At 36.4% G+C, this 139,171-nt stretch overlaps 2 protein-coding genes across 5 annotated transcripts in view; both read left to right on the plus strand.

Moving 5' to 3' along the window:
* Positions 1-38,388: 38,388 nt before the first annotated feature.
* Positions 38,389-120,926, plus strand: HBS1L (HBS1 like translational GTPase). 3 transcript variants are annotated; one of them, XM_024759039.1, is made up of 18 exons: positions 38,389-38,546; positions 42,414-42,479; positions 50,690-50,818; positions 53,709-53,903; positions 90,604-90,712; positions 95,157-95,419; positions 95,891-96,056; positions 98,772-98,889; positions 101,477-101,623; positions 103,304-103,378; positions 104,099-104,216; positions 104,847-104,915; positions 107,699-107,803; positions 110,661-110,751; positions 111,179-111,287; positions 115,563-115,663; positions 118,158-118,302; positions 120,262-120,926. In XM_024759039.1, exons 1-18 carry the CDS (start codon positions 38,504-38,506, stop codon positions 120,271-120,273), a joined length of 2,061 nt encoding a protein of 686 aa, XP_024614807.1. In that variant the 5' UTR covers positions 38,389-38,503; the 3' UTR covers positions 120,274-120,926. The 3 variants fall into 3 exon arrangements, with proteins under 3 accessions (XP_024614807.1, XP_024614808.1, XP_024614809.1); XM_024759041.1 differs by lacking the exons at positions 38,389-38,546; positions 42,414-42,479; positions 50,690-50,818; positions 53,709-53,903 and adding an exon at positions 58,633-58,872; XM_024759040.1 differs by lacking the exons at positions 90,604-90,712; positions 95,157-95,419; positions 95,891-96,056; ... (9 more) ...; positions 118,158-118,302; positions 120,262-120,926 and adding an exon at positions 55,100-57,248 and having other exon boundaries at positions 38,402-38,546.
* Positions 120,927-127,780: 6,854 nt separating this feature from the next.
* ALDH8A1 (aldehyde dehydrogenase 8 family member A1) overlaps positions 127,781-139,171 on the plus strand; it is a 22,242-nt gene continuing 10,851 nt past the window's right edge. For both annotated transcript variants that reach the window (XM_024759057.1, XM_024759056.1), the window contains exons 1-4: positions 127,781-127,963; positions 131,104-131,251; positions 133,138-133,293; positions 134,894-135,043. In XM_024759057.1, the coding sequence (XP_024614825.1) occupies positions 127,814-127,963; positions 131,104-131,251; positions 133,138-133,293; positions 134,894-135,043 (604 nt within the window). In that variant the 5' untranslated portion in view covers positions 127,781-127,813. The remainder of the gene's footprint in view (positions 127,964-131,103; positions 131,252-133,137; positions 133,294-134,893; positions 135,044-139,171) is intronic.

Genomic DNA, 139,171 nt, shown 5'->3' on the forward strand with positions numbered 1-139,171 from the left:
GAGCAGTCTGCTGTAGAGAGACTGGATAGATGTAACACACACACACACATAGGGAAACAAGAGTGTAGCATGTGAACAAAGTGGCATTTCAAATCAATGGGGAAAGACAAAGTTATTCAATAAATGGTATTATAACAAATGGCTAATCATTTGAGTGAAAAAATATAAATATATAGTATACATATCTTTTTATGCAGGAGTCTCTAATGTATATGTGTATTCCTACCTCAAGTAATGTTCAAAAACAGATGCGAGAGATACTGTGTTCTTAAATGTTAAAACCAAAAAAAAAAAAAAGTTAAAACCCAAATCTTTAACTTCCAGAGAATAACTGTTGATATTTTTACAATCTCTAGGTAGAGTGAAACTTTCCAAGTTTGATGCCAAAGGTAGCAGATTAAATTACATAAAAGTGAAAACCTTGAGTTTTTTTGATAACAACATCAAAGATTAAAAATCAAAAGGAAAGAGACTGATGAAAGTATTGCTACATATGTAACAAAGGATTACTGCATAAAGAGTTCACAGAAATAAATAATAAAAATATCCAATATGAAAGTGACAAAGAACATGAATAAGCATTTCACAAAAGAAGAATATAAAAGAGAGATAAATATATTTTTTAAATTGGGTATTATTAGTAACCAAAGAAGTACAGGGGTTTAAAAACCTAGCAAGGTATCATTTAAAGAAAAACAACAACAGAGAGACAAAGATTGTTTTTAGTGATAATATTTGTTGTTGGCAAGTTTTATCCACTTCTGGAAGTACTTTGGTGAGAATTCAAAATATTTAAAATTTTGACCACGTGATTCCACTTCCAGAATTCTATCCTAATAATTGAACTATATCTGTGCATAGGAATCTTCATAGCAATAGTGCTTATAGTAGTGAATAAATTGTAAACTGTATGTTCAGTTAACTAAATTATTGTGTATCCATGCAATAGAATCCCACATAGCCTTTTAAGGTGATGCTGTACAGGTATATTTAATGACATGAAAATATATCTACTGTAGAAGTAAAATGCAAATTATAAACATTGCATACACTTCAGAACAGTTCCCTACCCCGCCATGCCACACACACACACACACAGGCCTGTGCTTTTCTCAGAGATGGCATTTCTGGACATTTTTATTTTACTCTTCTTTTTTCCTTTGTACTTTCTAAATTTTCTACCATAAACTCTTATAAAGAGAAAAATGTTAAATTTTTTGATAGTAAGGGTCAGAAGTTTTTGCCAGTAAGTGTCTTCTGAGGGAACCGCCCTGATAACATTTTGTGGTTTTGATATTGTAACATCTGCTTTCTAGAGTGAATTTAATCCTGATGTAGTGTCAGTAGAACTCCTTAATCAGAAAGACCAAATTGCTTTGTTCTCCTGCAATGTCGCAAAATTATTTTCCCAATCAGGCTTAAAAACAGAACTTAAAAATGGTGTGCACTGAAACCATGGTGGTGGTGTTAGGTGAATGTAAAAGTTATTTAATTTGCCTCTAATAACCATAGAGGAGAAGAATAACAAAAGTGTCGGGGCAGGCTGGAAGAGAAATCTGAAGACCCAGCTTCTAGCTCCATTTGGTCCATCAGCTAAAAGAGTGATTTGCAGCTAATGAGAAAAAGAATAATAATTACCGGCATTATTATTATTAACCTCTTGATTACTATATATTACTTTCTACAGCACTTTATTATATTATATCTAATTCTCACAAGCTCTTTCTCAGGATATTAAGTATCCCAATTTTACTGCTGAAGAAACTGAGGTTTAGAAAGCTTGCTGACTGTTAGCTACCTTCCTAGTTTCAGAAAAAGGTGTGACAATATTTCCAGTTTGTTTCGTTCACTAAAGCCCTGATTGCCCCAATAAACACCTATTAAAGGCAGTAGCTTTAATTTACTTTAGATGCGGTGGCTTACAAAGAAAGGCTCAATAAATTATCCTGACCGAAAAACTTTCACTACTGTCATAAATCTATTCAACAAATACTTAATAAATGCTTCTAAATACAATGTACTGCATTCATTATGGCAGGAGCACATGATTGTTGAAAGTGATCCTTGCTCTGTAGAAGTTTAAAATGCAGAGTGCTGGGTTTGGATCCCAGGTCCTTCACTTACTAGCTATGTGGACCTTTGACTTCTCTGTGTCCCAGTTCTTTATCCATAAAATGAGAACGATAATAATACCTACCTGAAACCTCTTTAGGAGGATTAAAAGAGTTATATATAATGTGTTTAGAATAGTGTTTGGTACTTATTAAGGTGCTAATATGTATTTATTGTGGTGAGTTATATAATATTGATAGTGTTCATTGATAGAACTACCGGTCTACTTCTTTGAATTTGTAATTCCTTCAAGCCACATCCACATTTCTCTTGAGCAATGGCCCTGTGTGTGTGTATATATCTACGCATTGAACTAATTTATGCCTTTTTGCTACCTGGTCCTCTGCTTGACTATAGTATCTGAAAAATAGGATCAGTAATATTACTAAATTCACCAGTCCATTGGCTAGGTTAAATAATACAAGATATTTGAAAAAAATTGTATTCAAAATGTGTATTTATTATTGGTATGTATCAGTCAGTTGTCTTCTTAGCAGCTTTTTTCAAATACAGAGGTTTAAGAGAAGATAAAATTTCACTAAAAATCATAATTAGGGTCAAATCTAGAATGAACTCTCACAACAAGGTAGTTCCTAAGTGTTTGAGGTATTGCTTCTTTTAAATATGTTCCAAACATGCCAGACATTGTGAATAGATGTTTTTTAAAATTTCACAGGATTCTGTGAGTAGGTATCGGGTATAAGTCTTGTTTTAATACTTTAATAGGCTTGAACACTAGTCTTTTAATGAGTTTGTGATATCATACAAAGTTCTGAGTATGCATCCTCGCCAAAGTTGGCAAATACCAAGAATATAATATTCACACATTGATAAACTCAGAAAAGACAGCCCTATTTCATAAATAATAAGAGAGTTATTTGAACGAACGTGAAGAAACAGGGGAGTAAGTGACTTGGTTAAGCACATGATGTAAATTAGTAGCAGTGCTGATTAGTTAAATATTGAAACTCTTGGCAAGGAACAGTTTTCTGTCCACTAAGTCAGATGAGACTGTTGAACTATATATACAGAAATGCACACTTTCTTTCTTAATCTGGTTTATTTTTCTATGACTTCATTGCAATTCAAAGAATAACAGCAAGGACTGACCACACTCAGTAGATGATCTGGTCTTTGGAAAATATGCTTTTGCTATTCTTTAGAGTATTTAAGGTAATTTCCTTATTCATGAATTATCAGGCATTAAGGAAAAAAACTCAATTACTAAATGGAGAGTTCAACTGTGACCAATCTACCTATCAGGTGAACTCACTCACTAACGAACAAATGGAGTAGTGAGAATATCTGAAGTGGTTAGTATCTCAGAAGATTCTCAACCTCGGGCCAGGCCATTTTCACTTAAAATATAACCATAATCATGCACATGTCAAAACTCATTTACTATGAAACTGATATTGGTTTTGAAATAGGTTTAAGTGTAGCCAGTGAAATATCCCATAGACTTCCCTACTGAGCTCTCTGTCTTCCTTTGCTTATCTTGAAATGCTCACTGTTTGAAATACATTGAAATAACATCTTATAATATAGCTTTAAAAATTCTACTTTATAGCTAACTTGCAATTTGAAAAATCTTTTTATTTTTTCAAAAAAATTCTCTAGAATAGAAACTTAAAATACATCCTGTATTACAAAAGTATAACCAAGTCTCATGTTAGACTTGAAAGGCTCAGAGTATTTAATCTTATTTACATTAAACAATGCAATAAAAATCCAACAAAGCCTCAAGTGTTCAAAACATTGTTTTTGGAAATAAGAAAAGCTTAATTTAAGCAGTAAAGATAATTATCATGCTTAAAAAAGAATAAGTAGCAGTGAATCACCAAGGACCATTTTACTATGAGTCATAATGATATGTGATCAGAGTTTTTAGTGGGTAGACTTTTTTTTTTTTAAAGAATACCCTTTGGTGGTTTTCTCCTGCCTCCGGATTTTTCATAATTTGACATTGCTTTCTGGGGTTGAGACTTTTCATCTCTAGAAGATTCACTACACTATAAATACGGTGCTTGTGGTTCACATGGTACAACAGAGTTGATCATACAGATGAGTTCCCTTCAGTGTCACCTGCTAAGGTTTTTTCTCCACCCCACTCTGTCTCATGTGCAGACAAGTAAAATGTTCAGTTGATAAACAGGATGGTTTAAGGTGAAAGGTGAGAAGAGAAAAAGGATAATGTGAAGTTTTTTGAGGGTAGATATATTACATCTTTGTATTCGCTCCTTGTGACTAGCATGGTTACTCCGCCCGTAATAGGACATCAGTAAATATTTGTTGACAAAGAGAATAAATGGATAAATGAGTAATCGTTGAGAATTGTTTGTAGCCTCTTTTAAAAATTTTTTTATTTTTATTTTTTAAATTTTATTGAAGTATAGTTGATTTACAATGTTGTGTTTAATTTCTGTTGTACAGCAAAGTGACTCAGTTATACACATATATTCTTTTTCATATTCTTTTCCATTATGGTTTATCACAGGATGTTAAATACAGTTCCCTGTGCTATACAGTAAGACCTTGCTGTTTATTCATCCTATATATAATATTTTGCATTTTGTAGCCTCTTTTATTGTATTTGGGAAAGCAATTTGAATAAAACAAAATTGTGAATAAGGACATTGGAATAATAATGTATGTTAATAGTGTTTTATAGTACATGTAAAACACTTTCACATAATTTATCTCATTTGAACCTCACAAAACTCATGTAAAGGAGGCAAGTGTGTTATTATAGGTGGAAAATATAAGGTTCAGGATCAAAAGATGACAGTGTTTTTCTTCAATATCTCACTAACAAAACACTGACCTCCGGGAGTGTCTATCTTCTGGATAGCATATCATTAGTTGTGGTCATTGTGGTGAGCAACAAACCATCCCAAAGATTAGAGTTACACCAGTTTAGGGATGAAATAATTAGTCTAATGAGTAGCTTTATGTATATGTGGACAGTGACAGGGAATGGAATGGAGAAGCTTATAAATTAATATTATGCAAACAATAAACATTTAATGAGGGCTTACTATGTGCCAGGCACTTTGATAGGTCCCTTCTCATACATTTTCTCCATTTTACAAATGAGGAAATTGAGGTTTTTAGAGATTGAGTGACTTTCGCGAGGCCACATGGCAAATACATGGCATGGGTAGAATTTTAACATCCAGAAAGAGTGATAAAGTTTTCTGTCTTAAAGAGCTTGAAATTTGGTTGGAGGGAAAACCATGAGTTACATGCATCAACTGAATAAGTAGAGATACAGCACAGAACAAACTCAGTTGTTCAGATAGTGTATATGGCATGAGCTAGAAGGAAGGATGAAGTTCTTAGGAGAGGTGGAAAACTTGAGTTGACCCTTGATAGGTGGGCAGGATTTAGTTACCTGTAATGGAAAGGTGTTTCAGACAAAGTGAAATGCATCAGTAAATTGTCAATACAGGGATGAACATAACAGAGTCAAGGGACAATAAAAAACCTGGGAGGAGTTTCATGACCATTAACAGCTATCATCTTACATGATTTAGGGCATGATGCTGGATATGTCAGAAAATTCAGAGGCATCTGACATGTGATATGAGGGATCAGAGAGGGCAGTCAAGGCCTGGGTTAGTTGAGAAAGGCATCATGGCAGAGCTGGATCTTCAGCTCAATTCTCGTAAAATCTTAGAATTTAGATATGCGTAGAGGAGGAAAGAGAGACCAGGAGAATGCTCTCAATAAAGACATGCTGGGTTTATGGTATGTTTTGGTGGAGAGCAACATTGCTATGGGCCTTGGTGTCCATGCTAAAGGGTTTATGCTTTTTCAGTCAAAATTTCAAACCATTGAAAGTTTACAATTGCCTGTCAAGAAAGACAGAGATAAGACTTTGTTTTTGTAAAACCTACTAAAGGAAAAAAGAAACAGCAGCTCAAGTTAGAACTATTAGGAGGCCATTAAAATAATTAAGCATTAACATGTGGAATGGGCAGTGGAAAAGGAAAAAATAGATGGAAAGACCTCAGGACCTATTGGACATGAATTGAGGAGAGGGCAAAGAGAAAAATGAAGGAGTCTGGTCTGGTGACAAGAAGACTGAGAGCATCTTGGTCATCTGCATGATATTTGGTAATATCCACCGTTCTTCACATTTATGATGTTATTTCACCCATCACCCTTATGATGAACCTATGGAGTGGATATCATTTTTCCTGTCTACAAAAGAGGAAACTGAGAGGTTAAACCAGTGTCCCTAGGCCCCAGGCAAGTAATGCCTCTGAGCACATGGAGCTGGCGGTGGGGAGTGGTGGGGATGTGAAGAACTCGAAAGCATGGTCCGTATCTTCCATATTGTAGAGATTCTATTTGTTTACATTTCAACATTTTTGAAATTGGGATGCATCTTACAATGATATAGTCTTTGTCAACGGGGTGGCAGTTGTAATGTCCTTGCCTGAGCATGTATGAACTTGTCATAGCTGTTTATGTTCTGGTCGATTCAATTTAATTACATGCATGTTGATACTACATGTATTGAGTTTAATTGTCATATAAGATGTCTTTTAATAGAGTATTATTTGGCATTGAAATTTGAAACTATTATTTGGCATTGAAATTAAAAGTGACTGTTTACAAAAAAAGGCATTTAAACAAGGCAGTGGGGCCTACCTTCGATATTTGTTGTATTAGTTTTCTACTACTTCCATAACAAGTTTACACAAATTTAGTGGCCTAAAACAACATGTGTTTATTATCTTATGGTTCTATAGATCATAACTCTGACACAGGTTTCACCAGGCTGAAATTAAGATGTTGGCTGGGCTGAATTCCTTTCTGGAGACTCTAGGGGAGAAGCTGTTTCCAGCTTCCTGGGGCCGCTCCCATTCCTTAGCTTCTGGGCCTCTTCCTCCATCTTCAATGCCAGCAACAGCGGGTTGATTCCTCAAATCACATCTCTCTAAACTTCTATATTCACATCTCCCTCTGAGCCTGACCTTAGCTGGGAAATGTTCTCTGCTTTTAAAGACTTATGTGAGTAGGTTGGGTCTACCTACATAGGCTGGGATAATCTCCTCATCTCAAGGTCCTTAACCTTAATCTTTACACTTTTACTTCTTAACCTTAATCTTTACACTTTTACTTCTTAATTTTTTTTTTTTTTTTTTTTTCGGTATACGGGATTCTCACTGTTGTGGCCTCTCCCGTTGCGGAGCACAGGCTCCAGATGCGTAGGCTCAGTGGCCATGGCTCACAGGCCCAGCCGCTCCGCGGCATGTGGGATCCTCCCGGACCGGGACATGAACCCGTGTCCCCTGCATCGGCAGGCAGACTCTCAACCACTACGCCACCAGGGAAACCCACTTCTTAATCTTTAGATCTGTAAAGTCCCCTTTGTTTCCGTGTAATCTAACATAGTCATAGCTTCCAGGAATTAGGACTTGGATGTCCATGAAAATTATTATTCTGCTTACCACACTGGGTAAAGCAAAAATTTGTCTTTTGAGAAATGACCACAGCTCTATATTTCTAGCAAAGCAACAACAAATACTTTATAGCACCCCCAAAAGGAAGTTATCACAAAGCAGGTGCAACTATATTATGTTTTATTATTGAGATGTATGCAGGAGATTTTATCACAAGCCAAGCAATGCAACTAGGTGAAGGGGAAATTGTCCAGTCTGCCAGAATGGATAGAAGATATTTCAGTGCCAAGAGGCTTTCCTGATAGAGATTTAGAACATCAGAAGGATAATGATTTTCTAGACTGTGCAAAACCTGAGCCACGTGGGACTTCCCTGGTGGTCCAGTGGTAAAGAATTCACCTTACAATGCAGGGGACGTGGGTTCGATCCCTGGTCAGGGAACTAAGATCCCACATGCCATGGGGCAATTAAGCCCAAGCACCACACTACTGAACTTGCGCGCCTCAGCTAGAGAGCCTGAGTGCCGCAAACTACAGAGGCCACGTGCTCTGGAACTCGCGTGCCACAGCTACAGAGCCCATGCGCCCTGGAGCCTGCGCTCCGCAACTAGAGAAAACCCACAGGCCACAATAAGAGAAAAGCCCACATACTGCAACGGAGAGCCCGTGTGCCACAACGAAAGATCTTGTATGCGTCAGCGAAGATCCGGGGTGCCACAACTAAGGCCTGATGCAGCCAAAAATAAATAAATAAATCTTTAAAAAAATATTCAGCATTAAAAAAAAAAATCTGAGCCACATAACTTCCCACTTTTTTAGCGTCTAAATTAGCTCAGCATTTTTTGCCCAGTTAAGTTCCAAATGTATATAAAACTGGCTTTGTTAAAACTATAAATTGTCCTCTCTTTGCCTCTTGACCTCTTTCTATATAAGAGTAAAAGAACAAGACTAGCTTTATAAGTCGGAGTACGTGTTACTCCTGGGCAAGAGTACGTTAGTGACAATTTCCAGTGTGGGTGGATTTGAGCTTCTGAAAGATGAATATTTTCCAGTTTGACTTTCTATCAACATCAAAGACTCTATTGTCATATCTGCCCCCATTTACGGCTTCAATCTTGGGCCTCTTATAAAATATGTTCTCAATCTTAAGATCTTTTACAGAGGTCTTGTTTCACATATTTGTTTATAGTTAATTAAATGGAGGCTTTCTGAGTACCAACCTGGGCCAAAACTGTGCTAGAGGCTTCAACATGTGTCAGCATATCACAGTTAATCCTCAGAGTGTGTCCAGGAGGCATATAGCCCATTACTGGGAGCTGGGCCTTGTTTGTTCCCTACAGTGTTCCCCATGTTACCACTCACCAACATATAGCCTGAACTTGGCTCCATATGTTACTGACTACAGTAATCATTCCTCCTCCAATATCAAAGATTTGCTAAGGTGGAGGCTATTGAAAGCTCCAGAGGCTCTGGTAGATTTTAGAAATATTACAATACATAGGCAAGACAACTGCTTTTAAGAAAATAATAGTTATTTCGATAATTGGTTTCTGCTACTTTTATTTAGCAAAAATCAGTGTTAATTTTCAGTCATATACGTGTGAGGGTTGTAGGTGGTTAAACCTAACAACCTTTTGGATCTAAAGCCCTAGCTCCTATAGATTTTCTCAACACATGTGATCACTCAATAAATGTTAGCTTAAATATGTGACTTAAAAGTAAAATATTAGGTACTACCAAAACCTAAAGAGAAGTAGCTGGCTAGATAGTGCATAAATAAATAAGAAATGTGAAACAGATAACCAGTTTATGTAAATTTTCAATTCCCCTTTCAATATTTCCATCTATTGCTCCCATCTATTGAGGCCCACAGAGCCTGTTTATAGAGTAAACATTACTTTCCTAGTATCAAATTAGCAACATTCTAAAATGAGAATCCGTGTTCCCAAGTCACTATTTCCCCAGAGTGCAAATGTGAATCTAAGTTCCATCACACAGCATCTTGACTATATTTTCAATCCTACACAGATTAAAAAATTAATATGCCATTCCTAATGGCGCTGGCTTTTCCTGGTGAATCATTTGCATGTGACTGTGTTTCATGAGCTCTCTAATTACATGCTACCAGAGGACAGAAGTTATTGTAGGTTGCTCTTTTGTCTATAGATACGATAAACCATAGCAACAATGCAATATTTAAGAATATCAAGAGTATCCCTGGGTGTGAGGCAGCAGTAGGTTGGTGCTGGTTCAGACTGGCTCGTGAGAACTGATTGTGTACATTTCTTCCCAACTTAGCTTCAATGACTTCCTGATGGTAACCTGAAATTGGATATGGTAGGAGTCTTTATACCATGCAAAATGGCAAACAATGCAAATCAGGTTCACTTGTTTGTTTGTTTATTTATTGGGAGCTGGCCTACCAGCTCACCACTGGTGTGGGTGATTTCTGTCTCCCAAAGAAAGAAATATGCACTTTCTCTCAATATTTACTCACTTTATCCCAGCTGACCCCACGCTAGGTCAGCTGAGCTATTACCTTAAGAGTATGTAAGACTGCAGGCAACAAAAGGATCCGCAATCGTTAACAAATTTATACTGAGTGCCTGTTACACACTGTGGATGTACATGGAGGTGACCAAAGTCAGGGACGGTCCCTTGCTCCCAAGGTGCTTACAACTGGTGGAGGAGACTGATGTTAATCCAAGAAGAATATAAGTGTAAAACTCAGCTATAGTAAGAGCTGTGAAGGAGAGATAAATAATATTTCCAGCGTGTATAAAAGGAGGATTTGAACTCTTCAGGGGAGGAAGGAAAGTCCGTACTAAATGATGATTCCTTGAGATTTAAAGAAACAGCCGGATTTAAACAGACAAAGATGGGGAGGTGCAGTACAAAGAAGGTGCTCAATAAAGATAAATGGTAGGTAAATTGCCTGCTTGTGTACTGGAATCTCTGTTCAACCTTGATAGCAATTTCTCGGGAAACCTGGGTTTCTTTCGATTTCAAAAGCGTATCACTCTGAGACAACAGCTGGAGGTGTCTTTCTGACCCCTCTTTGGTCTCTTAAAAACTGGCTTTCAGGGACCGTTGGCACCTGTTCACTGGAAGCACTCCAGCTCTGTGTGAGATCAGATGATAGGAAAGCCATGGCCTTTAGGTACACACCAACCACACAGGTAGCTGTGGTTTGCCTAGTTAAAAAAAAAAAAGTATTCTACTTTAGAAGCCCAGAAACTGCTAGCTTCTTGAGTTGTTGTGACGCCGTCTGTCTTCATGTCTGGCTGTTTGTTCCCATGTGCACTGTGGCTCATGTTCTGTCTTGTCCCTTTGCCATATGGTTTATAGAGGTAAAATTCCCTCAAGGAAACACACACACACACACACACACACACACGCTATCATTGTTAAAGTAGCGGAACTTAGGTTTGGAATGCAATTGTATGTAGAATGTCAGAATATTTTGCTGAAAAAAAGAAAGCATAATCATAATATATATTTTTTTGGTGGTGAAAGGGCTAGGAGGTGTGGAAGGTAGGCAGGACACAAGTATTATTTGGTGAGAGTCATTGGTAGATATGCCACCTGGGACCTGTGGTTGCCTCACGTGGGAAGGTACAAAGCTCACACAGTAGTCTAAGATTTATGGGCTGGGAAGGGGAAGAAGATAGGTGTGCTCAACCATCAGGCACTGCATTAATTTAACCATTGCTGTCCTGACACTTAGTCCTCAACACTCCCAGCTCTTTCTTCCTCATTGAGTCTCATAAAATGTTTATAAAGTTCTGTCTTAATTCCTATATCCATGACATCACCACGAAACACAGTTTTTCCATGGAATCATTATAAATACCCTGATCCAGCTCTTAACCATTGTCTATACCATGAGCAGAAAGAGGCCCTCCTAATACTAACAGCATCCATATATTGAGTGTATACTGAGTGCCAATTATTAGAGTTCGCCTATCATGCTGGAATCCTCACAGAAATGCCATGGAGGAGGGATCATCTCCATTCCATAGATAAGGAAACTGAAGCGTAATGATATTAAATAGCTTCACAAAATGCACTTACGCAGGGAGTGGGGCTATATGTGGCCCTAAAGCCTACACTCTTTCTACTATGTTAAAACAGTATTTTTGTTTCTCTCCTTTTTTTCCGCATACTCTAGTCATTAGGGGTAAGAATTTGGAATAAATTATTTAGTTGCTCTTTCTAAATCTCAGACTAATTTTTCCTAGTTTTAACAATGATGTAACCATACTATTCAAGTGATGGAGTCCAGAGTAAATTTCCTTATCTTCTTTCAAATGCTGCTGAAGTTAAGTAAAAATAGGTGTTTTTTTTTTAACACATCTTTTAAATATAAAAATCTTTAAGGGTTTCTGAGAGCCTGGGGTGTTCAAGGGAAGGTTTCTGTGCTGAGTTCCTGTTGATGGAATATTTTAAACAGAGCCACTGGTGTTGACTTACCGTGAATATCTTTGAGACTTTAAAGTCCAGAGTGTAGAACCACAACAATAGTAACAGACACAAGGTGTGTAATATAGAAACACAAAGTTCAGAAACTTTGCCAAAATCATAATGAATTTAGAACCCAGCCAATCCAGAGTAAATTATTACATAAACAAAAAGAGAAAATGCATTAAGAGAACTACCTCTGTGAAAGCAAAGTGAAAGCAGGTGACTTTGTCTCTCTACCATATAACTGCATATGCAAAACACATTAAAACGTCAGCCTGAATTAGGTTATCTTGAGCAGGCCATCCTTAGAGTCAATCCACAGAAGCATTTTTGTCTGTCTGTAGACGTGGATGTGCCAGGGATGTCAAATCAGCATGCTCCACCCCAGACACCCCTCTGCTGAGGAGCTCCCCTACAGGCCCCAAGGTAGTGTAAAGCAAATCTTCTGAAATTAAGCCCCAGCCCTAAGCCGAGAGCTTAACTGGAGGTAATTTTACAGCCTACCTTATCTATTTGTAGGGGAAGAGGAGTCCCAGCTTTGACTCAAAGACGTATACCAATGTCACTGTTTTAAAAAAATGGGTTGTGGGCTTCCCTGGTGGTGCAGTGGTTAAGAATCCACCTGCCAATGCAGGGGACACGGGTTCGAGCCCTGGTCCAGGTACATCCCACATGCCACGGAGCAACTAAGCCTGTGCACCACAACTACTGAAGCCTGCGCGCCTAGGCCCGTGCTCCGCAACTAGAGAGGCCACCACAATAAATAGCCCGCGCACCACAACGAAGAGTAGCGCCTCCTCGCCACAACTAGAGAAAGACCGCTCAGCAACAAAAACACAACACAGCCAAAAATAAATTTAATAAAATAAATAAATTTATTTTAAAAAATGGATTGTAATCATCATCCTCCACCTCTTATTTATCATGGATAATTTTTGCTTTGAAAACCCAACGTCTATCACATAGATTCTTTTTCTTTCTTAGGATTTTCTTGATGAAATATTTCCTACATATAATTTTTAGTAAAAGGCAGCTCTAAGTTACAGTGATTTTACTGCTACTTATTTTGATGATTGCAGCATCTCCACCAAGTTTACAAGATTTTTCATTAATTTTGATTTTTTTTTTTTTTTTTTTTTTTTTGGTCCATGCTTTAAATTTGCAGCATGAATTCAATTCTCAGCAGGTTGGTTAGAGTGAAGATTGAATTTCAGAAACTACTATCTATCTATCTATCCATCCATTTATTTATTCATTCATATATATTTTTTTTGTTTTTTATTTTTTTTTTGCTGTATGCGGGCCTCTCACCGCTGTGGCCTCTCACCGCTGTGGCCTCTCCCGCCGCGGAGCACAGGCTCTGGACGCGCAGGCCCAGCGGCCATGGCTCACGGGCCCAGCCGCTCCTCTGCACGCGGGATCCTCCCAGACCGGGGCACGAACCTGTGTCCCCTGCATCGGCAGGCGGACTCTCAACCACTGCGCCACCAGGGAAGCCCCATTCATTTATTTTTTCCACTCTTCATAAAATTATGGTTTTCTATATTTGACTAATACTATAAACACTACTTCTAATTAGGACGTTTTCATGGCTATTACATCACAGTTAAAATGTATTGATTTTCAGTAAATATTTATTTGGCATCTTCCCTCTGAATAGATGAAGGGTTGAGCAACTGTAAATAAAACCTGCAAAAGATTGAAGGAAATATTCATTCTAAGCCATTATACTTATTGAAATTAGCTGCCTATGCTAATCAAATAAATGAAAACACTCAATACAATTATTACTGTAGGGCTTCCCTGGTGGTGCAGTGGTTGAGTGTCCACCTGCCTGATGCAGGGGACACGGGTTCGTGCTCCGGTCTGGGAAGATCCCACATGTCGCGGAGCGGCTGGGCCCGTGAGCCATGGCCGCTGAGCCTGCGCGTCTGGAGCCTGTGCTCTGCAACGGCAGAGGCCACAACAGTGAGAGGCCTGCGTACCGCAAAAAAAAAAAAAAAAAGTAGGGAAGTAGGGTGATCTTACATACCGATTAACCAGAGACATTTCCTATTTATGCCTTTTGTCCTGACATAATTATTAACAATGTCCTGTGTTACTCTCAAAACTGCTTTGATTTCCATGATAAATTTTATGGTCATCTTGACAAATAAGAACTCAGTGGTTTAATTTTACCACATTAAGCCAAAGAGTTGAATGAAATTTGATAATAATCACCTGCCTTTATGTTAAACTGGTATAGTCTTGTGTTAAGGTTTTAATTCCCTTGTTGTGTATATATACGTACATATATATAAATATTTGTTATTTCTTTAGTGGTTTCCTTGGGATTATTGTTAACATGTAAGTTTTAAGACCATCTATTTGTATTGAGTGACAATTTCAATAGTATGCAAACATTTTGCTCCAATATTGCTCTGCTTCCTCCCTCTCCATTGTGTTGGTGTTGTCATAGTAATTACATCTTTATAGATTATAAGCCCATCGATACAGTCATATGATTGTTGTTTATACAGTTGTCCTTTAAATCAAATAGGAGAAGAAAAGAATTACCAAAACAATGCATGTATGTAGTCTTTTATATTGACCTGTATATTTTTCATTACTGGTGTTTTTACTGCTTCATGTGGATTCAAATTATTATCTAGTGTTCTTTCATTTCAGCTTGAAGGCCTACGTTTAATATTTTTTGTATTTTGTTTATTTTTTAATGTCTTAATTTCCTCTTCATTAAAAAAAATTGTTTATTTATTTATTTATTTTGGCTGCGCTGGGTCTTAGTTGCAGTACATGGGATCTTTGTTGAGGCATGCAGGATCTTTTAGTTGTGGCATGCGGGATCTTTTAGTGGTGGCATGCAGGCTCTTATTTGTGGCATGTGAACTTTTAGTTGCCACATGCATGCAGGATCTAGTTTCCTGACCAGGGATTGAACCAGGCCCCCTGTATTGGGACCATGGAGTCATACCCACTGGACCACCAGGGAAGTTCCCCCTCTTCATTTCTGGCTGGACATAAAATTCTTGTTTGACCGTCTTTTTCTTTCAGTGTTTGAATATGTTATCACACTGCCTTCTGGCCTTATTAGATTCTGATTAGAGGTCAGAATCTTATAGTTACTGAGGATCCTTTGTACATGTTGAGTCACATTTCTCTTGGTTTTCCAAGGTTCTTTATCTTCGCTTTTCTACAGTTTGGCAATGATTTGTCTAGGTCTTGATCTCTTTGAGTTTATCATATTTGGGATCTACTGAGTTTTTCGAATGTGCAGATTAATGTTTTTCATCAAATTTGGAAAGTTTTAAATAATTATTTGTTCAAATATTCCTCCTGCTTCTTTCTCTATCTCCTTTCCTTCTGGGACTTCCACTATATTTATCTTGGTACAACTGATGTTGTCACACAGGTCTCTAAGTTTCTGTTTATTTTTTTTCATTCTCTCAACTTCTCTGCTCTTTAGGCTGGATAATCTCAAACTATTTATCTTCAAGTTCATTGATTCTTTCTTCTGTCAGTTCTAATTTGATATTGAGCCCTTCTGGTGAAATTTTTATTTTGGTTATTGTAATTATCAACTCCAGAACTTTCATTTGGTTTATATATTATAATTTCTACTTCTTTGTTGATATTCTTTATTTGATGAAACATCATTCTCATACTTTTCTGTAATTCTTTAGTATGGGTTCCTTTAGTTCTTTAAACATATATGTAATAGCTGATCTAAGTCTTTGTCTAGGCAATCTGAAGTCTGTGTTTTTTCAGGACAGTTTTTATTTACTACCTTTTTCCTGTAATAGCCATAATTTCCTGTTTCTTTGTGTGTATTGTAATTTTTATGTTGAAAATTGGACATTTAAAATAATATAACAAGGCCACTCTGGAAATCTAGAAATCCAAGGATTTGTTGTTTTTGCTATTGCTGTCTGTTTATTTAGTGACTTTCCAAACTAATTCTATAAGGTTTCTATGTTTTGTTGGGTGTGGCCAATAAAGTCTCTGCTCAGGTAGCTTAGTGATCAGTTAGGAATTAGAAATTTCCTTAAATGCCTTTAACTAGTAAATCTTTTGACCTTTGCTGAGGGGCTGTGTGTGTGTGTGTGTGTGTGCACATATGTGTATGCCTATGGGTTGAGGTATACTTTCAACCTCAGGCGGAAAGTTTTTATTATGTAAAAAATGAATTACTTTTTATATTATACATCTTCTGTGTCTTAAGTTAAAAGCAATGTAAAAATTCCTAAAACATTTTTAAACAGCAAAAATCAGCACTGCTTCTTTCTAGTCTATACATTGCCTTTGTTTTCTAATTTAAAAAATGACTTTCTTACTGTACTCAGACATCCCTAGAACCATGTGGCAATGCTTACAAACACCTTCTTTCTATAGCAAAATACTTGCTGTTCACAGAAATAAATGTGTCAGGCTTACATTAGACTTAGAGTGTAAATAATTGGGCAAGCAGAAGTCTTGAACAGATTGTCTGTTTAAATACCATTGTTAGTATAAAAAGTGTTACAGTGAAACCACGATCCCAAGAATTCACTGTAATTCTGCAATATGCCCTCCAGCATATGGAATGGTGATGTTTCAGAATGTTTTAAAATGTTCTGCTGCATTTGATATCTTTTTGTGTATACCCCAAAGCATGATTAGACATTTAATGTTCTTTAAATTAATAAAAATTCTGAAGAAAACACTATGAAAAGCATCTGTAAAGGCTTGCTTCATCTAATTTAAGATTAAAGGGTTCTAAAGGAAATTCATGGTTGGAATTTGGAGGCACAGCTTCCATGTTCCTTTTCAAACATCTTAGCACACTACTTTTCATAGTAAAACATATGCTTAATGCACAGAAGCTGCTGACTTTTGGGGTTCTTTATATGAGAGACTAAGTGAGAGAAAGGCCCCCCAAAATAAAGCATATCCTAAATACAAGCATGATATTAAATTAGCCTAAATATTTGTGATTTGTGTTTCCCACGTTTCATATAATTAGTAATGTCTAAGTTAATTGGCACATTTTAACTGCATCAAAATTTCACACCAGGGATATGTATTATCAATGGGAACCTACAAAGGTTTCTGAATCTCATACAAGAGTTTGTGCTTTAAACTGAAAATATCAATAGCTATTTAATGAATGCCTCGCTGAGATATCAAAATGTTACTTCAAAAGCTGTTTGTACAGTAGAGAATAATGAGGGAAGAATCTAAGATTTGTGGAAGAACTTCTCTTCTGAGTTACATCTTTAACTTGTTCCCTATTAGACACATGCATTTTCTGATTTTCAGCATTGCAGTGGTCCACTGTGTGCTGAACACCACCATATGTAATTTAGCTCTTATCACGCCAGTGTGGCATTGTATTTTTGCCAGAAACTGGGGTGCAGAGCACTCATTCCCTGCAGTTTGTGATACACTTTGTCATGTGGAAATCTAAGAGGTATCCCTAGTGCCTTGTGTTTTTTTTTTTTTTTCTTTTTGCGGTACATGGGCCTCTCACTGTTGTGGCCTCTACCGTTGTGGAGCATAGGCTCCGGACGCGCAGCCTCAGCTGCCATGGCTCATGTGCGCAGCCGCTCCGCGGCATGTGGGATCCTCCCGGACCGGGGCATGAATCCGCGTCCCCTGAATCGGCGGGCGGACTCTCAACCACTGCGCCACCAGGGAAGCCCGTGCCTTGTGTTTTATGAAGACTTCATGGATATGATCTCTTACGCCTGTTTACATTTTCTCTCTCTCCTTATAGGATTCCAAATTTGTCAAAGAGATCAAGCTGGGACTTGAGTGCCATCCATACTCTTTATTCTCTAATCTCTCTCTATAGGTACTTGATCATTAAAATCTATTTCCTCCTCCTTGAGCCAAAACAAAGAAATAGACGAAGAAGCAAACTAACAAATATATCAACTGATATAAATTAACTTCTCTTAGGCAAATCTCAAAAGCTCAGTAAAGATACTTAGATATCCCTGAATCATGATAATGGACATAGTCTAGGCTCAAACTGAGTTTTTTTTCTTCTACATGTTGTACCAGCCAGGCAGCACCTCCAACTTCAGGGCTAAGTCCCAGTTCCATGAACCTCTTCCTCTGAGTTCCTGGGGTTTCAGTACCAACAAGCCATGGCTCCTCCTCGGAGGCTTTGCTGGGTCCTTCCTCTAGGCTTCCAGGTTCTTTTTTTTCTTTTAAATCTTTTGGCAGCACCACATGACATGTGGTATCTTAGTCCCCAGAGCAGGGATTGAACCTGCGCCCCCTGCGTTGGAAGCGTGGAGTCTTAACCACTGGACCACCAGGGATGTCCGAGGCTTCCAGGTTCTGATGACTCCTCCTTCTTTCTTTTAGCCTTTGGGTGGCAGCTGCTCCCTGGGATTGCTTATCTGTTTTACCTCAGTGTCCCCCTTTTGCTTTTTCAGTTTTCTAATACGTATTTGATCTTTCATTTCATTAACTTGGTGTTGTTTTTGTTTTCCTGACTGGGCCCTGGTTGTACCAGTGTGGGACATCACAAGGCTGACAGGAGATGAATCATTGCTTCTGCCAGGATGAGAGACCTTTGCTGAGACAACACCAATGAAATAGGAAGCCGACAGGAAGGGGCAAGCCCTTTCTTCAGCCCCTGCCTTCCTCTAACATCTTCTGCTGGTTGAGCCCAGCAGGGATTCAGATGGCAAAGGAGGAATGTGCTTTGCAGAGTCTCAGCCCCAGTAACACAAACCCAAGTATAAAGGGTGGGTTTGGGGCTGAAACCCTTTATAGTCGGCACACACAGTTTTGATCATTGCTGTTGAATATTAGTGACCTCAACTGGACTTCTGACAGCATTAGAAGTCAATGTATTATGTATGTTAGGCACCAGGAAAAGAGGCATTCCACAGCATTAAAAAAACACTAATTTTTTTTTCTGGTCTTGAATACGTATACAGAGATGTACATTTTTATTTCATTACTAAGAATTTTCATTTAGCAAAAAAAAAAAAAGTGAATATGTGTGCATACTTTCCAAGATAATTTGAGGGTTCTATAATTTAGAACTAGAAATTAGAAGGTAATAAAGATGGAGTTGTAGAGCTTAGTGTAACGTTCTGTTGAAAGACTTGAAAGTGCATATGGACTCTGAACAGCAGAAAGTTATAGTGCTGAAGTCGCAGTACTATCATGTTTTAATCTTTTTTTTAAAAAAATAGAAGGATTTTTATTTCTTTTTTATTTTTGGCTGTGTTGGGTCTTCGTTGCTGCGTGCATGCTTTCTCTAGTTGCGGCGAGCGGGGTCTACTCTTCGTTGTGGTGCGCAGGCTTCTCATTGTGGTGGCTTCTTTTGCTGAGGAGCATGGGCTCTAGGCATGCGGGCTTCAGTAGTTGTGACACTCGGGCTCAGTAGTTGTGGTACATGGGCTTAGTTGCTCCACGGCACGTGGGATCTTCATGGATCAGGGCTTGAACCCGTGTCCCCTGCATTGGCAGCTGGATTCTTAAACACTGAACCACAACAGAAGCCCTTATCATGTTTTAATCTTTGCTTTAAAAACTATTTTTTAATTTTACTCAACTTATTTGTTAAATTAATACTTTTTTTTCTTTATAAATGTTGAACTGCATCTTTTCATTCATTTGTTCATTTAAAAGTATTTATTGAGCACTTACCATGAGCCTGGAAATGTGCAGGGTATTAAGGATATAGTAGCAAAAAAAAAAAAAATCAGGATGTTTCCTGCTTTAAATGTCCAAAGATAGACATTAAGCAAGTGGTATAATAAAATTGTTGGGTTTTATTATAAGGAAAAAATTGTTAGTTTATAGCCCATGTACCTATGTCTATGGAGTTAGAGAAGGTCTTCCTTGTGTCCAAGGAGCAAGGTTTGAGTTGAAACCCTGAAAGAGGAATAGGAGTTGAACAAGGGATGTAAAGTGGGATGGAATGAAGGAGGAATGTGGAGCAAGTGAGGAGTCAAGAGAAAGGGGAATGGAGAAAGAGGATTCCAGGTCGAGAATAGTTCAGATTCAATGACAGTATTACTTTCTCTAGATTGGACTCTCCTACAGTTTTATATTATCTTTTCTTTTTCAGTTTGTATCTCTGGTTTCTAATGAAAGGCTTATCATATAGTAGGTGTTCACCAAATGAATGAAAAATGTCTGAGTGAATGTGTTTTCCCTTTTCCCAATATTGAAGCTCACTGATTTTTCTGGTGACCAAGATTCCAACGACTAGGCACTTAATAGTTTCAGGTTTAGGCATGCTGGTTTTAGGAAGCCCAGTTTAAAGTATAAAGTTCTCAACCCCTAAAAAGAAATAATACATTGATTCATATTCAGTCGATAGTAGAAAAATTTGAGACAATACTAACATTTGAGGGTTCATGAAAGCACTAGAGGTTCAGGACCTCAAAGAGGAAATCAGATGTTGTCATGCTTTGGCTTTACCTAAAACACTCAAATGTAAAATATCATCATTATTTGCTCAGTTCTCTAAAATGGAATTTAAAAAGCCTTGCATCTAGTTCACTTATAATTTTTATGTTTGCACTTTAAATGGACATAGGAATAGAAAGCTATTTATTTGTATGTGAATTTTTCTAATAAAATTCTTAAAGATGTGAGAGGTGAGGTGCTATTCTATAAAGATAAAAATAAAAATAACATGAGTTTTTCCACAGGTCTATATAATCAAATTTCTAATTAGACAAAAGAAATAGGGACTTCCCTGGTGGTCCATTGGTAAAGAATCCACCTTCCAGTGCAGGGGATGTGGGTATGATTCCTGGTCGGAGAACTAAGATCCCACATGCCGCAACTGAGCCCGTGTGCTACAATTACTGGGCTCGTGTGCTTCAACTAGAGAGCCTGTGTGCCACAAACTACAGAGCTCACGTGCTCTGGAGCCTGTGTGCCACAACTAGAGGAGAGAAAAACCTGCACGCCACAACTAGAGAGAAGCCTGTGCGCTGCAACAAAAGATTCCACATGCTGCGACAAAGATCCCATGTGCTGCAACTAAGACCCGACACAGGCAAAAAAAAAAAAAAAGAAAAAGAAAAAAACAGACAGTCAAAAAAGAAAATAAAAAGATAAAAGAAATAAGCACAAACACACAATAACCAACCAAACAAAAAATATTAAAAAGTGAAAAAAAACAAGTGCTTTATTTAAATCCCTAAGTTCTTAACTAGAGGAAGGAAGGAAGGAAAGAAGGAAGGGAGGGAGGGAGGAGGTGAGGAAGAGGGGCAAGGAAGGAAGGATAATTTTATTCCTGCTACCTCATGTCATAGTAAAATGGTAAAATGAAGTCAAGTAGTCAAGCAAGGAAGGAAGGATAATTTTTATTCCTACTACCTCATGTCATAGTAAAATGGTAAAGTGAAGTCAAGTCAAGTAGTCAACTTCTCACCTTCCTCCCTCCTTCCCCCCATGTAACCCTTTGGTATGTATTATGCAAAAATATATGGTCATGGGTTTAGCCCACTTCCTGGGCTTTTCCCACCTAAACAGCTATATTTTCAAAGTCACTGAGTGCTTGACCTATCTTTGGCACTGGATCTTAACAGTCATCAACTCCTCTAAAGCATCACATTGACTTTCTGATTCGTTCCCGTTCTATTCTGGTTAATCTGTCAACTTCTGGTTACATTTTTGGTTCAAGGTCCCGACCATCGTCCTGAAGTTAGAAGCCAAGTGAAAAAGTCAGATGAAGAGCAATTAATTATCAATTCATGAAGTAAGGATAGAGATCCTAATTTACTATAATTAAAAAAAAAAATTAGGGACTTCCCTAGCGGGCCAGTGGTTAAGATTCTGTGCTTCCAAAGCAGCGGGCACAGGTTCAATCCCTGGTAGGGGAACTAAGATTCCACATGCCCTGTGGCACAGCCAAAAAAAAAAAAAGTTTTAAAATCCCTGAGAATAGTACAGAAACCTGACCAATACGTCCAATAATAATACTCTTGTTTGACTATGTATGCATAGCTCTTGTTTCTGAGGTAGGGAGGGGCTGGCTGAAATAATTAGGAAAATGTGGCTTTTTAGGGCTGGACTTTGTGAACTTTTAAAAATGTTCCTATCTTGGATTTGTTTAATTAGATTTTAGAGGAACAGTTTTGAGACCGTGTACCGCACATTGGGACTTGAACCCACAGTCTTTTAATTAGAATCACTCACCTGGTGACTAGACTTACTGAGGCTCAGGTTCTTTGTGTCTCAGCGCAGAAGGAATTCATCGAGAGGCAAAGTGATAAGCAAGTGGATTTATTAATACAGGATGCTTGTGAGAGATGCAAGCGGGCAGGCGAGGAGGCTCTGCCCCGAGGATGAAGTGGGCTAAAATTTTATAATCAAAGGAAAGTGGGGGAGGGGAAAAGACCGCCTTCTCTGAGTAGACGTCAGGCTTACATCACTAGCTCCTCCTTCGTATTGGGCAGGAGAGTGTCTGACCCTATGATGTCAGACTGTCATAGCGCTTATTCAAATCAGTAGAAGAGTGGTAACATTTTTCTTTCACCTAATGACCTGGAGCATGTCTCATGCTTTTATTTATGTCTTCATAGTTAAGCAAGCCTGCTTCGTTCCACACGTTCCGATAGCTTTCTTGAGCGATCATCATCTTACAGTGGTCTCCCATAGTTTCCTAGGTTTCCCTATCTATAATCACCTACTGGGATTTCTACAACTACCTGCATAGCTATCCTATTTTATCCCTATCAGTTTCTCATTTGAAATTTGACATAGGTAAAGTGCCCTATTAAAGTATTAATGAATATGTAGAAAACCACCCTCATTTTCAGTTATTGGCTATTGGACTTGACCAACGGTTGCTACAAATAAAATTAATTATAGTGTATTTACAACTAACTAAATAAAGACTCTGGGACAAGAAAATAGGGGAAACTGGGAAATAGAGGGGAGATAGAGCACATTTTCTACAAGAGAGCTCTCCTGGACTTCCCTGGTGGTGCCGTGGTTAAGAATCCGCCTGCCAATGCAGAGGACACGCGTTCAAGCCCTGGTCCGGGAAGATCTTACATGCTGTGGAGCAGCTAAGCCCTGTGCCACAACTACTGAGCCTGCACTCTAAAGCCTGTGAGCTACAACTACTGAGCCTGTGTGCATGCCTAGAGCCCATGCTCTGCAACAAGAGAAACCACCACAATGAGAAGCCCGTGTACTGCAACGAAGAGCAGCCCCCGCTCGCCACAACTAGAGAAAGCCTGCGCGCAGCAATGAAGACCCAACACAGCCAAAGTAGTTAATTAATTAATTTTAAAAAAAGAGAGCTCTCCCTCCTTACTAGTATGCAAAATGGACTACAATGTTTGAAGCAAAGAAGAATTATAGTCCCAATTTCAAGCACACCATTTGAGAATGAGTCAGGGCAATATGTTTAATCTCAATTTTAAAATAAAGATAATGGCCAAAGTAAATAAAACCTTTCAAAAGATTTACTAATTTTTCAGGCAAAATGACAGTTTGTCTCTTTGTACTCATGTAATAAAGTCTGAAAAAACTTATTAGACAATTTTTTGCCTGGAACTTAAATAAATGTTTCTTCTTTTCATCTTGTGGCTAATGTTTTCCTATTATCAAGACTTTGCATGCTTCTAACACCCACCCAACCCCATCACATAATTTTTTTGGGGGGGCGAGTTCTGAGTGACAAGTACATGGATACAACTGAATCATCCTTCTGCAGGCATGTTTTTCTTATCAGATTGGTTTTCAAGTAAATTTATACATTTTAAAAGTGCATCCGTTGAACAAGATTAGTCTTTGCAAGATATGACATTTATCCTAGCAATGGGTGATAGAATTTTACACTTTAGAGATGTGAAGCAAACTAGATAGTAAGCTGACATATTGTTAAGTAGTTCCTTTATTTCTGGTTATCAGAGTAATCTTTCATTAACCAAAATGAAGCTGAAAGAGTGTTATCATGAAAGTTTATTGGATTAGGGCCAAGTTTCCACCCTCCTGTGATGCTAGGATTTTCCAATAACCAAGCCAAGTTAGGTCTTGCCTTAATGTAAAAGAGAATTCAGAAAGGCTGACAACTGAGAGGTGGAGTGAAGAAGCAGGCAGAAGTTGATATTTGCTTGGATTTCTGTGGTGAGCCTTCCAAAGAGAACCATGCAAAATATAAGAAAAGCTGGAAGTTGCTTCCTATCGTGTAATTTTAGGAAAGATGCCATCTTGCTATATAAAAATAATCATATTAAATTTATTCCTAACCATGATGTTCCGTAAACATATATTGCTAACATAATAAAGGTATATATTACTAAATAAAGATCCAAAACGTTATTGTTGGGAAAAATATTAACAACCTAAATTTAAAGCATCTTTTTTGAGGGATATAAAGAATCTGTGGACTTTTAGAAATCTGAGAATCACATTCTACCACATAGTATAATGGTGTGAACAACTCCAGACATGTTTTATTAGCTTTGAAGGAAGTGAAGCATGACTTCCCTCAAATAAGCAGCAGAGGGTTTAGGTAGAGAAAATGAAATTATTTGACTTGGAATTTGACCAGGATGTGGAGATATTAGCACACCTTCCTCTTGAAGTAGTGTGTAATCTTTAACAAATACAAGTGTGTAAATGACTTAGATTTTACTTATTTTCCAGAAAATAATTCCCTTTGCTTGACGGATAAATAAAACCATTATGTGTAAGTTCTGCAGGCCTTTTAGAAAGTTCTCTCCCTTACCTTCACACAAATTTCTCTCATCTCCTTTTCCATCCATTTCTCCCAACTTCTCACCTTCCTCCCTCCTTCCCCCCCATGTAACCCTTTGGTACATATTATGCAAAAATATATGGTCATGGGTTTAGCCCACTTCCTGGGCTTTTCCCACCTAAACAGCTATATTTTCAAAGTCACTGAGTGCCTGACCTATCTTTGGCCCTGGGTCTTAACAGTCATCAACTCCTCTAAAGCATCACATTGACTTTCTGATTCGTTCCCGTTCTATTCTGGTTAATCTGTCAACTTCTGGTTGCATTTTTGGTTCAAGGTCCCAACCATCGTCCTGAAGTTAGAATGCTTTATTATGTCTGTCTAAATTTCTTTACTGATCTTGTCTTTTCCTATTCCATTCTCTTTTTTTCTTTTAATTCCCCGTTTATACCTCTGTTACTTCCCCAATGCTTTTCTTTCAGTCTATTATTTGCTTAAAATAATTTCTTGACTTAGCTTACTATTTGATTAAAAATTGAATCATTGACCAGAGTTGCATGAGCTTTTGAAAGGACAACTGCTGCAATCTCTAACCAAATGAAGAAATAATCCTAGAATTTTCTCGGTAGGATGTTCTCCATAATGGGAAATTAACTATCTCTTAAGACATTCCATTCCATTGCTGAAAAACTTTGTTTAAATTGTCCTTGTAGTCAACTGAAATTTCGTCCTTGTAAAGCCCACCCTTCTAGGGCAACACAAAATCAATTGATTCCATTACCTATAGGGAAGTTCTTAACATACTTCATAATAGCTGTTGTAACTTCCTTTGGTCTTCTCTTCTCTAGACTAATTAGTTCCAAGCTATTCAATCATTTTTTTCTAGAGTGTGGTATTCATTTTCTTACATCAGCCCTGGGTCCAGGGCTGAGAAGAAGAAAGAGGGGCCAATATAAAGGCCAATCTGTTTGGCTCTTCCTGTTGGACTTGTTGGCCAAATTGTGATTTTTAAAAAAGAATCCTAATTTCCAATATCATTTTCCTCTTATACTTTTTATTGTTTTCTCTTTTTTTTCCTCATTGACTGTCAGTGGTTATGACTTACCTATACTTACCAGCACATTAAAACAAATGTATGTACATTAATATGTTCTGAGTGTGGGAAAGGCATTGTCTCACCTTTTGCCAGGTCTAAAACGCCTGACTGGACTTCCCTGGTGGCGCAGTGGTTGGGAATCCACCTGCCAATGCAGGGGACATGGGTTCAAGTCCTGGTCCAGGAGGATCCCACATGCCATGGAGCAACTAAGCCCGTGTGCCACAACTACTCTAGAGCCTGAGCTCTAGAGCCCGCGACCCACAACTACTGAGCCCATGTGCTACAACCATTGAAGCCCACACGCCTAGAGCCCGTGCTCCGCAACAAGAGAAGCCACCACAATGAGAAGCCTGTGCACAGCAACAAAGAGTAGCCTCCGCTCGCCGCAACTAGAGAAAGCCCACAGAGCAACGAAGACCCAACGCAGCCAAAAATAAATAAATTAATTAAAAATAAAATAAAATAAAATGCCTGCTAGGGAACAATTAATTCTTAAGCATTTTACTAAAGTTTTAAAAACATTCTTATAGAGAATGTTGTGTATTTATTGAAATTGATTAAGACTATTTTAGTGACATGGGTAGTGGTCACTTGCTTAATTTCTTGCTCTCTTTCACTACTCAAAAAATGACTTAAGGAATAAAAAGTCCTTGAGATAAGTTTGAATCAATTATCAGCACAATTAAAACATAATAACATTGTAATAATATTTTTTTAAAAAATCATAAATGACCCATATTAAATTACTTGGGAAGGGGACATTTTATCAAACGTTCCTTTGTTGAGTTGTGGTTTTTAAAAAAAGCATAAACCTTTGAATAAAATATTTGTTCCTTAATACTTTTCAGGAAATTAATGTGTTGGGTAACATGTTAAAGAGTAGAGACTACAGAATTTCATAACATAAATTTTTAAATTAGAAAATCAAGTCCTTGTTACACTAGCCTTCCTGAGTTATTTTAGTATAAAATATCAATGGAATGGAATAAAAAGATCTTTTGTGATTATTCATGGAATACCTAGGAGGCAGTTTTCAGAATTGTGGCTAGTAACCAAAAAAAAAAAACCAAACCTACCACAATACCAAAGCCTCACTTAAAACGGACTGTTTAAACTTTTATTCTTTGTCATACAAATGATCATAATCAATAGTGTTGAACATTAACTTTAACTATAGTTAATATTTTTATGAATTATCAGTCTGTAGGTATGTGAAGTCTTTATTAAAACACGGCAGTATTTATTGCTATCTCCCCTTGAAATATTTTTGGGTTGATAATTATTCTGGTTATCTGTTGCTACATATCAAATCACCCCAAAACTTATTGGTTTAAAACAAAGGCAACATTTATTTTTGCTCATAAATCTGCAATATGAGTAGGATTGGTGAGGACAGGTTTTCTCTATTCCACTCAGCATCAGCTGAGGCATCTGGAAGGCTGGGGCCTGGGATCATCTGAAGCCTCATCGTTGTAGATGCTGGCTGTCATCTGGGACCTCAGCTAAGGCTGATGCTGAAACACTGACACATGGTCTTCCCATGTGGCTATTTGGTGTCTTTACAATACTAAGTGGCTAAGTTCCAAGAATGAGCATCCCAAGAGGATTAGGTGGAAGCTGCATCATCTCTTATGGCAGCGTGGAAGACACATAACGTTGCTTCCACTGTAGGCACTGGTCTACCCAGTTTTAAGAGGGGATATATAGCCCCCTATCTCTCAATGGAAGAGTGCCAGCATTACAAGGTAAGGAAAATATGTTGGACGGAATATACTGGTGCAAACATTTTAGGAAAGTATAATCTACCACAATTGTGATGGAAAACCATTAGGAGTAATTGCTCAATGTTCTACTTGAAAAGGATTAATGTCTATTCAATTATTTATCTAAATGCAAACATGGCTATAAACCTTCTAGTCATATCAATGTGATTATGTACATTTCAACCATAGTCAAAGAAACTCTTGCTTATTTAAATCATACCCCTAGAATCACAAATCAGTATTCTAAGCAGAAATGAGAAAACTAAGCAGAAAATGACTAATCACATTGAAAATTTTCCTGGTTCAAGTAAAAATTAGGAGCCAAGCTCCTAAATTACCTTTGGTCATAAAAAGTTAATCAGTATCAAGTGGCCTCTTCTCAGTGTGATGTTTTCAAAACTGCCAACAGATTTTATGGGATAGTGTGCAAAATCAGTGGTCTGATGCATAGGCAACAGTGTTGTGTGACTGTCCCATACCCAATGTGCCAAGATGACCAACACCTCCAGACTTATACACATATTGAGATGAGAAAGAAAAACATCTTCCCTTCTGCTTTTCCCATTTTCCAACTTTCCTCTTAAGAAATTCTAAGAACTATCCCAAGTGCCTTAAATGGTTTTGATTTAAATTATTTTACTCTTGTCTTCTCAGAGTTTTTCCAGATTTAGGTTCCTAGACAACCCATTGGCACCATACCTCATCTCTGCCTTTTCAAAGAAAACAGAGCATGACAAGGCAAGGGAGGGAAATTCCTCAAACAATTCACTGTTCTAAATGACTTCTAATGGGACCCTATTTTACCTTTTCAAACCCTACCTTTTATGTATGTGTATGCTTTTTTCTCCTTTAAATTTAATTTGTAAATTTTCTTTGCTTTGAATTTTCCCTTGGGATTTAAAAGTGCTTTGCCCTTTGATGTGTTATTTATATTCTGCTGGTGCCTTGCAACATTTTGTACCATGGATACACCTCTTTCCCATGGCTAAGGTGCCGTATACGTCCCTAAACTAAACATAACACAGGCAGCATTCAAGAGGACACAAAGAGATGGACAAGCTGTAGATCCAAGAAGAAGTTATGTGTGCACTAACAACGTATTTCCAGCAAGCCTGAATCGAGACCAGAATGGACAAATAAGTGTTTCATCTTCTCACTGAAGTATTTCCACCCAACTGTCTTTCTTATCCACTGTTCTTCAAATTTCCAGTTAGATCTAATACATTTCCCTTGCTCATGCTTTTTCAGACAATGCAACAATCAGACCACATGATCCTTCTTTTCTTATTTGGTGTCTTCACCACTGCTCTACATTATTCCTTGTCTAAGAAACTATAGACTTTTAAGGTGCAACTTCTGATCGATGCTTGAAGGAGAGGAGTAAAATGGAGGAAGTTAGCCCATTAATTCAGCTTATTTATCCTTGACTTTGCTTATCAAAGTAGATTCAGGTTTGGTGGGGTTTGTAGTTTATTCAGTTTTGGAGTTCTTCTTTAGGAAGAGAAACGTGAAATAATTATAAAATTTTTTTGAAAAGTAGGTACATATTTAGATTGAAAAAAAGAATCTCAAAAGATTATAAATGTATTTAAAAAGCTGACAAATACCACCACCATCATAAAATCCTTAAAAATAACAATACATCTATGAATTGCCTATCACACTTCAATAATACTTTTTCCTATATCTTTATTTGCATATAATTTGATTACCTCTTCCCATGACAATAATTTTGTAATATTTCCTGTAGAGAGAATAGAAAGATAATTCAATCTTTCTAGTCGTATAAAATTTTCAACAAATATTTTTTAAAAATCTATTATGTGCTTGGCATCATGAAATATAAATATGAGTTTATAGTTTGGTGAGTTCAGATTTCTTGATGACTTACTTTAAATTATGATTTGTTGGCATTTTCAACATTCTTTCAACATGCATCTTCCAAATGCATTTATGTGTCATGGTAGAATTCTACAGGTATAATTCAAAGCATCATTCCGTCATAAAGGCAATAAAGTACACATATTAACCATCAAATATAAGTACAAAATAATTCCATAGAAAATATGTTTTAGTGCTAAGGGAATGATCACTGTGGAATAAACTTATATTAAAAAAAAGTTTTGAAGTTGTCTTGCTATAGCACAGAGCTGAGAAAACATTTGAGAATGATCAGCCCTGCCAAGGGGCAAGAAAGTACTAAACATTCTGATGGGCCAAGAGGCCTGAAGTAATGTTGTGAAGGCCTCATGGGGGCACTGCCACTGGAGGTAGTGGTAAAGTTCAAGGGTGTCAGTGGGATGGATGTCAGCACCAAGGCACGAAACCAGACCAATCCCATCTCAGTGGGGACTGCCATAACATTCAAAGGCAAGATGGGCTTCGTCCACTGCAACGGAAGTCAATGGGGCCTAAGGAGAATTGTTGGAATGCTTTCTATATAACAGGAGATGTTATATTTAAATCCTCACTGTCCTTTAAGGCTGTTCAGTTTTTATCCACCGTCTTACAGCATGGTAAATAAGGCATCAGAGGACGAGCAATTGACCCAAGATTGCATAGCTGGTAAATGGAAGAACAAGGCTTTTCACTCAGGTAGCTCTTAACCACTGTAGTAAGTTGCCACTGTGCTAGATATTTCTCCTTCTCAGCTGAGAATTTGCAGAAGCTTCTCACTGCACCCATGTTCCTCAATTTCAAGGATGAAAATTTGATCTTCAAATTGACTAAATATTTATCTGAAAGAGATTGAATTTCACTGAGACTCTTCAAAAAAAACCCAGCTTTATTGATATATAATTAACATATCATACATTTCACCCATTTAAAGGGTACAATTTTTAAAGCGTTTTTTATGTATATTTTCAGAGATGTGTAGCCATCACCACAATCAATTTTAGGACAAGTGCATTACTCCCAAAAGAAACACCCTGCCCATAAGCAGTCACTCCCCATTTGCCCCTAACTTCCCTAGCCCTATGTAGTCATTAACCTATTTTCTTTCTCTACGTATTTGCCTTTGCTGGACATTTCTTATAAATGCAATCATGCAATATATGTTTTCTTACTGACTTCTTTCACTTAATGTAATGTTTTCAAGATTCATCCATGTTGTAGCATATTATCAGTATTTCATTCCTTTTTATTGTCAGATAATATTCTACTGTGTGGAATTAACACTTAAAAAAATAACCCATTCGTCAGTTAATGGATATTTCAGTTGATCCTGCCTTTTGACTATCATGGATAATGTTGCAGTGAACATCTGTCTGCAACATTTTGTGTGAACATGTGTTTTGTTTCTTTTGGGTATATATAAAAGAGACTTGTAATCTAGAAATTTCTACTCACAGCCTATATTTCCGTATTGTTCACTCTCTCTTTCTCATTCCTTGCAAAAAGTTTCTTTTTCCAGAATCCTATTGATATTGATGTCTCCAAAGTTATGAAATTCTTCTACCTTACAAACATATTTATTTTATGTTATAAATTTACTCAACAATCATTCAACAAAATGTATTTTATTTATTCCAGTTTTGTACTAGTCACTATATTGAATGCTGGAGATACAAAATAAGCTAAAGGATGTCCTGCTTTTTTTTTGTTTGTTTGTTTTTGTTTTGTTCTGTTGCGGTACGCGGGCCTCTCACTGCTGTGGCCTCTCCCGTTGCAGAGCACAGGCTCCGGATGCGCAGGCTCAGCGGTCATGGCTCACGGGCCCAGCCGCTCCGCGGCATGTGGGATCTTCCCAGACCGGGGCACGAACCCGTGTCCCCTGCATTGGCAGGCAGACTCCCAACCACTGCACCACCAGGGAAGCCCAAGGATGTCCTGCTTTTAAGGAATTTATATCTAGCTGGGGAGATGGATAGATACTAACATAGACAATTAGAATATTATTAATATGTGTTATAACAGAGACTACCAGCAGGTACTTTGAGTGTCCAGAGTAGGGGTGCTTATTCTGTGAGAGTCAAGGAAGGTATCACAGAATGTGTGATGCTACTGGGGTTCTCCTGAGTAATATAAGAGGGCACGAAGATTGAAGGGTATTCTAGGCAGAAAGGGTAGCATCTGCAAATGTCCTGGGGCAGGAAGAGCATGAAACACTAAAAGCAAGAACTATGGTGTAGATTGACTCAGGTAGGGTGGAGGAGTGATGGCAGGTGATGTGTGAAACCAGGCAGCAGTGAAATTACAAAGGATGCCAATGCCTTTCTAAGGATTTAAACTTACTTTGTAAGTAATGTGGCTCCATTGAAAGATTTTAAACTGGAGGATTAGTTATTTTTAGAACACTTAGAACAACATGAACTTGAAAAACAGAATCTTATAAAGAATTCCTGAACCATATTTACTGTCATATTTTATGACAAAGTGCTTGACAGTTAGACAGCCCAGGATTGGTGGTTGAAAGAACTTACCTGTGTAGGAAGGTTTTGCCCTCGCATTATTGTTTTGCTGGTATTCCCCAATGAGTGTAGGTCACATCTAAATGTAGAACACTTTGACTTCTATTTTGTTCTTGTCGAGAATCATTCTGCCTTATGAAGTTCAGGACCCCACCATTGCCTTTTCAAAGTTTTGATATGTTCTGCATTAAGCTCTATAATACCACACAGAAATTTTAAAATCACCCACTGAATTTCTTTGAAGATCTCTTTCAGCTTCCCTGAACACCTTCTTGTTTGTTTAGTTATGCTGTCAATGCTTCTGTCAAACAAGGAATCCCTGAATGGCCTCAAGCCCTTTGGGGGGAAAACTTTATCTTGATGTAGCACCTATTCACTGGATCTTGCCAGTTTTCACTCATCTATGTGCATGTTTAAAAAAAAGAGAGCGGGTTTCCCTGGTGGCGCAGTGGTTGAGAGTCTGCCTGCCGATGTGGGGGACGCGGGTTCGTGCCCCGGTCTGGGAGGATCCCGCGTGCCGCGGAGCGGCTGGGCCCGTGGGCTGTGGCCGCTGAGCCTGTGCGTCCGGAGCCTGTGCTCCGCGGCGAGAGGGGCCGCAATGGTGAGGAGTCCGCGTACTGCAAAAAAAAAAAAAAAGAGAGAGAGAGAGAGAGAGGAAGAAAGTAAGAAAGAAAATAAATGAAAGAAAAAAGGAAAGAAAAGAAAAAAATGAATAATACACGAAGATAGGGGAAGTTCCATAGAGGAGGGTAAGAATATCATTAGGTCAGACAGAGGGTTACGTAACTAATTTAGAAGGTCAGTAGGAAAATTGTCACCTGTTTATAGTTTTACAGATATTTGGTAATAATAAAGATGAATAGATGTACATTATTAATGTGTAATCATAATCACAGAACTGCAAAGGACCCCAAAAGAATCCTCTACCTACATATGTTGTTTTATATTTTGGACTATAGGCCATACTTTCCTAGGCATTTAATTAGAAAACTCTAGACTTTTCCCATATGCTGTGTCTACTGTCACAATTACAATGATTCTCCCTCTCTTCCAACTCTTCCTTTCTTAATGAGTAAGAGCAATTCCTTTATTTCTTTTTAAGAAGTATGGAGTACAGAAGTCACCATAATGTATTTTCCAAAATTCCTATGAGTATTTAAGTAGGTGCCAAAGTAGTGTTGTTTCAGCAACAACAGAAAATTCTAAATTTCAGTCTAAATTGATTGGTTTAGAATAGAAAACAGAAAACAAACTGCACTCTGGGAAATATTGATATATTACCAAATGAATTCTAACCCAGATATATCAAAGTTCTTAGTTTTTATATATATCTTAAAAATTGGACACTAAGAGGGTATAAAGGAAACATTTAAAAACTGTATGGTATATATAGTCTCTTATTCTATATCAAAGATAGGCTTGAATATACCAAGGATTTTCCCCCCATTTTTCTTTTTATTTAGTTTTTTTTATAGAGGTATAACTTATGTACTGAAAGGTGCAGATATCTTAAATATACAGCACAATAAAATTTTACATATGTATAAAACCTCCCTTGCTGTTTTTCAGTGCTGTGTATTTTCCTACTAAATGGATATGCCACATTTCATCTAGTCTACTGTTGAAGACATTTGGTTTGTTTACATTTTGGGGCTATTATGAATAAAATTGTTATAAACATTCTTGTACACAAGCACTGATTTTTGTGGAGTCTGTACTTAGATGTGGCATTTCTGGGTCACAAGGCATACAAATGTTTAGTATTTGGCAATGCTGCCGAAAGTTTTCAAAGTGGTTATACCAATTTGCACATGCACTAGCTATGAGACTTCCAACTGCTCCACATCCTCGCCAACCCTTACTATTGTCAGTGCTTCTAATTTTAGTCATTCTGGTAGGGGTACACCCATTATGATTTTATTTGCATTTTTTGATGATGGATGACGTTGAGGATGCTCAATGCCCATTACAGATATTATTTTTTTGTGAAGTGCCTCTTTGGGACTCCTACTCATTTTTAAATTGTTGGGGTTTTGGGGGGGGTGCATAGGCTTCTTTGTATATTATAGATATGAGTTCTTTGTGAGATATATTTGCTGCAAGTATTTTCTCCTAGGCTGCAACTTGCCTTTTTACTTTGTGAATGTTGTCTTTTGATGAACAGAAGTTCTTAATTTTAATAAAGTTCACTTTATGAATCTTTTCTTTTATGGTTAGTGCTTTCTGTGCCCTGATTAAAAATCTTTGCCCCCCTTCATGCTCTAAAGATATTCTCTTATGTTTGTTTTATTTTTCTACAGTTGTGATGAAACAACTTATTGACAAGACTATCCTCTTCCTTTCTAAACTGCAGTGGTATCTCAGTTGTAAATTGGATGATCACATATGTGATGACTTCTTTCTTCACAGTGTTTCAATAGTATATTTGTCTATCCTTTTGTCAGTATCACACTGTTGTACTTACTATGGCATTAAAGCAAGTCTTAGTGATAGTGTAAGTCCTCCAACTTGATTCTTTTCTGAGATTGTCTTGGCTATTCTAGGATCTTTGCAGCTCCATTTTTATTACAGAATATGTCAATTTCCGTCAAAAAACTTGTAGGATTTGACTAGGATAATATCAAATATAGATTAACTTGGGAGGAATTGACCTGTCTTCCATTTAACATAATAATAGTGACTCTTCCAATCCATGGACATTGTATATTTTTCCATTTAATGTTATTTTATTTTTCTCAGCAATGTTTTCTAGTTTCAGTTTAGGGTTTAGCCATTTTTCCTATATTCATCCTAGGTATTTGATATTTTTTATGCTAATATAGCTAATTTATTTTTAATTTTTATTTTCCTCCTGTTTTTTCTTATATATATTTTGTGGGTATTGATGGTGCTAAGCAACTTATTAATTTTAATAGTTTAATTATATATTTATCTTGATATTAAAAATATATTATTCACAATAGAATAAAAATATTATGGAATAATTAGAATTAAATCTTCAAAAGTTGTGCAAACAAGTCACTGAAAACCAGAAAGCATTACTGAAAGAAATTAGACATATGATGTGCATGTGTTGAAAGACTGCATGTTTAAAATGTCAATTTTCCCCAAATTGATCTACAGATTCAACAAAATATTAGAGTCCCAGCCAGAATATCTGTAGTAATTGATAACCTCATTTTAAAATTCATATGGAAATGCCAGGGACCTAAAATAGCTAAGAGAATTTTGAAAAAGAAGATGAAATTTGGAGGATTAACATTACCTGATTTTAAGATTTTTGAAGCTACAATAATCATGACAGCATGGTATTGGTGTCAAGCTAGATCAAAAGATCAGTAGATCAATGGACCATAATGGAGAGTCCAGAAATAGACCACACATATATGAATAACAGATTTTTGATAAATATGCAGATGTAATTCAGTGGAGAAAGGATCTTCTTTTCAACAATGGTGCTGGAACCATTGAAAATACATATAAAAAAACAATCTTTGATCCAAACCTTACATTATATACAAAAATCAACTGAAAACAGATCATAAATCTAAATGTAGAACCTAACACTATAACACTTATTTAAAAATAGGAGAAATTTTTTGTAACCTTGGGTTAAGCAAAGGTTTCTTATGTATGAAATCAATAGCACAATCCATTATTAAAAAAAATTGATAAATTGAAGTTCCTCAAAACTAACTTCTCCTATTTGAAAGACACTATTAAGAGAATGAAAAGGCCAGTTACAAATTGAAAGAGGTATGTCCAAATTATATATCAAAGAAATTGTATCCAGAATATAAAAAGAACTCTCCAAAGTAAAATTAATATTGACATTAAAAAAGATTCAAACAGACACTTTACCAAAGAGGATACAGAAATGTCAAACACACATAATATCTTTAGACCATACCAACTGCTGGCAAGGTTGTGAAGAAAATGGAACTATGTTGCTGGTAGGAATGTAAAATATTGCAACCACTTTGGAAAACAGTTTGGCAGTTTCTCAAAAAACTAAAGATAGGGGTTTCCCTGGTGGCACAGTGGTTGAGAGTCCGCCTGCCGATGCAGGGGAAGCGGGTTCGTGCCCCGGTCCGGGAAGATCCCACATGCCGCGGAGCGGCTGGGCCCGTGAGCCATGGCCGCTGAGCCTGCGCGTCCGGAGCCTGTGCTCCGCAGCGGAAGAGGCCACAACAGTGAGAGGCCCGCGTACTGCAAAAAAAAAAAAAACAAAAAAGAAAAAACCAAAAAACTAAAGATAACATCATATTGATAATCCAACCATTCTGCTCCTAGGTATTGACCCAGGATAAATAAGTTTATGTCCATACAAAGAGTTGTACATGATTCAAGCACCTACATGGATGAATCTCAAAATTACTATGCTGAGTGAATGAAGCCAGAGAAGAAAATAATACATATTATATGACTTCCTCTATATAAAATTTTATAAAATACATCCTATATCTATAGCGACAGAAAGGTGATCAGTTTTTGCCTAAGGCCAGGGTGAGGAGGCAGCGAGGTGCAGGAGGGAGAGATAATAAAGATACTTGAGGAAATTTTGCAAATTTGGATAAGTTCATTATCTCGGTTGGGTTGATGGTTTCGCTGGTGAATATATATGTCAAAGCTCATCAAATTGTATATTTTAAATATGTGCAGTTTATTCCTTGTCAATGATTCTTCAATAAATGTGTTAAAAACTTTATAAGGTAGTTATGCTACTTTCACTTATAATTTTTTTTAAAAATTGATATTAAAATGAATTAGTTGTATAGTTGTTTGTGGTATTTGTTAAATATCTCATAGCAAGATATTATATCTATTATATATTATATCTATCTTTTCAATTCATTAATTTATTTAGCAAACATTCAAAGTGCCAGACATTAGGGTGCTAGAGAAACAAACATAAAGCTTTCCAATTAGTGGGGTAGAGAACTAGAATTTACTGAGTACTGAAGGAGTTCAGGGCATGTCACCCTAAAATATACTTTGGTATATTGATTATTTTGAATTGAAGTAACTTGAGAAACATCAAGAAGGGCTCTCAGGACTTTTCCTTTCCACCTAAAAGCAGGTCATAAAATTTCCTATGAGAAGACTGTCCTTCCTATACCAGAAGGCAGATAAGATACCATCCTTACCAACAGAACCTAGGAATTGATGCTGAAATGGGTTTGTACAAACTTACTGAAACATCCCTATCTTCCACTAGTTTTGCTGCCCCTCCCTTGCCCCCAGAATACTTTTCCTAGTCACAATTTACAACCCATAGCCCAAACCTTTGTCTTGTCTGTGTGAAATCCTTCTACAAGGATAATTATTCACAACTCTGTACGTTACATACTGTTACTATCTCCATTTTACAGACGAAGAAACAGGCTACAACATAAACATTACCTAAAAGTGTAAACACTTAAGCCATATGAAATTAGCAACTATTTTTGTGTAAAATTTTGTCTTGGAGTTACATTGAACAGCAATGATAGTTAAAATCAAACATTTGGTGGTTAGACACATTCAAACACATGTGTAAGTTACCATTCAAGCCACTTACAACTATGAGTTGAATTTGTATCATTATTTTTTTCCATTATGGATAATAAAAAGCTAAGTAAGCTTTTGTTTCTAGAATTTGATATATCACCACTTCAAAAATATAAAAGTAAAACTAGAGTGTAGTTTCTTCAGTAAAATGAGGAGATTGATTTTTTTACATAGCATCATTCACTTTGTGACCTAAGAAATGACACTTAATAATAGGTTATAGATTTATTCATTAACAACATTCATCACCATTTAAGGCCAGTGTTTAGTAATCTTAGCATGTTACTGTGTTGAATGAATGTTCACTGAATCCTCTATGATCTGATGATAATCATTGACATGGCTAAGGGCAGACAGGTGTTTACTAGAGGTATTAATGCAGGATGGAGCACATACATGAAACCACGAATTGCATACACAAATGCATGGTGACCTATTGTAGCCAGGTTCTCAATGAAAATATACCCGTTTATGAAGAGTCTTTTTTTCGCCTTTAAAACTTGGACTAATTCTTATACCAAACGTATACAAGTTTGTTAATGCCCATTAGCGCCTAAATAGGCCGCAAAGATGAAAGCTGGATAAGACAAGGTTCGTGCTCTGAGCACACAGTCAGCTTTTTCACTAGATTATCAGAAACCAAATTTGGAAAATAATCTGGAACGCCGGCGTAGGTCAAGGATCCCGACTCGAAATATTAAGTCCAAACTAACAAATTATAAAAGGTGTAATTCGTCTCCGACGAAAGCCCCGTCAGTCAATTTATCTGTGGGCGCGGCCTCGCCGAAACGCACCCCTCCCGTGAGCATGAGTGCGCATGCGTTCTCAGAGAGGCGAATGACCCTGAGAGGTTGCCGTACTCAGATAAGACGTCGTGCGTGCGCAGGCGCTCAGCGCTGAGGCCTGCCGGAAGCCAAGATGGCGTATAGGTAATCGGCAGGCCGCAGTTGGCGCCTTGTCAGTATTTGAGCTGGTAGTTTGTAAGCGGCTGTGGCGAACGCCCTCTCCGCCGTCATGGCCAGGCATCGGAATGTCCGAGGCTATAACTACGATGAAGGTAGGTGGCAGGGTTATGCCGGGCCGTCATTTTTATCGTTCCAGCCGGGATAGCAGCCGGTTGGCACTCACTTCCATATGTTAGTTTCTCGTCAGTGGTGCCAGGCTGGCGTTCAGAGGAGGCTCATTTGGAGAAAATTACAGGACGCCTGGGCTCCACCGAATGGCGTTGTTTTAAGTCGTGTTTTTTTCCTTCTGGGATTGGTTTTATTTAGGGTAGGGGAGATGCTGCAGGGCCTCATATGGGAAGGACTTTTGAAAAGGTTGGGATCCGGTGATAGTTACCCACGTAAGCATTATTACCTCTCCCATTGTTTCCCCCCAGGTCGGCTACACAATTTCCTACTTCGAGCTTCTCTCCCCGACCCTCCTTTCAAACAGGCCCATGAAACTTTCTTATTTGTAAAACAAGGATTAACCTAATGCTTACATTCAGCTGTTCTGCTGTAACTGTTAGATTTAAAGGGTAAATCTTGTGTGTTTGTTCCTACACACTTAATGCAGAACCTGGCTTGAATTAGCTGACTAACTTATTTTCTATGCTTTTCAAGTTAAATTGGAAACTTAGGAGATGGTAGAAAAAAATACATATTAAAAAGGCCCAAAGAGTAACTTGATCAGATGATCTTGAGGTGTGTACTCAGTTCTTGGTTGGTCATGCTGAATATAAATGTACTTTTTGGGGAAAAAAAGTGGTAGTAAAAGAAAGGGTGCTTCTAAAAGGACCTATTGATTTTAAAAGTGAAATAAAAAAATATGAATGTTGTCCAGAAGTTTAATTTCTATACAGTGGATACTTGTAGGCATCACCAAGCATCACACAAACTAAAACTGTAAACAAGTATGAAGGAGTGCAAATGAGTAAAGATCTATCACTTTGTTGAGTACAGGGCCTGCAGTGTGCATAGTATATTGGTGGTGGTTATTAGCATTCCCAGCAGATTATTCTAGAACATCAGTATGCTCTAATCGTAGCGGAGGGCAGCTAATACCCTTTGCTGCATTTGAAGGCAGTGATCCAGTTAGCCTGGCACGTGTTAGGTTCCTGGTGGTCACTTCAGAATGGAATTCTTTTTCAGTATTGCAGTGGATGTTAAGTATTGCCTGTGGACCACTGTTACCTGAGAAATGACTTTAGCCTGGGAGATATTTTTGCAAATATGCTGTAAAAGACACGAATAGGTCTAATTACTACTTACGCATTCTTTAATAGATATTTATCATGTCCTCAATCAACATTGAGTGCTTGGAGTACTGTTTGAGCTTTGGGGACCAACAGAAAGATGTTTGAGGGAGTTTAAAGAGGGAGATACACAAGTAACAGATGATTATGAAGTGCTATGGGAGCTACTTAAGTGAGAACAACTGTTCAGAATGAGTCGGAGGACTTTAAGCAGAACTCGTATGTGAAGGAAGGCATCCTGAAGGAGAGGTGCTTGGCTTGAGGGAGTGAGTGCTAAGTACCTTCTCACCTTAGCCACCCCACATCAGGTTTTCAGATTTCTCTGGAACAGTTGATGACATCATAACCAAGCCGTTCCTATAGCGTTGGAGGTCCATCCCCTTTTCTTGCTTGTGAAAGTTCTACTTAAATTAAGTGTCCGGTTTTTTTCTCTTCTCAGTTAAGCTTTCCCTTCTCTCAGATAATAATTTAAAAATTCTCAAAAGTAATATAACTTCACTACAGAGATTTTTATGCTCCAAAATCTATTGGTTCCTCTCCTTAACTTTCATTGTGTTCTTCTCTGTAGTATGGGTAGTAGTTTACAAGACTGCCTCACCTACCAATTAATAAAAGTCCTGGGAAGGCAAAGCCCATACTTTATTTTTATATTTACTCCATTAGCCAGTACAATGCTTTATGTGCAGCAAATACTCGAAAATATTGTTGAGGAAAAGAACCACTTGACAAAAATCCCAGGAAAGAATTCTTTTTATCTTCTGATACTCTAACACTTTTAGGGTTCATTTCAGTACTGAAAAACTGACCCAGTATAAAAAGATTCTTGTCTTTAATATCCAAATATATTTTTTTGTGAATGGCTTCTCATTTATTTGCTAATATTTTTTTATTAAGTTGGGATTGTGATCTAATAATTTATTGAATGTGTAAAAATTTACACATTTTCATCCAATAGTAGCATTTATGTAATTTTTCTTTGCCATAAATATTTGGTCTCAGCCTTTGAACATGCTGTTCCTGCTGCTGCTACATGAATACCCTCAGAAATTAGCTAACTATCCTTTGGAATTGGTTTAAAATATGATATTCCTGGGGATCTTTCCGTAGCCACCCCACTCCCAATTCTGTTTTTGTTGTTCCTATGTGTGTTCCCAGATCATTCTGTATTCTTATGTCTCAAACACTCGTAATATTGTTTTATAATTGCTCGTTTTCTCGTCTGTCTTCCCTTGTTAGATTTTAGGTTTGTAGAGATCTGGGAATGTGCCTGCCACTCAGTCTTGTACCCCAAATGTCTCTGATAGCCCCTGGCATAGTGTTAGTATTTGTTGAATGAATAAATACACTTAATGTAAACATGTTTATGTTCTTTGTGGGTTTTTATAGATTGATTCATTAATTTATAATAAAACAAGTATTAATTTATGCCAAGCATGTGTCAGGTAGTTGTCTAGACAGTCTTGCCCTGAAGGAGCTTATAGTCCATGGAGTGAACCAGGTACGGTGCTTTGAAGACATTCAGTTAGAGGAGTGTGCTAGAGAATAAAAGTGGCAGGTAGGGCTTGCTGCTTTACCCGGAGTGGTCAGGGAAGACTTCTGAAATAGATGACATTTGAGCTGGAACCTTAACTAGGAGAAGGAAACAGCGGTAGGAAAATCTGGGCAAAGAGCATATTGTAGTCAGTTTGAAAAAAGGCCAATTAGCTAGAGCAGAGGGGAGTTTAGGATAAGGTGGGTTTTGTGCATTACCTAGCTTTACATGAAGAAAAACTGCCTTCATGGTCTGATTGTATACCCTGCGCTAGTCAGTTGTATGGAAAATAAATGTTTTGGTTAGAGCAGGCATCTGGTGAAAAAATGGATGGAAGGCTTATTTCAGATTTTTGTCAATACTGGAAGGACAATTCAAGTACATGGTGTATGGGATTATTCTTTGATCACACGAAGTGAAAACTTGGAAAAACTTCTTAAAACTCAATTAGCTTAAAAATCTAAAAACATGTATGTCTTTATAAATATAGAAAGTCGGTAAATACCTACTTTGGGTAGAATTTTAAGAATTTTTTTTGAAAAGTGGACATTCTAAGTCCCTTTAATTTAGATGAACAGTGTAATTAATTTAATTTAATTTATTTTGGAGAGAATTCAGATGTTTCCTCATTAATAACTAAGAATATAAAAAGAACTTGTAAGTGAATTTACCTCTTGTATCTTTATTTTAGATTTTGAAGACGATGATCTCGATGGCCAGTCTGTAGAGGATGATGAATTTACCTCTTGTATCTTTATTTTAGATTTTGAAGACGATGATCTCGATGGCCGGTCTGTGGAGGATGATGAATTTACCTCTTGTATCTTCTTTATTTTAGATTTTGAAGACGATGATCTCGATGGCCGGTCTGTAGAGGATGATGAATTTACCTCTTGTATCTTCTTTATTTTAGATTTTGAAGACGATGATCTCGATGGCCGGTCTGTAGAGGATGATGAATTTACCTCTTGTATCTTTATTTTAGATTTTGAAGACGATGATCTCGATGGCCGGAGACGATGATCTCGATGGTGGCCGGTCTGTAGAGGATGATGAATTTACCTCTTGTATCTTTATTTTAGATTTTGAAGACGATGATCTCGATGGCCGGTCTGTAGAGGATGATGAATTTACCTCTTGTATCTTTATTTTAGATTTTGAAGACGATGATCTCGATGGCCGGTCTGTAGAGGATGATTATTGTATTTCACCATCAACAGGTGAATTTTTAAAAATAATTTGATTTTCATTATTTGGGTGTTTAAAAATGTTAAGTAAATGTTATTGTCATTCTGGGACAAGCACGTTCCAGGAGACTGTTATATCATGTACCCTTTAGAAAGATAATTGTATGTGAACTTTAAAGGTATATAAAATAATTTCTTAACTTACGAATGGAATTTAAAATTTTGATTCCATCATTTGACTTTAAACAGTTTGAAGAAAATTCTGAAAACTATGGTTTTCCAATATTCTTTGCAGCATGCAATTAATCTGAATTGACTAAAATGGTAATTTAGTCAATAATGAAAATCTAAAACTTCTGAAGGAAGACAGCAGTTAATTTTATATTCCCAGGAAAATCTTGAATATTAGAAACACTGAAGTGTTATGCATAGACTTCCCTTCATACAGTACTTTATCTACTGTAAATAAACCAAATACATGTAATTCAAACTTCTGATGGAACCACAAAGTGATTTAGAGTTCAAATTCCTATAGGATTCCACATAAGAGCTGCATCTTCGGTCTCATTTGCTGAAAAATTTCTTCTTTGTGACCATATAACAAAAACATTTCCTATGTTCTTTACAGCAGAGACAGTGTCTTTATATATATATAAATATTTTTTTAATGTCTTTATTGGAGTATAATTGCTTTACAGTGGTGTGTTAGTTTCTGCTTTACAACATAGTGAATCAGCTATACATATACATATATCCCCATATTTCCTCCCTCTTGTATGTCTCTCTCCCACCCTCCCTGTCCCACCCCTCTAGGTGGTCACAAAGCACCCAGCTGATCTCCCTGTGCTATGTGGCTGCTTCCCACTAGCTATCTATCTTACGTTTGGTAGTGTATATATGTCCACACCACTCTCTGACTTCGTCCCAGCTTACCCTTCTCCCTCACCGTGTCCTCAAGTCCATTCTCTACGTCTGCATCTTTATTCCTGTCCTGCCCCTAGGTTCTTCAGAACCTTTTTTTTTTAGATGCCATATATATGTGTTAGCATACAGTATTTGTTTTTCTCTTTCTGACTTACTTCACTCTGTATGACAGACTCTGGGTCCATCCACCTCACTACAAATAACTCAATTTCATTTCTTTTTATGGCTGAGTAATATTCCATTGTATATATGTGCCACATCTTCTTTATCCATTCATCTGTTGATGGACAGTTAGGTTGCTTTCATGTCCTGGCAATTGTAAATAGTGCTGCAATGAACATTGTGGTACATGAGAGACAGTGTCTTTGATCCAGACCTTTTCTCACTAATTTCCCTAAAAATGCATTTGTCTTCAAATTTTAGCCTACTCTATAAACAGTTGATTAAAATGCCTTGATAAATTTTACTATGCCATAAAAGCGGGTACAGTTACATATAGTTATGTACAGCATTAATATAATTCATAAAACTCATTTTCCACAAGTTGAAAGGTTTAATATAGTAATTAAAATTTCTATCAGTGTGCCTTGTCTTTAATAACTTATCGTCTCCTGAGCTGTTTTGTGAACCTGCTTTATGCCTCCTCTTAGTCTCTGAAGACCAACTATGTCCCTCTGACTTTTTAGAATTTCTTTTTCTTTATAAAGGCATAGGTGCTCTAGAAGTTGTCATAGCACCTCTCCTCTTCCTGTCATCTTTTTTCCTGTTAACTTATTACTCTGTAATGCATCTAGCTCTTTATGTGTACTTTAATCATTTAGCCTAACTAATCAGAGCCTTTCTTCTCTTCCTTTAGTGTTACACTGTTATCAGTCACGATTTTATTACAAGATAGAAATTACACCAGTTGTTTTGCCAGAGAGATTCTAATGTAAAAAGTTGTTAACTAGGTATTAGAGACAAAAAATACAAACCAAAATATCAAGGAGGTAGTAACTTTAGGAAGCATTTATCATCTCTAGTTCCTAGGGGAACCAATGGACAAGGTTGAAGCCAACCTTTAGAATCTGGTGGGGGGCTCCTTTGAGCTGGGACCTAGATGTGTAACAAGAGGGTTCTGCTTTGTTGCTTTGCTATTGAAGTTCAGAGGAGGGACTGTAGAGCTGGGACTGAGACCTGAGGAGGGGATGCTCTGTGGCTGGTGTCTCTGAAGGGACACTGTGAAGCTGGGCTTCAGCCTTTTGAAGAGGGAATTCTAGCGGGCTGTATGATCATGGTTGAAGCTGGTTCTGGGAGTTTTGGAAAAACTGCAAACTGATATAAATTGCAGTTACTGGAACAAATGATTTCTGCAAGATGAAGTGTTGCTGGGGTGATGGTGACCAGATAAGAAACAAAAAGGAAAGGAGCATGTGTGTTCCTCTTCCAGCCTTCCAGTCTCCCTTTAGCATCTGCCTGTTGGCTCATCCTAAAAGGGAACCAGCTGTCATAGAAGAAATGTGCTTTGCAGACTTCAACCCCAGCGTCACAGAGCAGAGTAAAGAGACTGGGTTAGAAACTGAGAGGCGGCTTAATCAGCATTCCTTTAAAGCTTCTTATTCAGTGATTCAAAAAGACCATATTTTGTAGGGATTAGGGATAAAAGAAATTTCAGTTTTTCCAAGGAACCTCCCAGGCACTTGTCATTTGCAGTGTGTTAAAAAAACTCTATGGGTTAACCTTTTGGGGTGCCTACAGTTCATTATCATCAGTTGACAAGGTGACAAAGTAATGTCTGGTAGCACTAACTAGTATTACAAGTGAAGTAAAAGTCATGGCATGTTCATGAAACTGAGAAGGTGATGTGGGTGTGATAATTAGATTTGAGTTTTTTAAAAAAAATCTCATATAATAGAGACTGGATTGAAGGTGGTACATAAGTGGTTGTAGATAGAGAAGTTAGGAGACTATTATATTAATCTAGAGGAGATGAGGATATTTCAGGACTGTGTTCTCAAAATGTGGTCCATGTATCATTTGCATTACTTGAGGATTTGTTCGAAAAGTAATTCTGGGCCCCACCCCGTAGTCAGAAACTCTTGAGGGTGGGACACAGCTACTGCTTTGAGAACCATTTGTTTAGGACAGGGGTGACAGCAGGGGATTTGCAGATAGATTCAAGAGATAATTGCAGGAGCTAAGGTCTACTTGGAAGTTGGTTGACTATGGCTTGCACAAGGAAACCTTCATAGGGAGAGGGACTACTGAAAGACATCTTAATATTGCAGATTAATGCATTCATTTATCTAGGCTTGTCTAAATAAATCATGCTTAACCTTGAGTAATGAGCTAACACTACACAAGGTCAGGCATTCTGAAGGTGTTTTTCTGAGATTTGCTTTTATGGCCTACCTTTCTTGAGGTCATAGTTTATCCCTTGTCTCTCACAACCCTTGATATGTGTCTTGTCTGTGGTTCATATTCAGGACAGTCTGACTCTTTGAGAGTTACTTTTGTATATACTCCAGGAAGTCAACCGACCTTATCAAAGCAGGAGATAGTTAAATGGTTTTGACTTTCTTCTGTGACAAACTGGTATTTTTAACAAAAGCATGTAGTTTTGGATTTTTAAATTTTCCACAACATGTATAAAGTAGTAGTAATATCAGATCAGACACTTTTCCTCTTTAGTGGTATATTTTTCCAGGCAATTTTCAATTAAAAATGAATAGTTTTAGAAGGATACTTTCTGTTCTTAAAGAAGCAGCTAATGTCATCGAAGAGATGATTGAATTCATGGTCTAATGAATTCTGGTAATTGAATGACTTTATCAATTAATAGGAGTTTCTCTAAATTTTATTATGTATTTTTTTTAACTCTGCTAAGCACAGTTTTCTTGATGGAAAGGTGATTTCTAAATGGTGTAGCTTTTTTTTTTCTTTAGAAAGATCGACTTTGATGCTGAATATTGAACATACATTAGGGAGCTGGTGATAGCAAAAAGAGCCTATAAATAAAACTTTGAACAGTTATAAATCTTGTTTCAACTAATATAATTAGAAGTGGTAAAAGATAAACTGAAGCATATTAACATTTTTAAGAGTTTATTTGAGCAGATATCAGTTTGAATCAGGTAGCTCCAAACTGGAAGTGGTTAGGAGCACTCTACCAACAGGAGCTGGGGCAAGGTTTTTATAGAGAAGACATGAAGCAAAGCAAGGAAATTATTTGGTTGGCTACAGGTTAACCCATTACATTATTTGGGGGAGAGTAGGTGGCTTTCTGTGATTGGTTGTTGTTAATCCTGAGGCCTTTGCAGGATTGACTCTGGATTGGTTTTCCCTTTGCAACCAAGGCGTTAGAGCCACTTCAGTCTCATGGCCTCCTTGTATGATTAATTTAACAGTAGTTAATCTTATTCAGTCCATTCCATGTTAATTTATTGAGCATCAATTAACATGTAAGGAAGCTTGTTAAAAGTTCCCTTCAAATGACAGTATGGTGGGTAAAGAAGTAGTCCTGCCTGAAGGAGTCTGGAAAGGCTTCTGGAAGGAGGTGGGATTGGGACTGGTAAATTTGGGAGTAAGAATGGGCATCCTAGAGAGGAAACAACAGTGCTTGAGCAGTGGCCTCTAAGTGAGGCATGTTTGGGATGACTCACATGATTAATGCAGTTGCAGCACAAAGAGGGCTCAGAAAGGAAATAGCCAAATTGTGGAAGATGGTTTTTAATTTTAGGTGTGTAGTTTTAGCTTATTGAAGGTTTTTTAGTTAAGGGGGTAATGTTTTAGGAAAGTAACTGATGACAGTATACAAAGTGGACTACATCTGGGACAGATGAAAGGGGAGACTTGTAGGCTTTTTCCTACCTTCCCTGATGATACCAGTCAGCTGGGAGTAATTGTAAAAATTGAGATTCCCTGCCCCATTCCAACACCACTTAACCAGAACTCCAGGGGAAGAAGCCTAGAAAGCTGTATCTTTAATGAGTGCCTCACATGATTTTTATTTTAAGATGTTTAGGAAGCAATATTAGGCAATTGCAGAGTCAGGTTTTGAATTCTCTGAATTTTTATGTTTATCAAAATGCTTTAAATTGTAAAAGTCACTATGGGTGTCCAATTTTTCAGAAAACATTTCTGTCAAAGTTTGTGATTAAATTTTTAGAAAAGAAGAGCACTTTATATTTATCCTTTTCTCTCCATTGCTTTTCTCTCACTCTTTTTTATCATATTTGTTGCCTTTTGGCTCTCATTTCAACTTCAGAGATCTGGATACTTCTTTTTTCCCCAGCAGCTATTTTCCCTGGGGAATTTTCCTACCCACCATCCCTCTGCACTCCTGGGCACATCCAACCATCATTTACTTCTAAAACAATGGCCACAGTTTCTGAGTTGGATTTGTATGTGGGAGGGGGTAGGAAGCCCCCAGGAAGAATAGCTCCTTGGGGGTAGAGTAGAATCCTGGATTTTGATAACTTCCTTTTTCCCTGTCAATATTTCCTAAGTGAAAATTGTTCACGGACGTATCTGATTTCTTCTCTCACTTAATTTTTGTTTTGCGGTACGCGGGCCTCTCACTGTTGTGGCCTCTCCCGTTGCAGAGCACAGGCTCCGGACGCGTAGGCTCAGTGGCCATGGCTCACGAGCCCAGCCGCTCTGCGGCATGTGGGATCTTCCCAGACCGGGGCACGAACCCGTGTCCCCTGCATCGGCAGGTGGACTCTCAACCACTGCGCCACCAGGGAAGCCCACTCACTTAATTTTTGTTTTGTCTTAGGTTTTTCCTCACAGTTCAGAGCTACGAGAGAAAGTTGGGGAAAGTATATTTGTTACTTTTAGGCTAAACTGAATAGTTAATTACAGCCAGGAAAGTAGTTTGAAAATCATCAGGCACAAAATGGCCTGGTTTACATTTTTTAATGCTACCACATTTTATTGTATCTAAAATGCCATGGATTGTAAGACATATTGTTATTTTATGTACCACTTAAAAATACTCAGCTGTCAGTCTAAGTATTATATAATACTAAGATGCCATTTGATTGTAAGACACCCTTCATTCTGAGATTTTTAACGTATGAAAAAAGTGATCATCTTAGAAAATCTGTGAAACAGGATATTTTTCCTGCTGTTTAACTATGTTGACTTTATAATGGCAGTATTGTATTTTACTTGCACAAGAGGGAGGGAAAATAGTGATATGTATATAGCATAATATGTACATTTTTGAAAAACCTTGTGGTCTTTAAAATTGTATACTAAAAAATAGCAAAACCTCTGGGAAAAAATAGGATCATAACAGACCACTCAGCGCGTAAAGTATCAATACTAATAAACCAATAATCATCTAATAAAAATGCTTGCACATTTGGAAAGTTACATTAACTTCCTAATAAAGATATATTCCAATAATATGGGACTTTACATTAAACAAAAAGGTGAAAGCTTGATAGAGGTGTAAGGAAGAGGTGAAACTAATGAGTAATGTTGCAAAGGCAAAGTACTCACAGGTCTTAGAGAGCCAAGCGGTAAGCATGCACAAAACAGGACACATGGCCAAATGGAGCCAAGAGGAAGAATGTGGAGCTATCTGGCATTAAAGTACAATTCCAATTACAGTATAATGTTCTATGGTTGGTGTTACTGAACTTTGTATTTGCATTACAAAGTGTTGGGGGGAAAATCTCCTAAACCAAAGCAACTTGAATGTTACTGTCATCATTCCCCTGTTGACCATTTGGTATAAACCAGTTTGTGTTAAGGAAACACGCATTATAGCAGAATAGATTGAATTCTCTCAACTGCTCTTTATTTCTCTTATTCTGTTCTCCTCTTTCAGGATGTCTTCCACCTCTTCTTCAGTTTTTCTGATGTTCTTGCCTTCTTTATTATAACTGCTCTAGTCTTCAGTGATTACTTAATCTTCTGTGCTTCTGTAGCACTTGTCATCTGTACTACTCATTTGGCTTTATAAAATATGTCATTACCTTTTCTTTTTTTGCCTTTCCTGCTAATCTGTAAGGCCATCATTGATTTATACTATAAATAAATAGCACTTATGCCATGACCTTCTGAGTATAGGTGTTACCCTTAAGTCATAGTATTTTCTATTGTCTATATATTGTGTTATCTTTACATTTTGAATACAGTTAGAGATTCCCTTTCATGAATAGTGCCTTCCTGAAAACATGCACAAAAGTCAAATGTGGGAACTCTGAGCAACAGGCATACATGTTATATGCTCATCCAGAAAGCTAAATAATATAAAATCCTTGATAACAGCTTGCCTTTAGAATACTGTATTGATGTTTTTATCCTTCTTAAACTTATTCTTTAATTTTTTTCCTTGGCAATTGAACACATTCTCCAGGACTTGAGTTCAGTGGGCATCCAGTTGACGTGGAAGAGTGAACACTTGGGGCATTCATGATGATTCTCTCCTTTGCTCACACGTATTTCGTGTATGATACTCAAGCATATGTTGGCACTTTGATATTTTGTCTTTCTACCTATTAATGAAAAATATAATGCCCAGTTATATATTGAGTAATGACACTGCCAATACTGCAGAGTAGCACAGACTTCTGTCTGAAAGTCAAAGTTAGGTATATGACACTAATATACAGTCTCAGTGTATGATTGAAGTATAAACTGTTTAAAAGTTAAGGCCTATGGGGACTTCCTGGGCGGTCCAGTGGTTAAGACTTTGCCTTCCAATGCAGTGGGTTCGATTCCTGGTTGGGGAGCTAAGATCCCACATGCCCTGTGGCCAAAAAACTAAAACGTAAAACAGAAGCAGTGTTGTAACAGATTCACCAAAGGCTTTAAAAATGGTCCACATCAAAAAAAAATCTTAAAAAAAAAAAAAAGTTAAGGCCTATGATTTTGGTCAACTCTTGGGTTCAGGCAAAATTGGTAGTTCTTGGAAAGTGAAAATCTAGTCTGTTTTTGGTATTTTTTAATTATGCAAATGAACAAATTTGATATGAGGTTTAAAGTATTTGTTTCAAAGAAACAATTTCAGAGAAGATGGAATAGCAGGCAAGGATTAGGAAAGATAATTTTTGAAAACTGTGAAGAAAGTAAGCTCAGTGTTCATGAGATAGAAGGAAAGAAGGGAGACAATTATAAGAGGCTAGTGAATGGTTAGTAAGGACATTTGAGCAGAATTTGGGTGTGATATGTTTTGTCTTTGTTTTCATCCATTATTATAAATGTGGGCAAATGGCTGTAGGTGGTAGGTCAGAATCTTTGATTTTTATTTTAACTGTTGTTAAAGAAAAAAGTTAATGGGAAATGGCTATAGTACAACATTCTTTAATCATTGTATATTCTAGCTGCTCAGTTTATTTATTCACGACGTGACAAACCTTCAGTTGTTGAACCTGTAGAAGAATATGATTATGAAGATTTGAAAGAATCCTCCAATTCTCTTTTGAACCATCAGCTAAGCGGAATTGATCAAGGTATAGTAAAAAGTAGTCTATGTTTCTTATCTGAAAATGATTAATAATCAGTTTACCAGAAATTATCAATTTTATTTTTCATAATAATGATCGTGGGTAGTAATGGTATGAACTACCATTATATCTTATATCTTCAAGGAAAATTTATATTTTATTATATTTTGTGAGGACTAGATGGTTAACTGTATGGTTGAAAAGTTGTGTGGCTGTTATTTAATAACTGGAATTTTTTATTGAAATCTCCTTAGGAGAGAAACTTCAATGATTTGTTTTCTTTTAGCAATATTTATTGTTTCATAAGCTCTATGTAGAGCTTATGGTTAGATTACAGAAGCTCATTTCCTTGCAAAATGCTAGGTTCCAAAAGTCTGGTTTTTATTTAAAAAAAAAAAATTAAGTCTGAAGTAATACTATACAGTGTCCTGATTGGTCACAGTCATGTAAATTAAGTTTCAAGGTAGAACTCGTAAATGGCAATGGCATTGGTTCTGAGTTTGCTTCTTTTTAGTTCTCTTAAACATTTTAACAAAGATATATTATATTTTGGTTTTTGCCTTTTATAAATAAATTTCAAATATGACATTGTTTCAAACATACTACTCAAGCTATAGATTGATGAACAATGCAGTAGACCTAAAATCACCAAGTATAACAGTAATGCCATCCGTTGGTAATGAGCAGGGCTGAGCTGATTTGCTCTTTCTGTGGAGTGTGGCTTTGTTCTAGAAATGGTTTTAAATTGAAAATTTATAACAATTTAAAAACAGGAAGGGGGGAGTATATGAATCTGAGAGCTGATCTTTGAATAAATTGGTAAAATATATGTCAGCTGCTAGCCAAATCAAGAAAAATGGAGAAAGCACAAATATACAAAATTAGAAAGTGGAAAGGGAAACAACAGAGAATAAAAAAATTCATCAACTCGGCAAATACATTTGTCAATCTGGATAAAAGTTTGTAGAGGAGCTGCTGTATAAATTCCTCGATAGTTTCGATTATATTTTTTAAAGAATGTGTTATAGTTGTCATTGTCGGGGGAGAGGGTAGGAATAAAGTAGAATCTCTGCTGTGCCTCAGAATGATTAAGGAGGTATGAAATTCAGAGTTATGTTTGAGAATGAAAGTTAATCATTCCCACCTGACATATGTGAGTAATTGCATGATAACAATAATAATGATTGTAGCTCACCTCTACTAACTGCTTTCCGGGTATTGTTCTAAGTGCTGTTCAGGTAATTGCGTATTTAGTCTTCATAACAACCTTATGAGGTAGGTCAGGTATTGTCTTCATTTTACAGGGGAAGAAAATGAGACACAAAGTTACTTGGCTGAAGTTGCACCAGCTAGTTAAGTGGCATTAGGATATGAACCAAGACAGCCTGACTCTGTATGTCTACTCTTTGTGTATGTGTAGACAACAGTTACTGTAATTAATTAGAAGAGGCCCTGATGCTAGCTATATACTAAGTACTCTGTTCCAGTTTTAGTAATTCATGTATTTATGAAATAGGTATAATTTTTCAAGTTTAGCTTATTAGCCTATAATTAATTTTGGACTCAAGCAAAGCAGAATTACCCAAATATTTGAGAATTTATTTTTAATAATTAAAAAAGGGAGCAATGGAAAAAGTATTAAATACTTCTTTTTTTAAAAAGAAAGGATATTGCGAGTAGATTCCTTGTTCAGTATGTAAGCATGTAAAAATGTAATGTACAGTGCATTCTGTGAACTGGTTTCATTGGATTAGGGAGTCTGAAAACTTGAGTTACATTTTGATTACTGCTAAACTTAGTAGTGCCATGATTTTCAGTCCTCTTTATGACTTAGAATTTGATATACCTAAGTCATAGAGTTACCGTGACAATTACAAAGGATATATATACATATGTGTATATGTATAGTGCATATATATGTATTAATATTTTGAAAATTGTCAACTGCTATACAAATATAAATTAATATATTCATGCATTTTTATTTGGTGGCCCCTAGGTACCAGGTACTATTTTAGGATCTAGGGATATAAAGCCTTTGCTGTCGTGGAATTTACGTCATTATTGAATGTTATTAGTAATTACTTTTTATAGTAACATAGTCATCAGAAAATAAAAATCCTTAAATATTTTAGGCATCCAGATTTAAATTTTTGTGTTTAAAATGAATGTCCAGGGACTTCCCTGGCAGTCCAGTGGCTGGAAATCCATGCTTCCACTGTAGGGGGTGTGGGGTTTGATCCCTGGTTGGGGAACTAAGATCCCACATGCTGTGTGATGTGGCCAAAAAAAAAAAAAAAAAAAAAGAAAAGAAAAGAAATGTCCATTCTTTCCTTAATATATTGGATTTCCTAATATTTATGGCATTTTTATGCCAAGTTATCTTGCCCATTTTTAAAGCATTGTTAAGGATGATTTTAGTCGGCTGAGTAGAAACTGAAGTTAGCCTAAAATAGAATGTACTTAATAATAGTTAAGGTAGTAATGCAAGAAATTCAAGAAATGTACTTAGTGATTAACTGGGTTCACTAACTCGTTAGAAATATTTTCATAATTAACCCTCCCTTTCTACACACGTAAAAACTCATCAGTATAGGCCTCATCATCCTCATTGACTGAAATAGATTTTAGTGTATACAATTTACGCTTTTTTCAAGGATTAGTCAGTATTACTTTGGAGACATTTATTGTAGTGATTTCTTAATTATTGAAATTGTTCCTCTGATAAGGGAAGCTCGGTATATTGTGGATAAAAATATAATCACTGTAATTTTTGCCAAGGGTAAATGAGTTGAACATCCTACTATAGTTTCACATCCTTTTTTCAATTTTGAAGATTGAGGGTTCTTTCATGACACCACGTAGTATAGCTTTTAATTATTGTTGTCTGTTCTAGCTCGTCTTTTTTCATGCCTTGATCACATGAGAGAGGTACTTGGAGATGCTGTGCCAGATGACATATTGATTGAAGCAGTTCTGAAGAACAAGTTTGATGTGCAAAAGGCTTTGTCAGTGGTTCTGGAGCAAGATAAAATGCAGAATTTGAAGGTCAAGAGTGAGGGAGCAATATCTACAGGAAAGATAGCAAAAGGTATGCTTTTACTTGTTCTCTTTTAGTTTTACAGTTAATGCTTTGAAAGAGGCTTTGATTTGATTGAGCTGTTAAGAAAAATGGGCAGAAAATTTTGCATGTTATAATACTTCTTAATTATTATCGATTTTCCAGTTTGTGAATTTTTAAGCTCAATGGCTACGTTCCCTTCACTCTGTTAAAGCCTGTTTTTTAATTTCCATGCTTGTTCTTGTAACTAACAGAATATAAGGGAAATAAAATTAGATAACAGCAAGACAGAACACTTTTTGCTTTTAATTATTGTTTTTTTTTTTAACTTTAATGGGTCAGGAGATAGAAATTAATAGACAATGTCAAAAAATCCTTTTATGGTTATAACATTTTATGAATATAATTTAGTTTTATTTAAATAACCTAAGTATTATAATTCTACTACTCTTTCATTTTATAGCCAGATCTTTAATTTTAGTATTTGGGGTTAAATTTAGAACTTAGTCCACAAGAGAAGGGAACCAATTATATTAATTGGTATGATGCCTGTCAGTAGGAGCATGATGACTTGTTAACTGGGTTGATATTTCTCATAACCTAAAGACTAGATTTTTGCCATGGCGAAATTGTATACAGTCTGTTACTATGAAATAAGGGTCATTTTTATGTAAATTAAAATTTTTTTATTTTGGTGGGGGGTGGGATGCACTTTTAACTGACCAGTAATATGAGATTGAGTCTGTAATGTGTCATCTATATTAATAGTTTATCCCAGATCACAGTAGAAATTATAGGGTATTATTTGTTTGCATGTTTTTAATACATTAAAAATACAGAAGATGAACCTAGTTCTTTCCATTGGTTTTTTAAACGTTTTGAATTTGAGACAATCCTGACTATAGTTTAAGTATCTTAAAACCTCACATTTGTAAAACTTGTGAAAATTAGGACATTGACTAACTTGGTAATTACCTTTGTATATATCAGTGAACAAAGTATGAAGGTCACTTAAGATGGTTAAAGGAAGGTAAAATCCTTTTTTTTTTTTTTTAGAATGTTCGCTTCTTATTAAATAATGATCAAGTGTCACTTTATTCATGCCATAATCAAAAGAAACATTTAGTAATTAAATGCCTCATTTCATGTTTCCTTTTGGTTGCTGTGACTGTCTTCTGCATATGTGAACCTATTCATCTGAAAATTAATGGCTCTTGTAAGGTAAGGAGTCTTATTATCTTCCTCTGAAGTTTCAGCTGATAATGTTCAAAGCTCTTGTCCTCGATCTGCAAACCATTTGGATTGCAGTAGCAAACCCTTTGATTTTTCTGGCCCAGTAGCGAAATATGGATTATATCATAATTCTTCGGTTGTACCAAGTCACTATTTACTCCATAAAAAAAAGAAACTTGACAGACCTAAAAGTGAAAAGAAACTAGAATCATGTAAGTTAACAAAAGAGCTGTCGCTAGCTGACCTAATTGATGATATGCCAAGAGATTCTTGTAAAAGTCAGCCATCAGTCAGATTATCATCCACAGATAGTCTGGAGAGTCTACTTTCAAAGCGTCTAGATGCTGATTTGTTAAGACCTCATGCATCTGAATGTATTTCCAAAGATGATTCTGCGTTCAAAGGAATACCAGATTTAAAATCCTTGATGATAAAGAGCACAGCACCTAATAACTCTTTATTTATTCAAAATAATTCAGTACCTGATTTGCAAAACATTCCAGTACAAAACAGCTTAGGAAGTTTAAATAATCCTTTGCTCTTAACTAGCTCATTGGAAAATATGGCTGTTGGTAATTTAAATGCTAGTAAAATGACTGAAGTTGGAAGTGTTTCTTCAGTTGAACAAAGCACCAAGAATTGCATATTAAAAAATGACAACTTGCAGTATTTCCAATGTGAAAGTCCATCCTTAGCTGAACTGTTTCAGGAGCACAAAGAGAACAATCCGAGCCAATGCTTTACTTTATCTGATCTTTGTAACCAACCATCTGCCAGTGTCACAGAACTAAGTTTGGGATCCTTTCCCTTGTCACAACTAGCAAATCGGTATCAGTCTTCAACTGGAATATCAGAATTAACAGGATCTCTGTCATCTTTGGCGTTTTGTAAAGCTTCTCCAACAAGAGACCTTGAGAATTTGTCACTTTCTGATTTGATTGCAGAAACAATTGATATAGATAGCTCTCAGATTAAGAAAGATTCCTGTATGCTCAGTTTATGTGAAATGAGGTCACCTGGAATAGATTCTAATATCGATCTTAGTGTCCTCATAAAAGCCCCAGATTTTGTTCCAAAACCTGTAGTAGACCAATCAGTTGCTCCAATACCAGGAACTAAAGTTCTAAGTTCAAAATTAGGGAAAAGTTCCAATTCTTCTGAGGTTAATAAGAAAAACAGTAAAGGCTCTCTGACTAGGAAACCACCTTTTTCTGTCTCTTGGACCAAGGCCCTTGCTGCCAGACCTTCAGCTTTTGCTGCAACACTGTGTCTTCGTTACCCATTGAAAAGCTGCAAGCGACGCACCCTTAACCTCTATAAGACTTTTCTGTATAGTAGACAAGTTCAAGACGTAAAGGACAAAGAGATAAGTCCTCTTATAGCAATAACACCATTTGACTTCAAATCAGCATCTCCTGATGACACTGTGAAAGCTAATCAAAAGAAAGCTTTTACTAGAGAATAGTAACAAAAGGAAAACTTAATAACTGTTGTAGAGCTTTTTCTTTTAAAGTCTTTATAGGATTACTTTATATTATGGGATTTAAGTTGTGATTTTTGTATTAAAATTGTCTTAAGTCAGTTGATAACTTCAGTTGATATGTACTTTTGCACTGAAATATTTTTTTTTACTCTGTCTTCTTTTAGTGATAATTGGCTTTAAGTTGATAGCCTACAATGGGTGTATGTTTACAAAGTGCTTATGGAAACTTGATATTGTGAAATCAAACCGCAGCTATTTTTGTTTAAAGCATTCAGCTTTATAAGTTTTTACGATGAGACATTTTCTTTTATAAAATAATTTTGTGCTTTGTTCTTAAATGAAAATGCCACCGCTTGGGATTATTACGGTTTAGTGATGAAGATTTTTCTCATGATATGTGGCATAGCATAGCTGAGACCGTATTATATTTTAAAATATTAGTGAAATCATTCCCAATTTCATTATTTTTCTGCAGGTGAGTACTAAAACTTTTCTATTAGAAAATCTTAAAATTTCTGACTTTTAATAATACTGTGGAGGTTGTTGAAGTACATTTTTCATGATAATGAAATGAAAATCCTTTTAAGGGACCATGTACATATTAAAGATGGATTAATACATAAATTATTTTTATACATTTTCAAAACCATTTGTGCTAAATGAACACTTTAAAATAAATATAAAGTCTTTTCAAGTATGGTTGCATGTTCTTTGAATAGATAATCTTATCAGATTTCCTTCACTTTTTTTACTATAAGTAATGAAATGTGGAGTTTTCCTCTTTGCTACTGACGGCTTTATGTGCTATAATGACAAAGTTTCAACAGTGGCAGGCCAAGTAAGAGCTCTTCTAGTCAGTAGAACAAGTATGTAATTCATCCCTTAAAGCAGTCATCCTCAACTAGCAGTCAGAATCACTGGGGGAGTTTTTTTCAAAACACAGGTACTGTGGTTTCACTCCAGCTATGGTGAAATCAATCTCTGACGGATGACACTTGGGAATGTGTATTTTCAAAATGGTCCCCAGTTGATTCTGATGGGTTACTTCTACTTGAGAACCGCTGCCTTAAAGAAATCAGTAGAATGAAAGAAATTACTAATGCTAAGGATAACATTGGCCAACTTGAATTTTTAATTTGTATTTTCCAGTAATTAGGAATACCAAGGAATATTGCTAATTAGGAATTTAGGGTCTTTTGCCTAAGAAGATGCTGTTTTTATATTATTAGTTATTTCTTGCAGGAAAAAATATATAAAATGTTATTTCTTAATGAGAATAAAATAGCTATATTTTCCCAGTAAAGAAATATTTTTCTCTCACAGCTACTTTACTATGCATTTGATAATTTTTTTTGTTGTTTCTTGTTTATTTTCAGAATGACATTCCAATCTTTTTAGTTGTGTATGATGTTTTTATATCCAGTGTTTTGGTGGGAAAGTTTAAGCCAGCCTATGTCTTCATTGTTCTTGACCAAACACTTTCTTGTGATGTCTTCAGTTTTTGTTTTTAATTGCAGATTTCAGTGTGTATCATTACTGATGGTTAGATAATACAAATCACAAGTTATATTTTATGCTTGATTTTAAAGTTTGAATTACTCCAACTGCTGATTTTGTTTTTCTAGTCTTGAACCTTAATCAAACATTTTAGTAATTTTGAACTATTAGTCTATGACTCATCAACTAGGTTTATATAGTGTAGGCAGTCTCCAGTTTAGAAGTGAATTGTATTCTAAGTGTTTGGAACTGACAATAATTCCCGATAGATTAAATGCTACACAAGTGGTCCCTTTGCTTATGAATGCACAAATACTTGTTTAATTCATATTGAAGTTGAACAGTGTTACTGTTATATTTTATAACAAACTAATTTTCAAGTGGAAATATACTTTTTAAACCATATAGCAGATCTTGCAGAGTGAACTAGATCTCCCTTTGTTGGCTGATCAGGATTGTAACTACTATTTATGAGTTTTTTTTTTTAGGGGAAAAAGTTTCTGTATTACAGGGTGATAGGGAAGGTAATAATTTTTAAATGTCTCCCTATTTCCGTTTTCTGGTCTGTCAGGCATGTATCTGACATGCTCTTGTCCTGTTGACTGAGATCTCTGAGATTCAGAGACTGGAACCAAGAAGACCCACTGTCCCTTCTACCCTTGGCCATTGGCCCTAGGTAGACAAGTACCTGCTTGTTCATGGATGCATTGCTAGTGACAGCAGTTGTTTGCACTAAGTGCATATTCTGCACCAGCTGCTGTTTATTGACTGACTGCTGTAGCTCAGGTATGCTAAGTTTTTTGGTTTATTTTCCAGTTCAAATACCAGTTTTGAAGTGCAAAGCCATTTTTATTTGCATTATGATCAAGTACATTGATAGTTTAGGAATAGAAATAATGTAATTATCTTCTAAATGATATAAAATACAAAAGACACTTAAAATGACCATTTTTCCTCTTCACTTTTTTTGGTTTTTAAAAGAGCTGGTGTTCATAGATGTTTTTCCCTCTTGCATTCTAAAGTCTTTAGTTGACTTTTTTGGTTATGGTTCTTACCATTAATTGCCAAGAACCAGGGTTTCACTTCTGTACAGAATATTTTGCTTAACTTTTCTTTCTTAATTGTTACATCTTTTTCCTGTTTCCTAGTTACTGAACTGGTATTCTAGCCTCTTTTCCTCCCTTTAGCTTTGAATCTTTCTTTCTTAAACTTTTCTTTCACCTTCTTTTTTCTCATGTAAATACTAATAACCATTTCCAGTGTGTTATATTTAACTTTTAGTAGTCAGTGGGAGGTCATAGAACTAATTGTCATACCAAGGATAAAACTAGTCCAGTGCTTTTCTATATGTGGACCATTGCAAATAAACAAGTACACAGTTTATATATTGAGGAAGAACTGTGTATCAAGTTTCTGTTTTGTGTTCACACAAGTGTATTTTTACTTGTAAAATCAGTTTTGTAATAACCTAGAAATTATTTTCTATTACTTTTATAAACAAAGGTAATGCTGACTAGACGGGGGGATTCATATGAATTTCTTTAGTAGTTTTCTTTTATAATTATATAAGGCTCAGTATGCAGTTGTATATTGTAATTTTAATTTCTAGGGTGTAAAAGACTTGTTACATTTTGAGAGTATATATACATTTTTATAAAAGCTACATTGAAATAAATTATAATTCAGAGGTTTTCTAAAATCAGGTGTGAAAACATCACAATTTATCCATTAGGATTTTTTATGTAGGCTTGATATTTCAGAGTGGTATTTTAATAATTTATGATGAAGGTTTCTGTAAACAAATTGGAAAACAGGCTACGTGGTTGTGAAGACTTTCTTTGAAGATGTTTGTCATTTAGAATTCTTGTTTTCCAAAAGGTAGAATTTTATGTTTTTACTTTTTAGGACTCACATAGAAACATTATTAAAGTATAGAATATGGTGACATGGGTAATATTGCAAAGATGGCAGCGGAAAGTAAAAGAATCGATAAAACTACACATTTCTGATGTTGACATGCCTGGTTTATATGACTTAAAGGAAAGTGTCATTTTAGTTATAGGACATGTACTGAGATGAACAAAGATCTGATTCTCAAGTGGAAGGGGAAAATGGGTTCTTAAACACATAATTATATTTGTTACAGTGTGTGTAGCATGCATGACATTACACTCTCCAGAGCTGGCATCTTTGTCTTCCTGATCCAAGCTGCCACCTCCTTCTCTGCTTGCTGTCTTTATAAGCAATATCACCGTCTTCCAGTTGCTTAAGCCAGAAACCTAGTTAGCATCATCCTTGATTTCTCTCCCTCATTTACTTCTTACAGCTGATTACCAGTCCTATTATTTCTGCTTTACAAATAAGTAAATATATGTGTGTATATATATATAGTTGATTGTTGTTATTTGTGGTAGTTATGTTTTATAAAGTCATAAATTAGTGAACGAAATATGGGAACATTGACTTGGTGAATACTGAACCATTGCTCCTACAAGAAACACAGGGTTAGGTTCCTGTGATCCTCTGGTCACAACATTTTTGTCAGCCAATCAATACATAACCTTGTTTTATGTATGTTTAAAGACACTTTATTTAATATATATTATTTATATATTATTGATTAATTGACATTGAACTCACAGCCAGTAGCACTATAACTTAATGCCTAAACAAAGTGTTATCTAACATGAATCTTTTATTTGTAAGGCATATTGCAGCTGCCTTGTGCTTAGGAACACTACAGTGCTTCAGACTACTCTTGGGGACCATTTTAAACAGCAAAATTACCAACTAACAGCTCAATGTGAAAAATGTGGCAATAAAGAGGCCATGAAAAGGGCACTTGTTTATAGTATGAGAGCCGAAACAAGAAGGCAGAATGTCACCTTGTTTGACCTCAGCTGGGAACGTGCCTATTGGGCTACTCAAATTTTGTCCTGCTCTGCACTTGTCCACAAGAGACTGCAAAATTGTCGAAGTAATGATTTTTAGTGAGTAGTTGAATTCATGAATATGGAGTCCTAAAATGAGGATTGATTGTACATTTTTTGACCCATTACTCTTTGGTCTTATTGCTACTTTTTCTCTTAAAGGCTATTAGCTTTGCAGAATTACTAAAATATTTAACTGGCTTCTTTACTTCTCAGTTAATTTTCTCCAAAACAATTTCTGCAATACAGCCAGAGTAACTTTTGTAAAATGTAGCTCCAGTTTTCTGTTCCCCTATATAAACCCTTTATTTTATAAGACCTTTTATCAACTGGTTTCACTTTGTGTAACCCACTACCCAAATCCACCCAAGAACACCTACCTGAGTTTCCTCTGCTTCTATAGTACTTTGCCCTTCCCCCTCCATTTCTTCTCCTGGCAATTAGCTCTTGAGGTTGTAGTTTATATTCACTTTACTCCTAATCCTGAGATAGGGGAACCTTCATATGTACCCATAATTCACTGTATTCCTTTTTATTACCACCCCATATAAAATCATAACCCCCCCATACATATAGTTCCTTTCCTTTGTAACCCTGCTTTATTGTTCCTCACAACCCTTACATCATCTGACATTGCGTGTGTGTACACAGTTTTTATCTGTTTTCCTACTGCTCCCCAGTCTCCCCCCACCCTCCCACGCAATTTCTATGAATGTAGGGTTTTTATGTGTTTATTGCTATATTCCCAGTTTAGAATACGTCTGGCACATAAATGTCGGAAAGGATTTTTAAAGTAAAAAGTAAGTCCCACTCTTAAATACTGTCCCACATCTTGTTCCCTAGAGGAAGCTGTAAAACCTGAAAAGAAAAATTCTTTTATATTCTTCTAGAAACTATTTGCATGTTACACATATCAAATGTATATATGCCATTACACAAATGGGAAGATACTAAACACTTCGGTGTCTATATCACTTAGCAAAGTATATTGCAGATCTTTCCTTACCAGTGTACAGAGATCAATCTCACTCTTTTTAAAAGCTGTGTAGAATTCCATAATATGTTTGTATATTAAACAGCCCCTGTTGATAAACATTTTAACTTGCTATCACTAAATGATCCCAAAATGAACATCCCATGTTTCTAGAAATTGAATTTCTATGCCAATGAGTATATACTTCAAAATTTTTGATAAATACTGCCTAATTGTCATTAATAGTGGCTGTGCTAATTTACTTCCCACAAGTTTATGAGTGTTTTTGTTCAGATTCTCACAGATAGGATTATTACTCCTTTTGGTGTTATTTTCCTCATAATTGGAAAATATTTTTTCCATTTATTTATATGTCTTTCATGAGTGAGGCTGGCTGCTTTCTCACATATTTAAATCTATTTGTATTTCTCCTCCTTAGAACTACCTATTCCTAATCCTCACCCATTTTTCTGCTAGCTGTCTTTCATAATGACTTATATATGTGTGTGTGTGTATTTAATATATTCAATTTTTATATTTAAATTCTTAGAAAATCCTTTTGTTATATGCATGGCATATACTTCTTACTTTCAGTTTGTCATCTTTTAAATCATTATTTATAAGACAAATTGTTGACTTTATTATATTCAAATTTACTGATCTTTTATGGGCTTTTGTTTGAAAGTTCTACTTTACTACAAGATAATTTTAAAAAATTATTTCTTATATGTTTGACAGTTTCTCTCTTTTTTAATTTATTTTTTTAAGCATTTGAGTGTTTAGTCTAGCTGCTATTAGGGGATAAGGTAGAAATAGAGTTTTTCTGCCAACATCTTTTCTTTTTTGATGGCTGGATTTGTCACAGTTACCTTTTGTTGTATTACACATCCTTTTTCTTTTTTAACCTGCTTAGAAATGCCATCTTTGAAATATGCTAAATTCTTCTCTCTCCATCTGTCTTGTCTGTTTTGGGACTCTGTACTATTCCATTTCTTTGTCTTGTTCTATGCCAATATCAACTTTTTAATTACTGTAGCTTTTTATTACTATTAGTTTTAAAATATTTTATAGGCTGTCTTATTTTTTTTCTCCTTTTTCATAGTTTTCCTGAATTACCTCACGTGGCTCTTTTTCCCACATGAGCTTTAGAAACAACTTATCAAATTACTGAAAAAAATCTAGTTCTGATTTTTATTGGGATGTTTAATGTTATCAAAAGATTTTTGGAGAAAAAAATAAACCATTTTCATAGATGTAAAAGGCTTTAGCATTACACTAATAGACAGTAAACATTACATTATTTAAATAGGTTTTCTAGTATTGGTCAACACTGGAACATTCCTAATTGGTCATGGTGGTTTATTCTTTTAATGGGATGGATTTTATTTGAAAATATTTTATTTAAAATTGTTCTATCCATAAAATTAATTTACAGTTTTGTGTGTGTGTGTGTGTGTGTGTGTGTGTGTGTGTGTGTGTGTGTGTTGTCAGGTTTTGGTTTCTCGTGGTTTTATAGAGAGCTTAGAAAGTTTTCCTGTATCCTAAAATAATTTGAAGAGCATTAAAATTATTTGTTTTATGATAGGAATTATCTTTCTCAGTATTCTAAGGTTAGTTTTGGAAGCTTTACTTTTCTGAGAAAGCTGTCCATTTCATCCAGGTTGACAAATGTATTTGTTTAGCATTGTAACAAACATTGTCTTACTATTATTTTAGATTCTTCTATACTGTGGTTAAATCTCCGTTCTTATTTTAAATATTGTTTTCTTTCCTCTACTTTCCCCCTCTGCCTGCTCGTTTTCCTCTTGAGTTTTACCTTGTAATTTAATTTTCTTCCCCAAAGATGGGCTCCTAAATTGGTAATTAGTTCTACTGTTTTTAATTCATTAGTTTGTGAGTTTATGACCTAATCTCTTCTATTTTTAATATTCTACCTTTCTGAGTAGAACATTTAATTTAAATACATTAAAGTTTTTTACCATAAAAATTAATATTAATTTTTGAAATTTCTAACACAGATAATAATATAACAAACACTCATGAACCCACCATTTAGTTTCAACAGAAGGTAACATTTGCCACACATACTTCTGATCTCTCTCTCTGTTCTAAGAAATAAATTGTTAGATTAGAATCCAAGTTCTACCCTTTCCTTGTTCCTCCCCACTCCCTTGAAGTTGATATGCGTGTTTCTATTTTCTCTTGCTTAACTTTTGTCTCTGTAGTTATTGTTTTTCTTATGAATACTGTGTTTGCTGTAGCATATGGGTTCTTTTAGAGTTACTGTTATTTTCTGGATAATCCACAATTTAATTTTGATTTCCTTTTTAAGCCAAGAACCTAATTATTATTTTATTTTTTAAAACTTTTATTGGGGTATCACTGTTTTGGAATGTTGTGTTTCTACTGTACAGTGAAGCAGAGTTCCCTGTGCTATACAGCAGGTTCTCATTAGTTATCTATTTTATACATATTAGTGTATATATGTCAATCCCAATCTCCCAATTCATCCCACCACCCCCTCCCCCGCCCCCCCTTCCCCCCCTGGTGTCCATACGTTTGTTCTCTACATCTGTGTCTCTATTTCTGCCTTGCAAACTGGTTCATCTGTACCATTTTTCTAGATTCCACATATATGTGTTAATATACGACATTTATTTTTCTCTTTCTGACTTACTTCACTCTGTATGATAGAGTGAAGTAAGTCCATCCACGTCTCTACAAATGACCCAGTTTCGTTCCTTTTTATGGCTGAGTAATATTCCATTGTATATATGTACCACATCTTCTTTATCCATTCGTCTGTTGATGGACATTTAGGTTGCTTACTGTATTTGCTGTAGCATATGGGTTGTTTTTAGAGTTAACTATTATTTTCTGGATAATCCAGAATTTAATTTTGATTTTCTTTTTTTTTTGGCGTTACGCGGGCCTCTCACTGCTGTGGCCTCTCCCGTCGCGGAGCACAGGCTCTGGACGCGCAGGCTCAGCGACCATGGCTCACGGGCCCAGCCGCTCCGCGGCATATGGGATCTTCCCGGACCGGGGCACGAACCCGTGTCCCCTGCATCGGCAGGCGGACTCTCGACCACTGCGCCACCAGGGAAGGCCCTTGATTTTCTTTTTAAGCCAAGAATCTTTTTTGTTTTTTTTAAATCCCAGGTTGTGGTGGGATTTTTGTTTGCTATTTTTGTTATGATTACTGGTTTCATTGTACTGTTATCAGAGAATGTGGTCTGTACCTTTTACTCTTTGAAGTTTATTGAGTTTTTCTCTGTGGTCCAATGTAGTTTTATAATGATTTCATAGGCCTCTGTCAAGTATACGAATTCTGTTTTAAGAAACCAAGATATGATATATTTCTGTTACTTTTCAAATTTTTGTAGAGTTCAGTATTCTTACTTAAATTCTATTTCCTTGATTGGCTATAGGCAGAGAGGTAAGTTAAAATATATTTTATTGCATAAACATTTCACCCTGTACATTTTGATAGAAGATACCTGATCTTTCCGTGGATTTGAAATTTTCATTAATATAAAGTTCCTGGTTTGCTTGTTTTATGCCTTTTGCCTTAAATTCAGTTTGTTTAACATTAATATGTTTGCTGCTTTCTCTAAGTTTTATTTGTCCATTCTTTTGCTTTCAGTGTTTTGAGTCACTTTGGTTTAGTCGTGTTTTCTATATTTGTGTGTAATTTGGTTTGTCAAAGACAGATAGTTTTTTCCCATTTATGACATTGATAGGATAGATGTAGTACCTTCTGTCACTTAAAAAATATGTTGTTGTCTTTTATATTTATGTATTTTAATATATGGTCTGTGTTTTGACTTTGTATATACCCTTTGATAACCTGGAAATATTGTAGTTTATCTTTTTGTTTGTTTGTTTTTTAATTTATTTTCTTTTGGCTGCGTTGGGTCTTTGTTGCTGCACGCAGGCTTTCTCTAGTTGTGGCGAGTGGAGGCTACTCTTCATTGCGGTGTGCAGGCTTAGTTGCTCCACGGCATGTGGGATCTTCCCAGACCAGGACTTGAACCAGTGTCCCCTGCATTGGCAGGCAGATTCTTTTTTTTTTTTTTTTGCGGTACGCGGGCCTCTCACTGTTGTGGCCTCTCCCATTGCGGAGCACAGGCTCCGGATGCGCAGGCTCAGCGGCCATGGCTCACGGGCCTAGCCGCTCCGCGGCATGTGGGATCGTCCCGGACCGGGGCATGAACCCGTGTCCCCTGCATCGGCAGGTGGACTCTCAACCACTGCGCCACCAGGGAAGCCCCCTGTCAGGCAGATTCTTAACCACTGTACCACCAGGGAAGTCCCTATCTTTATAATGTAATAACATGTTACCATTTTAAAATTTTGCCAACTTTAAAGAGTATATATGTGTTGATCTCTCATGAAGGATGCAGAAATTAACACACTTATACTTCACCTCCTCTTTATTTCTTATAATTTTTGTTAATATTTTAAGTTCTTAGGGAAAGTATTTACCTTTACACCTTTTATAATATATTTAAACTCTTCTTAACTGAATTAACTTTAAACAGTTTTTTAATGAGTCCTGGCTTTAAAAGTTGAGCTCATCAGAGTTATACTTTTTCATACTTGACCTCTTCTCTCCCTTTATCTCCTAATAGTTTTAGTCATTATATACGTAGTGCCAAGATTTATGCCATTTTCTTAGATTCTGTACTCAAAATTTCCTTAGCTTTAAACCAACCATAGTTATCTTAAAATTGATTGGTTTCTCATGATTAGGCCTCTGTTTATCTCTTATTCAACTTTGACATCTTTTCCACCTCTCACCTTCCCCTACCCCCAAAATATACATGTTTGAAATATTTCCCAAATCATTGAATGTATGAAAATGATTCTGTGACCTGTATCTGCATTATAAGTAATAGTTCTTGGTTCTTCTTTCTTTCCTGGAAGGCTTTGCAGACATTGCTGTATGATTTTCTATTATTATATGTTGCTAGCTAGCCCATTCCACTGCTTCTAGTGTGGCTTTTTTTATTTCTGTAAGTAGTTTTTTTTGTTTTTTTTTTAATCTGTATTTCTTGTGAGCTCTGCTGGCTTACTTTTCAGCTTTTTCTTCTGTTGTTTTTATCATCTTTTCTTTTATCGTGTGTGTGTGTGGGGTATGTTTTTTGGGAAAAGTGGGATAGAAACATCTTTACTTTGTCTCTTTAACTGGATATATCTTTCTGGCAGCACTTGATTAGATTAAATGCCCCTATCAGCTGTGAAACTAGATTAATTTGAGAGGCTTGTGAATAATTTCTTTCTGGGTGTGTGCTATGACAGACCTTGTTCCAAAGGTTTAGATGCTTAGGTATAATAATTCTACTGTCCATATCAACATGACTTTAAAATGACATACCATTGAACAGTCTAGGAGAAAGTTTCTTTTATTATACTTACTTGGAAAATTTTTCAGTATTTTTAGAATTTTGAATGAGAACTTAATATCTGTATGAAAATTAACCTTTTATCTTATAATAAGTTGGAACTCTTTAATTTCTAAAATGATGTATTAAATGTTTATGTGTCTTCTTAACTTAGATAACGTTTTAGTCCATTTTATTAACATACATAATATTGAAAGTAACCATTATAGCAAATACAAATAACCTTAGAATGGGTTATCATATAATTTTGTTATACATTCATATGGGTGAACTGCTAAAAGAGTGTATATTTAGGGGGTAAAATCATGGGACAATCTGTTTTCTGTTGGTATTTTCCTTGCCACCTTAAACCTACCAAGGGCAGGGGGATTCATTGCCAAAACTGTAAAACTAAGTAACATAGACTCTTGGGTTTTTTTCCACAAAAAATCCAGCAACTGAGATACACATAGTATTATTGTTTGAAAGGAAAATTCTGGGCAGAAAAATCTTACTATTTATGGTTTAAAATTTTATGATTAGAAGAGAAACTTGGAAGAGAAATAGTTTTCGACAAAATGGATATTACTGTGTGAAATGAGGTTTAACTCTTTTGATTGCTGTTGAGTCTTTTTCTAATGTTGGGTTTACTTTGATTCTTTTAGAAAAATAGTTGATCTAAATAAAAGTAACCATTAAAGAAAAAATAGTTGGTCCACAAATATGGAAAAGGAATCATGCGTAATTTAACATTTTGGGGACTTCCGTGGCTGTCCAGTGGTTAAGACTCTGTGCTTCCACTGCAGGGGGCATGGGTTTGATTCCTGGGGGTTCAATCCCTGGTCACGGAACTAAGATCTTACATGCTGCGCAGTGTGACCAAAAAAAAAAAAAAAGTTAACATTTTATATGGTTCTTAAAGTTGACATTTCCATTTGCCTCACAAATAAAGTAGCCAATACATGTTTATATTAATCATATCATTAAGGAAATTCATTGTTTAAAAGCGTTGGAGTCTCTGGAGAAATATACTTTAATACTGGACAATTCAGGTACTATTTTTTTTTAATTAATTTATTTATTTACTTTTGGCTGCATTGAGTCTTCATTGCTGTGCGCTAGCTTTCTCTAGTTGTGGTGAGCGGGGACTACTCAGTTGCGGTGCACGGGCTTCTCATTGTGGTGGCTTCTCTTGTTGTGGAGCATGGGCTCTGGGTGTGCGGGCTTCAGGAGTTGTGACATGCGGGCTCAGTAGTTGTGGCACGGGGGGCTCCAGAACGCAGGCTCAGTAGAAAAGGAATAGTAGAAGAGCCTGCGGTGCGCGGGCTTCTCATTGTGGTGGCTTCTCTTGTTGTGGAGCACGGGCTTAGTTGCTCCGCGGTGTGGGTGACCTTCCCGGACCAGGGCTCGAACCCGTGTCCCTTGCATTGGCAGGCAGATTCTTAATCACTGCACCACCAGGGAAGTCCTCAGGTACTATTTTTGCTAAGATTTGTCTTGAGTAGTATTGGTTTGCTCATACTGTTTAGAAACCTGTTATGCATCATTTTCCTTTCCCTTTGAATTTCATCATTTTTCCTTCAAACAAAGTTTTTTCATTTACAAAAAATAAAGCCTAATTTTACATAATGAGGATATAGTTATTTGCTAGCATTGTTTTGCTAGTTTTGTAGTATTAATAGTCTATTAAACAAACGTCATACAGTTTATCTGTATAGTATTATTTGAATATCTGTAAAGTATTATTTGTGACTATACTCAGATGATGATTATCATATTCTTGCATCTCAATGGCAATTTGTTCCCTAGAGAAGGTACAAGAAATTAAAGATAAAGCAGAGTTGTAAACAGTTGGAACAAGGTCATTTTTTTTTTAACTTGGTTATTGTGCTGTATTTGTCTCTTTCTTCAACATTACCTGAGTAACTAAATAGGAGTGCTAGTGATGTCATTTTTTTTTTAACTTGGTTATTGTGCTGTATTTGTCTTTTTCTTCAACATTACCTGAGTAACTAAGTAGGAGTGCTAGTGATGTTAGATCTTTAAGAAGAGATGTAACCTCTTTTTTCTCCCTTCTCCGGTCAAATATATTATGAAATTTTTATCCTTATCCTGGAAATAAAGACTATGATTAATTTGAAAAGTCGGCATTACAAAGAAAAATTATTACTATAGGATGTTATGAACACTTCTGAATCTATTACGTATGAACTTTTCAGTAATGTACTTAAAATATATTATTTTGCTTTAATTCTTTTTTATATAGAGCTATATTTAACAACAGTTTTTCCGATGTCCCCTTTTAAATATATTTTTTCCTTGAAAAATATTTTCATTAATTTTTCTGTCACTGAGTAATTTTATTAAAGCAGTTAGAAGAATTTTATACTTGTACAGAAAACTTTAGAATTGGCTTTCTGCTTTAAAATTCTGTGGGCTTTTGAAAGGAAGTGGTTTATTTCAGTGAAAAAAAGTAGTTCAGAATGTTCTCAGATATGTCTTAAGATTCTCTTTGTGTATACACCTACACTGGAAAAACTGAAGCATTAATTGCTTAATTTAAAAATAATTTGCTTTAGACTCTCAAAACAGCTTATCTTCTTCGAATAGCTAGTACCATATAAGAATTGCATGAATGTTAAATGCAGTTTTCTTTTAATCCTAATTACCTTGCTTTTTTTTAAACCATAGAAATTATAATCAGATTACATATATTTGTATATACTTTCTTGTTTCATTCCCAGGCAATTATATATACTTTTTAATATTTTTTGAGTGCTTGGCATGTGCTAAAGAATTGCTAAGTATTCATCAAGGGATTAGGATTAGAATGGGAGCCGATAAATACAATTCAGTTTAGCCAACATTTACTGCATGTTCGCTTTTTATCAGAAAAATGTGGTAGCCATTGAGGACATAGATTTAAGTCCCAGACTCTTTCTTAGAACTTTATAGTAGCCCCTCAGGGGCTAAGTCTGGTTTAATAGAAGCACCAAATATAGCCAGGATGTTCTCCCTCTGAACAAGTTGCCTGTTGCTTTTTATTGGCTATGTGTAAAAGTATTCTGTTCTGGGAGTTGCTACTTCTCAAGGGAAGATGGGGAAGTGAATTAATACATTGCATGTAAACTTTGTGTCGGGCTTTGTGTATATTTTATTTGATTATTATGAGAATCTGTGAGGTAGGTGGAAGAAACTGAGGCTTATATGAAATAATTTGTTATTTCACACAGCTATTAGAGGCACATTGTAACTCAAACTGAGTTCTTTTGAACTTGAACACCCCTTTAAAATTTTTTTTTAATTTTAATTTTTTTAATTGAAGTATAGTTGATTTACAATATTGTGTTAGTTCATTACCCTTTTCATTGTTATATATTACTTGCAACAAGTTTTTATACTATAATAACTCAATCTTATTTTGGATTTGTTGGTAAGTATCTTACGGATAAAATTAAATCCCTTGTTAGGGAAACCAGTTTTATCATTAGTGAGGTACTTAAAAATTACTTTCAACTATTTTTTTCTGCTGGTATTACTTACAGACTTTGGCATTCCTATAAGAGAATTGATGTCAATTTCTAAATCCTTGCAAATTAGTGGTCCTAAGAAATGAAGTCCTTTTCTAGTTCATTTAATCTTAAATCACTATGTTGTCTTCTGTTCCTTACTTAAGCAACAATTCTGTTTGATTTAAAATTCTGAAGAATTTAATTTTTTAATAGTTGCTAGCTTGGTGCCATCTTTAAGCACATGCTTAAATAGTAAATAACAGTGTTTATTGAGTAAAGCTAGAAAGTCCAAATGAGCCAATGGATACCTAATCCCATTATTCAGAATTCAGAACTGTTAGCATTTTGATGCATTTAAGCTAATAATAGTAGGCACTATTAATGAACACTTAGTACACACCAAATATTGTACTAAACTCTTTATATCTGCTATTTTATTTAATATTAACAATAATCACGTAGGGATTTTTATTTTTTATTCTAATGTCACCAGGAGGCTCTGAGGCTGAAAAATGGCTAAATACCTTGCCCAAGGCCATAAAACTAGTAAATGGTGGAGCCAACATTCAGAATAAGATGCTTCTGAAGTTCTATCTTTTATAATTTGTGTATGTGTTTCTACGTATAGGGAATATTAGTTTTTCTTTTAATGGAACCACTCCACTTTTTAACCCATTAACTTAATCATATGCTGCAGACTTAAAAAATTTTTTTAACTTTGTTAAATTTTATTTTTAATTGTGGTAAAATACAGAAAGCATAAAATTTACCGGGTTAACCATTTTTAAGCCTATAGTTCAGTAGTGTTAAGTATATTCACATTGTTATGCAACCAATCTCCAGAACTTTTTCATCTTGTAAAACTGAAACTCAATACTCATTCAACAGCTATCAATTTCCCCCTTTCTTAGTCCCTGGCAACCACTCACAGACTTTTTTGGTATGCCAATAATTTAGGCTTCATAGTATTGTTATTTTATCTACCAAATACCTATTATAGGAACTTAAGTTTTTCAATGTATTTTTACCAAAAATGCTTCAGTAAACATTTTTGTACTTTTTGTGCATTTTTTTCAATTATTTTATAAAAGATTTTTCTAGAGTAGTATTGCTGGATAAAAAGGTACAGGCATTTTTAATGCTTTTAGTACACATTGTGAAGTTACCTTTGGGAAGACTGTACTAATTTACTTCTTGTATTTAACTGTGAATCATAATAGCATTGATAGCATTAGTTTATAAAGGATAATTATATTCCATGAAAAGATTTTATATTCATATTGATGTTTTCATTCATTAACAGAGTAGGTAAGAGTCAGAGATCGATTATGCCTTTTGGGTGGGGGAGCTTGTTGTGATGACAGTCACCTTTGTGTCCCTGAAAATTGTATCCATGGTGCATTGTGCATGCTGTTATAGGTTTGCAGTGTTAAAATACCATTTATTCATGAGAAAGCAGTACCTAACTTATAAGTTTCTGTAAGTAAAATAACCCAGGTAATGCAATTGGCATAGTGTCTGGCACATAGAGAATGCCTAACAAGTGATAGCTGAACTTAGTTCAAAGAAATAAAGTGTTCTTTTACTACCATCTAAGGAACAAGTGCTATAAAAAGTGACTATATTAAAGTTGAATGCATTGAGGGGCTTATATTACTTCCACTCACTTTTCTTTTTTTTAAGTCATTCATGATGTTTTGATGTAAGCCCTTTTGAGGGGATTGCCTATCTTCTCAGCCATTTTTAACAGCTTGATATAGATTCTTCCATGTATTTCTTTATTTTCACCTAATATATAAAAATAGACACATATACATAGAGGGATTTTTTATTACTATTGTAAAAAAAGAATGTACTATAATTTTCATTTTCCTTATAATACACTGTCAACTGGAGTATTTTCCAATGTATTCTTTTTGGTAATTACATAATATTCCGTGGTATGGCTGTGCTACAATTAATTCAAGATTTCCCATATTGAAGGATATTCATTTTATTTCCAATTTTTGCTTCTATGAACTATTCTGTTTACAGAACATCTGTGTACATATCCTTAAAAACTAGGGCTTTTGATTCTATCAGATAGACCCCGTGTGGTGGGATTGCTATTTTAAAGGTATACTGTTTGCTTTAAATAGATATGGCCTTTGCTTTATGAGAGGTGTTATGTTTCATTTTGGACAGTCTGACAGGTAAGAAGTTAATGTCTCATTGCTGATTTAATTTTCATTTCCATGACCATTAACGAAGTTGAATATGTTTTCATATATTCACTTGCAATTTGAATTTGTGAATTGCTAATTATATCCTTTGCCCATTTTTTAATTGGGTTGTCTTTTTCTTATTAATTGAAGTCTTGGTATTATAGATATTAATCTTTTATTAGTATATGCATTGTAAATAATTTTCCCAATCTTTTCATTTTCTTTATTTATGGTATCTTTCCAGAAGAATTTAAAACTTGGATGCCATTATATCTAACTTTAACTTTTTAACTTGCAGTCTTGGATTAGAAAAAAAACCAAAAGAACCTTAACCTCTAGGTTATAAATATTCTCAGTTTTCTTTTGAGAGAAATATTATGTGAGTTTTTTACATTTAAGACATTTAATTCCTCTAAAATTTATTTCTGTGTAAAGTGTAAAAAGTGGTCGAACTTTATTTTCTTTCAGAGTTTCATTAGAATTTAAAAGATGCATCAACTTTATGCTCTGACCAGTGGCATGTGGTATAGTAGAAAAGGATGATAGCTCTCAGATTATAGTTTTGTAATCTAGCTCTTTCATTTGCTATCTGTAAACTTACTGGATTTCTCTGAGATTTGGTTTTTTTCTTTAAAATGGCAAAAATATTATCTATCTCAAAGTATTATGATTTATCCTTAACCCAGCTTGTACCATACAGTAGTATCTTAAAACAATATTAGTTTCCCTTTCCTTCCCTTTACTAATTGCTTTAAAGTTCATTACATTTGTTATTATGGAGTTATTTCTGGATATTGGATAATATTGGATATTACTAAGTTTTCTTAAGTTATTTAGGAATGACTCTTTGCCCCAATTATGAATTCAAGATGAAGTGTGGAGATGGTTGTGATCTACCGTATATCTTTTTTTTAATTCTTTTTCTTTAAAATTGAAGTATAGTTGATTTACAATGTGTTGGTTTCAGGTGTATGGCAAAGAGATTCAGTTATATGTATCTATTCCTTTTTAGATTTTTTCCCTTATAGATTATTATAAGATATTGAGTATAGTTCCCTGTACTATACAGTAAGTCCTTGTTGGTTATCTATTTTATATATAGTAGTATCTATTTTATATATAGTAGTGTGTATATGTTAATCCCAGACTCTTAATTTATCCCTCCCCCTTCCCATTTTGTGTATATCTTTTTAAAACTTAAATTGTTTAGGATTATTCAAATACAGCAGCCTCTCCCTTTTTACAGTCATGTTCTTGAAAATCTCAAAGATAGAATTTAGGAAAGAAATTGAAGACAAAGTTGAAATAAGGATTAAATTGAATCTGTATAGGCCCATGTATGTGTGCACATGTGTGTATTTTACAGTCACTAAAATAAAATGGTGTAAATGACACCTAAATAATGAGAATATTAATGAAAATTCATGTCTTTAATTGGATTATTAATGCCAGTTTAATTATCATTTATTGTCTCTTGCTAGTTGGACTCCTTTCTTGAAATTTTCAGCAAGGTTCTTATTAACTCTTTTCCTTATTTCAGCTCATATGCATACTATGAGCCTTTTATTTCTACTGTGCCTTTTCCTCTACCTAAATGTTTAGTGTTTTTCTGATTTTATGACTAGAAATTGTTGATTCTCACTGCTAGTTTCCACAGTAATTTGGAAGAGCACAGCTGCTTGTGTAGACTGGATTTACATTCTAGTGGAACCACCTATCTGTTAGCTGTGTGCCCTTAGCAAATTACTTAACATCCTGTGTCACAGTTTTCTCATTTGCAAAATTAGGATAAAAATAATTCTTATTTTTTAGGGTAGTTTTGATGTTAAATGAAGTCTTAAATGAAGCCATTATAGCATTTCTTGGCAGACAGTAGGAGCTCATTATATTTAGATTATTCTGTGTTGTTGAGGAGGCATTTCTCAAATATACATTCTTAGCTTTGCCCTTAATAACATCATGCTGAAGCTTAAGACATGAAGGATTAACAGGACTTGTTAGGGAGATGCTTAAGGGTAGATAATTCCAGTGATTGTGATATAGATTAGAGCTCTCAGGGAGAGTTTAGAATAAGTTAAAACAGAAGGCCTAGGGAAGAATGGTGAGGAACACTGCTACATTTGTCTAGTTTTTTGAAAAAGGGTTTTGTTATATACAGTTTCATTCTGTAAAATAAAAGGCTTTGTTTTATAGGCTGTCCTATTTCTGGTCTAACAAAATTTTTATTACAGCAATATTTAAAAATGAAATATAAATGGCTTTTTTAAAGGAAAATTATTAGTAACATAGTATTGCCTTTATTTCTTAACTCTTGAAGTAGCAAGAACTCTTATTGGTCCTAATATAATTTAATTAATTACATGGATTATAAAATTTTGTGGATACTACTTCAAGGCATATAATCCAGCCCAATATAAGGTTGAAATCTATTCATCAAAAGTTTCTTTTAATTTTTAAGATTGCCGGCTCAATGATATTTATAGAAAATTGAAATCTGATCCCAGTGAATATTTTTTTAGGATACAACATTTTTGTCTTCTGTGTCATAGGAGATGGATACTGCATAATGGATTTGACGAGGCAGTTTATGCTATATGAAGGATGTTTTAAAATGAAAACATAATTCATGCTAAAGAAATCACAGTGTGGTTGTAATATTGAAGGAAGTGGTTTATTCTCTGTAGCCTAGTTGGTGTGCTTTCTGAATGTACATCTGATAACTAGAATTTAAACGTGTAGTCAGATTCAGTGAAATGATTTTCTATTTGAAATAGTTTTTCATTGAAAATTTAACACTCATTTCTTTGAAATTTTGAAAATCTTTATTTTTGTGGGTATGCCCATATTGAAACATTTATAGGAACTATAATGATTGATGGCAAAAATTGTATTTACCTGGAAAACCTCAGTTTAAAAAAAAAAGAACCTTAAATGTTTTTTAAACTCAGGGTGTTTTGATCTGAATGATTTTAAGTTGTAAACTTGTCTTCTATCTTAACCATATAAATACAAAAAGAATTTCTTCCTTTTGAAGTCTTTCAAATCACCTATTAACTTACTATTTTCCTAAATATCAAAGTAATATATTTTTAATGTAGAAAAAGGGGAAAAATCACTCATGATTTTCTTTTTTGTCATTTATTTATTTATTTATTTGCTGCGTTGGGTCTTCGATGCTGCGTGTGGGCTTTCTCTAGTTGTGGTGAGCGGGGGCTACTCTTTGTCGTGGTGCGCGGGCTTCTCACTGCGGTGGCTTCTCTTGTTGTAGAACACAGGCTCTAGGCGCACGGACTTCAGTAGTTGTGGCACACGGGCTCAGTAGTTGTGGCTTGCAGGCTCTAGAGTGCTGGCTTAGTAGTTGTGGCGCACGGGCTTAGTTGCTTCGCGGCATGTGAGATCTTCCCAGACGAGGGCTTGAACCCATGTTCCCTGCATTGGCAGATGGATTCTTAACCACTGCACCACCAGGAAAGTCCCACTCATGATTTTCTAACCCAAAGACAAAAATCTTGTGTTTTGCCACATTTCCTTTTATTTTTTTTCCTATGCATTTTTATTTTTTATGTTATTAAGGTTTGTACATACAGTTATACATACAATTTTGTATCCTGTGTTTTCCCTTTTTTCATTTTCTAACTGCAGCACACATTTTTAAACGTGGAGTCAATTTTTACGTCCCAGTTTGATCCACAGACTACTTTAAAAATATTGATTAAAAAATTATAAAAGGCATTTTAAATTTAAACAAAAACTACTGTTCTGAACTAGTGCTTTCACATCTTTATAGGTCCTATTCAAATTTGAAATTACTTAATGCCATCAGGTAAACAAGCTTATTTTTTTAAATGTCCCTTGTAATCCTCTCATGTTTAGTTATGGATTTTATGTGAAACAAACCAAAAAACAAACCTTGGTTGTTTTTAATTGGATTTAAGAATGTTATTTCCTAGAGAACAGTTTTAATTAACTAATACCCTATTTGATGTGGCTAATAGTATTAAAATGTTCAAACATTTTACAGTTGATGTCATTTAGAGATTTAATGTATATATGTGGGGGAGAGATTCTCACTGAATAGGCTAAGTAGTTATTTTTTAAAAGTAGGAGTATGAGGGCAGGAACCTTAAAAGGTCATTTGAACTAGTTTCCTGACTTGAGACAGATCTTCAAACATCTTTTTAGTTATGAACGTCAGACCAGGCAACAAGATATAATTTGCAAAGAATGTTAAACTGGACAAATTGTTTAACTTACATGAACCTCACTTCTTCATCTATAAAATTAGTTTTATACCAGATAAGTCATTCTCAATAATTTTTTCTGTCCCAGGACACCTGAGATATACCACTTTCTTGTCAGCATCAGATCTGTCAGTGACAATGATTTTCAGAGGGGGCGGGGGCAAGGCTGTGCTTGTTTTCTTGATCTACCTTCTCCTCCCAAGCTGAGAATCCCTGGCTCAGAGAATATATTACTTTTTTCCATATATCAGATTATGTAATCTTAGTAAATATTTGAGTGTCTAGTATGTACTAGGCCACTGGACTGGATCTTGTGGAAAAAGTTTTAAAAATACACTTGGAGCTCAGAGGTTAGTTGGAGAGGTAAGGCACATACTTATATTGATATTTTACAATACAGATGAAAACAATATATGCTCCATCAAAATATACAATAAAGGTTTTTTATTTCAAGTCACATCATTTTGGTCTGGAATTATCATTTTCAAGAATTTGGGGGGCTTCCCTGGTGGCGCAGTGGTTGAGAGTCCGCCTGCCGATGCAGGGGACACGGGTTTGTGCCCCAGTCCGGGAAGATCCCACATGCCGTGGAGTGGCTGGGCCCGTGAGCCATGGCCGCTGAGCCTGCACGTCCGGAGCCTGTGCTCTGCAATGGGAGAGGCCACAGCAGTGAGAGGCCTGTGTACCGCAAAAAAATAAATAAAAGAATTTGGGATTATCACGTGTGACCTAAAATTGATAGTATTATGCTATAACGTATGCTTTAGGCCCTAAATGTCATGTTCCCCACCTAAAATGAGCATAAGCAAAAGGTTAAGAAGACAGTATCTAGATGTTTGTTATTAGAGGAAGACTAGCCTACCCTTGTAATTTCCCACTGGAAATTAAAATTGTACTAAATAGAAACTTCTTTGTTATGCTGAGAATGATTTAACCGCTAGGCTCTAACTGTATTCTTAGGAGATTTTGAAATGCAAACGTTAAATGAAGTCAGCATTACTGATTTGAACATTATTATCAGAAGTATCTGAGTAGATACTAAAAATCAGAAAATCATGATTTGGACAGAGCATTAACATTTTATAGAGGCACTTGATTGAGCAAGTTTCGTATACTTTTAACTTCAAAATAAACCTGGTTTGGTTATCTTGGGAAATCCCCTTCCATGAGGTCCTGAGGAAGTGCAACCAGAAACATGGTAGAACGGAGAGGGTGCCTTGGAGACAGCCTGAAGGAAAAGACTCCATTTATCAGGCTCGTGATCTTTAGAAATCTACTTAAAGTTTCTTCTATAAGATGGTGGACTGCACCCAATGACCTTTAATAATACAACCTGCAAATTTGCATGATTGCATGAACCTCAATTCCATGTAGGGACTGTACAAGGAATGTGAACGCTTATTTTCTGCCTGGCTCTGTTAGTCGGCATTCCTTCATTGGACATTTGCTACCTTCTCACCTTTCATTTTCTGTAAGTTATTTCATCCATTTCCGGGTCTCAAGTTACTTCTTGTGTTTTAATGGTGCTCTCATTTCTTCTGTTCTGCAGACTCAATTATCCAGGTTTCTATCCAATTTCTATCTGTCTTGAAAGAATCTCAGATCCAATGTGTTCTATATTCATATCTAATTTAGAGCCCTAGGGATTTAGATCTCTGTTTTTTTGCCTCCCTAACATTTAATTCATCACCATATTCTGTTACTATATTGTCTCTCATGCTTGTCCCCTCTTACTTATTTCCTATGCTGTGGTGCTTGCTCAGCTGTAGTCATAGCACTTGTGGTCTCATGCAAAATTCTCTTAATTTCTTTGTTTATATTTTCTTTCAGTCTTGTCATTCTACATGTCCATCACATCTAGAATGAAAGCTACCTGATAACAGAGAGTATTAGCCATCTTGTGTCCCCCATGCCAAGTAAATGTTATAATTTAACTTGAAAAACTAAAGACCCGAGATAGTGTCTAAGCAGTGTTAAAAAAAACACAAAATATTGGTGGCAATCTCCATCTATTTAGGAGGAAGCAGTTCCTCTATGGACTGCTCTAATTTTGCACTTGAATAAAAGACTATCGAAGAGAAGCAGTATCCTGACCAGCAGACTTCTTTAGCTCTCTTGAATGTATTCTCTATTGGGTAATGACATAGGCATCCACTTTTCCTTGCTAGAAAATTTGGGAACTGTTCTTTCTCTCACTTTCCTACATACATTCCGGCAGCAAACGTTCCTAATTTTACCTTGTAGTATCTTTTAAATAACCCTTTCTCCATCGCCATCGTTCTTATCTTATGTCAGTTCATAGAATTCCTTATGCATATCAGTACAACAATTTTCTGTGTGCTTTCTCTCAGTCTTGTCTCCACAATTCATTTTAAAGCACAATATGGTATGTCATACCAATGCTTAAATTCTTTTAGTGGCATTTATGTTTCAAAATCAAGTTAAGTACCTAAATGTTATATGTGGCCCTAAATGAGTTGCCAGTTTTTCTGTCCTTAAGTCTCACACAATTAATCTCTTTCCCTATATCCCAGCCATGCCGATATACTGTCAGTTGTATGCATTGTGTCACGTTCCCTGAGCCCCTGTTCCTTATTTTTCCCTCCAAGATTCATTAGGAATCTTTTGAAGGAAACCTTGCCTAATTCTTCCAGTATGGTGGGTTAGTACCTTTCCTATGCACTGTCACTGTACCTGCATTATAGCAGTTCATACTGTAATACTGTTTGTGTGGTATCTCTATTAGACTTAAGGTTTCTTGAGGATAGGAATCATGTCTTATTCTTTGATCTGTCTATTCCAATACCTAGCACAGTGTCATACAGCTGACAATTTCCCTCCTCCCCACCATGAATTAATATGTGATTGTCAGAGAGTAATTTGTGTCTATAGATTCAATGTGGTATGAATCATTCAGTACTTAATATATGCCAGGCATTACTCTAAACACTTAACATGTGTTAACTCATTAAATTCTCTTAACATACCTATTAGGTAGGTTCTAATATTGTTATCATTTTACAGATGAAGAAACTAGGCACTGAGGGAAGTGAAGTGACTTACTTGAAGTCACATAACTAAAGTGGCAGGGCCTGTATTCAACCCAGGCTATGTGGCAGCAGAGTCTATGTCTTACCTACTTTACCAGACTCTCAAGTGAGAGTTGAATTGGAGGATTTTGACATGGAGTGGTTATTGGGTATATAATGTGTATTTAATTCTTTTGTTAATAACTATTTAGAGCAGTATTCAACTGGAGGTGATTTTGCCCCACAAAGGACATTTGGCCCTGTCTGTAGACATTTCGGGGATGCTGTTAAGCATCCTGCAATACCTGGGACACCCCTTTGCCTCCATCAGAGAAATATCCTGCCCAAAATGTCAGTAGTCCTGAGGTTGAGAAATCCTGCTTTAGAAAATCTGAGAAGAGCAGGATAGATTTGACCATGTTTTGTTTTCCCCGTAAGAGATGACATGTTCAAAGACGTCACATTTATAATTCCCTTTAGTTTTCACCTTCATTCCTTTAGGAATTTATTAGAGCATTGAAAGAGCTATTAGGAAATTATTTTGTTTATTCAATTCAGCATTCAACAGACATGTATAAATGATGCGCCATGTATCACATACTTTGGTTGCGGAAATAGAAAAATCCAAAAGATTCAGTCCTTGCTGTCAAGAAGCCTCAGAACCTAACAAGGGGTTACTTAACACAAAAGACAAAACTGTTTAGAGCATTACTTTCAGCCTTACTAGAGCATTCTGAATATAAAGTTGTCATTGGATTATTGATTGGATGAACTTTGTACCTTTGTTTCAAAACATGAAATAAGAAAAAATCAAGAGCATCTCTGAAGAATAGTATAGAAATAAGGTTTTAGTGTTTTGAAATGTTTTAATATATATGCTTCTCACTTAAAGGTTTTTAATTATAAAAATTATACATAGTCATTGTAACATAGAAGTATGTAAATTTTGATATGAAAAGTCACTTCCTCTCTTTCCTAATATCACTCTCTAGAAGTAATAACTTTTTTTTAAACTTTTTATTTTATATTGGAGTAAAACTGATTATCAATGTTGTGATAGTTTCAAGCGCACAGCAAAGCAACTCAGCCATACATATACATGTATCCATTCTCCCCCAAACTCCCCTCCCATCCAGGCTGCCACATAACATTCAGCAGAGTTCCCTGTGCTATACAGTAGGTCCTTGTTGGTTATCCATTTTAAATATAGCAGTGTGTACATGTCAGTCCCAAACTCCCTGACTATCCCTTCTCCCCACCCTTCCCCGCTGGTAAGCATAAGTTTGTTCTCTAAGTCTGTGAGTCTCTGTTTCTGTTTTGTAAATAAGTTCATTTGTATCATTTCTTTTTAGATTCTTCATACGATATTTCTCTTTCTCTGTAGAGGTAATCTCTTTTAAAAGTTCACTTACATTCTTGTAGACTTTTTAATGCCAATAACATAATAATATAGCATCTTTGCTGTATAATATTGCAATTGCTTTTCCCATTTAACGTGTTATTGTTTTCAAGCATGTAGGTTTACTATTTTATCTGAAGCAAATTATTTCATTGTTTGGATACATCATAATTTGTTTAACCATTCCCTTATTGAGGTACATCTCCAGTTTTTTCACCATTACAGACAGCATCACGGTAAACAGTGTTGTTCATATATTGTTGCACAGTAGCGTTAGTGTTTCTGTAGAATGCATTCCCAGAAATATAGTGTATATAGTAAAGTTTTTTATTTTATCAAATTTTCTCCCTGCCAAAGGTTGTACCAGGCTGTACTCTTGCCAACGGTGTCAGATAGTGCTCTTTTCCCCATTTCCCTTTGCAACGCTGGATGCTAATAAAAAAAAGTAGAAATCCTTTTACTTATTCTTCTGTGCTGTTTTTCCGTTTGTCCCCCCTCTTCCACCATCTCCTCTTTTCAGTCCTCCCCTCGCTCCTCCTGAAAAAAAAATTGAACTTGTCTGTTTATTGGTTTGTAGGAGCTCTTTATACACACACACACACACACACACACACACACACACACACATATATTAACCCCTTGTATGTATTTCCTCACATACTTTTATGTTGGCTTGTGGTATCTTTAATCAGGGAAAATTTTTAAAAATTTTATGTAAAATTTGTCAGTCTTATTTGAAAATTAAATATATTTTTATAGTATTCTTCATATCTTTAATCAACAAGGAATTTATGTATGAAACACCATAAACATATGATAGAGTCTTTTTCTCAAATGGATAGCCAGTATTCCCAATACAATATTGAATATAACCCATTCTCTTCCCACTGATTTGAAACATCTCTTTGCATATGTTGAATTCCTACTTAAAACTGTGTAACCTATATATTCCTATAAGAACATTCAGTTCTTATTTTTATGTATAGCAAACATAAATATATTACTATTAATTGGTTCATTTACAGATGCTCTATTCTAATTCATCAAGCTATTTTTGTGCCATTACCACATTTTAACTTACTTCAGCTTTATGATATTTGATATCGTGGTAGTTCTAGTCCCCTATCATTATCCTTAACTTAAAAATTTTATTGGTCATTCTCTCACATTTACTTTTCCAGATGAACATCAGCATAGCATGTTCTTCTCTTTTTTTTGTATGTACTCTTGAAACTTAACTTGTATGACACTTAAGCGAATTAAAAAAACCACTGGGTTCAAGCCAAGGTGAGGTATACTTTTTGTGTTACTGCTTATCTGTGACGAGGTGCATGTTTATTCTAGCACTTTTTGATCCTATAAATGCCTAAAATCATTTTAAAAATAAAGGCGGTTAATGGGTGCAACAACATCCAGTCAAACTAAAGATACTTACAGTAAATATGTATTGACCACAAACTTCAGTAATTATTTTTGACTTATGAGTTTTCTGGCAAGGATATTCTATGAACAATGATGAGATAATTGCATAGAATAAGGTCTTTTTTGTTGTTGTTGAGAATATTTTAAAATAGTTGGTGTGCTTTTACAAGTATAATATTTATTACAAAATCTTTGTCAGGTAGATGGTATTGGTGGTGATACCCTTATTTTGCACATGGGATAAACTCAGTCTCTGGAGTATTTGATGACTAGGTCAAGGCTCAAGGTCGTGAATGTTTTGGTGGCAGAGCCTTAGATTTCCAGCCATGCTGATTAGAACTGATTACTGCAGGGTGGAAGATATCCGTAGAGTTTAAAGCACCCTAGGACTGAAGAGTGGGGGATGCCTCATTAATGGCTCCGGAGAAGTTAGGGAATTATAGACTGATGGACATGGCAGCATCTTTTATGAAGAAATCATTATTACATACAAGTTTCTATGGTTTTTTCTCTTACCTCTTCTTAATTTAGCCTTTCCCATTTCTAAATAGTCTCAGTTATTATCTTCCCTACTTTAGAATATTTAATATTGTTTTACTTTCTACTTATTGAATGAGAAAATAGTCCTTGAAAATAAATCTATAAAAGATCTTTTTCGTTTAAAGAGTTCTTTCCTTCAAAGCTTCAGTTATATAGTCTTTAAAAATTTATTGATCACTGCCCAGTCTTTTTCAGAATATTTGCCCCATTAACCCTTACAAATGACTTTTCCATGTTATTTTCTCCTCCTTTTTGTTTATTTTTCAGGGTCAGATCAAAGCTCATTTCATTTGTTAAGTTGTTCCTAATTACTCAGGCGCATACATAGAATACTCTTGCTTATTCTTTCTACAACTTAATCTCCACAGTGTTTATAATTGTCTCAGAATAGTGTATAAACTCTTTGAGGGACTTCCCAGGCGGTCCAGTGGTTAAGACTTCACCTTCCAATGTAGGGGGTGCGGGTTCGATCCCTGGTCAAGGAACTAAGATCCCACATGCCTCGGGGCCAAAAAAACAAAACATAAAACAGAAGCAATATTGTAACAAATTCAATAAAGATTAAAAAAAAAATGGTCCACATCAAAGAAAAAAATGTGATTCATACCTTTTTTTTAATCTAGCTCTGTCACTGCCCAAGGCCTCATAATCTTTGGCAAATCAACTGTTTTGAACTTTAGTTTCTCTAAAGTAAAGTAGGAGTAATTATACCCATTCTCCGTGGTTGCTGTGAAGGTAAAAAAGAGCATATAAAAACCTCCTGGCAGGAAAGCATACAAAAGTGCCCATAGGAAGTGCCAGATGGACTTTCTAGAACCCAGCGCTCTAAACACTAGGAGGTGGCTGGTATTTTATTTATTTATTCATTCATTCACTTATTTATTTATGGCTGTGTTGGGACTTCGTTGCTGCACACGGGCTTTCTCTAGTTGTTGCGAGCGGGGGCTGCTCTTCGTTGCGCTGCGTGGGCTTCTTATTGCAGTGGCTTCTCTTGTTGTGGAGCACGGGCTCTAGGGGCACAGGCTTCAGTAGTTGCGGCACCTGGGCTCAGTAGTTGTGGCTCGCGGGCTCTAGAGCACAGGCTCAGTAGTTGTGGTGCACAGGCTTAGTTGCTCCGTGGCATGTGGGATCTTCCTGGACCAGAGATAGAACCTGTGTCCCCTGCATTGACAGGCGGACTCTTAACCACTGCACCACCAGGGAAGTCCAAGGTGGCTGATTATAAGTGCAGGAAGTAGGTAGAGAGTAAATTGAGGTTATTGCCTTAAGAAGAGAACTAAGATAACTTGCAAAAACAATAGAGATCAACTCATGGTTTCAAAACTTAAACCCTTAGGGGTTGATCATTAAACTCTGTTTCTTGAATGCTTGTTGTGAGTAGAGCACTGTGTTGTGTGCTTTGTACTATGTGGACGGGTGTATGAGGCACTTCTTATCCTCAAAGAGCTAGTTAGTCTAATATTGATTGTGTTGTAAAGACCAAAGGAATTAGTCGAAAGAGCGTAAATCTTGTGGATATGTAAGCAGGAAGTTTCATTAAATTCAGCAAGTCTATGACAATCGTGTGGTGCTAGGGAAATTTGGCTTTGAATCCTTTACAAAGGAATATACATTGAAAAATGTCTTCAGGAAAGGGACCTAGACAACTTCATATTCAAGAGACAGAGGCAAGTAGATTTTGCTGCTTAGATATTAACCCCAGGAAGGAAACAGTAGAATTCTGGAAGAAGCAGTCCAGCAAGGGGTAACCACTAGGGATAGAAGAAACGTTGCTTTAGAGACAAATGGAGTATGAGAAAGGAGAAGTGGACAGGTAGGTAGCAGCATGCCCTGCTGCTAAGGTGAAGTCACTTCTTTGTTCCTTGGTTTTGTTATTGTTGTTTTTTTTTTTTTGTCTACAAAACAAGCAGGTTGGACTTGATGAACTGGGTAGCTGTTATTTTCATCCAAATGAAAAATCTAAAGGATGATCAATTCTTCATCCTACTAGAGACTGAACACTAGTCACTAATATATTAATCACTAATATATGAATCTTCAGAACATGTTTCTTTCTGGTGACCATGATTTGGTGGGTGGGTTTTACATGACTTGGGAGAGGACATTGGTACTTTTCTTTGGAATGGCACATTTTAACCTCCTAGTAGGCTATTTGATTTAAAGGACACCTTAATGGTTTGGGAGTCACAGACACATACATCCACAAAACTAGAAACTGTTTAATTTACTTCATTATGTAGATGAGAAAACGGAAGCTAGTGAAATTAAATGAACTGTTTAAGCTGTAAGGTAGGTAACAGTTAATTAGTGGCAGAGCAGGAATCAGAATCCAAGCTCCTTATTTGCATCCAGTACTCATTCCATATGCTGCCATTATTTTGGGACTTTCAGTGCTCAATTTCTTGAGGTTGTTTTACAGAAAATGAATTTGTTATTTGGTTGGGGAAGATGAAGGAATACAGTAAACATTTTACACTTTTATGTGATGGATATATGTATCTCTTACTGATCCATGACTGATTATTTTAGTTATTAGTTCATTTCTGACCTCTGTCAGTAGATTTTGCCTGTCATCAGCATGATGGTAGTTACGAGGGGGACTGTGTAATGCGGTTGGATAAGTCAAAGTATGTCACATTGCCATTAATAACAGCTTAATGGAAAATTTACTAAATGTATGTTTTCATTGACTATGGAGAACATCAAATTGAATTAACATATTTCCAAGCTAGCCTGAATCAAGGTTATCTCTCAAGTGGAGGGTTCTAGGATTGGAATTATTGAACCCCTTGAAATAGCATGCAAAATTTTGTGTGTGCTGTATTTCTCTGCCAAGAGTATCCCATTGTTTTCATTAGCTATTTCAAAGGGGTATCTGACCTAAATAAAAAAGTTTATGAACCATTGCTTTAATGGGTTATATTCAGATCTGTAGTACTTTTTCCTCTAAAAAATACTTTCATTTACATAACCAAATTTTTGAAATACTACATCTTAGGTTTGAGGTTTGATATCGTCTAGATAGGATCACCAGAAATGAAAAATAATATATTTACTGCATCCCCAGAAATATTACAGGTTCATATTGTGACTTTTCTTTGCTTAAAGACCCACCTACTTTTTAAAAAAAGTCAACATTAATTCAATGTACTAAATGTATAAGTGAGTCAAGGGATTTTTTACACACAAAATAGAAGGTATTAAAATTAATCTTAATAGGAAGTGGGGATTAGCCCTGTATAGCCTGGACTGAGACGTTTTTATGCTTTATGGTTCTTTTTCCCTGTTTTGACGGAGGCCAAAGTCTGCCATGCATCTATCAGTCAGGGTGTTCTCCCCACCTACACACACCACTGCCCTGCCCCCTCCTCTCCATCACCATCACCATCACCATCACCATCACCATCACCATCATGCTCTCAGTTTCCTCCTTCCTTATCACTCACTCACCTCTCACTCTTTTTTACCTTTGCTAGAACTTTGGAACTGCTTTTATCCTGGAAATCAAACCCCTCCACAATTCTCAATCTGTTTTCCTAGTGTTTTTTTCTACTTCCTTGCCTTACTTCATGTATATCCTCTCAAACCCCAGGGTCTGGAAGGTCAACTTTATTTTCTTTTCTGCCTTTTCCAACAATTATTCCTTCACCCACCCTCCTTCCTTTTCTCCCCTTCCATCTCTGCTCCTTTGAAGTTTCTGTCTTTTGCCCGAACCAGCCTTTTATTACTCTTCACTGCTCTCATCTCTTGAACAATCTCATGGTTACTTTTCCTTATTCATCAAGACTTTGGAAGCTGGCTGACAGTGTTCTTCTACACCCTAAGCTCTTCATGATCATAGCTTATGCATCAATGTGGAGAAACAAGTCCAGCGGCCTGGACTTGCAGTTCCTTGACCCCCTCATTTCCAGTGACCTTCCCCTCTCATCAGCAATTCACTGTAACTCCACCTCTTCCGAAATCATGAAACCGCTTGTCCCATTCTGACAACAGCCACCTAGTTGTACTTCTTACATCGTTACCTTTTCTTGACCTTTGGACCCCTCAACTTTCTTTCAGTACATCAGTACTCTTCCTTTGTCATTTTATTTGTTTAATTCAGCTTAGAGCTTATTATTTATCATTTCAATAACTTTCCCCCCTTTTGTTGCCAGTACCTTCAACCACCTTGTTACTCTGCCCTTTTTTTGTACCTGTTGGGTAGAAACTTCACTCTGAATGTAGCAGTCAGTCAGTGTCTTCTCTGTGCCTGTTCTTGAATGGCTGAACCTTGCTGGAAAAAGCCACATGGATAGGCAGATGGATTCCACTGCAGATTCGTTATTACAGATCTTAAATGGGCCCTCAATACTATCCAACGATTCCCCTATTTTTGTGTGTATTCAACTCATTCTTTGTGCAAAGATTATTGAAAACTGTATTTGCTTCACCAGTCTTTCTACTTTTCTTATTCACCCTCAGTCTCACCAGGTAACTTGTTGCTATGTTACGGAGAGAATAGAAGCTAACTGTCAGGGGTTTTCATCTTCTAGCTTCTCAACATTGTATGAGAATGTTGAGATCTGGCTTCTATTACAGTAAAAGTGCCTTTCTCCTATTTTAGTTCAGTTTCTACCTGTGCTTTATGTCCCATCCCTCTCTACATTCTCAGAAATTCTAAAATATCTGACATGATCTTTTTTCTTCCTGAATTTTCAGCCAGCCCTTTCAGTTTTATGTTCCCCATCAGATGATGCCATGTTTCCCTTTTGCTACCATTCTACCACATTCCTCCCTTTCCAACCAGATTTTTTTGAGAGAGTCATTAGTCCATATCTACAATTGCTTATCTAAAGCCCTTGGGACCAGATTTGACTCAGAAATCAGATTTTTTGGATTGAGAAAAGCATTAACGTCTGTGGTATGATAACCCCAGTGGAATTTGGGGCAGCACCATTTAATCATCACATTGTTATTTCTGCACTGAAATGTATGGCTTTCCACTTTAAATGGGATAAATAAGGGCTACAAAAAGCTTCACTTTAGTCCAGGTCAGGTTTTGCTTCCAAATGAGTTAAAACAAAAAACCTTAATTTTTCAGAGCTTTTGGATTTTGGAATTATGCGTAAGAGATAGTGGACATGTACTTGCTGCCTGTTTTCTCACCTTTTTTTTAACCCATTCTGGCTTTGCCTTCCCTCACTTCTCTCAGATGGTTCTTGCTAACTCTACCAATGACCTTTATCTAAAGGAGTCGTGTCACTAGTGAATGTTTTCAGTCGTCTCACTTGACTGCACAGCAACTTCAGACTCTGGTGATGCCACTTCCCTTAGCTTCCTGGGCACCATCCTCCCCGGCCCTCCTCTGTCACCTTTTTGTAGGCTCACTGTCCTCTTTCTTGCTGTCCTCTATCTGTGATTAAAGGTTGAATTTCTTCCAAGGCTTTGTCCTGAGACCACTCCTTTTCTTACTCAGTATTCTCTCCCTTGGTGATCTCACTTATGTCAATGCCTTCAACAGCTTATTATGTGCTGATGAATCATAAATATATGCTCCAGCCCAGACTTCTCCTTTGAGTGTGACCCTGTTTTATCTTCTCCTCTCTTTCCCTTCCCCCCACTTTCTTACATCATTTTGTTGGCTTCCAGTTGTGTTAGAAAAAGCATTAGGATCTTTGCTGTGACTTAAAGGTCCTGCATTGCCTGGCCATTGCCCCCCTCTTCAGCTCCATTTAACTGTGTTCCCTCTCCCCTCTGCTTTTACTCCCTCTGAAGGCCATGCTGCCTCCTGCAGCAGGGCCCTCATACAGCTACTCTCTGCTTGGAATGCCCTTCCTTTCTGGGTAGTTTATTCTTGCTCATTTTTTGTGTCTTCACTTAACTCTCATTTTCCTATGGAAGCACTCTAATTCATGTGCCCTGTCACCAAATCTGATAGTACCGTATACAGATTATAACACTAATAACAGTCGTAATTTTATTTTTTGTGATCAGTTTTCTCCACTAGACTGTAAGCTCTCTCAGTACAAGGATTATGTCTGCTTTTGTTCACCACTATATTTCCAGCGTAGTGCTTGGCATATAGTAAGCAAATAGCAAACATTTTGAATGAATTATGTACATTAATTATCTTTTCTAATTTTTAAAAGTAATTTCTGTATATATATTTACCAGTGTAGCAATGCGGTTTCCATAGTTTTATGTGGACCCAATCCTGATGGTACTCTTACTGAAAATAATAAAGATACATTCTGAAGAATTTCATATATATTTTTTAAAGGATCAAATGCATAAAAGTCTTACTTTGATCTAGCTCGTAATTTATTCTCCTTCATGTTCTTAATTTACTTTTTCTATGTTGACTTCTTCCCCCGTATTCTATGGAGATATCAAATATCTTACTAAGTCTAGTATTGTGAGCAAGTAAAATATATACAGTATCTAGCACAATTCAGCAGACTCTCAACTTGCTCATCAGTTTGTAGGTATCACGATTAAAAATAGTTTAGCCATCTGCTAACTGACCGGACAATTTTAGTATTGTGAAAGGGTGTGGTAGGAGAGGGAGATACAGGGTCTAGGTATAATGTCAGAATGAGGCTCAATGCAGAAACCACCTTGTGACCTCTTAATACTGAAACTTAAGAGTCAGTTCAAAATTAGGAAGAGATTTGGTGGAGGTTAAGCACAGCAGAGTCCTGACAATGGGGGATTTCCCAGAATAGGGTGACAGAAGAATTTCTTTCAGCATTTTAAAATTTCGCTGAATATTTTTTAGAGAAAAAATACGTATAAAGATGTGATTCTGTGAAAATTACCATAATATGTATTTAGTGTGTAATAAATGTTTCTAGGAATCAATTTGAATTAACTAGACTTTTATATTTTACTCTTTCATTAGGAAAATCAATAGATTCCCAGTCATCTCGAAGTGAATCTGAAATTGTGCCAAAAGTTGCTAAAATGACTGTATCTGGAAAGAAGCAAACTATGGGATTTGAAGTGCCTGGGTAAGGTTTTTAACCCCTCCCCCCTTTTTTGAAATTAGTATTGTCTCCTTGTTAGACTGTAGGAAAGAGAATCTATTTCAATTTTGCATAATATAATCATTGAAGTATAATGGGTCCTCAGTATGGCATAGTACAAAGAAAAGGGTATGAGAAATTAAGCTTGATTCTAGACTTACCTATGTATATTAACCTACCTCACTGTCAGTTTCCTTATACAAATTAAATATAGCTACTTTAACGTTAAAAACCTATGATTTTGTGAAATCTAGCACTGTGAGGTAGGGAATCCTTTGCCACTAGATGGTGTAAGTAAGCAGTGTTTGGAAATTAAATGTAGTTGGTGAATCAAGGAATCATTAATTAAAATTTTTTTACTATTATCTTTAAACTCTTTTAGATTTTCATACTGAATAAAATGGATCAGTATAACAAAGACAAAATATAAAATAAAACTTACCTAGAATTGCAAATATCTAGTGAGAAATGATAATAAGTCATACTTTAGTAGCACTCATTTATTCTTTCTTTTCACAGTCTTTAGGATTCTCTCAGGAGTTTTTATAGACAAGGGAAGTGGGTTGCTTGAGACATAACAGCACAGTTTAAAAACATTAACTTTAATTTTTTTTTTTTTTGGCCACACCATGCAGCATGTGGGATTTTAGTTCCCCTAAAAACATTAACTTTAATTTTTTTTTTTTTTGGCCACACCATGCAGCATGTGGGATCTTAGTTCCCCTAAAGACATTAACTTTAAACTTCTTTAAAAGTTTTCAGGTTTTTCAATCATTTCATAAATCTATTATTTATAAATTATATATATTTTGTCTATCAGACATGAAACACTATTATCAAATATAAACGATAGAGGATTTTTTTTCCCCAATTTCAGGAAATACAAACTCAGTAGCCATTTTTTTCTCCCTTACAACATTCTTTTATGTAAATTAATAGAAGTATCCATGAGTCTTGGTTGGGAAGAATGTTAATGATTACCTAGTTCATTTTTTTGGTTTTATTTTATAGAAGCAAGACTTTATTCATTAGATTTCAAATTTAGTGAGGGAAAGAAGTCCATATCTAGGACATAGTAGGCATTCAGTATATGTTAGTTAAATGGATGAATGAAAAAGTTAATTTTTAATTTGAGTAACTTTAGCCCGTTAAAATAATTCTGAATCCTGATTCAGTAACAAAAAGCTCAATGTATGTCTTTTCTCTCTGAATGAAGGTTGGGTTGTAAGAATCATAAGTACCTTTTTTATTCTCATGTCTTGAGTGCCATTTAATCCTATTATGGAATTATTTTCATTGAGAGAGGAAAAAATAAATAGAATACACAATTCCTTGTTCTAAGGCTTTTATAATCGTATGCAGAAGGTTTAGAAAGCAACATGCAGATGAGCATAGTACAAAGAAAAGGGAATGAGAAAATAGGCTTGATTCTAGACTTGTCTATGTATATTAATCTATATATTAGAAGTAAATGCATAGTTATCTATGTGAATATTTATAAAAATAATGGGTAATAACTGATCAAGAAAAAATAAATAGTAAATATAAGTAAATAATTCTTAGAAACCCACCTCTATGCTTTACAAGTATAATGCAAGCGTTTCAAAATCTTACAAGACTATATGCTTCATGAGGACAGGGACCATTAATGTTCATCATCATATTCCTTTCGTAGAATAGTTGTTTAAATATTTATTGATCGGAGTCCTTGGAGAAATACATTTTATTTTAAAAATAAACCTGGAAATAGTATAAAGGTAAAAAGCAGCCTGTGAGCCAATATTTTGATGTGGCCCTGTGGGAGATGTCATCAGAATGTGAAAGGTCTGCAAGTACAAATGGAGATACTCAGAATGCATATAGTTGCTCAAGGAACAAGCTATATTTACTTCAAATACTTTTATAGGATTTTGGGGGGACATTTATAGTAGGGTTAATACTTAGGCTGTTGTTTTGATTTGGTCTCAAGAAAGCACAGAGAAACATAAACACTTTTGAGTCAAGATTTCAGCATCATAGATTTCTACATAGTGTGATTCCCAGTGGCAGCTTATAAAGAAAGGATAATGCATTTCTTAGAAGAAACTGAAACAGCAAACTTTTTCTTCACTAATAGTAAAGATAGTAAATATTTCTCTAGAAAGTGCAGTAAGTAAAAATCGTTAGAACCTTGCATAGAGAACAAATAACTCTGTGCTTAACCTCTTCAATCTAAATTATTAGCTTTCCAGTATCATTTAAATAACTCAAAGAAAGATTAAGCCTCCAGATTCATGTAGAAATATTCCCACTCTTGGAAAGATGGTTTTAAAAAAAACAGACCGGTCACTTTAAAATAGTAGATAAGGTTACAAAATTATATCAGAAAGCACCTGAAAAAATATTCAACCAACCTATACTTTCTTTTGTACCAGTCAGTAATTATAATCCTGAACCCAGAATGGTCATTTTTAGACCTCATCTTTGAGATTTTTCAAAATCTTAAAACATTAGCTTTTACTTCATATTACGCAGGAGTTTTTACTAAGTACAGACTTTCGTCGATGCTTTTCTAATTACTTTGACCCTTTTCTCTAACATTGTACAGTTTAGTGAACTAATTTGCAGTTTGCCTAAAATTTACTTGAAGGGAATGTTATTATGAAAGTGAAAGAAAAGCAAACCTTTCATGTTACTGAATTGTAAATGAAATAATCGAGTCAGGTCATGTTTTGTGACGCTCTTCCTATCCTGAGCAGGGCTGCCTGGATGGGTGGATGAGCTGAGTTGCAGGCCTCAACCCACTGTGTCAGCTATAGCTGTTCTGCTTTTATCTGTTTTCCATGTTGGAGTTAGCGTGAGCTTTCCTTTGAAGAAAAGCCTCTGTCACTGAAAACAGAAAGATTTGCAGCCAGAGATTGTGATTTCTCTCAGGTCTGATCAGAACCAGATTCTGTGACGTGACTAGTCATTCTGGTTGAATACTTTCATTGTAATTTGTAGGGTTTTTTTTTACTCCCCTAAATGCAGAGTTATCATGTTTTTGTTTTAGAGAACTAGCTGTGGTCATTCAAATAAATGTTTGCAAATTATATTTTAAATTTGATTTACTTAACTTGGTTGGACTCTTAAAAAAAAGAATGGGAACATTTTCCACATACTGATATTTTTTCCCTGTAGTTTGAGATGAAGCTAATCTGTCTAAGCAGTGTTTAAACAGTGAACACCAAAGTTGGTTAGTGGAGATTTGCAAAACCAAAATAAAATGGGAATGAATATGAGGCTTTTAATGAAGTTGCAAATATAACGAATGTGATTTTTTCCTGAGGCATAGGAGGAAGGGTCAGTGTTGAGCATGTAAAAACACCCTGAGGGGGAACAATGAATCTGTTTTTGTTATTGTGGGCAAGAAGAAAATATTGACAGGTTTACTGTTCGTATACATTTCCATTAGCTGCAATCCTTAAGTTATTTTTGTAAACTGCTTTCTGTATGTAATTCTTCTCTGCCAGATCCACATTGAGTCACATATAATTGGTTTCATTCTTAATAACTTGCAATTTAACCTGTTCTTTGTCCTAATTCTGTGTCGTTGAAGGAAAGGTAATACAAATCGTAGTCTGGTTGATTAGATTACATCCTTTATAGCTATCCGTGGCATAGCACTGTTATAGTTTCTATGGAGGATAGTCCAAGAACTATCGAAGAAATAAGATCAGTGTTTACTTTTGGAGGCAATGTCATTGTCAAGGAGGAAATAAGTTAAGCTAGATGGTATTGCTTCTACTTTACATATCTGAGTTCCTCAATAGATTGTAAACTTTTGGGATCAGTTGATAACTTTTTCATTTCTTTATCTTTTCTTCTCAACATCAGTGCTAGTATATGTTAATATAGTTTTTAGTGAATCAAGTGTTTGTTGAATTAATGAATTAAAACTCTTTTGCCAAAAGTAATAAGAAAATGTACACATTTAGCAATATCTCCCTTAAGGATAGTGTTTGAGCAAAAAAAATTGTAAGTTTCTGTCTGGTTGGAGGAATGAGTTAGGGATAAAACTGATAAAGCTATTTTTTTAGTACTGATTTATCTCCAGGAACACAATGCCAATTTTTGCAAAATATCTCCTTTATGCCATCTGTTTTGATAGGATTGTATAGCTAAGCTATGGGCTTACACATCGAATTTCAGTTATTTTATGGGATATTTTCTTCTTATCTTAGTTTTTGGTCGTCTGTTTTTCTCTTGGGATCTTCCATGTATGTATTTGTGTGGTTTGGGTCTAGCTACTTATCATTTCCACCTTAACAGACTCTAGCCACTTAGTGAAGATCATTTTTTGGTCTGCAAGTGTAAGGAATATGAAGAGACAAATTCTCTGCTCTTCTGACATTATAGGATGTCAGTCGAATTGTTTTAAGCACTTTATTCCTATCTATGCTTTCTGTAGAGTAACTGCTGAAGAAAATGGTCATATTTTCCACACACCTCAAAAAGGACATTCTAGTGAAGATACCGGCCTTGTTTCTTCTGATGTACTTGAGACCGCTTCTAAATCAGCCCTTCCATCCCACACCATTCAAGCATCAGAAGAGCAGAGTTCAACACCGACACCAGTGAAAAAGTCTAGCAAGCTGAGGCAACAAATAGATATCAAAGCAGAGCTGGAAAAGCGGCAAGGAGGGAAGCAACTCCTCAACCTAGTGGTCATTGGTAATGCCCTTTGTTCCTCTGGATTGTCAGTCAACTGCTTAAGCCCAGTAACTTTCTAGTGGCAGCATGGAAACTCATTCCACTCTGCATTTCTCTGTGGGTGTAAATAAACATGAAGCAAGGAGGCATTGCATCATAATGTCAAGTTTCCAAGGTCACTCTGGGTGAAATAATGCCAAGTTACTAAAGAGGTCATTAGACTTGGTTGTGGCATTTTCATTTTATGAACATTTGAAAATTGCCTGTCTCATTGATAATCTTAATTTCCAGAAATAAAGGAAAATTTCCCCCCTTTAAAGAGACATGCTTTTTTCCCTCCATTTAGACATCTTAACTGTTCTTTGATAAAAATTGGTATTTATTACTCTAAACACTGACATGAACTATTGAATTACATATTCCTGCAATGCCTCAATGTGAACAACATCTAGAAAATGTATCTAGTATTAATCCTCAATCAATTTTCCTTAGGTCATGTTGATGCTGGGAAAAGTACTCTGATGGGCCATTTGCTTTATCTTCTGGGTAATGTAAACAAAAGAACTATGCATAAGTATGAACAAGAGTCTAAAAAGGCTGGCAAATCTTCGTTTGCATATGCATGGGTCTTGGATGAGACTGGCGAAGAAAGGGAAAGGTAGTCACTATATTTCAAACTTTTCATTCTGAAATGGTATATAGTCTTTTAAATAAGTATGTAAATATGTTGAATATGCATGAAACAAAGCATGAAATATTTTAGAGACTATTTTTAGAAAAAAGTTTTCAATTATCAGGGAAATGTTTTTATTGTAGTTTTCATTGTAGTCTACGTACATTTTTTACTCTTCCAAATTCTATGAAAATAGTTTAAAAAATGTGTATTAAAAATTTTTTTTAAAAGCAGAGAAAAAGGCAGTAAAAACCCTTAGCTAATTATTCTGTGGGAGAAGTTTTGGTTGTCACTTCCCTGAGTATATGTCAAATTGTCTTGATTTTGAATGAAAATTATGAGTAAGACTCTTAATTTAAAATTAATATATATAATGTTAATATACATAAGATTATTATATCAGGTTATAAAGGAAAGGTAACTTTTTGTAGTAAACTGTCTTCTGTCTAGAATCAAAATGACCGGTAAATTCAAATTACCAGGCTTAATTCATCTTTATACTTTCTGTACTATGCTTTTATGAGACAGAGTCAACAAACAAGTAATTAAACCTGTCTCCTACCAAGTAGATCTAATCCATTTGATTACTTCTGTATGTGTTACTGTGTTCAATGCTAACTTTGGTGAGATTTTAGGAGAATATAGATATTTATATACCTCTGGCCAAAGTATTTCTTTTGAAGTCTTTTTAGATATTTCATGTTAGAACTGGTAGGGATGGGGAAGCCAATGGCACCTTTGTCAGGAAAGAAAGAGGACACTTATAATTAAGTGAAATGGCAAATATACCTACTGTCTCAAAATAATAAAGACTGAAGCCCTCTGAAAATCCTGAATCAACAAAGAAGTTACTCTGTTCTCTGATGTCTTCATTCTGAATATGATTAGAGAACATATTTGGATTTTCATACTTTTTAAAAGTATGTTTATTTTCTTGGAGTATTGATATAAGATAATTCTCAATAAAGCAGGTCACAATATTCCTTAGCTCTTCTGGTAAATAGAATTTTATATCATAGTGGTTTGAGTTTTGTTTTGTTTTTTTCTTGTAGGTGTCTTTCTTATTCTTCATAGTATCACAAGCTTGTTTTACAACCTAGTAAGAAAAAATAGTTGGACAGTTACACATTTTGGGAAAATGAATATTGGAAAACAGAATTTTGTATGATATCAGTATTAGAAGACTAAATTTCCACCTATCAGCTTATTAAGCAGATTATTGATATATGGCTTTTTAGTTTTTTTGTACCATCTATTAAGTAGGTAAAGAGATTGAGGACAGTATAATTAAGTTAGAATGGCTTTGTTTGAATTTACTTCGTGTGTGAGTTGAGCAGGCAAGTAAGCTAATAATCTATCTCTTTCCTAGAATAATTAATAATTTTAGTGTTTTTTTAACAATAAATCTGCTAGTTGGCTGTCATATTTTTGCTGCTGGTAGTTTTCTATTGCTCAACATGCTACAATTTTTAGAATATTCCTTTATTCTGTAGGTAGCAGAAGCTTCCATATACATGATGGGAGTTTTAATTCACCACTATATATTCCTTAGTAGCATTTCAAAAATACAGTGAATTGCTTATCCTACCATGTTAAATATTTATAAATCCTCTGTTCTGCTCATGTGTTGGACAGAAATTAGTAGCCTGAGTGACATTTTCATATCCTCTCAGTTACAAATGCAGAGCAGAGCTGGGTCAAAAGAGTATGGTCAAAGCAGTCCAGGGAGGAGCTCAGACTCAGTCTTGGTTCATCACTATTCTCAGGCACTTATTTGGGGATTATTAAAGAGAATTAAGTATCATTTTTGCAAACTCAAATGGCCCATGGTTTCGGATTAAACTAGAATAACTTGACTAAGGAGACCCACAGTTACCTGACTGCTAGGGTGAACACATAATTTACCATTATAATTGTTGGGACACTTTGGTAGTAGAAGGGAGTGCTCATTCCTTACTACGGACTATCCTGGGCAAACCAGGATGAATAATTACCTAGTTTATTGCCCATGTGATTTCCCTTTTTAAATTCCTGCAGTCTAGAAAGACTTGCTACTTTTGTAGACCCTCCTGGGCTTTCTTATATCTGAATCTATGTTTTTGTGGCTAAGAAGAGGCGCTGTGTTGGACTCCAAGAGGATGACATGAGATGTAAAACCACTACTGTCCCTGTCTCTCAATTGTTAAAAAATTGTTCATCTCCTTTGATATTTCCTGTTTGCTAAATGTGTAACATACTGACCAGCCTTACAAATGAAAGTTTTATAAGTTTATTTCTATAATTAGTGAAGCATAAATGTAAGAAAATGAGGAAAGGTACATCCTGATAGTGGTCATTCTTCATTTTTATCTTTTCTCATCTGCAATATTTATTGTTTCCCACTCCAGATATGTCCCTATATATCTTTCTTTGTTCACAATCTGTACTGCTTCTTACTGAAAAAAAAAAAAAAGGAAATGGGAAGCATCAGTCATTTTGATTACGCTCTTGTTGTATCCAAACCTTGTTTTAAAGCCATACCAGTGTAATTCTATTACAGCAGAAATTCCAGATAGCCTAATTATTCAAAATAATAGACTATATAATAGAATTCCCATTATTACTTAAGAACTTAGACTGTCATTTCACCTATATTATTAAATAATCCATAACACTGATTATTTCTATGGTGCATTCTAACCATTTTATGTTTTCTTTAAGGGGAGTAACAATGGATGTTGGTATGACAAAGTTTGAGACCAAAACCAAAGTTATTATATTAATGGATGCTCCAGGCCATAAGGATTTCATTCCAAATATGATTACAGGAGCAGCCCAGGTACCAGATATTTTCTTAACCAAAGTACACTGATTGTACATAGAATTTCCTGATGCTGAGGTTATAATGCTAGGATTATAACTTTTAAAATATTAAAATTTTAAATTTTAACTTTTTAAAAAATTTGAAAAAAATAGAGAAATGTATTTTTCATGATCTCTATTGGTACTTTATAAAACCTTTTCTAATTTATTACAAAGAAGCAAATGTATAACAGCTACAAATTTCTTTGTAGTAAAAATAATGGTAAGGGCTCAATGAGGCATAGCTTTATAATTCATTTATTACTAAGTTGGAGTGAATATTTCAACATCTGCCTTTTTACTATGTTTATATTCAAGTCATATATCTTTTTAAAGAGCTAATTTAATGCAGAAATAGTGAAGCTTGGGAGTCTTCCCCCTGTGGTTTATCTGCTTTCTTAAGATTAAAAAACCATTGCAATTTGTAAGCTTACATGATTCTTAATGAGGATACTGAAAAAACCAAAGATAATAACTTTAAATAATTAAAACAATGCAAATAGCACTACACATATAGGACATTGATTTCTTCTATAATAGATGACTACTGGAAAATACGGAGAGTTCAGAAGTTTGTGTCACTTGGCAAAAGTGTTCAGTGATTGACCATTTTCTGAGTTCTTCCACCCATTTAAAGGGAATGTTTATCAACAAATGTTATGAGCATGTCAACCTAAAAAGGATGTTATGTGAATAAATTAGAATATATTTGAAGATAAATAAGGAAGTATTTGATTCTATTTAAGGAAGTTGACATATAATTTCAGAATATTAATTGACAGTCCATGGACTGAATGAGATAATGAAGATTGAAAAGTAATAATTATCACGTTGATTGACTACTGAATACAGGCCAGACTCTGTACTAGGTATTTTGCATGCATTTAGTTTAATCTAATCCTTGTAACAATTCTGTGAAATACATATTAGCCCCATTTTAAATTGATATACTTCTCATTGCATTTACCAAAGGGTATATTTTTCTTTGTTTCCTTATGTGTATGTGTGTGTATGTATGTATGTATGTATGTGTGTGTATGTGTATGTATGTGTGTGTATGTGTGTGTATGTATATATGTTTTCATTCAGTGAAAACTTACTGAATGTGCCAAGCACAATGGTAGGCAGTGTGGAGATATGATGGACTACAAAGCACATTTTGATAGTTTAATGGGAGAGGCAAACACCAGAACATACTATGACACTGAAATGTTTTTTAATCCTAGAATCTTAGAGTCCGGAGTAATCATAAAGAACATTTACTCCAAACTCCTGATGGAATTAGGGTAGGAAAGGATTTTAGAGATTATTTAATTGAATCCCATTATAAGACAAATGAAGAAATAGGCTCAAAGATATTAAGTAACGTACCCAGTGTATGAGGTACTGTGGTAGGCTTTTCTGGATACAGAGATACATATAGCACATGTTGCCTCTCCTCAAGGAAATCACAGTGTAGAAAGGTAGACAATGAAAGGCTAACACAGATGTACTACAAGAAGAATATACACAGTATACATGATGGATGAGGAGAGATCGCTTTTTACCACTTAAAAGGCTTCCTTGAAAATGTGTAGGCATTTAAGCTCCCAAAGACAAGCTGTTGCTTAGAAAGAATAGAGAAATTGCCCAGTAATGTTTTTTGAGATGTTAATAGGAAAGGGGATCAGGAAGGATACTTACTGACTTAGGTATCTTAATACCAGTTCAATGACTTTCAATTTTTAATCTAAAAAAGTACATATACTTTGACAGTTATTAGCAAAACCTGATGAGAAGGAGATTTACAGTCATTGAGCCTAGGATTTGGACGGTCAGGGCTTTAAATAAACTACATTTATACCCCAGTGTTTCTGTGAGGTGAGATAGCTGTCTATTTGCCTGAGGTGTGAGACCTGCTAGTGACTACACATGAGTGAAAGAGCCAATTTTCACATTGATTGCTTTAGTTTGTGCTCTTAACTAAGAATCCTTGATCAAAAGAACTGGATCTCATTGAAGAAATTAGGAGTTTAACATTAGAAGTCATGAAGGATTGGGTATGAATGATGCACTTAAGAGTAGATATAAAGCAGAAGGAATATTTGGGTAAGAATTAAAGGAAAAAGAATAGAAATAATAGTGTAAATTGCCCCCCCCCAAAGTAAGTACATGATACTTCTGATTTAAATTATAAAGTTCTGTTGTATTCCGAACAAAGTATCTGATGAATTCTTTACTTACTTTATGATCATTTCATTTCCTATTATGGTGTGGATTATATGATGACATGTGAAAATCTTTAAAAACTGATAGCAGAAACATAACCCCTTTGCCTGGTTATAATAATTATCATGTAATCAAATATGGGAATTTTTACTTTTTTATGTCATTATTTTTTTGGCACATGCTAGTGCCAAAATTTTAATGCATCTGTGTAATTCCTTTGATTTGCTTTGTGTTTGGTGTCAGGTTGGAGTCTGCCTTTAAAATCTCACCCACACAACTAATTTAATAATCTGTCCTTTGAATTAAAATGCTATGACATTATTTGCTGTTTTGATTGTTATTTTTTTCTTTTTTAGGCAGATGTAGCAGTTTTAGTTGTAGATGCCAGCAGGGGAGAGTTTGAAGCTGGATTTGAGACTGGGGGACAAACACGAGAACATGGCCTCTTGGTTCGTTCTCTGGGAGTGACCCAGCTCGCAGTTGCAGTCAATAAAATGGATCAGGTATTTAAAGGCTTCTTGAAAATTCGTTTTCGATGGTAGTTAAGATGATGTTCTGCCGTATTGATGACCTCAGGTGTGACTAGTATACATTTTCTTAGTCCAGTTGTCATATTTTAAAAAACAAATTCATGATGCTAATAGTAAATAAATGAGGTATTAGTAATTTTTAAGCAAGAAGATAAATTCTCACTTTCAGAATTAATTTATAAATCTTAAAGTCATTTTAAGTTATAAAAATGCATATTTATTTTAGTATAAAGAAAACCTGAAATAACCTATATTTCTAACTCCCCCGCCCAATTTTTAACTTTTCATTTTGTACTTCCATCCAATTTATTTTTACACGTAAAAATCTTTTTTTAATAATATTGGGTTCTAGTCTGTTTCATTATCTACTGTTTCAAAAAATTGACAATATTCTTGTTCATGTTTCCAAGTAATTAATAATTTTTACGCAAAGAGGCAAAGAGGTAGTTTTTATAGGTTTATTCTAGTGTATTTTAAAGATACACTAACATTTATTCAGACAATCCCCTACTTTTGAATATTTCCAGTTTTGTGTATGTGTGTGTTTAGAAATAGTCTATTCTGTGGAAGTTTCTGGGCCTAAGGATATATATATATATTTTAAGACTTGCTGTACATGATGAAAATACCTTTGAGAAAAGTTCTAGTTATTTACTTCTATATGGTGTGTTCACTTCCCCAAATTCTTATCAACACTGCTGTTATTAAAAGATTGTATTCCAATTTGATATATAAAACATGATTTTTCTTCTTTAAACTTACTCTTCTATGAATGGTCATAATATTTAAATATACTTTGTATATTATCATTTGTATTTTTTCTTTTGGAATTTATGTAGTTTGCTCATTTTTGAAACTTAAAAAAAATCAATTTATAAGCTTAATTTAAAGATATTACTGTTTCCTTTTGATTTCTCTCATTATGCTTAGGTATTTTCTTACCCTGGGATCAAATTCATATTCACCTAAGTTTTTCTACATAGCTCTTTTATAGTATCATTATTACATATACCTTTTATTTTTTCCCAGTACTTTAGTATGTAAATTTTCAGACATAAAGTTGAAAGAATGTTACAGTAACACCCGTATTATACCTGCTACATAATATTCTACCACTTGCTTTATCTCATTTTTGTCTATCTACCCCTGTATCCATCCATTTATCTATCTTATTTTGACATGAATTTCCATGTAAGTTACAAGTTACAGACAGTGTTGCATTTACTCCTAAATACTATAGCATGGGAATGGTTATCTAGAGTTCATATTACATATACATACACTAAGATGTCTGTTTGACTTGGAGGGGGGGTGTCAGTAATTTTATTTTATTTCAGCAGTTGGTCCAGGCACAATTTAATAAGTTATTCACTTTTTCTCCCCACATTTGAAGTCACTTTTAGCATATCCAAAAAATTCTATAAACATTGGAGTTTGTTTCCAGCCTTTCTGTTGTAAGAAAATTTACTTTTAGATCATATTAATAGTAAGATCTGACATTGTGAGCTTTAATTTTAATAGATTTCATATTTAATAGATTTTATAATTATATTTTATAGTCTTGACTGTTTATATTTTATTGCAAAAATTTTAATTTTTTATATATAGCATGGTCTGAAGCATAGTTTTAAAAATAAATTGGATCTTTATCAGGTTAATTGGCAACAAGAAAGGTTTCAAGAGATTACTGGAAAACTTGGGCACTTTCTTAAGCAAGCAGGTTTTAAGGTAAGATAATTTTAAATTTATTTGGGTACTTTCCTTAAGTCTCATCTTACTGATATGAGAGAAAAAACTACTTTGCTACTCTTGTTCAGTATTTTAATTCTTTTTGTTTTTATTTCTCCCTGATATTATGTATATCTTACATTCTTTGGATTACTTTATTTGTTTGTTTGTTTGTTTGACTGACCATTTATTGCCATGCCATGCGTGGCATGCAGGATCTTAGTTCCCCAACCAGGGATCCCTGCAGTGGGAGTGCAGAGCCCTAATCGCTGGACTGCCTGGGAATTCCCTGGATTACTTCATTTTAGAAAATTGCATACATTTTATAAATTGGCTTGGATCTAGTATAAGTAGAAGACTTTTTCTCCACCTATTAAATTAGATGTATAGGTTTAGGGAGGTCACAGAGGAATGTGGAAACTAGTAGAGAGAAATTTCTCCAGCAAAAATGTGAAATATGCCTACGTTACTAGGTAAAAATGCTTGAGTGTTTTGGAAACACTCAATGCTTAATGCTTGTAAGTTTCCCTCCCACAAAATCAAGAAAGTTGAAAACTGTTGTATCAGATAACTTCAGGGCAGTAGTCCTCTGATTTCTATTACTTTTTAAAAAGTACAGTGTTGCTTTTGCAAACTTGGTACAGTTATGCTAATAGTGAACCTTTGAATTTTTTAAAAACAATGTTGTATTGAGTTTCATATGTTCCATCTTTTCTATAGGAAAGTGATGTAGCTTTTATCCCTACAAGTGGTCTCAGTGGTGAAAATCTAATCACAAGATCTCAGTCAAGTGAACTTACAAAATGGTATAAAGGACTATGTTTATTAGAACAAATTGGTAAGAATACTGCCATATTAATTTTAATGCATTATGAACTTGATATTAATTATTATTTAGAGTTCTTTATGGGGGACAGTGATATGTGTAAAAAAGCATAGGATTTGTAGTCAGAGGAGCTAGGTCACCAATTTTGAAATTATATGCAATATTTAAACTGATGCTAAATTTTTCTTCTTTAATTAATGCCTGCTCTACCTACCTCACAGACTGTTGTGACATTAATGAGAAAACACATGTGAAAACATTTTATAAACTAGAGTATTATATGAATCACAGTCAATTTGCTGTTAGTATTTATTAAACAATTATTTTCTGAGAGACATGGGAGTATAGTGGACTCATTGGACATGAGTCAAAAATTACTTTAGGGCTTCCCTGGTGGCGCAGTGGTTGAGAGTCTGCCTGCCGATGCAGGGGACACGGGTTCGTGCCCCAGTCTGGGAAGATCCCACATGCCGCGGAGCGGCTAGGCCCGTGAGCCATGGCCACTGAGCCTGTGTGTCCAGAGCCTGTGCTCCACAATGGGAGAGGCCACAACAGTGAGAGGCCTGCATACCGCAAAATAAATAAATAAATAAATAAAAATTACTTTAAAATTAAACCTTGCCATTTTACCATTTTTTCCAGATTCCTTCAAGCCTCCTCGAAGATCTGTTGACAAGCCTTTCAGATTATGTGTATCTGATGTTTTCAAAGGTAAGTGTTACCTCTGTTGGCCTACTTCAGTATGGTCCCTGCCTTTCCATTCACTCCTGACCTCTTTTGTTGGACAAAATTATTATGTTGTCTTCAGATTCTTCCTTCTTCATGCCAGTGGTATACAATTCTAGTTACTTAACACCCCTGCCTAGAAGAATCTTCAATTTACTTACCATTTCCCCATCTCATACTCACCTTCCAAGTATAAAAAAACCCTGATCCTTTATCTGTCTAGCCTCATAGTTTTTTTCTCCCGTTAGATTCCTTTAGTTTCTGTATCCTTCAACTGAACTGGATCATTCAGTATTTCCTAATTACATAGGGTTTTTATTGCCACTATGTCTACCCATGTTGTGCTCTTCTCTCTCTTTACTTGTCCATTTCCTACCCATATATAGCAGTCTGGGTCAGGAAATAGACACCACACATATGTAAAATGGGAAGTTTAATATAAAGGATTATTAATATATTAAAAAGAGTGACTATAAGATACAAGGGCACTATGTGGTACCCTAGGGCTGAGGAAGAGAACCCAAGGAAGGACAAACTCAGAAGAGGTGTTGTAGGAGGTGTTGTATTAAATACCTAAGAATACATCCAGTTTAATGTGTACAAGGCTCTACACAGAAAAATATAAAATGGAAATGGAATAAAAGGTCTTAATAAATAAAAGGATGTAGCTTATTATTCCAATATATAACTTATATATTGGAATAATCAGTATGGTAAAGATGTCAGCTGCTCCCCAAATCTCCATTGTCACAGAGCAGGAAGTAGAGAGTAGATTTGGAACTGAGCAGCAATAAATTGATAATTCTGGGGTGATAATTGAGGTCACCCACACACATACCCTAAGGTGTTGCTCTGTGTTCTCTGTATCCTCTGTCACTGCATTTTTCATGCAGTTTTATAATTGTTCCTGTGCTGTTTATTTCACTTAGATTGTGAACTCCTTGAGGGCAAGTACTGTCACTTCTATATCCATATTTGCAAGACCTAGCTCAGTGCCTGGCATATAAAACATACTTAATAAACGTTGTTTAATAAATGAATAAATGAAGGTGCTTCACAAAAATCATTCAATGAAATTGGAATTCATTATTATCATTTTCCAGCATTCTAGTAGAAGAGGAAGTATGGTAATTCTTTTCAAAATGCTTATTATCTATTTAAAATATAAGAGGTGCTTAATTTTCTTTTTGATTAATAGGGTTTGCTGACTCTACTTGTTTACCTCTTCTTTCTTCAGGCAGCTTCCTGGCTTCTGCCTGCATTGCTTGCCTCAATCTCAGTTCCCACTGAGATTATCAAATGAACTCTTGGTTGCCAACGTCAGTACACATTTTTCAGTTCTATCTTACTTCCATCTTACTTGAATTTGGCATTACTTCTGAGGCTTGTAGCCACATCCACCTTGAAACTTTTCCCCCTTGGTTTCTGTGACCGACTTTCTCCTGCTCTTCTGTTCCTTTCACCTCTCTGTATCCTCTCTGTGGGCTCCTCTTTCTCTGTCCCTTGACTCGTGTTCTGTCACTTCAGTCCTCTTCTTATTCTGCATGCTCCCTTTGGACCGATATCCATGATTTCATCTATCTCCTGCATCTTGATGCTTCCCAAATCTCCAACCCAGACCTGTTCTCACTCTGCAGATACATCTGCTAACTGCTGCTGGGCATCTCCACAGGGAGTGTGCTCCCAGGGTACCATTCTCATGGGTTTGGTGTGATTGGTGCCCCCTTGAATGCATCTTCTCCATCTGTATGTCTTGCAGATACTTCAAATTCACCAAGGCTAAAATGGATCTTGTTCTTTAATTTTCTATCTCACAGTTAATGCACATCCCAGATTTTTCTGTTTTTGTGATTATCCCCCATTTACCTTATCACCTTAAATCTGTCATACCTTATTCTCAAATTCTTGAGCTTCTTCCCTTTCTGTAGTCCATGTATGCATTTCAATCAACCTCCCCATCTCTCTGACACAGAAACACCATCATGTCACTTTTCCATTCACAATTCTTTTCTGGTTTCCCATTACTTAACTGAGGATGAAATTCAAGCCCTAAGTGTGATTTATGAGGCCCCGTTATTATTTGTCCCATGTCTACCTCTTTTGCCTCCTGTCTTGCCCTTTCCCTCATTATTCCAAATGGTCCCCATATAAATTCCATATAAATGACACATGGGTCTTAGCACGTCCCACATTTGGTTATGACTGTGCCTTTGCACATGCACACAAACGATCTGGTAAACTCCTGTTCCTTCTTCTAAGTGCCTCGCTAAAGTGTAGTCCTTCTTCTAAGTGCCTCGCTAAAGTGTAGTCATTCTCCATCATCATGGATTCTTTGATGAACCTTGTTTTTTTTCCATTGCACATTATAAATAACATTTGTCTCAGGACAATGTAATTGTTTTTGCCTTTCTCTTCACTAGTGTAAACTCCTTGTAGGTAGGGACTTATATTTTCATCTCTTTATTCCCAGAGTTTAGCACTGTGCCTGGTACTTAGTAAGTATTCAATAAATTTCATTTCAATAAAATTGAAAAAGGAATGAATTCCCACTTTTTCTAATATAAATATTTTTATTTATAAGAAAATCAAGAGTAGAATGTGGTGTGTCATATTTAGTAGATATATTAAAAATTCTGAAATGATCATTGCTTAATGTTCATTGAACTACTAGTTTTATATAACTACTAGGAAACTTAGTATAGCTAGCAGTATTAAACATAGATGATATTGTTATGTGAACCATTATAAAATTTTGGCATGTTTTGTAGACCAAGGATCTGGATTTTGTGTAACTGGTAAAATTGAAGCTGGTTATATCCAAACTGGTGACCGACTACTAGCAATGCCTCCTAATGAAACTTGTACTGCAAAAGGTATTCCTCTGCAAGATTCTTTTGTTAAATAACCCTTAAGTTGAGACAGCAGGTTTTTAAAAGTAGTTTAGTTATTAACTCCAGAGTAAATAACCTCTTACTGAAATTGTAACTGACTGTCAAAATGATACTAACTGTTGAAGATAAAAATGTGAAAACATTAAACGATTTTTTTCTGTTGTGACTATGTGTGTATAAATGTACATATAACATTCTAACTGTGGTAGCATTTTTTTTCTTTTTTTTGACATTGATTCAAGAAGCCTGGCTAGGATTGACCCAGATGTATAGACACCTGTCAGATACATTTAAAATAGTATTCAGTAGCAGAAATTAAGTCTGACCCCATCCTGGCACTAAATAGTCAGTGGCAAAGCAGAGTGCTACAGTCTGTTGTTTTGAAATGTGTATTTCAGAATTACTATAAGTTAACAACCTAGATCATGTTTATACCAAAAGAAATTTTTCACAGGAAAACTTAAGAAAATAAGATGCAAATGGAGAGAATCCTAATGTTGAAAAGAGAAATTGAGCTAGTTTTAAGTGCTGCAATTATTGCTTTTGCATGTATATGACCTTTCATAATAGCTTATAACTGTTTCTATCTTCTGATCATTTGACCTTACCTGTATACATGTTCTTCTTTTTTGAATTCTGCTTAAAAGTTTATAATTCTGCACTTACCTTATTCTAGCTTCCAACTAAACTTCTGACTTCAACATAAAACTGAAGATCTGTTTTATACTATAAAGTAAACTTGCAAACAAAAGGTCTGTGGAAAATGATTCTTTTTTAAAAAGTGTATATTATTTTTATCAAACAAAATTTTCTTGATCTCTAAGCAAGTAGAAAGAAAAAGGTTAAATGGAAATAACTTTGGCTTTCATTCCCTTATTCATCTTTAAATTTAGCTTAAATTATCTCTGCTGTTGTTTCTTAAAGTGATCAAGAGCTGCAATACTATTGAAATACTAATTTCTTTATATGTTAAAGACCTTTTTGAGAATAGGAAATTTTTTTTTAATATAATCAGGCATGAATTAAAACCATGATCCTAAACCATGGTCATAGACCTTACAGATTGGCTCCTTTGTGAGCTCCAAAATCATAATTTGGTCACTTCTGAAAGTTCTACATTCTTTCCCTCTTTCTTTCCTGTCCCTACCCTACCAGAAAAACTCCAACCACTTATCTTTAACCTAGTGGTTCTTAAAGGGAAGCCATATGAGAAGCACTGCTTCACTCCTTGAGAGCCACCCTTCTAACCCAACTTGGAGATTCTCAGTCCTCAATTTCTCACCCTAATGCTTTTGATTGATTTATTTGATTTTTTAATGCACGCTTCTGTCTGAACACTTTAGGTGCTACTCTGGCTCACTAACCAGTAGTGTCCTAAAAAAGAGAACTGACTAAATCTGCTACCAACAAATGGAAATTCGAAATTACATTTTCACTTTATTAACATATAAGTTCATAGAGTGTTAAAAAAGAACTTCTTTCTCCAGTGAAGAAAGTGCTTGAGAAGATAAATATCACATGTAGGACAGTGTAACATGTTTGGGGGAAGGAAGTCAGATTATATATTATCTTCAGAAAATTTTATATTGTTAATTGAACTTCTAGTATGAAAGCTCTTAAATCCTAAGCTAAAGGCAATCTCTAGTCTATGTAAGTAGCTAGCTCCTGACTTGAATTCCACATTTCATACCAAAACTCAGATATGGTCATTTTAAATTTACATGTAAAAACTAAATGTAATTAGTTGAAAATTTGACAAACATTTTAAAATATCATAATTGTTAACGTTTTTAGAGTCAGGAACCTCTTTGACACCTTGATGAAAGTATGGCCCCTCTTCTCAGATTAATGCAGATGTGCAGCTACATGAAACTTTGAATAAAACTTTAGGTTGTCTCAGAGCCCTTAAAGTTCTCCTTGAACTCCCAAAGAGTCTCAGAGAAACTCAAGAGTATGCTATATGGAAAAAATAAGTATTTTCAGGAGGAGATGGGTGAATTGTAATTTACTAAAAACTTGTCAATCGAGAACTGTTCCCCAGTGGTTGGTCTACATACTGTCTTCATTGTTAAGACTCAAGTTCCTATAGAAAGGAACTTACCCCACAGAATCAGAAAATATGAGAAACCTTTTAAAAGCCTTTATTCAAATACCTGAGTTTTATTGCCCTTTGCAATTATACTCTAGGATTTTTCCTAGGTAATAAAGGTAGCAATAGCTGGGATCATTTTTAAATTAAATTTTCTTACACTATTAATCTCCTCCTTTTCATAAAACTATTTATCATTGTGCATCTGTCTCTCTGGGAAGCAGTTCTTTTGAGCCATGAATAATGAAGGGGCCTGCCGAGGGTACCATCTGACTGAGTACCGATGCCCTGTGGGTTACTCAGAGATTGTTTACGTCGTTGTCTAATTAGAGCAAAGCTTAAATACTACTAGACATCTTCCCCAGTCTCATCTATTATGTTTGGAAATAACTGGGACTGTACTATTATGCCTGTATCCATTAATAGAAGAGAAGTATTAGAATGGGGCCTATTTAATGAATATACCAGTCGTATAAATGAGTTTAAAAAATCTTGATTAAATAAGTAGAAATCAGCCTTTTATGGACAGATACAAGTCACTTTATGTTTAGGGTGGTGGTCCAGAAGAGTCAAGTCTAGAGGAAGTGTGTTTTCCTCAGTGCTTACAGTTAACACTTCTCAATCTCAATCCATTCATATTGAAAATGATGAGTAGTGACTGATGAGGCACAAATCAGCCAAACTCCCTTGGTTGTTATGGTTTGATATTGAGATGTTTCACTGTATGCTTTGGTTCTTACTCATTTCCAGGAATCACTCTGCATGATGAACCTGTCGACTGGGCGGCAGCAGGCGATCATGTTAGTCTTACGTTGGTTGGGATGGATGTCATCAAAATCAAGTGAGTGAGAAAATGAGTTTAAGCGACCATTGTTTTGGATGTAGGACCTCAAAACGCGTAAAATTTGCAATTCACCAGCTCAAATGAAAGAATTGAGTGTTAATTCTGAATCTCATTTGGCCAGAAATAGGCACTTGTGGAAGTGTAAGAATGATAAGCAGAACCTACTAAAATTTAAATTAATACGTGTCAACGTGTGTACCTGACATGTTCTTTGAGGGAAAACAGTAATGTATGGAAATGACATAAGGTTAATAATGGTGTAAAGCCATGCTTTAACCCAAAAGGGACTATTTAGAAAAAGTCCCTAATTTACTGGATTGTTTTACCTTGTTAATGGTTTTAAAGGTTTCCTATTGGATGTGTATTTAATTATCCCCCCAACTACCTGCTCTCCTTTTTTGTTTTTGTTTTGTTGTTGTTACAGTGTTGGCTGCATATTTTGTGGCCCCAAAGAACCCATTAAGGTTTGCACTCGTTTCAGAGCCCGAATCCTCATCTTTAATATTGAAATTCCTATCACTAAAGGATTTCCTGTAAGTTTCAAAATGTTTGTTACTGTTTTTATAAATTCAATATAACTTTATCCTAAAAAATAGTAACTCTCTTTATAGGTGATGTTGCTATTGTTATTTTCAACTAACATTTGTATTACTCTCATCCAGTAAAACATGAAATTGGAATTTGAAGATCATCTTTATTGTGTTTTTTTTTAAATTTTGATCCTTAAGTCTGGGGATGTTTTTTTCAAAAAGGCATTGAGAAGAAATTTCATAATCAATAGGATACAAACTGATGATAAAAAAATCGTTTAGGGAAAATCGTAGACACTTTTTTGCTGAGTTCCAAATGTTACTTCTTAGATTGGGTCTTTCTGTTTTGTTTTGTTTTTTTTTTTATAATAAGCTTATTTGTAGTTTTTCTGATTATAAAAGTAATACATTGTTATGGAAAATTTTGGAAAACACACAAAAAATAAAAATGATAAGAAAATTCTGGGACACAGCAGTTAAGAATCCTCCTGCCAATGCAGGGGACACGGGTTCGAGCCCTGGTCTGGGAAGATCCCACATGCCATGGAGCAACTAAGTCTGTGTGCCACAACTACTGAGCCTGTGCTCTAGAGCCCTCGAGCCACAACTGCTGAAGCCCGTGCACCCTAGAGCCCGTGCTCTGCAACAAGAGAAGCCACCGCAATGAGAAGCCCATGCACCGCAAAGGAGAGTAGCCCCCATTCTCCACAAGTAGAGAAAGCACACGCACAGCAAAAGACCCAACACAGCCAAAAATAAATAAATAAATTAAAAAAATCATATTTAACATCTTATTAAAAAACAGAATCTTCTATAATTGTGTAACCTATAATTATCTGTTCTTTACATTTCAGAGTATTTTTTTGTGTACATTGGTATCTATGGGTATATTTTGGGGATGCTTGACCTAGGTAAACTTTAATTACACTGAAGCTGTGAGGTTGGTTTGCAGGTTATCATTGACTAGCACCATTTGAACATGCACATTTATGGGAAGAGGGGGACTTTATACTATATTGTTACTTATCTAGAAAAGATACTACTTGTGAATAGCATGAATTCTTTGTTTTATGTGTAAATTTTTTTTCAGCTATTTGGGGCCGTACTCTGTTTATAGTTTGGTACCTTGCTTTTGCCATTTAACTAATGGACATTTTCCCCATTAGACTTATTTTTCTTTTCTTGATCAGCTTATTATATAGTACAGGTTCTGCATGAGAATCAAAAATGTTTCTCGGTGGAATTAAACGGCTTGCCTTTAAAAATATAAACAGATCATTTTCTCCATTTGATGCATCTTTGAAATAAAAGTAAGGGAGTAATAGTAATTGACCTTTAAACTTTATTTAAATTAGTGATAGTATTTTAAAGATTGGGAATAAATTTATTTAGCACATTTAAATTTATTTTATACCTCTGCACCTTTATTTGAGATAACCATGTGCTTTGCTTATAATTCTTTGTAATTATTTCTATGTAAACTTGATCCTATTAAATTATATTTATAAAATAGTGTTTAAGTATTTTAGTTTTATAATTATATTCCATTTCTCCCATATGCTAAAAAAGGGGAGGGGCAAAAGCTCTGTCCAAAAAAAGTTATTGTTGCAAATACTTCTTTTAAATATTTAAAATTCATGTGTTGATAAGCAAGAAATTGCTATGAACGAATGGCACTCATTCTTAGAAAGCAGTATGTCCAATGGAGAGAAGCTGAAGAGGTTGGTTACTGTGTTTTTACTCATGCGGCAATAATTTTTGCCAATGGAGAGGTAGAGAGGTCAGGAGGTTGGTAGTTACTTTGAATAGTAATACTGTCTTCCTGTGTACTGTAGTTTGTTTTATGAATTAAAAGTTTTTCAGTGCTGCTTTATGAGATTCTACTTGCTTATGTTGATTCACGAATACCACGATGAATTTTGTTTCAGAAAAAAAACATCACGTTTTGCCATTTAATCCACTCTCTGTGGGAAGAAACTTCCACAATTTTTAAAAATTTAATCAAGGAGAGGCTTCCTAAGCAATTAAATTTCACTATTTAGGGACTAGTTCCTTAATACATAAATATTTTTGTTTCCCTTAGCTTATATGGTAAACTGTCTATATATTTAAGAAGAAAAAAAAAGAAGAATGGGTTAGACTTTAACTAAATTCATGTTTTGATTTATTGTGATAAAATATTTATAACAGAAAATTTACCATTTTAACCATTTTTAAGTGTACAGTTCAGTGGCCTTCAGTACATTCACCTTGTGCAACCATCACCACCTCCCATCTCCAGAACTTCTTCCTTATCCCAAACTCTGTACCCATTAAACAATAACTCCCCCTATCACGCTTTCCCCCTGTCCTCTGGTAACCACAGTTCTACTTTGTTTCTCTATGAATTTGCCTATTCTACATCCCTCATATAAGTGAATCGTACAATATTTGTCCTTTTGTGTCTGACTGATTTCACTTAACATAATGTTTTTGAGGTTCATCCATGTTATAACATGTATCAGAATTTCATTTCTTTTTAAAACTGAATAATATTCTATTGTAAGTATTTACCACATTTTATTTATCCATTCATACGTTGATGGATGTTTGGATTGTTTGTCTTTTGGCAGGTGTAAATGATGCTTCTGTGAACACTGGCATACAAGTATCTGATTGAACCCCTGCTTTCACTTCTTCCGAGTATATATCTCAGAGTAGAATTGCTTGATTGTATGGAAATTCTGTGTTTAACTTTTGAGGAACCACTAAACTGTTTTCCACAGCAGCTGCACCATTTTTACATTGCCACCGGCAGTACACGAGGGTTCTAATTTCTCCTCTTCCTTGTTATTTGCCTTTTTGTGTGTGTGGGTGTTGGGGGCGTGATTTTTTGTTAGTTTGTTTGTTTATAATAGGCATACTGATGAGTGTGAAGGGGTGTATCGTGGTTTTGATTTGCATTTCCCTAATGGCTAGTAATGTTGAGCATCTTTTCATTTCTTTATGTATTTTGGGTTTTAATTCCTTATCAGTGTATGATTTACAAATATCTTCTTCCATGCTGTGGGTTGTCTTTTTACTCTTAAGTATCCTTTGATGTACAGGAGTTTTACATTTTGATGAAGTCCACTTTATCTACATTTCCTTTTGTTGCCTTTACTTTGGTGTCATATCCAAGAAGTCATTACCAGATTCAACATTAAGAAGATTTCCCACTCTGTTTTCTTCTAAGAGTTTCATAGTTTTAGTCCTTTTGTTTAGGTCTTTGATCCATTTTGAGTTAATTTTTGTATATGGTGTAAGATTCTTTTGCATATAGATATCTAATTTTCCCAGCACCGCTTGTTGAAAAGACTGTTCTCTCCCTATTGAGTGGTCTTGGCACCCTTACTGCTGCTTAACCTATTTGATATTAATTTCCTTACATATAAAACATGAACAGTAATAGCTAATATATAAGGCCATCAGTTAACTTCAGGTTTACCATGTGTTAGGCACCACTTTAAAATAACATTATCGGGTTTTCCTCATTTAGTGATGAGAGACCTGATGCTGGGGATATTGGGGGGAAAACGGTTATTACAGGATTTGCCCCAGATCACACAACTAGAATGTGTAAAGTTAGGATTTGAACTCAGGTCTGCCTGACTTCAAAGCCTGTCTAAACTCCCATATAATATTTTTTTTTAATATTTATTTATTTATTTGGTTTTTCCGGGTCTTAGTTGCTGCATGTGGGCTCCTTAGTTGTGGCATGCGAACTATTAGTTGCTCCACGGCATGTGGGATCTAGTTCCCTGGCCAGGGATCGAACTCGGGCCCCCTGCATTGGGAGCGCGGAGTCTTAGCCACTGCGCCACCAGGGAAGTCCCCCCATATAATATTTTACTCTCATTATCCAGCAGTGAATACAATTCGTTACTGCTGAATATCATGCAATTCCCCTTCCCTCATTTTTATGGTGAAACAATTCACATTTGTTGAACATCTGCTGTACCAGACACTGTCTCTTCTGTTATTTAGTTCTCATCATAATCCTATAAGGAAGGTTATGTAATTTACTCAAGTTTACACAGTAAGTGGTGGAGGAGAAATTGGAACTGCTTCCCATGCCCTTTTCCCCTAGTGAGTTAAGGGACAGCCTGATTGGAGTGGTGGGACTTAGGGGAAGCAGCTGGAGATCCTGCAACTCCAGGCAGTAGTGCTGAGGCTAACGTGATTCCGTGTGAGTGCCAGAGTAAAAGACCAGAGATGCTGCAGCGAACAGCTTTGTAGTGTTACAATTTTTTGTTTTAGGTGCTGTTACACTACCAAACCATCAGTGAACCTGCCGTTGTTAAACGATTGATTAGCGTCTTAAACAAAAGCACTGGTGAAGTCACAAAGAAAAAGCCTAAGTAAGTGTTTCAATGCATAAATAATAAACACAATTTAAGCACATTCCTTACAGATTAATTCATTTGTGTAATATTTCTCTTTGGGATAAGTGAAGTCTGTTTTTACTTGTTCCAGAAATCAGTTTTTTAAAGGACTGGATGAAAACACAAAAACAAATATTTAAGCTCCTGTTTAGGTAGGAATGCTAGATATAATTTCAGTTATATATGATGGTGATGGGTGTGAATTGTAAATAAAAATGTAAATATAAGTTTATATGTAAGTATCAAGCCCTAGATACTGATGATGTAAAAATGAAGGCATTTAAAAAATCAGTCCTACATTTTTGAAGATGAACTTGAGTTATGCCTAGCCACTTGTCCCAAATTCCAGCTGATTGTGCTTCTTAACTTTCTTGTCACCCCCTCATGGGAATCATGCCCTATGCTAAGAATACCTCAGGAAGAGAGTGAACTAAACACTGTTTTTTTCCCACCTGGAAAGTACTTTTGTTTTCTGCTTGAAGTCCACCTGGTGCCTAGGCTGAGGTGGTCACCACATGTTGGTCCCCTCTGCTTACCATTAATACCTAGGTCTAGGTGTGGACAGTTCCCCCTTGGCTGGGATAGGCACGGGATTTTTCAGAGGAGGTGCTTCCTGAGAATCTTGAGTTTCTTACTCTAATTCAACTAAAGGTTGACCACAGTTTGGTTTGGCTGCTTCAGCTTTGGGGTTTTCCTCACTTCAGCCCTATGGGGAATCCCACCCAAAATCCCCTTTTTTTTCAGTCCTGGGGTGTTCCTCCTCATTTGCACCTGTGTAAGAGGCCAAGGTGGTTAGAGGGTTAATTTAGGATTGGCTGCACGTAGAAGAAAGAATCTTCACACTGTTCTAAACCCATGCCTGTTTCTCCGTTAGTTAGAAAAAAGAGGCTACTTCACCTCTGTTTTAAAGATAGTTCTTTATTTTTAACCTGAGTCTTTAGCTTCTAGCCTGAGTGTCTGCCATAATGTACTGAGAAGTGTGATAGAACTAATGGCTGATGTTTCTTGAGGACCACTATTTTCTAGGCTCTGTCATAAGTGCTTTCACATGGTTTACATTCTCAGCAACCGTATGAAGCAGGTATTATTATGTTTCCCATGTTTCAAATGAGGAAGCTGAGGCTTAAAGAGATTGTATAACACGTTTGAGATCACAAAGCTAGCAAATGGCAGGCCCAGGATTCTAATCTAGTTAGTTGGGTCACATAAATTCTTTTGGCAGGAGGCGGGCTGTTTGACTTGGAAAATTCTCAATCTGACATTGGCTCATCAGATGTAATCCTGAATTTTACCCTCCCTGCTCATGCTGCAGAGTCTAGCTCAATGATGGTAATTCTAGGTTTTAATATATTCTCATGCTAGTTTTTCCTGTCACCGTATTTGTAGCTTTGTCCTTTTATTTTGCACCAACACCATTTGGCCTTTCCCCTTTGTTTCCATTCCTGGCACATTGTAGACTCGATTGCTTTATGTGGGATGGAATCAAGCTTTCTAGAACCAAACTTAATGCAAATTATGAATATATTAGATGTTCTCCTTCCTAAGGAATGGGACCTTAAGCTGAAATTGCCCAAAGCCAATATTTAGAATTTTGGGAATACGTTTTTTAGAAACTTTGGCTTATTCTATCTGTCTGTCCCTGAATTAATCTTTCAGAAGGGGAGTTTATGAATGCTGTTCTCTATCCTTCTAGAACACATCAAAATTGAATTAGGGAACATTTCAGAATGTCCCCTTTGGGTTCTCCCTCTTTCAGTAAGTCTGGTGGGGCCCGTGCACAAGGATTCTTGGTGGTTTTGCTTATTTGTGTGAAGCTGTTTGCAATCAGACCTATGCCTCATCTCCCTTCATTTCCTACAAACATCATACTGTGAAAGAATCTTACATGATTTTATCCTGAACGTCTGTTAAAGAACCACTCTTCCTATGTGAGAAAAGAGAGAGGAGGGAGGGAGAGAGAGATCTAGGGTAGTGTGTTGGCACTAGGAGATTATCCTCTTTAAAGATAACTTTTTAACACATAATCTACCAATTAGGATTTTACTATGGAAGACATAGGACATTGCATTCCTTTCTTTAAATGCAACTGCATCACTCTTCTTTAATTTCATGAGGGAATGAAAGGGAAGACTTTGGTGGAGGTGTCTTGAGTATTTTAGATTATAGTGTCCTTCAAAGGATAGAGTTCAATTTGGAGGATTGTTTAAAACACACACACACACACACACACACACACACTCATACACACACGAACTAGCTAATATTTCTTAAATCTAGAATTACTCCTCTCATTTCTTTCAACTAACTCCCTCAAATTCAAAGGCATATATTTTCATTTTAAGAAAATCCCTTTTTACTTTTTAAGTTTTTGAAAAACTAAGTTGATGTGTAGATGGAATGTGAAATATTTTTCAGGTTTTAATTACATTTCTTTACCTTTATTAGATTTCCATTTTATTTTTCGTGATAGATTGTTGACCAAAGGCCAGAATGCATTGGTGGAGCTACAGACACAAAGACCAGTGGCTCTTGAGCTGTACAAAGACTTTAAAGAGCTGGGGAGATTCATGCTGCGCTACAGTGGTTCTACCATAGCTGCTGGTGTAGTCACCGAGGTATTTTAAAGTGACTGATTATGTATCCATGGTTATTATGTCTTTTTCTACTTTCTTGTTAAAATTTTACTTATTTATTTTTATTTTTTGGCTGCGTTGGGTCTTCGTTGCTGCGCACGGGCTTTCTCTAGTTGTGGCGAGCAGGGGCTACTCTTCGTTGCGGTGCGCGGGCTTCTCATCGCAATGGCTTCTCTTGTTGTGGAGCACAGGCTGTATGTGCATGGTCTTCAGTAGTTGTGGCTCGCAGACTCTAGAGTGCAGGCTCAGTTTGTGGCACAGGCTTAGTTGCTCCGCGGCATGTGCGATCTTCCCGGACCAGGGATCGAACCCGTGTCCCCTGCATTGGTAGATGGATTCTTAACCATTGTGCCACCAGGGAAGCCCTCTTTTTCTACTTTTTAAGAATGATTACTGAGATTTTATGGCTTAACGGGAGTGCAGTTATATTAGAACAACATTTTAAAATTTTATTAAAGATTAAAAGAATGACGGGAAGAAAATGTTTCATCTTAGATCTTCTCATGACGAAACTTCCAAACTGTCTTCTCCACCAGTAATATTGCTCAAAATTAAAGGCATTGAAAAATACATCTGTATGCAGTCCAAATCATGAGAATAGACTTTAATAAGAGTCAAATGAATTGGGGGTAGTGGTTTTGTTTAACAAAGTGCCCTCATTACGTTTTTTTTTAATAACTGGTTCTCAGTTCATTCATTCAGAAAGTTCAGTTAATATATCAGTAATGTTTCTGAAACATTAATATATAATGTAAGGTACGGTTGAGTTTTGGAGGAAATAGCCAGAAATGAACCAGAATTTCAGTGATTTAAATTTCCTCCCACACTATCATGATTCATGTAGAGCTTATGAATACATGCGTGCCTTATTTTATTGCACTTCACAGATACTGTGTTCTGCACAATGAAGGTTTGTGGCAACCTTGCATTGAGCAAGTCTCTAGGCACCATTTTCCCAACAGCATTTGCTCACTTCATGTCTCTGTTTCACACTTTGGTAATTCTTGCAGTATTTCAGACTTTTACATTATTATTATTACATATTTGTTACGGCGATCTGTGATCAGTAATCTTTGATGTTATGCCTACAAAAAGGTTATGACTCACTGAAGGCTCAGATGATAGTTAGCCTTTTTTAGCAATAAAGTATTTTTAGTTAAGGTGTGTACATTGTTTTCTTAGGCATAATGCTATTGCACTCTTAATAGACTATAGTATAGTGTAAACATAACTTTTCTATGCACTGGAAAACCAAAGAATTCCTATGACTTGCTTTACTGCGATTCTCACTGTATCGAGGTGGCCTGGAACGGAACCCACAATATCTCCGAGGTATGCATGTATTTTTAAAAGGGGCTTCATTACTTCATATGCTTGTTTTCTGCATAAAAATTACTCAGTTCATTTAACTGGATGGATACTTTGGACATAGGGCTTTAGGTTGCATCAAAATTCAGTTATACGTGTACCATGAAAAAGGCTCTGGAGTTAAACTTAAGTCTGTTACTGCTCCACTAATTCCTAGCTGCAGAAGAACATTTGTCCTGTAATTTATCCATCTATGAAAATGGGGTAATAGAATCTACCTTCTGGAGTTGTGAAATGAAATGGTCTGCATAAAGCACTTGGCACAGTGATTGCATTTAGAAAGCATTCAGTAAATGTTACCTAATAGCAGCAGCAGCAGCATCACATTTAACTGTCAAAACATTCTTTATGAAAGAGCATTCTAAAAGTAAGATGCAGTCTCTTGTGGAAAGTAATGGAGAGATTATAGAAAATCTCAAATAACAAGACTAGGGAAGGAAAAAAGTTGCAGGAAAAACAAAAAAGTTTCACCTGATGTAATGATTGCTCCACTGCCATTTTTTCCTTTTGTTGTTGTTCTTCATATAATGTGGTTGGTTAAATTATAGCAAATGCTTTTTTTTTCTTTTACAGATAAAAGGTTGATGGGTCAGAATTTCTACCATGTTTCTAAACACAGTGAGATAGTTAACCTCCATGTTTTGAAAGAATCCAGTTATTCAGTTAAAGCAACAATGTGCAATTGATATTTTTTTAAATGAGAGAAAATTCAAGCTTTAATCAGCTGCAAAGAAGTATTATTCACCACTCCTACAAAAATTTTAAGTTGCCAACTGGCAAAGAAAGGCTAATATTGCACTTTCATTTAAAAAACTAGCTTTTCCTCTGAAATGTTACTAATGGATTTACCTTGCTGAGACTTACGGAAGTTATCAGAAATATGTGTTAGAAGACATCGAATCATCATGACGTGAACTCTACTTCCAGCCAAACCACCAAATGTTTTCAGTTTTCTCTTTTGATTTCAACTTACAACACACATTTTTAAGGAAGAATAACTAAAATGGGTTATTGAGGTAGTTAATATTTGACCTGAGCAGTTTTTTAGTTAACTGTAAGAAAAGATTTGTTGAAGGTTAATAAAGGTATTTTGTGTTGAGCAGTGAGTGTTCTTCCTTCAACAGACAACCATTTGGAACTGCTTAGTTTGCAGTTATTGGAAATTGTTCCTTTGGTAACCAAGATATTATTTAACGTGTAAAGCCAGCTAATAAAATGCCTTTGTTTGAGCATAACAACAAAATGTGTTGTGTTTCTTCGATGTTCATGAGATTCTAAGTAGGACTTGGGTTTTATGGGATCTTTTTCACCTGAGGGTTTCCCCAGTCTTTCACGTGAATTCTTGCTTTTTATCCTAGTAGCAGATCAAATTTAATCTCATCCATTTCTAACCATAACTTAATTTTATTTTTCCCATTCTCACTTTTATAATTACATGTATGATGACTTTATCTCATATTCCTTGTAGATTGTAAGTCCCCTATGAGTAAGAGTCATGTTTTTCTTTAAAGTTTCAACAAACTCCAAGGTATATTTAGTTAACAGGTATTTGTTGAGCTCCCTCCTGGGTACCATTGCTTTCAAGTGGATTTTGTCCTCAGCTGAGGCTGGGACTGTGTTCTTTTTTTTTTTTTTTTTACATCTTTATTGGAGTATAATTGCTTTACAATGGTGGGTTAGTTTCTGCTTTATAACAAAGTGAATCAGTTATGCATATACGTATGTTCCCATATCTCTTCCCTCTTGCGTCTCCCTCCCTTCCACCCTCCCTATCCCACCCCTCTAGGTGGTCACAAAGCACTGAGCTGATCTCCCTGTGCTATGCGGCTGCTTCCCACTAGCTAGCTATTTTACGTTTGGTAGTGTATATATGTCCATGCCACTGTCTCGCTTTGTCACAGCTGGGACTGTGTTCTGATGGACCATATGATACAATTTTTTTTTTAATTAATTTATTTTTTAATTTATTTTTGGCTGTGTTGGGTCTTCGTTTCTGTGCGAGGGCTTTCTCTAGTTGTGGCGAGCGGGGGCCACTCTTCATCGCGGTGTGCAGGCCTCTCACTATCGCGGCCTCTCGTTGCGGAGCACCGGGCTCCAGATGCGCAGGCTCAGTAGTTGTGGCTCACGGGCCTAGTTGCTCCGCGCCATGTGGGATCTTCCCAGACCAGGGCTCGAACCCATGTCCCCTGCAATGGCAGGCAGATTCTCAACCACTGCGCCACGAGGGAAGCACCGATACAATTTTTTTATATTGGGAAATGGTGTGATTTATATATTGATGGCTTACCATATTCAACAGCATTTCTTCTTAATTGAAGAATAACATCCATATGGTAAAGTGTACAGAACATGAATGTGCTGCTTGGTGGACGATCACAAGGTGAACACATTTCTTTACTAAAAAGTATATGTGTAGCTGTCATTTGAGAGTAAACTTGCTAAGGCAAAAAAACGTTTTATTTATATTAGTCAGAAATGTAACAGATACAACTGACAGAAACCTAATTTAAAGTGACTTAAGCAAAAAAGAAAGACCTGCAGTAGCCCTGACTTTCAGCTGGTCTTGCTCGAGTCACAGTGTCAGGCAAGGACTAATCTGTACTCTGCCTTCTCCAGTGTTGGTTTTGCCCTCAGACTCCATACGGAACCCCCTGCGATTCCACACTTAGATCCTCAGACCCTCCATCAAGGGCAAGGACAGGCTGAAAGAACATGTCTTTTCCAGAAGTCCTAGAAACATCTCACCATGGACTATAACTGAGTGTAATTTCTTTCCTTGGGGCATCCTTTAGATGTGATGTGAGTATCACCCAAAGTGCACAGCTGAGAATTATGGAAGGGTTGGAAGGAAATTCAGGATGCTATGAAGAAGGGGAAATGGATTGGGGGCGGGGGGAGGGGGTGGGATGCAAAAACAAGAAACATCCACTCTGTATAGCATACAAGGTCATGATAGCATTAAGAATTTTAGATAAAACTTTAGCATAAAACAAATAGTAGCAGCAGTAGTAAAAATGAGTTTATTTCTTCCTTCCTAAATTGTGATAGAGTGATCTTTTTATTTACATTATGTTTACAATTGATTGTTGTTGAGGGGTGGTAATATTAAGAGAACCCACTGTGGGAGGTTGGGGTTAAATGACAAGATGTCCGGCGAGCAGGCCCAAGCTTGGGTTTGGTCTGAAATCCTCCCCCTGACACTTACCATACTAAATAGTACATCCATATTGGGTCACTGTGCTTCAGGTACTTCTTGTCTCTGCTTCTTCCTATTTATGGTCACGCTGTTTCTTTACACAAGTGGCTTTGTCCTCTTACCGTGACTCTTCATGGGTCTCCACTGGATCAGTTGCCTCTGTGGTAACCTGGCTTAAAAATGTGTTTAAGCCACACGTTTAGTGTTTTTCCACACGTTCATTATTTATGACAATATTTGAATTTTAGAAACTCAAATATTGGTTTAGAAAACAATTTCTGGACATAGTTTGTTTTCTCCCAATAATATGCAGATCAGTAATAATTTTAACTATTGTTAAAATGTAATCATTCCCTCTAGAAAATTTGGAAAATACAGAAAAGTAAAGAATAAAACTCACCCATAGTAATATTGCCTAAATATCAATATTCCCGCTGCTAACATGTTGGTGTATTTCTTTTCTGTCTCTAGGGCGTATTTTTTCTTGGAGTTGTGATCATTGGTCAAGCTCTTTTCATTTTATAACGTAATCAAGATTTTTGGATAGAAATATTAGTAGCTTTTTAAAAATGATGTAAAAATATAAAATTAGAAACCTAGATATATTGGAGTTAGGATTATACAGCTAATTTTTTAAAAAGCTTCCAGATAAGAAGGCTCAATAAAAACTCCTGGGCCATTATTTTCCAACTTCCCTCTAAAATAGTCACAGAAATATGTAAATAGGAAAACATTCCTTCCTTCATCCCTAAGAGTCTGCCATATCCATGCACAGAGGGAGCTCTGGAGCGCCGGTCATCGTGGGGCTGACAGTTCAGCCAGGGGCCGTTCTCAGCACTACAAACTACAAATGAGAGTTAACAGTGTGAAAGCATTCAGGAGGAATGCACCCTAAAGACAACGTTAGAAGGGGGCTAGGTGAGGAGGGGGGACCATTAATACTGAAGTAAAATTGTAATACTTCTATACAAGAGTCTCTTGAGTTAAACTAATTCAACCCGTAAGCCACAATCTCCTACCAATTCAGGATTAGTGGAGGGAGCGGGGGCAGGTTTCGCATTGGCAAAATCATCCAACAGGGCAGCTTTTAGCCTTCAAAGTAGCAACATCAAGATCCCACCAACAGTAAAAACCATTCTTTAGAACCCACCCACCTCCAGTAAGAAGAACCACGTCACTGAGAATCTTAACAGTGGGGCACAAGCCAGCAGAACCACACATTGACATGAGGTATGGGTACAAGTGGCAAGATGAGGAGAGCCCAGCAATAACCCTAGTTGAAGACACCTAAAGTCCTTCTTAGCTTTAGAATCTTGCCAGCAGAGCAAAAGTAGAACGGATCAAGTAATTTACAACCTGGTTCTTTGAAAATGCCAAAGATATTCAAGATTTTTAAAAGGAAAAAAAAAATATGAACACACTAAGGGTGAGATGAACCATGTAACTATACGTGTTAATGATTAATTAGAACACTGTGGAACACTGGGTTCTGCTCCCGTGTACCAGCTCATTGCTGTTTTCTCAGGGAACCCCCGGCCTCTGACTAGTGTAAAGGAAAATGGATTACTATGGGCTTCAGTGGGACCTTGTCTCTCTCCTTGGAATATTTTCGTGGGTGCAATTTTATATTGACTTGTATGATTCATTTATGTTCTCCTTCCGCTGAAATTAAGTCCCAAGAGGAAAGAGACCTTTTCTGTTTTGCTTCTGATTCTTTTTCAGCAATTGATGTAGTCCTTCACACATGCAATTGTTAAATGAGTGAAAGAATTAACACTGGTGGTGGCATTATGGAGGATTTTCATTTCTTTACATCTGTATTGTCAGAAAATTACAAGCTTTTATTTCTATGATAATGCTGTGTGTGAAGGCGCTGTTTTTTAAAGTGAAGGAAAGAGAAAACTTGTTAGAAGCAAACTTTAAAACTGCTTCTGTCTGTCCTCTTGTCTGGTGAACCTCAGCTGTAATTTGGAGTCTTTCTTGAGCTGGGGTGACCCTCTTGATCCTGGAAGATTCAAATGTGCCTGCATTTCAGAAAGGGAACCAGCAATCGACTGGCTGCTAGGGATTCTCCTAGCTCTCAGGTGGACTATGAGATAGATGGTGGGAGTAACTGACACATTAGTACTTTCCAATACTGGGCTTGGGTATATTTCTTTTTATTTAAAGATGGTTAAGAAATAAGAGGCTTGTGGCAAAATCGGTAGTACCTGAGCACATGCAGGCAAAAAACTTTCTTTCAGGTGTATTGCAGGAAACAAAAGTTTTCTTTCAATAACCGCTGCATGGTGTCTGTGAGAAGTAAGGGGATATTGCTGAGCTGAGAAAAGAATCAGAACAGGTTAGAAGAGACTCCATGGAAGCCTAAATCATAATAGCAAAATTTAAACATTCAGTGAAGCCTGTAAAATAGATAGCAATTGCCAAAGAGTTGATGATATAGAGGTTGTCCTTGGAAACCACTCCTAGAATGCAGATAGGTGAAAATGATGAACAGGAAGACCCCAAGATTGCACCATATTTTATGTAAAACATCACAAGGGAATTTTAATGAGATTAAGCCAATCTTGGAAACAAAACAAAACTCCCCCAAAAATCATCTTCAAAGAAACAAAAAATTAGCTTTAGTCTTTTCGGCAGCGCTAAATTTCAAAAGACAGAGGGACACAGGAGCTAAATATATAAAACTCAAAGTTAGAGGGACTGTAACTCACAAATTCATCACTCATTTGACATTATTTATAGACGGGGTAAGAGTCTCAAAAGATGTCCTTCTGGGAGAGGGTGAAGGGATTGGGGAGGCAGGATTTTAAATGTCCAGATCATGAAGAGGTAGTTGAACACTTTAAGATTGGGGACATCATGGTAGAAAATTCTTTAGCAAGCATATGTTGATGCCGATCATTTGTTGATGTCATCAGTCAAAGACCACCAGGACACAACCGTAGTCAAAATTATTATTTTTTTTTTTTGATGCTTGTTGCAGGCAGAGAGACCGCCGTGGAGTCTAGGTGCTTCTCATAAGAAGGTGTGAAGAATTGAGCACATGTAGGTAATGAGGAGGGAGGGCTCAGGTGAGCAGGGGTTTCTTCTGGACTGGGCACGGTCAGAAAGTGGGAATAATTCTGCAGTTGGGTACCAATTTTCATATAGGAGGTAGGAGAAATGGAACGCAGTAAAGCAGCAGTCATGCATATTGACCACAAGAGGGCGATGTTAAGTCATTTTCATGGTTTGCACGGTGCCTTTTGGTCTGTGCTCAGGTGTGAGGACAGTATCTCACTTCATCAGGAGCACAGAATAACCATGTCTGATGTCAGAGATTTAGGAATTGTCAGTGTTCAGTAGGAGAACACCATGGCCCAGCTGTGAGTGCCAGGCCGGCTTTTAGCTTTCAGAAGATCCCTTTTCTCTCTCACATTGAAGCCACTTAAATATGTATTAGTAAATTAATGGTGAAATAAATGAAATAAATGTGGCAGCACTATTTACAATAGCCAAGACATGGGAACAACCTAAATGTCCATTGATAGATGAGTGGATAAAGAAGATGTGGTATGTATACACAATGGAATATTACTTAGCCACAAAAAGAATGAAATAATGCCATTTGCAGCAACAGGGATGGACCTAGAGATTATCATACTGAGTGAAGTAAGTCAAAGACCAGTATCATATGATATCGCTTATATGTGGAATCTAAAAAAATGATACAAGCGAACTTATTTACAAAACAGAAACAGACTCACAAAGAAACTTATGGTAACCAAAGGGGAAGGGGAGAGAGATAAATTGGGAATTTGGATTAACAGATACACACTACTATATATAAAATAGATAATCAACAAGGTCCTACTTTATAGCACAGGGAGCTCTACTCAATATCTTGTAATAACCTATAAGGGAAGAGAATCTGAAAAAGTGTGTTGTGTGTGTATATATATATATATATATATAATTTTGCTGTACACCTGAAACTAACACAACATTGTAAATCAACTATACCTCAATTTAAAAAAAAAAAAAACTTTTCCAGTCTTCTTTGTCTCTCACATTCCCTGATTAACTGTGACACAGAGCATCCTTTCACGCACTCATTAGCCCACTGTGTTCCCTTTGCTATGAGGTGCTTTTCATATCCTTTGCTTACCTTTCTATGAGGTTGTTCATTTCTCTTACCAATTTGTAGAACTTCTTATATACATCATGGACATGAGTCCTGGGTGTGTTACATACATTGTATATAGTTTGGGCTGATACCGTCATCTTCATGGCACATCTGGGAAGATGTGGGCTGGGGTGGCAGCCCTGGTTTTAGGATGGACAGTTCAGCGACAAGGCAGAGAGAAACTGGTGGGTGATGGAAAGAGAAAGTCTGCCTTCAGCCACCTCTGAGGGTGAGGGCAGTGATGCACTGAGGAAAAAGCACATGATTTGGAGACAAAAGGACCCTTACCAACTCTGCAATTTTGGACAAATTCACCTCTCCGAGGACAAAAGAAGGGAAGTAATGACCTTTACTTTCTATAGGATTGTTGTGTGGAATAAATGAGTAAATTCATGTAAAGACCTGCCTCACAGCCTGGCACTTAATCAATGTTCGAGCAGTGAATATAGTGTAAATCCAATAAAATGATACACACAGATGCCTTTTGACCATTTTAAAGGGCCATGAACACATAAGCTGATGTTACTTTAATATATTATTATCCATTTCTCACAACGTACTGGACAGCTGTGAAATATTTGGGAACTCTCTTCATTCGGAGTTTAGAGACTGAAATACTCTCGGAGAATGTCATGTCACCTCCCACTTTTACTGATTGGCAGATGGGGTCACTGGGGCTGGAAGTGAGGAGGGGACTTAAGTCAGGAGTCGGGAGAGCGGGGGGATAACCTTCCTGAGCAACGCAAAGGGGAAGGGCAGGCATGTCCTTTCCTATGGCTGGAACAAGGGCCCTTTTGATGCTGGAAAATTTCATAGATGGGAAATTTTTACCTTGTAGCTCATACATAGATTCCTACGATCCCTCTACAGGGGAAGTGTACTGCCGAGTGCCAAACAGTGGAAAAGAAGAGGTGAGTATATTCACTCAGAGAAGACTGAAATCTACTTTGCCTGTTGGTGATTTATGGTAACTTAATTTTCTAGGAGCAAAGGAAATTGAGAAAAGGTGTAGGATTGTTAAACATTAGCAGAAGGAAGGTTTTTAGTTCTAGGAAGGTTTATTTTGTAATTGGGTATATATGATACACGACACCAATCTCAGGTTACCATATGCAGAAACAAATAATAATCCAGGTAGCCTAACACAAAGCCACAACTCACAGACATTCCTTGATGGGTGCCTAGTAAAAAGCATTATTTGTAAGAATGATCAGTGTTACTAAGTGATCCTTTTTCTCAACCAAGTGTTGCCTAAATTTGCCATTATATTCATGGAGTTCCACAAAATGCATTACTTCACAAAAATTAGCAAAATCTTAAGACCCAGGGATTTATTTTATATTATCCTGTAATCTTCATGTCTTCAAAATATCTAGTAAAGTAAAACCAATCATTTGAATGATGAAATGCAGAATCAAATTCCTGCATATTTTTGAAGTTAAATTTAACACTACTTTTTCTTACTCAAAGTACTTAATGGTGCACACATTAAAACTTTTTTTCAGTGATGTAGAATTAATATTATTGGGGAGTTTTGTAAAATATTTGCGATATATTTGATTAGTTATTGCACTGAGAGTATAAATATATTTGGGGTGATAAATGTGGCTGATGAATGTATACTCATCTAAATGGATTTATGCTCAAATGAAATGGATTTTAATTTATTTTTTTAAGGCACAAAGAACTAGATTATTTAAAAGATAATTGTAGCCTTCATATGTAAATGAGTATTATATGCAAGGTTTATTTAAAAAAAGAACTAAGCTATTCTTTCTCTACTGTTAATAATATTCTAAATCTGTCTTGCATTAAAAAGAAACCTTTAGACTTTCGGATTAAAGTTTGCAAATATTGGCTAATCTGTTGGTTAAACTGTAACCTGCAATTTTGTTTGCTTCAAATGACCTGGGATAGACGTGGAAAATCCAGCTTTTCCAGCCCTCATTGTCTCAGAGTCCTTTCCAAAGTAAAGTTAAAATTGACAAGTATGCCAAATTCAGGAGAAATATTTTCTGCAGCTAATGGCTCAGCCCTTGCAGAAGAGAGAATGAGGGATGGATACACCTGCTCGCAGAGGAATAGATATTTTGGATTTTCCAGCAATCCAGCTTGCAAACATTCCATCTGATACCATAAATCCCAGGTTTTTCTGGCTTGAAAAATATGGCTACCATGCAAGCCACATGCCCAATTTCCCCACAAGTCACTCACAGAAAGTGCGGCCAGTCTGTCAACAGGACTCCCATTCATTCAGCTTTTGCTTTGTGCTGTGCATTCATTAAGCCATTGAACACAAATTGTCCCAAATCTGAGTCATAACCTATAAATAAGACTCTACCATCATCCTTATTTTACAGATCACAGCATGCTTAGATTAGTGGTCACACACACTCGCAGTAGCATTTGCCCTGTGGCATTGGGGTCCGACTGCCTGGCTTCAGAGATCAGCTGCACCGCTTAATACCTATGTTCTTGACCTACAGCTGAACTTCAGTCTCCTCATCTATAAAATGGGGATAATAATAATACCTACTTCAGAGTGTTGTTCTGAAGATTAAACAGACTGACATATGTAGAGCCCTTTGCATCTGGCATATAGTAAATGCTTTATACGTATTATCTTTTGCTAATATTGTATGTAGTACATTATATGTGTTCTACATTAAATGGATGTAGGACATGTGACATAGGACAACTTAGAAAATATGACTGGACTTGAGTTTTCTGCTTTTCTAAAAGATCAGAGTTTTGCATCAACAACTGTAGGAAGATTAGATTTGACGTTGACTGCTGTAGGTAGGAACCGTCCTCTTGTTGGCTGGCAGCAGGGCATCAACCACCAACTTTCCAGACATTTGTAATTAAGACAAGAATCCTTTTATACCTATTTTAGCTCAGCTGAAGGTGACTTTGTTCACCTAAGGAAAATGAGAAGGCATGTAGATCCGATTTGGGGTGATAGGGCAGCTGAATTGTCAGATCATGTAATACAAGAAAGATGCCGGAAGCTTGTGGAAAAAGATTCTGAGACTGAGCCTGGGTCCAGTGGTGGAAGAAAGCTGTGAGTGATTATAAATGTCATGCATGTGAGAGAGGAGAAGGGAGAGACACAGGCTCTGGATTTGCCATCTCTGGAAAAGGCATTGCTTAGACGTTTGCCTAAGAGAGGAGAAAGACAGCAGAAACCCTGATAATTCATTCTGCCTCCATGAACTGGCTTTGCTGATACCTTCCTATACATTGTTTCCGTTTGGATTTAGCTCTAAAACCAGGTCCCCAAGCTATCTGTTCAACCACAGATGCCCTCTTCTCCAACAGAGGACCTTTCCATTGGGCGGAGCCAGGCAGGGGACTGGGACTGTGGTTATGCCATAGCAGGCCAGCTGTGGTCTTGGGAGCCACAGAGATCTGGGTTTGCATCCTGATTCTGCCACTTATTAGCTGTGTGACCTCTGGCAAATTACTTGAGCTCTCTGTGTTTCAGTTTCCTTATCTGTAAAACAGGCTTAGCAATACTCATGTTACAGAATTTTAAAAGGGATTTAATGAAATAATTTGTGTAAAGCATTTAGCACATTCCGTTATATATAAAAATTAGTCAATAAATAACTAATATGATTAGTCATTCCAAGTGAAAATGACAGTCTGGGATGTGATTTCAAAGAAACTTTTAGACCTTATCAAGTATGTCAAAACTGCATTAAAAGTTTAGAGATTCCATACATCTTAATTAAGTTTCCTCTCATATGATATTCAGAAATTTTCTATATTTTGAAATTATTGAAAACGTATACCTGCTACTCAAATAGATTCTATTATCGCCACATTCTGGATACCTTGGTCAAAATGGAGCATTTTTCTTTTTTTGTGGTGCCCCGACTTTGCTGGTCAGGTAACACCACTTTGTGGGCGACTCAGTATTGGGAGTGTCGAATACTTGCAATTAGGCAGAAAAAACGTTAGCCATGTACTGACCTGTGGATTCTGGATTCATCCAACCCTTGGGAGCAACAGTCTAAGGCGACCCTCTTCCTTTTGCCCCTCCGAGATCGAAGCCGCGGTGGAGGCCGCCAGAGCAGCTTTTCCGGGCTGGTCCTCCCGGAGCCCCCAGGAGCGCTCGCAGGTGCTGCAGCGGCTGGCGGATTTGCTGGAACAGTCCCTGGAGGAGCTGGCTCAGGCTGAATCCAGGGACCAAGGTGAGAGGCATCTGTGCCAGCCTCTTCCCTCTTTCCCAAGCTCGCTCTCTCTAGTGGAGCCGGGGTTTAGCGCCGCTGTCCCTTCTTTATGGGAAGTGCACGCACTATCTTCCTGGCGGTTCACACGCTCCTTCCAGGTTGTCAGTTGATCTCTTGCCTCTTAACCGTGTGGATGGAACTCAGGACACTTTCTTCATGTTACCCCCACCCACTTGGACCTATCAGCTAGCCCACCCATGTGCTTCTCATGGCAGTGGTAGAGGATGGAAAGCCAAACCAGCCAAGGCCTCTGAAGGCCGAGGCTTGCAACTGGCCCACTTCTGCTTCATTCTGATGGCCAAAGCAAGTCAAGGCCCAACGCCAGTTCAGGAGGAACGGAAATAAATACACTGTGTATTTGGTGGAAGGAACTGCAAAGATGTATGGCAAAGGGCATGGATATGGGGAGAGAGGAAGAACGAGGGCTGAGGGTGCAGCCCTCCACTAGTTCTAAGTAGAGAGTTTCAAAGCAAATTTGTTTCTTTTCTTTTCACTACGTGATTCATTTATTAGTTTTAAATTTTTAATTAATTAATTAATTAATTTTGGCTGCATTGAGTCTTCCTTGCTGCGAGCAGGCTTTCTCTAGTTGCGGCAAGCAGGGGCTACTCTTCGTTGTGGCGTGCGGGCTTCTCATTGCGGTGGCTTCTCTTGTTGCAGAGCACAGGCTCTAGGTGCACGGGCTTCAGTAGTTGTGGCATGATATTTATTTTTTAATTGAAGTATAGTTGATTTACAATATGTTAGTTTCAGGTGTACAGCACAGTGATTCAGATATATATCTATATCTATATATATACATATACATGTGACAGCTCTTCAAATTGTCTTATATATGTATGTATATATACATATATATGTTCTTTTTCAGATTCTTACTCCTTATAGGTTATTACAAGATATTGAATATAATTCCTGTGCTCTACAGTAAGTCCTTGTTGGTTATCTATTTTATATATACTAGTGTGTATATGTTAATCCCAACCTCCTAATTTATCCCTCCCCCTCCTTTCCCCTTTGGTAAACATAAGTTTGTTTGCTAAAGGCAAAGATAACTTGAAGAGCAGTCACACAATTTTTTAGAAAGATTTCTGATATGTCGGTCACTGTTCCACTCCCAACACAATTTCCCAATTTTTTTTAACTGCTTCCCAGAAGTCAGGGTAATGGAGTAAATGTCTGTAAATCTTTGTAATGATACCTGTTAGGAAAGGCCAAGATCTTTTTAATTTACATGCGTGCTGTAAAGCAGCCTAAAGTTAAGAAGCAGCCTGACTCCAAACCCTTAGAAAAATGCTTCCTGACACTGCAGAGTCTCCCTGTATCACTAAAGATAACTGAGGAACAATCCAGGGAAGCATATGTCTAGGATGTGCATGGGGCACGTGATGGGTGAGCAAGGGCCACACAGCGTCCTGTGCCAGCTTCCCACCAGTGGTTCTGCCATGTGTCCATCTTAGTGACTCCACTGTGTGTTGAGGGGACAGTTAATATCATCACGTGTTTTTTGGTGACGTGCAAATACAGCTGTCTTAACACCCATTATTCCAACCCCTCTGTAGCATGTCCAAAGCTTGGTGATTTTGAATTGAAAGAGCTGGTGTGGGTGAAGTGATAGCATCTGGCGAATTCCTGATGATAGCTATGAATTGTTCAGTCCACAAAACAAAGATTATTTGACTCAACTCTAACCCCCTCTACTTCATCTTACAACCTCACATCTAATTGTTTCACAGTTTTATCAAACTATGATCAACGCTCTCTGTAACCAATGAATGCCCATCCCAGGCTGGAAGAAACAGAGGCTACTTCAGTGTGAGCAGGATACGTGTGTTGACTTCTTACAGGGAAAACCCTAACCCTGGCAAGAACCATGGACATTCCCCGGTCTGTACAGAACTTCCGGTTCTTCGCTTCCTCCATCCTGCACCACACGTCCGAGTGCACACAGATGGACCACCTGGGCTGTCTCCACTACACGGTTCGGACCCCCGTGGGCATCGGTAGGTGCTGCAGTGAAAGCCTGGACCACAGCTGTACGTAGAGATGCTCAGTCAGCCCTGTAGAATTGATCTAAAGGAACAGACTTAAAAAAAAGGAAAGTAGAAATTTCTTCTACTTTATCTGAAATTTAATTGGCCTTAAAAATCCAATTCTAGTTTATTTTCTTTGTGTCAAATTCCCTAGTTATTCCTGGAAACTTGTTCTGGAGGAATCACAGAAAAAAAGAATGATACTGATTGTAAATTCACAATCCAGGACTTTTTGTCCCTTGTAATTAAAAAAAACCAAATTATTTCCAGAGAGCGTTGTGATTAAGATCATAGATTTTAGGTTATGTGTGGGGTAAGTGATTTAAATTTTGTGTGCTTCAGTATCCTGATCTGGAAACTGGGAGGATCGTTTAATTTTATCTTTATATATCTTTGTGTGAATTATGTAAGTTAGTAAGTGTAGAGCACTTAGAACAGTGCCAGGTACTTGGTAAATAAGCCTTGACTGGATTATCTACTTCCCTCTTTCATTTCTCTGCTTCTTGCCCTTTAGAGGACATATAAATGTCTGCAATAACTAAAAGTTTCCACTAGATGTCACTGTTTCCTCTGAGAAAAAACCAACTACCGTCCATACTTTACTAGTTATATTTTATGATAGAATAAAAGAAGATAAGTTAAAGGGGAAGAAATGGAACATTTTACCTGAGCCCTTCGGAAATGGTATTTTCAAGGTCTTATGAAAGCTCAAACCTCCTCCTAAGAAGTATGCTAGTACATTATGCTGCAAAAATATTGTTATCCCCTAAAGAGCAGATTTTTCAGTGGGAAATTTAATAATGTAAACTATGTTCACTTTCATAGCTCAGGCTTGAGGGCAGAGTATAAAATAAGGTGAATCCATCTACTGATTCATAATGTACGTTTTATTTTTACACGTTTTATGGTCAGAAGCCTAGGTGGTTTCAGAATGTTACATGGAGACCCACTGTAGATGTTGGTTCTGTTACTTACCCAGCAAACCTATCTGGTCAGGATACAGGTGAGAACCTAGAAAGATTTTTTTTTTTTTAATTAAAAAATACTCTGGGTTAGCGAAAATGGATTTCACAGTCTCAGAACCTATTGCTCTTATTTTACAAATAATTCTGAACAGCTAGAAATTTTATGTCTCAATCCACAAGAGATTAGAAACAGAGATGGAGAAATTTAGAAGAAATAGTAGCTGGCCTGTTTGATTAATGAGGAGGGAGAAGCTTAAACAGTACAGAGATCAGTCTACAACTCTCAAAACTGATCACATTCTGAGAATGTTTAGGGACAGGTGACAGTCTTTTAGCCCCAGAACTTATATTGCTGTTGTCCATAAATATAATTGTAAGTCATCAAGAAAAGAGTAGACTGTCCTGATTATAGTCTTAAAAGGTACAGCTGCTTGTAATACAGTTTAGAATTAGTTCCCTGAAGTTGGCTACAAAAGTTTGGGATTTTGGAAGAGTAAGCTGAAGTTTGGTGTAGCATGAAGGAGTTTGCATTCATAAAGCCTGTCTGGCCCATCTGCTTTGAGGGGCATGTCATTGCTGGCAATGCTTCTGTTATCCTCTGTTAGCTGGTCTGATCAGTCCCTGGAATCTGCCCCTCTACTTGCTGACCTGGAAGCTGGCTCCAGCGATCGCTGCTGGCAACACTGTGATAGCCAAGCCCAGCGAGCTGACTTCTGTGACCGCGTGGATGATGTGCAAACTCCTGGAGAAAGCAGGTAATTGGGAGATGGGGTTTAAGGGGGGGCACGCGGTTGGCTTTGGAGATGTATGTTTTGTAGGCTTCGGCCACCGTAGGGTCACTGACATTTGAAAAGTTATTTTGGATAGAAATCTGCTCAGCACTGAAACAGATCCCAGGGACATCTCTGATTTTTCGTTTCCCTGATCCTCTTCTGAGAAATCCCCTTCATCCACGGGGCTCATGCCCACTGCTTCCTTTCTGCATCCCCAGAACATGCTACTGCAGGATAGCTCCTCCCTGCACGGGCTCCACGGGCAGTCCCCTGAGCACAGGATAGCAGTACAGCATACGGCTTAAAGAGCTTGATAAACTCAGACACAAGCCTGCCCCAGACTGTGTCTCCAATAGTCAGTTTAAATAGTACGTTTGAAACACCAGTGGATTTTGATGCAAAGAAGAATATTGCTAGGTACCTCTCTGGTTTGCACAGCTATAGAATGCCCAAGAGAAACAGCCCATTTTCAAGAGAACTGAATATACACCCCTCAGCTTTCCCTGCATTTGGAACCCCTGCTGAGATGCTGATATACTATGGTTCCTTGTCCCCCTTTTGCCGATGGTTTAAAACGTGGAAGGTGTGTTCCTGGTTTCGCCTGGAGTGTTCAGCCGACACTGCACCGGGGTTGGAAGGTTGCAGGCAGGAGGCTCTAGCTTGTAACCCACAGGAAGCCCCTCACTGTTAGGCCCTCAGCTCATGTCTCTGCCCAGCCTGGGTGGGAATGACGGGCAGGTGGTGGGGAACAGGCTCTGTCAGTCTCTGCTGTGCTCGTTTCCTTCAAGCCCACAAAGAAGGTGTTGCTGGGCTCACTTAGATCCATAGAAGGAGTGGTTGGTAAGAGCCCATCTCTCTCCTGTATGCCTTTTCTCTCAAAGCAAAAACATACACATTGGCTTCCAGGAAAGTTGAGCCAGTTCCTACTCCAGGGTTTAGATGACAGGTTAAATTGTGCCCGTTGAGGGAAGAGCACTGGGCCTCATGACCCTAGTTTAGCTGCCCATTTCCCTCGTATCCTATGGAAGAATGAGGCCACCCAGCCTAGGTCTTTGGGATGATGTCGATGGCTGCCCCAGGCCTCTGGAAGGTGCATGATATGAACATCCCTACCTCCCTCCTGTCCCAGAACGTGCCATCCCTCCCTTACAAAAGAGACCGCATTCTATCCCTTTCTTTGCAAAAAAGAATCTCTAGTATCTGCAAAGGTCCAAGGTGTTTCTTCCCTGCCTCTCGACTGCCGGTTCCCTGGTGTGAGATAGAAGTGGGGCCTCCGCTCTGCTTTGATCCTGTGTTGGATACACAGGAAGCTGGGGAGGGTGCCACAGAGCCATGTTCCTGAGACCACTCACTCCTAAGATCAGCTACGTCTTGCTCTATGATGATTTCTCTTTTCTTTTTTTTTTAAAGCTTTGTTTATCTGCTGGTGCCTGACTTACGTCCTCCCCTATGGGACAGAGGATGTCACAAGCCTACATCTGACATTAATTAATTAATTTATTTTTGGCTGTGTTGGGTCTTCGTTTCTGTGCGAGGGCTTTCTCTAGTTGTGGCAAGCGGGGGCCACTCTTCATCGCGGTGCGCGGGCCTCTCACTATCGCGGCCTCTCTTGTTGCGGAGCACAGGTTCCAGACGCTCAGGCTCAGTAGTTGTGGCCCACAGGCCTAGTTGCTCCGCGGCATGTGGGATCCTCCCAGACCAGGGCTCGAACCCGTGTCCCCTGCATTTGCAGGCAGATTCTCAACCAGTACGCCACCAGGGAAGCCCCTGATTTCTCTTTTCTAATCACCCTCCTCTTTCGTATAACCCAGAACCTGGTCTGCCTGAGAGTTTTATGTTCCCATTTATTTACCCAGCATTGCTCTTATTCTTGTGAATGAATAAACCTATTGTGCCGAGACAGTCTGTCCCTCCCTCCCATCCTGCCTCCCTCCCTGGGCTGGCTTTGCCAAACTTTCCTCCTCCAACAAACACTGAGAGTATGATGGTCCAATTGCACCTGACATGAGCCCTCAGTTTCTCCACTGGGATTGGGAGGGGGTGTGAATGACATCACTTAATTCTGCTTTAGAGCACTCTAAGAGAAACTTGCAATAGTGTAAGAAAAGAAAGCTAAAACAACGTGCTAAGGCATTCTGGATATGTCAACAGCTAGCTCCTCTAGTCCGGGGCATTCAAACAGACTTGGTAAATGAACTTTCTTTGAAATAAAATCATCGAATATTTATATAGATACACCATGAATACCTCTTTGGGAGCCCTAGAATATTTGGTTTTTTCCCTTGTGGGCACCAAATGTTTGCTCTCATTCCTGAAGTGTCCACTGATGGCAGATTTCTGGCCCTTCCTATTAACTTTGGTTCTGCTCTGTTTAAGCTTAAAATTTTCCTTGTCGTGATCCAGGCACATCCTAGCTCTGGAGGGACTTCCTTCCCTTTCCTGTCTCTTAGCCTCCTACTCTGAGTTTTACTGAATTGTTATTTGCCAATTAAACTGCCTTTTCTCTCTTATAACCAGAGTCTTTTAAGGGTAGAAGGCAGATTTATCTAGAAAAATTTCATTAGTGTCTGGATCAAATGGCAAAATGGTTCTGAGAAGTACTGGCCAGTAGATAGCTCTTAACCTATCAACATCGGAGCTCAAAGAAACGTAATCAATCAATGTATTAATACGATGAACCTCACAGAGCTGTTAGGAGATCTATAGGGTGTAGCCCACTTACAACAATGGACAACCCACAGGAAGTACCCAATAAATGTGAACGTTTACTGGTACTCTTTAAATTTTTTATTTTTTATTCTCATTAAAATTATTTTAATAGCATACATATGTAGCATTATATCTTATTTTTCATTAATTTATTTTATTATTTATTAATAGATCTTTATTGCAGTATAATTGCTTCACAATACTGCATTAGCTCCTGTTGTACACAAAAGTGAATCAGCCATATGCATACGTATGTCCCCATATGCCCTCCCTCTTGAGCCTCCTCCCACCCTCCCTATCCCACCCCTCTAGGTCATCGTAAAGCACTGAGATGATCTCTCTGTGCTATGCTGCTGCTTCCCACTAGCTATCTATTTTACATTTGGTAGTGTATGTATGTCGATGCTACTCTCACTTTGCCCCAGCTTTCCCCTCCCACCCTGTGTCCTCAAGTCCATTCTCTATGTCTACATTTTTATTCCTGCCCTGCAACTAGGTTCATCAGTACCTTTTTTTTTTTAGATTCCATATATATGCATTAGCATACAGTATTTGTTTTTCTCTTTCTGACTTACTTCACTCTGTATGACAGACTCTAGGTCCATCCACCTCACTACAAATAACTGAGTTTCGTTTCTTTTTATGGCTAATATTCCATTGTATATATGTGCCACATCTTCTTTATCCATTCATCTGTAGATGGACACTTAGGTTGCTTCCATGTCTTGGCTATTGTAAATAGAGCTGCAGTGAGCATTGTGGTACATGACTCTTTTTGAATTATGGTTTTCTCAGGGTATATGCCCAGTAGTGGGATTGCTGGGTCACATGGTAGTTCCAGTTTTAGTTTTTTAAGGAACATCCATACTGTTCTCCATAGTGGCTGTATCAATTTACATTCCCACCAACAGTGCAGGAGGGTTCCCTTTTCACCACACCCTTTCTAGCATTTATTGTTTCCAGATTTTTTGATAATGGCTATCATTAATTTATTTTAAATGTGATGTGTTAAAAAAAAATTTTTTTAATGGGTATTCATTCTATATGGCAAAGTAGGCCATGGCACAGTGGATACAACGAAAGGCAAAACACAGACCCCATGTCTGCCCTTAGCTGGAGTACCTTCTAGGGGTCGATATGTAATGAACAGGAAAATCCATAAAACGCATAAATGAATACATGCAGATATAGAGCAGTAGAGTTTCCTGAGAGAAAAGATTGGGGCACCTACTTCGGGGTGTTCTTGGTCAGTCAGTCTTAGAGAGTGATGGTGCATCCATATCATGGGGAGCTGGACCTTCAACTCAAGACTCACCTTCCTGGGGGAGCCGTCCCTCACTCCCCTGGGCCGAGGTAGTCAGTCTCTTCTCTGGCTTCCTTTTTTTTTTTTTTTTTGGGGGT

Source organism: Neophocaena asiaeorientalis, unplaced genomic scaffold (genome assembly GCF_003031525.2).
Source record: "Neophocaena asiaeorientalis asiaeorientalis breed wild unplaced genomic scaffold, Neophocaena_asiaeorientalis_V1.1 scaffold5, whole genome shotgun sequence".
NCBI lineage: Eukaryota > Metazoa > Chordata > Mammalia > Artiodactyla > Phocoenidae > Neophocaena > Neophocaena asiaeorientalis.

What these genes read in the sequence shown, in the direction of transcription:
- HBS1L (XM_024759039.1), top strand. Translation starts at nt 38,504, where the DNA reads ATGGCCAGGCATCGGAATGTCCGAGGCTATAACTACGATGAAG. An exon ending in GCTAAGCGGAATTGATCAAG is followed by an intron (nt 50,819 to 53,708) that starts GTATAGTAAAAA and finishes TGTCTGTTCTAG; the next exon opens with CTCGTCTTTTTTCATGCCTT. An exon ending in TACAGGAAAGATAGCAAAAG is followed by an intron (nt 53,904 to 90,603) that starts GTATGCTTTTAC and finishes CTCTTTCATTAG; the next exon opens with GAAAATCAATAGATTCCCAG.